The sequence below is a fragment of the Saimiri boliviensis genome, chromosome X, assembly GCF_048565385.1.
Source record: "Saimiri boliviensis isolate mSaiBol1 chromosome X, mSaiBol1.pri, whole genome shotgun sequence".
NCBI classification, from domain to species: domain Eukaryota; kingdom Metazoa; phylum Chordata; class Mammalia; order Primates; family Cebidae; genus Saimiri; species Saimiri boliviensis.
The window spans coordinates 43,669,007-43,805,542 of NC_133470.1; the positions used below are offsets into that span (position 1 = coordinate 43,669,007).

The 136,536-nt window shown below is 49.4% G+C and overlaps 5 protein-coding genes, 2 non-coding genes and 1 pseudogene across 20 annotated transcripts; 5 read left to right on the forward strand and 3 right to left on the reverse strand.

Annotated features, from left to right (window-relative positions):
* Positions 1-6,143: 6,143 nt before the first annotated feature.
* NDUFB11 (NADH:ubiquinone oxidoreductase subunit B11) lies at positions 6,144-8,988 on the reverse strand. The gene is made up of 3 exons (XM_003939509.4): positions 8,461-8,988; positions 6,611-6,741; positions 6,144-6,437 (listed from the first exon to the last, which is right to left on the reverse strand). Exons 1-3 carry the CDS (start codon positions 8,665-8,667, stop codon positions 6,314-6,316), a joined length of 462 nt encoding a protein of 153 aa, XP_003939558.1. The 5' UTR covers positions 8,668-8,988; the 3' UTR covers positions 6,144-6,313.
* Positions 8,989-9,383: 395 nt separating this feature from the next.
* RBM10 (RNA binding motif protein 10) lies at positions 9,384-49,208 on the forward strand. 8 transcript variants are annotated; one of them, XM_003939496.4, is made up of 24 exons: positions 9,384-9,468; positions 11,342-11,483; positions 31,717-31,897; positions 33,398-33,628; positions 35,520-35,589; positions 37,356-37,429; positions 38,822-38,908; positions 41,770-41,830; positions 41,985-42,161; positions 42,528-42,688; positions 42,860-42,957; positions 43,065-43,152; positions 43,853-44,039; positions 44,145-44,284; positions 44,387-44,504; positions 44,588-44,679; positions 44,799-44,963; positions 47,464-47,613; positions 47,711-47,776; positions 47,847-48,035; positions 48,121-48,195; positions 48,467-48,573; positions 48,654-48,783; positions 48,870-49,208. In XM_003939496.4, the coding sequence occupies exons 2-24, from the start codon at positions 11,467-11,469 to the stop codon at positions 48,993-48,995; spliced, it is 2,790 nt and encodes a 929-aa protein (XP_003939545.1). In that variant the 5' UTR covers positions 9,384-9,468; positions 11,342-11,466; the 3' UTR covers positions 48,996-49,208. The 8 variants fall into 8 exon arrangements, with proteins under 8 accessions (XP_003939545.1, XP_010348463.1, XP_003939543.1 ...); XM_010350161.3 differs by having other exon boundaries at positions 42,528-42,685; XM_039475338.2 differs by having other exon boundaries at positions 9,420-9,499.
* Positions 20,205-21,097, reverse strand: LOC104653116 (inositol-tetrakisphosphate 1-kinase pseudogene; annotated as a pseudogene).
* A 3,042-nt stretch (positions 49,209-52,250) lies between the features above and the next one.
* On the forward strand, positions 52,251-52,391 carry LOC120366738 (U4 spliceosomal RNA). Its single transcript, XR_005581301.1, has one exon. It is a non-coding gene; the product is annotated as a U4 spliceosomal RNA (small nuclear RNA).
* Positions 52,392-54,104: 1,713 nt separating this feature from the next.
* UBA1 (ubiquitin like modifier activating enzyme 1) lies at positions 54,105-78,539 on the forward strand. 2 transcript variants are annotated; one of them, XM_003939493.4, is made up of 26 exons: positions 54,105-54,230; positions 62,124-62,240; positions 62,349-62,407; positions 62,508-62,676; positions 62,770-62,904; positions 63,843-63,949; positions 64,226-64,316; positions 64,428-64,560; positions 65,111-65,208; positions 65,318-65,464; positions 65,602-65,778; positions 65,907-66,011; positions 66,100-66,180; positions 66,496-66,651; positions 68,837-69,002; positions 69,136-69,332; positions 72,949-73,013; positions 73,252-73,447; positions 74,164-74,238; positions 74,357-74,546; positions 75,727-75,815; positions 76,078-76,170; positions 76,297-76,488; positions 77,740-77,841; positions 77,948-78,048; positions 78,205-78,539. In XM_003939493.4, exons 2-26 carry the CDS (start codon positions 62,124-62,126, stop codon positions 78,338-78,340), a joined length of 3,177 nt encoding a protein of 1,058 aa, XP_003939542.3. In that variant the 5' UTR covers positions 54,105-54,230; the 3' UTR covers positions 78,341-78,539. The 2 variants fall into 2 exon arrangements, with proteins under 2 accessions (XP_003939542.3, XP_003939541.3); XM_003939492.4 differs by lacking the exon at positions 54,105-54,230 and adding an exon at positions 57,135-57,358.
* Positions 78,540-81,565: 3,026 nt separating this feature from the next.
* CDK16 (cyclin dependent kinase 16) lies at positions 81,566-93,639 on the forward strand. 6 transcript variants are annotated; one of them, XM_039475334.2, is made up of 17 exons: positions 81,566-82,004; positions 85,622-85,703; positions 86,890-87,097; positions 87,741-87,874; positions 87,972-88,097; positions 88,191-88,247; positions 88,345-88,459; positions 89,108-89,202; positions 89,301-89,363; positions 89,615-89,738; positions 89,922-90,042; positions 90,151-90,248; positions 90,333-90,438; positions 90,520-90,562; positions 90,715-90,805; positions 92,217-92,294; positions 92,381-93,639. In XM_039475334.2, the coding sequence occupies exons 1-17, from the start codon at positions 81,952-81,954 to the stop codon at positions 92,416-92,418; spliced, it is 1,632 nt and encodes a 543-aa protein (XP_039331268.1). In that variant the 5' UTR covers positions 81,566-81,951; the 3' UTR covers positions 92,419-93,639. The 6 variants fall into 6 exon arrangements, with proteins under 6 accessions (XP_039331268.1, XP_003939548.1, XP_039331270.1 ...); XM_039475335.2 differs by lacking the exon at positions 81,566-82,004 and adding an exon at positions 82,229-82,445; XM_003939499.4 differs by lacking the exon at positions 85,622-85,703 and having other exon boundaries at positions 81,579-82,004.
* Positions 93,640-97,484: 3,845 nt separating this feature from the next.
* On the forward strand, positions 97,485-112,240 carry USP11 (ubiquitin specific peptidase 11). Its single transcript, XM_003939497.4, has 21 exons — positions 97,485-97,721; positions 103,797-103,906; positions 104,082-104,212; positions 104,523-104,640; positions 105,036-105,181; positions 105,323-105,384; positions 105,505-105,604; positions 106,009-106,182; positions 106,273-106,431; positions 106,827-107,051; positions 107,182-107,265; positions 107,370-107,464; positions 108,126-108,332; positions 109,222-109,274; positions 109,473-109,715; positions 109,809-109,879; positions 110,159-110,271; positions 110,990-111,139; positions 111,221-111,336; positions 111,525-111,613; positions 111,707-112,240. Exons 1-21 carry the CDS (start codon positions 97,546-97,548, stop codon positions 111,842-111,844), a joined length of 2,760 nt encoding a protein of 919 aa, XP_003939546.3. The 5' UTR covers positions 97,485-97,545; the 3' UTR covers positions 111,845-112,240.
* Positions 112,241-124,911: 12,671 nt separating this feature from the next.
* LOC120366741 (U4 spliceosomal RNA) lies at positions 124,912-125,052 on the reverse strand. The gene has a single exon (XR_005581303.1). It is a non-coding gene; the product is annotated as a U4 spliceosomal RNA (small nuclear RNA).
* Between the last annotated feature and the right edge of the window lie 11,484 nt (positions 125,053-136,536).

Genomic DNA, 136,536 nt, shown 5'->3' on the forward strand with positions numbered 1-136,536 from the left:
CCTCAGTAGCTAGGACTACAGGTGTGCTTGCACAAACAAAAACATATACACAAATACTACATTCTTCCTTGCTTCATTTTTCTCCTCAAGACATATCACTATCATATTATATATTTTTACTTTTTTTTTTTTTTTTTTTTTTTTTTTTGAGGCAGGTTCTCATTCTGCCGCCCAGGCTGGAGTGCAGTGGTGCAATCTTGGCCCTCTGCAGCCTAGACCTCTGTGATCTTCCCACCTCAGCCTCCGGAGTAGCTGGGACCACAGGTACATACCACCATGCTTGACTAAATTTTGTATTTTTAGTAGAAATGGGGTCTCGCTGGGTGCAGTGGCTCACGCCTGTAATCCCAGCACTTCGGGAGGCAGAGGCAGGCAGATAACGAGGTCAAGAGATCGAGACCATCCTGGTTAACATGGTGAAACCCCGTCTCTACTAAAAATACAAAATATTAACCAGGCGTGGTGGCACACGCCTGTAGTCCCAGCTACTTGGGAGGCTGAGGCAGGAGAATCGCTTGAACCCGGGAGGCGGAGGTTGCACTGAGCCAAGATTGCACCTCTGCACTCCAGCCTGGGTGACAGAGTGGGACTCTGTCTCAAAACAAACAAACAAACAAAACAAATGGGTGTCTCGCCACATTGCCCAGGCTGGTCTCAAACTCCTGAGCTCAAGGGATCTGCACCTCTCAGCCTCCCAAAATTCTGGGATTATAGGCGTGAGCCACGGCACCTGGCCTATATTTTACTTATTTGTCTAGCTATTATCATTACTCCAAATTGTTAATTGTTCTTTAAATTTATTATCTGTTCCCTACACTGGAAGAAATCTCCAAGAGGGCAGGAACTTTTGCCTGTCTTATTCACTCCTGTAACCCTGTCACATACTAGGCACTTGATCAATATTTGTGAGATGAATGAATAAATGATTGAATGAGCAAATGAATCCTTCTTCACACTTATATATAGGTAATGGTTGTTGATTCCCAGCTGCTTTGCCTGGATCCTGTACCTTCAACTGGCCCTGGATTCACCCCTCTGATTCACATGCAATTGACCTCTAAAGTGTTGGCTCTCCTTACAAATATTAACATTTAAAATTGGAATCAGAGCCGGGCTCGGTGGCTCAAGCCTGTAATCCCAGCACTTTGGGAGGCCGAGGCGGGTGGATCACAAGGTCAAGAGATCGACACCATCCTGGTCAACATGGTGAAACCCCGTCTCTACTAAAAATACAAAAAAATTAGCTGGGCATGGTGGTGCGTGCCTGTAATCCCAGCTACTCAGGAGGCTGAGTCAGGAGAATTGCCTGAACCCAGGAGGCGGAGGTTGCGGTGAGCCGAGATCGCACCATTGCACTCCAGCCTGGGTAACAAGAGCGAAACTCCGTCTCAAAAAAAAAAAAAAAAAAAAAAAAAAAAAAAAATTGGAATCAGGCCGGGCACGGTGGCTCTTGCTTGTAATCCCAGCTTTTTGGGAGGGCAAGGCGGGTGGATCACTTGAAGTCAGGAGTTCGAGACCAGCCTGGCCAACATAGTGAAACCCTGTCTCTACTAAAGATACAAAAAATTGGCTGGGTGTGGTGGTGCGTGCCTATAATCTCAGCTACTGGGGAGGCTGAGGCAGGAGAATTGCTTGAACCTAGGAGGCGGAGGTTGCAGTGAGTGAAGATTGCAGCATTGCACTCCAGCCTGGGTGACAGGGCGAGACTCCATCTCAGAAATAAATAAGTAAATAAATAAATACAAAAAATTAGCCGGGCATGGTGGTGCACGACTGTAGTCCCAGCTACTCTGGCATCTGAGGCACAAGAATTGCTTGAAGCCGGGAGGTGAAGGTTGCAGTGAGCCAAGATCACGTTACTGTACTCCAACCTGGGCAACAGCGAGACTCCATCTAAAAAAATAATAATAATGGTATTAGATCAACTCAGGTGAATTTTTATTGAGCAACTTTGCCCTGGAGTGAATTCTCCTGAGTCAATTTAATTCTTTGATAAATGTCATATAGTGGTGCAGTTAACCCAAAACAATTTTGGCCGTTTTCATTTCTCTGAAGTTATTGTCACTGTGATCATTTTCTGGTTAATTTTTACAATGATGATTCAATCCATACATCGGTTCTCTCATCTGTGTCAGCTTCAAGCAGTAACAGCTTCCCTCAGATAGCTCCTTGGCCTCAGGCTGCTCCTTGACCATCTTGGGCACATTCTTGCTCTGGGGACTTGGTACCAATTGTTCATTCTGCCAGAAATGCTCTTGCATCTGTGTAGCTCATCTCAGGCTTCCTTCATATTTTTTTCCTCAAGTAATCACTTTTGCTGACTACCCTATTTAAATTCAGGTTCTACCCTCCTCCAAACCCTGACACCCCCTTACCTTATTTATTTATTTATTTATATTTTTGAGACAGGGTCTTGCTCAGTCACCCAGGCTGGAGTGCAGTGGCGCGATCTCAGCTCACTGCAACCTTCGCCTCCCAGCCTCCAGCAATCCTCCACCTCAGCTTTCCGAGTAGTTGGGATTACAGGTGTGCACAACCACACCCAGCCAATTTTTGTATTTTTGGTAGAGATAACGTTTTTCCATGTTGCCCAGTTGCCCAGGCTGGCCTCAGACTCCTGGCCTCAAGTGATCTGCCCACCTCAGCCTCCCAAAATGTTGGGATTACAGGCATTAGCCACTGAATCCAGCTCCTGTATTTAACGTTAATGCATACTTATCATTTCCCTACATACATATAATATACAAATTAATTGTGCTGTTTATTTTCTGTCTCTCCCAGCTGGAATATAGGCTCCATGAGGGCAGGAATTTTTAAATCTTTTATTCCCTGCTGTATCCCCATTGCCTATAACAGTGCCTGGGAAGGAGGATTGCTTGAGTCCAGGAGGTCCAGGCTGCAGACAGCCATGGTCACCCCACTGCACTCCAGCCTGAGCAACAGAGCAAGACCCTATCTCAAAACAAAAATAAAAACAAAACAAGAAAAACAGTGTCTGGGGCCCTGTAAGCACTTCAATAAATATTTGTTGAATGAATACCTCCTGTCATTCTGAGTTCTATTTGTGGACACTTTCCATTGAGTCTAATATTTCAGGATCAAAATTTGCAGCTCCACATTTTGTTAACATTGAATCCTTCCCTCCGTCCATTTTCCCTTGATACATTTTCAACTTCACAGTTTGGCTGCTGTGAGTTTATTCTGTGGTGCTTATGTTTATTGGTAATAGTCACTGTGAATCTGGTAAGATGTTCTGTTTTTATTTTCTGAGTAATCCATGAGAAAAACTGTAAGCAATCCCCCATAGACACTCCAAAATTGTCTGGCATGGGCTTTGCTAATCTGGGTTTTCTTTTTTTTTTTTTTTTTCTTTGTTTTTCTTTTGAGACTAAGTCTCGCTCTGTTGCCCAAGCTGGAGTGCAGTGGTGCGATCTTGGCTCACTGCAACCTCTGCCTCCCAGGTTCAAACAATTCTCCTGCCTCAGCCTCCCAAGTACCTGAGATTACAGGTGCACGACACCATGCCCAGGTAATTTCTGCAGTTTTGGAGACGGGGTTTCACTATTTTGGCCAGGCTGCTCTTGAACTTCTGACCTCATGATCCACCCGCCTCGGCCTCCCAAAGTATGTTTCTTGACCTGAGTGCTGGTTACATAGGTGTGCCTAATTTATAAAAAGTAAATGAGCTCTATGGGCTTTTCTGCATGTATATATTAATTCAATGATTTATAAAGAGTCAGCCGGTGGCTAGGCCACGATGAGGGAGGGGAAAGGTAGTATTGTAGTCAGAATGGGGCTAGGGCTTGGATTTTAAGATTAACTCTAAGTGCAGCCCTTTGTCTGACCAGAATGGAGGCTTCTAGAGAGCCCTGGAGCTTGATGAGGCAGAGCAGAGGAGAAGGAGAAGTGTTCATCCTCAGGGACTGTCAGCCAGAAGGCAAGGATGGGTATGGGATGTCACCTACACAGGAGGTATCAATACCAAACGTTTATCAAGCACATACTATGCCAGTCACTGCTCTAAGTGAACAGAACAGCTGGGTGCGGTGGCTCACGCCTATAATCTTAGCACTTTGGGAGGCCGAGGTGGGCAGATCATGAGGTCAGAAGTTTGGGACCAGCCTGGCCAGCATGGTATCTACTAAAAATACAAAAAATTAGCCGGGCATGGTGGCGTACACCTATAATCCTTGCTACTTGGGAGGCTGAGGCAGAATAATTGCTTGAATCTGGGAGGTGGAGGTTGCAGTGAGCTGAGATCTCGTAACTGTACTTAAGCCTGGGTGACAGAGCGAGACTCCATCTCACGCACACAAAAAAAGTGAACAGAACATACCTGAATACCTGCCCTTCTGGAATTTACATCCTGGTGGGAGATGAGTTGAGAGAATATACTCTCTGGGTGCCAGGCTGAGGTTAATATACAGGGGTTATTGCTCCAGTATACCCAGGTACTTGGTGGCTGGGGTAACATGCCCCTTTCACTTCCATAGTTCCACTAACTGCAGCGAGGAGGGGAGAGAGTCCTCCCTTTTACACATTAGTACTCTCTGCTTTGGGGTGTATACACTTCAGTTGGGAGACTGGTCCCACAAAGCAGTGCTGGGGCAAGGGAAGCACTCAGGGTCTCCTTACTTGCAGGAAGGCTCATGCAGATATGGCTCCCACCTCAGCCACATGTAAGTGGATGTGGGCTCTCCTGAGACTCAGTAGCTAGAAGTAGGGCATCGCCTCTGGTGGTGAATTTGGCAAGCCAGATTTTCTTCCTGTAGCCAGTGGCTGGAGGCTCCTACACCCTCCGAAGCCCCAGTTAGGGACAAGCACAGAGATGGTAGCAATGGATCCACGAGGTAGGGATTTGAATGTGGGAGCTGTGGAAGGAGGGTCATGAGGGGGAAGGCAGAAATGCCAGGTGAAGGGAAGCTCACACTTAGCAGAGATGCCTTTGAAAGAAACAAACTCAGCCAAGGCCAGAACAAGTCCTCTACTACATCTGCCAGACTGACAGAGAGCAACCCTGGTGCGAGGAGACAGCCTATTCCCACAGAGGAAGAAAGTAAAGGAGAAAAGACCTCTTGATTTCGAGACACAGAAAGACAAAGTCCGGAAAGGTGGGTGAGTGGAGAAACAGACACACGTGCACACACACATACACACAGATGCGTATTTTGAGTTAGAGAGCATCCAGATTTGGGGCAGAAGGGAATACAGGCATCCAGACTCACCAACACACAGGACAGGGGCAAGCCCCAAAGCCCAGAGAGAAGCAGAGGGGACAGGGAGGGGAGACAAAATGCCCAGCCTTAGCAACAGAAAGCCCTGCACTCACCCTCCACCTTAATCCCTGGTCGTCCTGGCCTCTCTTCAAACACAGTAGGTCCCAGTGAGGTGGTCTGGCTTTAAAGATAGCTGCCAACAATTTCTTCCCATGTGCCACACTCCCATCCAGAGGAGACTTGAGCCATCATTTAAGAGGCTGAGGTTCGGCCGGGCATGGTGGCTCAGGCCTATAATCCCAGCACTTTGGGAGCCTGAGGCAGGTGGATCACCTAAGGTCAGGAGTTCGAGACTAGCCTGGCCAACATGGTAAAACCTTGTCTCTACTAAAAATACAAAAATTAGCTGGGCATGGTGGCAGGCACCTGTAATCCTAGCTACTCAGGAGCTGAGGCAGAACTGCTTCAACCTGGGAGGCGAAGGTTGCAGTGAGCTGAGATTGCGCCACTGCACTCCAGCCTGGGTGACAAGAATGAAACTCCATCTCAAAACAAAAAAAACAAAGAAAACAAAAACTAGGCTATTCTGCTGGAGAGAGGCCACATGGAAGAGGACTGAAGTGCCAGACATGAGTGAAGAAGCCATCTTAGACACCCAGCCTAGTTGAGCCTTCAGATGACTCCAGCCTCAGCCACCATCTAGCTGCAACTACCTGAGGCCACAAGAAGGGCCACCTTACTGAGCCCGGCCAACCCACAGGGCCATGAAAGAGAAGACTGAATTGTGGTTTTAAGCCACTACATTTTAAGGTGTTTGCTACACAGCAATACATAACCAGAACACCCAGGAAAGGCTGCAGCAGCCCTTTTAAAGCTTTCAACACCACCACCCCATGTCCCCTTCATAATACAATCAACACCAGCAAGTCAGACTTTCAGCCTCTTTATTTATTTTTCCTTTTTTTCCTTTTTTTTTTTTTTCTTTCAGGTTCGAGGTCTTTGAATCAGCCTCTTTAATTAGGTACTCTGAGAAGAGGTCAGAATGGCAGGCAGGGGTTGGGGAAGACAGTGCCTCTTGAGCCCCACTCAGCAACTGGTTAGTCATCCTCTGGCAGCTGGATCTTGCTAGGGTCGAAGCAATTGGATTCCAACAGGGGAAGGCCATTGGCCTCTCGGTATTTCACAAGCTTCTCAGCTTCGCGGCGGGACCATTCTTCCATCCTGGTGGTGGCAATAGCAGGGGCAGACTTGAGGGAGCCTCAATGGACACCAATCCCTCATCCCAGCTCCCCATTCCCAATGGTACAGGAACAGGACTCCTGGCAGAGTCCCCTTCAACCTCCACCCCTGCCTCTGCCCCCTACCCATCCCACACTCTTGGACACCCCATGCACCTCTTGTCAGGTAGATAGGCAACAAAGGTGCTGCCAAGGACCAGGGCAATGGAGATACCAAAGAAGAAGACAACTCGCATGTTCCAGAGGTCTATAAGGGGGTCCTTGTGAAAACCATGGGAGTCTGGGTTCTGTGGAAAAAGAGAGGTTAATAAGGGCTTCCTGTTGCCCCACAAAGCCTTATTCTGGCCCTATATAACCTGGGTCTCCATGCGCCCCTCTCTCACTAAATTCCTCTGTTTCCATTCTTAGGACGTGTCAAACTCTTTCTTTCCCACCGCAGGACCGCTGTACTTGCTGCTCTCTCTGCCTGGAAAGCCTTTCTTCCAGCTCTAGTCATGGCTCGATCTGTCTCCTCATTCAAAGTTTTAGATTCATCACCACTTCCTTCAGGAGGCACTCCCTAGTTACCTTGTCTATCAAAGTTGAAGCATAGGAAACTGCTATTTTTATAGGTCACGAAAGGTTGAATATGGGCAATTTCTTATGACTCAACCTAATGAAACAGTCCATTACACCCAAGTCACTCTCTATCCACTTATCCTTCTTAACTTTGTCTTCACATCCTCTCTTCCTTCTGTGTCTCTTTTTAGCCTATGTTAACCAAAGTAGCACACCACACCTTCCCCATTCTCTATCACATTATATTATCTATTATACTACTCTGTATTTTCTAATATTTTATGTGTTTATTTTCTGTCTTCCCCACTGTCATGTAAGCTCTATGAGAGCATGTGCTTTGTCTGATTTCCACGCTGCTGCATCCCCAGTGCCCTGAACTGAGCCTGGCATACAGCAGGCCCTCAATACATATTTGCAGAATGAACACGCATCCTATATATCCAAGCCCCTTAACCAGAGGTTAGTATTGATGAAGTACTTATTATGTGCCAGTGTTTTCATATACACAAACCTCACAGTATCGCAGTGAGGTGAAACATGGTAATAACAAACACGTTCTAGTGCTGAGTACATACTTAAGAAGTGCCAACTGCTGTTCTGACCGTTTTTACTCATTTAATTACATGAGGCAGGTGGGGTGTCTTATTTTTTCGAAGGTGTCTTATTACTGTTCCCATCTTACAGACAAAGAAACTAAGGCACCAACCGGTTATGCTACTTTCCCAAGATCACATGGGTGGGTAACTGTCAGTGCTGCCTGATTTCACAGCACCTGCTATTAATACAGCACAGCAGATCTTGTAGTCCTAAATTCAAATAACAGTTCCACTTCCACCATGTATTCAGTTAAGTGAGCTTGAGCGATCCACTTAAAATCGCTGTGTTTCAGTTTCCTCGTCTGTAGGATGAGTATAATAATAGTGCCTACCTCAAAACGGGGTTGTTTTGAGGATAAGATGAGTTAATCCACGTAGAGTGTTTAGAACACAGACAGGGGCCGGAGCGGTGGCTCACACCTGTAACCCCAGCACCTTGGGAGGCCAAGGCGGGAGGATCGCTTGAGCCCAGGAGTTCGAGACAAGCCTGGACAACATGGCGAGATCTCGTCTCTATTTAAGGAAAAAAAAAAAAAAAAAGGAACGCAGACAGCAACGAGCAACTGCCATATCAGTGTTTAGTATAATCGTTGTTGTACTATATTGCTTCTAATGTGTTTTGACTGCTGTCCACATGAGATGTGGTTTCTGTCTGCAAAATAAAACCAATCCTGTCTCTGGCCCTGGAACGAAGATATCGAGAGACAAAGGAGGAACACAAAGTAGGCAAAATTCCCAAGTCTTCTTTCGCAGGCCACGCAGTCCTCTACTGACTCAGAACGTCCTCTACAGCACCCCAACTGTCGCTCCTGGATTGACCCCTTCGGCGTTCCGTTTTCCCCTCCCTCTCACCGTCTCATAAAAGTTATCGTCCTCGGGTTCTGGGTCCTCTTGCCATTCCACAGTCGGTTCCGGGGGCCGCTTTCTCGCCTCAGTGGGTGGGGCGGCCACAGTCCTGGAGAAGGTGGATTCCCAGCGGACGCGGGCGGCCGGGAGCCCTCGCGTCGCCGCTGCCGCCCAAAGACGGCGAGCGGTCAAACCTAACAGCCCAGCCGCCATGACAGATGGTGCTGCAGGGGCTCAGGGGCGGAGACGGAAATGCGACTGTACGCAGCTGCAGTGGGTGCGAGCGCGACAATTATCGCTCCGCCCCCGCCCGCTTAATAGGTCCCAGATCTGATTTTGTTTTCCAATGAGACGGGGCGTAGAGCAACCCTCTTTGCCTCCAGTTGTCATGGCTTTGTAGTGCCAACCATTCGCTCACTCTTTCGGCCAGGCTGAGAAATTTCTTATTGAAGGGTCTGCTAATTTCCTGGATAGGAAGAAATCGGAGACATTTGGGTTGATACATTTCTCAGCCAATCGCCGAGAGAGTTCCCTCGCCCTTTGGGGAAACAGGTGGAGCTTCCGCTAGTCTTTCATCTTCAAAGGAAGTCAGGCTTCTAAAAAGTCGGCCCTGCCAGATTGGCCAATAGCTACTCCTTTTCTCGACTAGGGGAGCGTTCGCACTGGGTGTGAGGAGGTGGCAAGCGCTTGCCAATCAGAGGAGGCCAGGGCTGGACCCTGGCGGGCAGCGACCAATCGCCGGGGCTGGCCAGAGCGCGCTTCCTTAGTAGGTGGATGGTGGTCGGAGCGCCGACTCCCTTCTCGTCGTCGCCATTTTGAGCTGATGACTGTGGCCGGCTGGCAGTAGGCGGCGGTGAGTTTCCCTGGGAGGGCAGCGCGCCTGGCGCTTCTGCCTGCAGCCTCGGACTTGGTTGTTGCGCGCTCCGGCTCCGGCTGAGCTGGGAGAGTTGGAGGAGGTGGCGGCGGGCCGAGGTGATGTCTGGGAGCCCTCCCTTGACAGCCCGGGCCGAGAAGGTGAGCGTCGACGCTGGTCGTGGGGGCGGAGGTAAGGGGCCCGGGGCGGGGGTGGGGGGGGCGGGCACGTAGAGGAGGCGCGAGGGCGGACTTCGGGCCGGGGGATGCGTGGAACGGAGGGGTGCGTGCAATGTCTTAACCCAGGAGGGGGTGGGTTGGTTTTTTTTTTTTTTTTTTTTTTTTTTTTTTGGTGTGAGCAAAGGCGCGTGCGCGACTGGGACACTGGCTGGGTGCGCGCGGGTTGGGGGAAGGGAGGGACGGATGGGAGTGGGCTGCTGTGGATCACTGTGTCTGCTACGCCGAAGTTTCTTCGTGGGGAAGCGGTTGTCTGCGACTTTGAGTTTGTGCATGGGAGAGGGATGCTGCTCTGTGTTAACTCTGGTGTGTATTGGTCCATGGGGAAATGTTCTGTGGTTCTGGTGTCTTTTCCTGGAGGATTGGAGGGAGGATGTGACTCTGGTCTTTACCCTTGGTGGGGGGTGTGTGTCTGTGACTCTGGTCCTAATCCATGGGGCGGGGCTGGGGGGAACGACTGTCTTGTGACTGGCCCAAACCCTCTTATTGGGTGGAGAGGGGGATTCAGGGAATGTGTGTGTGACTCATTGCCGCTTCTTTTGGGGAGTTCGGGGAGTTCATATCTGTGACACTGATGCTCATCCATGGAAAGGGGACCCAGTGTGTGTAATTGTGGCCCTTACTGTGGGTTCCATATGTGATGTGGGCCCGTAGTTATTTGAGGCTTGTGTCTGTGACTGGCCCTTGGCTGTGGTAGATGTTACTGTGTGACTCTGGCCCCTTTGCCAGAGTCTCTTGAGGGTTTTTGTAGCTGGCTGTCAGCCGCCAGTGCCTCTGGTGTGATTCTAACTCTTGCCCACCTGGGAGCAGGTAACTCGGGTTCCCTGTGGCTTGAGGAGGAAGAGAAAATTGGAGCGTGTGTGTGCGCGCATAGAGCAAAGGCGTGGCAGCAACCTAGAGTTGGGCAGGTGCTATTATTGCCTAGCTTTACCTGATTCCTATTCATAGGGTGGGGCCCGAAGATCTGGGATTCATCCTGACCTCTGGCTGGGTCACACGGTTCTCAGGACTCCCTAAGTTCTACCATAGCCCTGAGGGTTGGATGAAGTGGCTGTTGCTCCATCCCAGTAGAGCACAGTGGTTCAGAACAGCCTCCAAAAGGGCCCCTTTTCCCTGTGGAAAATAGGCTTGAGCCCTGGGGAGAGAATCACCTTGGGACCTTGCTGCACATAAGAGACCGGGCTCAGGGCTGAGCCATTTGCTGTGTGAGGGCCAAGGCTGTGTTGGCCAGGAGCCCAGGGAGGTGGCAGCTGTCTCGTTGCCAAGTTACCCCCTTCACACACCCCCCCAAGAGCCTTTCATGGTCTTTTGCTTCCTTAAAGGGGGCAGCCAGCAGCTTCTTGGGAGGATGAGATGGTACCCTGGGGCCCATGGAAGGAGCCTGGTGCGTGTGTGGGGTCCCCATTGTTGTCGGATCTTGCCTGATGTGCTGAATGTCAGCAAGACGTTCAGCACTGAGAGTCCCCTACCCCCACCCTGGGATGCATCCCCACCCTTGAATTTGTCTACCTGTCTCAGGTGGCAAAGCCCTGATCACACCGTGTGTGGCCTTGCCAGGTCTTTCTTCAAGATGCCCTCTGTCTGCTGAAGGCCTTGCTGTTTTCTAGGGCAGTGGGCTCTAGCCTCGTGTTTGTGAGGAAAGGCAGGAGCAGGCCAAGTATGCGGTACCTTCGCATTATGATGCACAGGAGTGCTGGGATCTGGAAGACGAGGCGGAGAGCCTTGACAACAATGTTTCTCAAGGAGGCCCTCTCTGTCCCAACTGCTTTGACCCCTTTCTTCCCTTCACTCTCCCCAGAGTCCCTGCAGGAAGAATCACCCAGGCTGGCAGATCATGGTAGCAGCAGCGGGGGTGGCTGGGAAGTGAAACGGAGCCAGCGGCTGAGGAGGGGCCCCAGCAGCCCCCGAAGGTCCTATCAGGACATGGAATATGAAAGACGGTGAGTTATCTGTTCCCAGCCTTCCAAACAGCCTAGGCTTGCCTCTATGTGAGAATCAATCCAAGAAGGTGCTAGGATGGGGCTTCTGGGTAGAGGAAACAGCATAGCAGATGGGTTTCCTTTCAGCAGACAGGTATTTGGCACCTGTTGTGAGCCAGGACTTGTGCTAGGCTCTGAGAATGCAGTGATGAATGAGACATGAGACACATCCTTCTCAGTACTCAGGGTGTCACAGGGAGGCCATGCAGTTTACAGGTGGTTAAGAACAGCTTGGTGGGTACCATGGTTGGATGGGAGGGTGGGAAAGGATCAGGAGAAAGGGAGGAATCAAAACTGACACCCAGATTTCCAGCTTGGGCGACCTTGGTATGTTTGTGTGGTACCATTTAGCAAGGTGATGGCAGCCACTGGAGGAGGAGGAGGAGGAGGAGAAGGAGCAGCAGCAGTAGCAGCAGCAGCAGCAGCAGCAGCAGAGGTTGAGGTTGGGGCCATAGCTTGGGGTATGAGGGATGGGTGCGAATGGCGCCATCAGAGTCAGAATTTGCCCAGGACTACTAGGGAACAAGCCAGGTCAGATAGTGGGAGACTCCAGGGACTGTGTGGGCTACTGTTGGCCTGATACTTACTTGGAATGGATACTCTCAGTTATTTCTTCCACCCTGCTATGAACAAGGAATAGCTGGAACACTGGGTAAAATTCAGAAATCCTGAGTAAAATTCAGTGATCCCACACCAGCCAGGTGATTCCGAGGCAAGTGACCCAGCCATGACACTTGAAGATTGCCTAGAAAAGCAGACCTAACTCTCCCAGAAAGCCTCTATTAAGAGTCAAGAGTTAATAGCTTTATAAAAAGAGAGAAAATAATTTTTGAAATGTCTTACAAAGGGTTTCTTCTACCACCACCCCTTTTAAAAACGTAGAATTGTAATATTTTGTTTTCTGAAAAGTCAGCCCAAATTTGAGATAAGGTCATCACCTAGTGTTATTCAGTCTTGACTTTCATTAGAAATGTTTTTTGAATATGCCCTAAGTGCATGTAGGAAAAAAAAAAAAAAACTGTTTTTTGAAGGACATTTGCTTTTGGATGGTATTCACTAGAAGTGCCCTGCGGCCATTTCTGAGTTTGATTATACATACTTTGTTCAAACTTTATTACCAAGTAAAACCATTGACTTCTAAAAGCCCTCAAGTGCAGAGGTTTGAGTTCATCATACTATCCAATTCAAGGTAGGTTTCTGTCATAGGTCAGCACAAGGCTTCTTCTTGCCATGTTTATTTTGTCACTTTTATTCCCAATGCCCACCCCTGTGGGTAGCTGCTCTGTCGTGTTTGATATGTATCCTTCTATGGTACATGCCACAGAAAATATATCATATGGATACATTTTCATAGAAAATGAAAATATGAAGTATTGTTTTGAGTGTGTTTTCAGTTGGCACACATGGCATAGTGCCACAGTCTTCTTTCTGTTTCCTGAGCTTTGTATTTTACTCAGTGTGGAAATTTTTTTTGGTTTTGAGACAGGGTCTCTCTGAGTTGCCCAGGCTGGTCTCAAACTCCTGGGCTCAGGCAGTCCTCCTGCCTTGGCCTCCCAAAATGCTGGGATTACAGGTGTGAGCCACTGCAACTGGCCAGTAGTGCTGTATTTTTAACATCTGTCTGTGTTGCCATGTGTATGTTACTGCTTTGTTTCTAATTGCTGGCAAGAGCATCATGGGGCGTGTCCACTGCATTTTACTTAATTCCCTTAAGAGTAGGTGTCTGTTACTAATTTTGATGTGCTAACATTACCTTTTTTTGCCTTATCTTTTAATCTGTAGTTTTGCCTTTTGCATTTAGATTTTTAATCCGTCTAGACTCCACTTTTGAATATGGCCTAAGGTAGGCTCTGGTTTTATTTTCTTCCATATAGTAGGCAGTTTTTCCAGTACCACCTCTTAAACGGTCCATTCTTTATTGATCTGTGGTACCTTATCTGATTTCAGGTTCCCTCACGTACATGGATCTGTCTTGAGTGATGTAATTTGTTGCATTGGTCTGTTTGCACATTCTTGTGGAAGCACCTTACTGTTACTATTATGGCTTTATAGAATCTCTTAATAGCTTCTTTGCACTTATTTTTCAAAGTTGATTTAATCCTTTGTGGGGCTTTATCCTATAGAAAAAGTTTTATCAAAGTCCCTCAAAAACAAGAAGAATTTTTTTTTTTTTTTTTTTTTTTTTTGAGACGGAGTTTCGCCCTTGTTACCCAGGCTGGAGTGCAATGGCGCGATCTCGGCTCACCGCAACCTCCGCCTCCTGGGCTCAGGCAATTCTCCTGCCTCAGCCTCCTGAGTAGCTGGGATTACAGGCACGTGCCACCATGCCCAGCTAATTTTTTGCACTTTTAGTAGAGACGGGGTTTCACCACGTTGACCAGGATGGTCTCGATCTCTCGACCTCGTGATCCACCCGCCTCGGCCTCCCAAAGTTCTGGGATTACAGGCTTGAGCCACCGCGCCCGGCTAAAAACAAGAAGAATTTTGATTGATACTGTACTGAACTTCTCTGTGAATTTGGGGAAAATTGTCTTTGTAAGTAGTCATCTCATCCAAGACCTGTGTAGAGAATATTTTGAAATTCATGTAAAGAGCATAAAAATCTTTCATTTTCATAAATGGAAATACAGGTCTTATGTATTCTTTGTTAAAGTAATCCCTAGGTACTTCAGTTATTTTCATTATCTTTTTTTTTTCCTCCTCTCTCAAGACGGGGCCTTGCTCTGTCACCCAGGCTTGAGTGCAGTGGCAACCTCCCCAGGCTCAGGTGATCTTCCTACCTCAGCCTCCCAAGTAGCTGGGACTACAGGCACACACCACCATACCCAGCTAATTTTTGTAGAGATGGGGGTCTCGCCATGTTGCCCAGACTGATCTTGAACTCCTGGGCTCCAGTGATCCACCTGCCTTGGCCTCCCAAAGTTCTGGGATTACAGGCCATTATCTTATTTTTAAAAAAATACTTTTCATGCTGGTATTTGCTAGGGTAGAGGAAAGCTGATGATTTCTGTAAGTTGCCCCTGCTGTATGCCCTTGTTATTTCTAATACTTCATTGTTGATTCTGATGTTCTTTCTAAGTAGTTGGTCATATTGTATACAAATCTATCCTGTCACTTTTTATTTCTTTTTCTTCAGTTATAGCATTGTCTAGGACTTTTAGTACCATATTAAATAGTATAAGCGATACTGGGTGCACAAATTAAGATTTACTTTGGCTGGTTGTGGCAGAAAATCCAAAGAATAATGACTTAGACAAGATGGTTTACTTTTCTTTACCATAAAGGCAATCTGCAGATGAGCAATTAATCTAGGACTGATAGACAGCCCCTTCTATGTAGCCATCCTCAGCACATGGTAGTTGAGATAATAGGAAGAAGAGAGAGGAATAAAAGGGAATGTATCTAAAGTTCCTCCATTAAGTATGATGCATCCAGTAAGTTTTTAGAATGTATCCTTCAATAAATCAAGAAAAATCTCTAATCTTTGTTTGCTAAGGTTGACCATAAGTTAAGTATTGAATGTCAAAATCATGTGCTTTTTTTCTCCTATTGTCCATTAATTTCATAAATTGTGGCCTGGCATGGTGGATTGCAGCACTTTGGGAGGTGAAGGTGGGTGGATCGCTTGAGGCCAGGAGTTGAAAACCATCTTGGCCAAAGTGGCGAAACCCCATTTCTACTAAAAATACAAAAATCAGCCAAGTGTGGAGGTGCATGCATGTAAACCCAGCTACTGGAGGCTGAGGCATGAGAATTGCTTGAACCTGGGAAGTGGAGGTTGTAGTGAGCCAGGATTGTGTCACTACACTCCAGCCTGGGCAACAGAGTGAGACTTTGTCTCAAAAAAATAAGTAAATAAAAATTTCATGAATTGCCTTAAATTATATCCTTAGTATTCTTGAGCTGTACCCCACCTGATCATGATATGTATATATGTTTATGACTTCTTACTTTGAAAATATCTCAAATTTACAGAAAGGTTGCAAGAAAAAGTATGATGAATTCCCATATATCCTCTACTCAGAATTACTAATTGTAAATATTTTGCCACATTTGCTCTATCACTATATCTTTACATATGTACACACACACATATTGTTTTTTTCTCAATCATTTGAGTTAGTGGCAGACATGACCTTTTAAGTCTGGCAGCATGTACGTCCTAAGAACAAAGGCGTTCTCGTCCATAAACACAATATACTTACCAATATCAGGAAATTTAACAATTACATAGTACTTTTATCATATATAAAGCCCATATTCAGATGTTGTCACTGTTCTTAACGTCTTTTATAGCTGGTTTTCCCCAATCCAGGATCCAGACCAAGATCACGTATTGCATTGAACTCCTTTATAGTCTCCTTTAATCTGAAACAGTTATTCTTTGTCTTTTGTAACTTTGTATTTTTTTTTTTCCCCTGAACCTACGGATTATATTGAAAACATATTTTAAGATTAGTTGTTTTGTAGAATGTTTCTTAGTTTGGATTTTTTTTAATTCTTACTCATGAGTTCTTGGCAGAAATGTTATTTAAGTGATTTATGTATATTTTTAAAACCTTGTTAGATATTATTAGCTATTGTATCATCTAGGATATCTACACCTGTATTTTTCAGTGAAGTAATCCAATTTTTTTTTTTGAGACGGAGTTTTACTCTTGTTGCTCCAGGCTGAAATGTAGTGGCGCAATCTCAGCTCACTGCAACCTCCACCTCCCAGGTTCAAGTGATCCTCCTGCCTCAGTCTTCCGAGTAGCTATTACAGGCACCTTCCACAATGCCCAGCTAATTTTTTGTGTGTATTTTTAGTAGAGATGGGGTTTCACCATGTTGGCCAGGCTAGTCTCAAACTCCTGACCTCAGGTGATCCACCCACCTCGGCCTCCCAAAGTGCTGGGATTACAGGCACAAGCCATCACACCTGGCCAATAATTTTATTTTCAGTATTTATCTGGCACTGGAATCAAGGTATCCTCATGACATGAAGTGGGCAGCCTTTGCGATTTGTCTCTTTATTGGAGAAATTTGTATAAGAATTATCTATACCTTGAAAAACTTGGTAGAACTCGCCTTTAAAAGCATCTGGAGGCTGGGCGCAGTGGGCCGAGGCCGGTGAATCGCTTGAACCCAGGAGCTCAAGACCATCCTGGGCAACATGGCAAAACTCTGTGTTTCTACTAAAAATACAAAAATTAGCTGGGCATCGTAGCAGGTGCTTATAGTTCTAGCTACTCAGGAAGCTGACGCAGGAGAATCACCTGAGGCTGGGAGATTGAGGCTGTGGTGATTATGGCACTGCACTCCAGCCTCAGTGACAGAGACCCTGTTTGAAAAAAAATAAAATAATTTTTTAAAAAGCATCTGGAGCTGGTTTTTGATTACCGTTTCATCTCTTCTGCCAATTTTAGCATTTTATATTTTCTAGACATATACTCATTTTGTGAAGATTCTTATATATGGGGATTCAGTCCAGCATCTTAGAAATGTTTTATAAAAGGGGTATGTATGCCCTTGGAAGGTGTTTGTACAAAGTGCTCTGGTGGTCAGTTAAAAGTATTCCTCTCTATCCAAATATGTTCCCTTCCTGAGTTCAATACCTGAATTTATTTGGTCTGGATTTTGGATGTTAAGAGAGTTCAGGATAATTTCATCTGAAAATTTATAAATTTATTCATATCTGTAGAGTTCTTTTTTTTTTCATTCTTGTTGCCCAGGCTGGAGTGCAATGGCACATTCTTGGCTCACCACAACCTCTGCCTCCTGGGTTCAAGCGATTCTCCTGCCTCAGCCTCCCAAGTAGCTGGGATTACAGGCATGTGCCACCACGCCGGGCTAATTTTTTGTATTTTTAGTTCAGACGGTTTCACCATGTTGGCCAGGATGGTCTCGATCTCTTGACCTCGTGATCCACCCACCTCGGCCTCCCAAAGTGCTGGGATTACAGGTGTGAGCTACCACACCCCGCCTATCTGTACAGTTCTTGAAATTTTTTCTTTCTTTTTTTGGAGACAGCCTCACTCTGTCACTCAGGCTGGAGTGTAGTGGCAAGATCTTGGGTTACTGCAACCTCTGTCTCCCAGACTCACGATTCTCGTGCCTCAGCCTCCTGAGTAGCTGGGATTATAGGCGCATGCTACCATGCCCGACTCATTTTTTGTATTTTTAGTAGAGAGAGGTTTCATCATGTTGGCCAGGCTGGTCTTGAACTCCCAACCTCAGGTGATCCACTCGCCTTGGCCTCCCAAAGTGCTGGGATCACAGACATGAGCCACCACGCTGGCCCGGTTCTTGAACTTCGATGACTAGAGTTCAAATTGATTATATCAAGAATCTTAAAGATACTCATACCACTGACAGTGATTTCTTGTCCAGGCATTTATTGTAAGGAAACAATTTGGGGCCAGGTGTGGTGGGTCACAACTGTAATGCCAGCACTTTGGGAGGCTGAGGCGGGTGAATCACGAGGTCAGCAGTTTGAGACCAGGCCAACATGGTGAAACCCCGTCTCTACTAAAAATACAAAAAATTAGCTGGGTGTGGTGGCAGGCGTCTATAATCCCAGCTACTCGGCAGGCTAAGGCAGGAGACTCTCTTGAACCCAGGAGGCGGAAGTTGCAGTGAGACGAGGTTGCGCCACTGCACTCCAGCCTGGGGGACAGTGCAAGACTCCCTCATAAAAAAAAAGGGGAGAAACCGGGTTCCAAGCTGAGTTGATGAGGATAGGGACTTCATTTTGTTCACAGCAGTATCCCCAGCACCTAGAACAGTACTTGATGTATAGCAAAATGTTAGGTTAATATTTATTGAATGAATACGTGAACAAATTGTTTAAAAAAATGGAAATCAACCAAAATGTTTGAAAACATGTTTAAGAGATATTTGCCCCATTTGTTACTAATCTTTTTGGTGTTTTCCATGTTTTAGTGTGGTATTTCAAGCACGTAGCAAAGTTGAAAGAATTTTGCAATGAACACCATATATATCTATCCACCATAGATTTTTTTTTTGGGGGGGGGGGAGGGGACGGAGTTTTGCTCTTGTTGCCCAGGCTGGAGTGCAATGGTGCGATATCTCGGCTCACCGCAACCTCTGCCTTCCAAGTTTAAGCAATTCTCCTGCCCGAGTAGCTGGGACTACAGGCATGTGCTGCCATGCCCAGCTAATTTTGTATTTTTAGTAGAGATGGGGTTTCTCATGTTGGTCAGCCTGGTCTTAAACTCCCGACCTCAGGTGATCCACCCGCCTTGGCTTCCCAAAGTGTTGGGATTACAGGTGTGAGCCATATGCCCAGCCCACTAGATTTTACTATTAACGGGAGTCCCTGTCCTGTTGTACCATACTTGCTTTATTACATGTTGATTTCTAAGTTTCTCATATTTTTTACACTCTATAGAGATTTGTAATTTTTACAAAGCTAGATTTATTCTTTTTTTTTTTTTTATGACTGCTGGGATTTGTCTTGCCGAGGAAGACTTTCCTCACTCTAAAGGTGATAAATTTTTTTCTTATGTTTTCTCTTTTTGAGACTGAAGTCTCACTCTTGTCCCCCAGGCTAGAGTGCAGTGGCACAGTCTCAGCTCACTGCAACTTTCACCTGCCGAGTTCAGGTGATTCTGCCTCAGCTTCCCGAGCAGCTGGGATTACAGGCACCTGCTGCCACACTCGGCTAATTTTTGTATTTTTAGTAGAGACAGGGTTTCACCATGTTGGCCAGGCTGGTCTCGAACTCCTGACCTCAGGTGATCTGCCCGCCTTTAGTTCAAACTATTATTATAGATTAAAGGATACACATAACAGGTGTTTTTCTTTTTTCTTTTTTTTTCTTTTGAGGCAGTTTCACTCTTATCCGCCCCAGACTGGAGTGCAGTGGCACAATCTCAGCTCACTGCAACCTCCGCCTCCTGGGTTCAAACAATTCTACCTTAGCCTCCTGAGTAGCTGGGATTACAGGTGCATGCCACCACGCTTGCCTAGTTTTTGTATTATTCGTAGAGATTGGGGTTTCACCATGCTGCTCAGGCTAGTCTTGAACTCCTGACCTCAGGTGATTTGCCCGCCTTGGCCTCCCAGCTTGCTGGGATTATAGGCATGAACCACCACGCCCGGCAGTTTTTTGTTTTGTTTTTTTAAACTCAGTGAAGAGGTCTGCACACCAGGAATCACGTGGGATAGCCGTTTTCCCCAAGGCTGGACCACTTGGTATTCTCTTCCATCTTCCCCCACCCCTCGTTCAGATCATGACATCAGAAAAGCAGGTGAAAATTTTTTTAAAAAATCAGATCGGTCGGGCGCGGTGGCTCAAGCCTGTAATCCCAGCACTTTGGGAGGCCGAGGCGGGTGGATCACAAGGTCGAGAGATCGAGACCAACCTGGTCAACATGGTGAAACCCCATCTCTACTAAAAATACAAAAAATTAGCTGGGCATGGTGGCGCGTGCCTATAATCCCAGCTACTCAGGAGGCTGAGGCAGGAGAATTGCCTGAACCTGGGAGGCGGAGGTTGCGGTGAGCCGAGATCGCGCCATTGCCCTCCAGCCTGGGTAGCAAGAGCGAAACTCCGTCTCAAAAAAAAAAAAAATCAGATCATTGGGGATTCTTAGCAGTAGCATTGCCATTGGGAGCTGTTGGCCTAGTGGGTATGCTGTGTGCCCAGCACTGCCCCTCTGGATCCTGGCTCCGTGGCTACTGGGAGGAGGCCTTAGTGGCTAGGGAGGCCACACAGTGCTGCTGGAAGCTGGGCAACACAGGGGTGGTGCAGCTGAGTCTCTGGTGTGGCATTTTGGCAGCATCACCTGTGTCAGCCTTGGTCTTCCAGGGTGCATCCTGGCCTATCATGCTGCTGCAGCAGCCGGGGCTGGTGCTGCACATCCGCTTGCCTGTCAGGCTGCCCACTGGCTTGGCCAGGAGCTTGCTTTGCCTCAGTGGGGCCATACACCCTGTGGCTGCCATGGCTGTGCTCTGGACTTGCAAGACTTCAGCGATGTGGTTCTGGAAGTCTGTGAAAAACTCGTTCATGTCCTCGTATCCTGGGAAGGCATTCATGTCGATGATGGCATGCTGCCCCATCTGGTTGTTGATGACGATGTCGATGCTGAACAGCCATACACCCAGCGCTTGCTGCAGGGCCTGGGAGAGCTCCTGGATGACTTCATTGCTTGGCTTCGCTCGAACAGACCAGACCCCTCGATCTTGTCCAGCTCTGTCAGGACTGATGATGACTCTGGCTTTGACACATTGTGGCTATTGAAGAAGATGGACTTGTGGTTACATTGTGCCTATGGAGAAGTTCTTGAGCAAGGGCCTCTGGACCATGGTGTAGGACTCACCGACCACGAACACCTTGTACAGAACAGTGTTGTGGTTGATGAAATTCTGGACCACACAGGGTGACTGGATGCTGTTCCGGCCCTCCTGGTTGAACATAATAGTCATCTCGTGAGAGTTGGTGCCATTGCCACTCTGGTTTTGCAAATGAACGGGAAAGCCAGGCCATTCTCCAGTAGCCACATGGTGTCATCCCCGCACAGGCTCGTGACCCGCATGAAGGGCAGTGAACAGATTCTGTCATCTTCCATGTAGACCTCAATCTTCCAGATGAGCTTGCAGGACTTGGAGTTGTCAAGCAGGGTTCTGATGTCAGGGAAGGGGTCCAGGATGATGGTCTCAGGGTGGGCGTTGATGTACTCCTGAAACCTTTGCACGAGCTCCAGGTACTGGGTGTCATTCTGGTCGGCTTCAAGGATGACATTCAGCTTGTGAATTATGACATCCAGGGGTCCCTGCTCCACCACTGGCTGGCTAAGGTTTAGCTGTACAACTTCTATTCCTCACTTCCTACACTGCTCCGCTAAGGCCTGGAAATTGAGCTTCTTGATTTTCTTCTCACTGAGCCAATAGCCAACCAACTCTCTTCCCTTTCTGAAAAGCCTGCATCTTCCTCCTTGGGCACAGACCCTATGTCTAGAGGAAATTGCCCACAGGCTGAGTCCGTTGGCCAGCGTGTGCTGTGAGCATGTGGGCACTTCCTGGTGGCAGGGACATGGAACAGGCTTGAGGTGTGGGGCTAAGTTGTTCAGTTCCACTGCCACAAGCACCACTTCCTCTTTGGCCTGGTATCCTGGCCACCCAGCTGGAGCCCATGGCCCATGTACAGGTGGACAGGTGGTGATGGTTGTTGTTGTTGTTGTTGTTTCAGACACAGTTTCACTCTGTCGCCCAGGCTGAAATGCAGTGGTGTGATCGGCTCACTATAACCCCCACCTCCCAGGTTCAAGCAATTCTCATGCTTCACCCTCCCGAGTAGCTGGGACTACAAATGCACGCCACCATGCCCAGCTAATTTTTGTATTTTTTAGTAGAGATGAGGTTTCACCATGTTGCCCAGGCTGGTCTCAAGCTCCTGACCTCAGTGATCTGTCCCCTTAGCCTCCCAAAGTGCTGGGATTACAGGAGTGAGCCACCACGCCCAGCCCATACAGGTGTTTTACATGGGTAAATTGCATGACACTGAGGCTTCGGGCTTCGTTAATCCCATCACCCAAGCAGTAAGCTTAGATCTCAACAGATGGTTCTTCAGCCCACGCCCCCCTTCCTGCCTCCCTGGTCTAGTGATCCCCAGTGTGTGACGTTCCAATATTTACATTCACGTGCATTCAACATTTAACTCCCATTCAACATTTAAATACATACAGTATTTAGTTTTCTGTTTTTGCAGTAGGTGGCTTAGAATAACAGCGTCCAGCTCCATTGATATTGGCCATGAAGGACATGATTTTGTCTTTTTTATGGCTGCATAATATTCCATGGTACATATGTACCACATTTTTCTTCATTCAATCCACTGTTGATGGGCATTCAGGCTGATTCCATGTCCTTGCTATTGTGAATGGTGCTGCAGTGGCCAGGTGCGGTGGCTCATGCCTGTAATCCCAACACTTTGGGAAGCCAAGACCAGTGGATCACCTGAGGTCAGGAGTTCGAGACCAGCCTGACCAACATAGAGAAACCCTGTCTCTACAAAAAATACAAAATTAGCTGGGCATGGTGGTGCATGCCTGTAATCCCAGCTACTCAGGAGGGTGAGGCAGGAGAATCATTTGAACCTGGGAGGCAGAGGTTGTGGTAAGTCAAGATTGCGCCATTGCACTCCAGCCTGGGCAACAAGAGTGAAACTCCGTCTCAAAAACAAAAAATGTGCTGCAGTGAACATATGGGTGCATGTGTTAGAATGAATTATTTTCCTTTGGGTATATACCCAGTAACAGGATTGCTGGGTCGAATAGCCAAAGCAATCCTAAGCAAAAAGAACTAAGCCAGAGGCATCGCATTGCCCAACTTCAAACAATACTATAAAACTACAATAATCAAAATAGCATGGTCCTGGTGCAAAAACAGACACAAAAACCAGTAGAACAGAGTAGAGAACACAGAAATCTGCACACACAGAACCATCTGATCTTTGACAAAATCGACAAAAGTAAGCAAAGGGGAAAGGACTTCCTGTTCAATAAGTGGTGCTGGGCTAGGTGGCTAGCCATATGCAGAAGAGTGAAATCGGACCCTTAACTCTCACCATATACAAAAATTAAGATGGATTAAAGATTTAAATGTAAGACTTCAGACTATAAAAATCCTAGAAGAAGGCTGGGCACAGTGGCTCATGCCTGTAATCTCAGCACTTTGGGAGAGGCCAAGGCAGGCGGATCACCTGAGGTCGAGAGTTGGAGACCATCGTCACCAACATGGAGAAACCCCATCTCTACTAAAAATACAAAGTTAGCTGGGTGTGATGGTACATGCCTGTAATCCCAGCTACTTGGGAGGCTGAGGCAGGAGAATTGCTTGAACACAGCAGGCGGAGGTTTCTATGAGCCAAGATTGTGCCATGGTACTCCAGCCTGGGCAACAAGAGCAAAACTCTGTCTCAAAAAAAAAAAAAAAAAAAAAATCCTAGAAGAAATGCCCTTCTTGATACAGGGTTTGTCAAAGAATTTATGACTAAGTCCCCACAAACAATTGCAGCAAAACCAAAAATTGACAAGTTGGACCTAATTAAAGAGCTGCTGCACAGCAAAAGAAACTACCAGCAGAGTAAATGGACAGCCTACAAAATGGGAGAGAAAATGTTCACCAACTACACATCTGACAAACGTCTAATATCCAGAACTTACAAGGAAGTTAAATCAACAATCAAAAAGTTAAAAAATCCAATTAAAAAATGGGCAAAGGACATGAACAGATACTTCTCAAAAGATAACATACATGTGGCCAACAAACATGAAAAAATGCTCAACATCACTAATCATCAGAGAAATGCAAAAACCACAGTGAGACATCATCTCAACGCCAGTCAGATGGCAGTTATTAAAAAGTTAAAAAATAAGAACAGATGTCAGCGAGGCTGCAAAGAACAGAATGCTTATATGCATTCAGAATGCAAAGTAGTTCAGCCACACGAGAAAGCAGTTTCAAGATTTTTTTTTTTTTTTTTTTTGAGAGAGATTGCTTTAATATTTTTATGGTTTCTATTTGGGGATTTAAGTTTTCACCCATCCAGAATTTATTTGGCATAAGAAGTATGGTAGATAAAAAAATTTTGTTTTCTTAGGGGGCAACACACTTTTTTCTGTAAAGGGTCAGATGGTAAATAAATATTTTTGGCATTCCAAGACTGCCTCTTTTGCAACTAAACTGAAAACATTCACTGATAACTTATAAAGGAATGAGTATAGTTGTGTTCCAGTAAAACTTTATTTTATTTATTTAACTTATTTTTTGAAACAGGGTCTCGTGTTGCCCTGGCTGGCTGGAATGCAGTGGCATGATCAGAGCTTACTGCATCCTCTATCTCTCTGGCTCAGGGGATCCTCCCACCTCAGCCTCAAACACAGCTAATTTCTTTTCTTTTGGGGGAGACAATGTCGATCTGTAACCCAAGCTGGAGTGCAGTGGCGGGATTTTGGCTCACTGCAACCTCCACCTCCCAGGTCCAAGCATTTCTCGTGCCTCAGCCTCCTGAGTAGCTGGGACTACAGGCATGCGCCACCACGCCCTGTTAATTTTTTGTATCTTTAGTGGAGATGGGGTTTCACCATGTTAGCCAGGCTGGTCTCAAACTCCTGACCTCAAGTGATTCACCTGCCTCGGCCTCCCAAAGTGTTGGGATTACAGGCATGAGCCACTGTGCCCGGCCTTTTCTTTTTTTTTTTTTTTTTAATTTTCTTAAGTAGAGATGAGGTCTGACTGCTGTTACCTAGGCTGGGTCTGGAGCTCAAGGGTTACTCTTGCCATGACCTTCCAAAGTGCTAGGATTACAGATGTGAGCCACTACACTTGGTCTCTACTAAAACTTTATTTAAAGAGACTGGATTTGGTCCACTGGCTGTAGTTTGCTGGTTCTTGGGCCAGATAGTTATTATAACTATTATTGATTGACTAATTCATTTTCCTGTTGTTAGTTTGAAATATAATTTGAAATATCTTTTGGTTTATTCTGAATTTCCATGTGTGTTTTTGTATGCTGTAGATTGTGTTCTGTTTCACTGATCCATCCATTTGTGTTTTAATTCATTTACCTTTATAATGTTTTAATATTTGCTACTGCTACTCTTCCCTTGTTAATTTAAAAAAAAAAAAAAAAAAAAAAAAAACAGAATCTTCCTGACTCTTGTAAACTGTTAATTTTTTTTTTCTTTTTTTGAGAGAGAGGGTCTTGCTTTGTCCTCCAGGCTGGAGTACAGTGGTGCAATCATGGCTCACTTCGTCCTTGACCTGCTGGCCTTAAGTGATTCTTCTGCTTCCGTCTCCCAAGTAGCTGGGACGATAAGCATGCACCACTGCACCTGACTGATTTTTGTGGGTTTTTTTTTTTTTTTTTTTTTGGTAGAGATAGGGTTTTGCCATGTTGCCCAGGCTGGTCTTGAACTCCCAGGCTTAAGCGAGCCACCCACCTCAGCCTCCCAAAGTGCTGGGATTATGGGCATGAGCCACTGCATCTGGCTTATCCTTTGTTTTTTTAAAGCAGTGCTACAATGAGTAACTTTTTTGTACATGTTCAAGTATATGTATATTTTAAATTCCCAGAAGTAGAATTGTGGGTTAAAGGGTATGTAGATTTTTAGTTTCGTCAGCTATTGCCAAATTCTCCTCCATAAGGATTATTCCATTTTTAATTCCTACCAGCAATATGAAAGTGCCTGTTTTCCATACAGCCTTGCTGTTTGTTTTCAAACATTGGACTGTTGTAAATCTGTCAGGTTAAAAATGTCCTATCACAAATCTTCCTTACAGAATAATTCTAAATAATAGTGATTATTGTATAGTATATTGTTTTAGTTATTATAAGTAATTTTTATATAATTCCAAATAATGTACATACTCCCTCTTCCAGGAGGTAGAGCTTAATTACCCTCCTTTTGAGTGTGGGCTGGTCTTAGAGACTTACCTCTGAAAAATAGAGTATGGAGGCCCAGCAGGGTGACTCACACCTGTAATCCCAGTACTTTGGGAGGCCAAGGCAGGCAGATCATGAGGTCAGGAGATCAAGAGCATCCTGGCCAACATGGTGAAACCCTGTCTCTACTAAAAATACAAAAAGTAGCTGGGCATGGTGGCGCGTGCCTGTAGTCTCAGCTACTCGGGAGCCTGAGGCAGGAGAATAGCTTGAACCCAGGAGTTGGAGATTGCAGTGAGCTGAGATCATGCCACTGCACTCCAGCCTGGCGACAGAGTAAGACTCCATCTCAAAAAAAAAAAAAAAAATAGAGTATGGAAAGAGAAATAGAATAATTTTACAGGGGAGAAACCTGGCAGATACCACTTTAACCAGGTGATTATGGTTAACATCACCAGAGAAAAGTCGAGTTGTTATCGTGTACTCTCTTCTGTGATACGATCAGAAGGGCATCTCACTAATTCACTTCTGTTGTATGCTTTGCCAAAAATTTTTTAAAAACCAACATAATCTCAAGTCTAACCATGAGAATATATCAAACAAAACCAGTTAAAGGGCATTCTACAAAATACCTGACCAGTACTCTTCAAAACTGTTCAGGTCATTGAAAACAAACAAGGACAGACTGATAAACCTTCACAGGCCAGAGGAGACTGAGGGAACATGATACTTAAATGTAATGTGATATTTAGGATTAAATATTGGATCAGAAAAAGGATAGTAGCGAGAAAATTGATGGAATCCTAATACAGTTTGTAGTTTATTTAATTCTTTAGTTTTGACAAATGTGCCTAGTTTCGTTAATATTAGGGAAAGCTGGGTGAAGGGTATACAGGGACTCTATTGTCCTTGAACTTTTCTGTAAATCTAAAATTGTTTCAAAATAAGAAGTTTGACTTCATCAAAATTAGAAACTTTATTTTATTTGAGGTTTTGCTATGTTGCCCAGGTTGGTCTCAAACTCTTGGGTTCATGTGATCCACCTGCCTTGGCCTCCCAAACTGCTGGGATTACAGGTGTGAGCCCACCATGCCTGGCCAAGGTTAGAAACTTTTGGAAGTCTCTCAGGGACTGCTGGTAACAACAACAAAAAATTAGAAACTTTTGTGCTTCCAAAGATACTATCAAGGGAGTGAAAAGACAACCCACCATGGGAAAACATATTTGTAAATCATGTATCTGGTAAGGGATTAATATTCAGAATGTATGAACTCTTAGAACAACAAAAGTACCCAATTTGAAAATGGGCAGAGGGTTCATGACCAGCCTGACCAATGTGGTGAAACCCGTCTCTACTAAAAATACAAAACATCAGCCTGGCATGGTGCCAGGAGCCTGTAATCCCAGCTACTTGGGAGGCTAAACCTGGGAGGCAGAGGTTGCAGCGAGCCGAGATCATGCCACTGCACTCCAGCCTGGGCGACAGTGTCAGACTCCATCCACACACAAAAAACGAGCAAAGGACTTGAATAGACATTTCTTCAATAAAGATATGCAAGTGGCCAGTAAGCATGTGAAAAGATGCAAAATAACAAGTGTTGATGAGGATGGGAAATTGGAACCCTGTGCAACAATGGTGGGAAGGTAAAATGGTGGAGCTGCTGTGGAAAACAGTTTGGCAGTTCCAGAAAAGTTAAACGTAGGATTACATTGTAATCCAGCAATTCCACTGCTGGGTATATACCCAAAGAATTGAAAGTAACAATTCGAACAGATATTTATACACCAATATTTGTAGCAGCAGCATTCACGGTATCTAAAATAACCAAGAAGTGGAAACAACCCAAGTGTGCATGAACAGATGAATGGATGAACAAAATGTGTATGCCTACTACCATAGAAGAGTATTATTCCACCATTAAAAGGAATGAAATTCTAACAAACTACATCATGGATGAAACCTTGAAAACATGCCAGGTGAAATAAGCTAGATACACAGGGATAAATATATGATTCCACTTATATGAAGTACCTAGAATAGAAAATTTCACTGAGACAGAAGAAAGTAGAATAGAGGTTGTGGGGTGGGGTGGGGTGAGAAGTTAATTGTTTAATGGGTACAAAGGTTTTATTTGGGATGGTGAAAAATTCCTGGGAAAGGAGATGGTTGTGTAATGTTGTTAGTGTACCTAATGCCACTGAATTAGATAATTAAGAATAGTTAAATGGGCAGGGCACAGTGCCTCACGCCTGTAATCCCAGCACTTTGGGAGGCTGAGGCAGGTAGATTACCTGAAGTCAGGAGTTTGACACCAGCCTGGCCAACATGGTGAAACCCCGTCTCTACTAAAAATGCAAAGATATTAGCTGGGCATGGTGGCTTGTGCCTGTAATCCCAGCTACTCAGGAGGCTGAGGCAGGAGAATTGCCTGAACCCAGGAGGCAGAGGTTGCGGTGAGCCGAGATCGCGCCATTGCACTCCAGCCTGGGTAACGAGCGAAACTCCGTCTCAAAAAAAAAAAAAAAAAGCAAAGATTAGCCAGGCATGGTGGTGCACACCTGTAACCCCAGCTACTCGGGAAGCTGAGGCACAAGAATTGCTTGAACCTGGGAGGGAGAGGTTGCAGCGAGTGGAGATTGCGCCACCGCACTCCAGCCTGGGTGATAGGGCAAGACTCCATCTCAAAAGAAAGGATGGTTAAATGGTAAATGTATAGTTACCACAATAAAAAATGATTTAGAAGAAAATATACGAAACTTAAATTTTTTTAAGATGTGGCTCACATCTGTAATCTCAGCACTTTGGGAGGCTGAGGTGAGAGGATCACTTTAGTCCAAGAGTTCAAGATCAGGCTGGGCAACATAGTGAGATCCTGTATCTGCCAAAAAATTAAAAATTAGCTGGATGTGGTGATGCATTCCTGTAGTCTCAGCTGGTTGGGGCTGAGGTGGGAGGATTGCTTGAGCCTAGGAGGTGGAGGCTAGGTGAGCTCTGATTGCACCACTGCACTCAACCTGGGCAACAGACCGAGACGTTGTCTCAAATAAAGTTTATTTTAAAACAGTCTATCCACTGTTGTTTTAATTCTCATCTTTCTCTTTTTTTTCCCCCTTGAGATGGAGTCTCACTCTGTCACCCAGGCAGTGGTACCCTCATAGTTCACTATAACCTAGAACTCCTAGGCTCAAGGAGTCCTCTCACCTCAGCCTCCTGAGTAGCTGGGACTATAGATGTGCACCACCATGCCCAACTAATATATTGTTGGGGTGGTGATGGTGGTTTTGTAAAGATGGGATCTTGTCCAGGCTGGTCTTGAACTCTTGGCCTCAAGTGATCCTCCCACTTTGGCTCCCCAAAGTGCTGGGATTACAGGATGAGCCATCTCACCTAGCAGTTTTCATCTTTCATTATGAGTGAGAGAGCATCTTTTCAGATACACATAGTTTATATTTTTATCTGTGAATTCTTTTCACTTCCTTTACCCATATTTTTTCCTAATTTATTGTTTGTCTTTTGACTTGGTTAATGATGTTGTTTGTTTTTCTGTTTTTTTCTCCAAGCAAAACTTTTATTTTTATGTGGTTGAATTTAGTAATCTTTTCTTCTGTGGCTTCTGGATTTGGATTATAGTTTCTGCATTTCAAGATTATAAAGAAATAATTCAATTATTCTATATTTTCTTCTTTTATTTTTGTCAGTTTATTTCTTTCTTTCTTTTTTTTTTTTTTTAAAGACAGAGTCTTACTCTGTCACCCAGACTGGAGTGCAGTGGCCTGATCTAGGCTCACTGCAGCCTCTGCCTTCCAGGTTCAAGTGATTCTCCTGCTTCAGCCTCCCAAGTAGTTGGAATTACAGGCGCCTGCCACCACACCTGTCTAATTTTTATATTTTTAGTAGAGATGGGTTTCACCATGGTGGCCAGGCTGGTCTTGAACTCCTGACCTCAAGTGATCTGCCCACCTCTGCCTCCCAGAGTGCTGGGATTACAGATGTGAGCCACCACACCTGGCCTATGGTTTCATTTCTTATATTTAAATATTTGATCTGTTTCAAATATATCTTGGCATATATGTGAAGTATAGTCATAAGATCTTACACATATCTAGGTATTTAATGTTTTTGATAAATTGTACTTTGGACCTATTTTCTTTTTTCTTTTTTTTTTTTCTGAGACAAGAGTCTTGCTCTGTCACTCAGGCTGGAGTGCAGAGGCACGATCTCCGCTCACCGCAACCTCCACCTCCCAGGTTCAAGTGATTCTGCTGCCCCAGCCTCCCAAGAAGCTGGGATTACAGGCGTGCGCTACTGTGCCCAGCTAATTTTTGCATTTTTAGTAGAGACAGGGTTTCATCATGTTGGCCAGGCTAGTCTCGAACTCCAGACCCTGTGATCCACCTCCCGAAGTGCTGGGATTACAGGCGTGAGCCACCGCACCCAGCCCTGGACCTTTCTATTTTCTAAACAGTGGTTATATTAATTTGTACTCCGTATCCTTACTGATTTATTATGTATAAAAATTTTCAGTTGATCATCTTTGGCTTTGCAGATATACTCTCATATCATTTATAAATAATGGTAATTTTACCTTCTCCTTTCCAGCTTTTAACCTCTTCTCCTCCTTCCCTGTTTAATTGTTTTAGCTAGTGTGTTTAGAATAATGTTAAGAATGCTGTTAATAATGGACATTCTAGTGTTGTTCCCGACCAGAATTGGAATCCTGTTAGTATAATAACATTCTTCTATGGCATCTAGTTTTTGTGTTTTGTTTTGTTTTGTTTTTTGTTTTGTTTTTGGCTTGCTAATGTTTTGTATTTTAAATAAACATATTGGTTGCTCTTAAAATGCTTTTGTAGTCATTATTTTGTTCAAAATAACTGTTGAGCACCTACTGAGTGCTAGGAAGTATGGCAGTGAGCCAAGTAGGTAGGGCCCCCTCATTTCCTGGAGCCCACAGTCTAGTAGGTTTTTTTTAATTCATCAAACACAGGTTAGGCCATGTGCATTGGAGCACACCTATAATCCCAGCACTTTGGGAGAAAGAGGTGGGTGGATCACTTAAGCCTGGGAATTTGAGACCTGCTTGGTAATGTGGTGAAACCCTGTTTCTACCAAAAATACAAAGTGTCAGCAAGGTGACAGTGAAGCAGGGACGGGGGCGTGGTGTAAGATGGGGAGGAGGGACCTCAGCCCGGGGAACCCTGCAAGCTGCATGGGACCTTGGTGAGTATTTTGGTGTCTGATCCTGAGACTGAGACTGCCCCTGAAGAGAGTGAGATGGTTGGGTTTGAGTGGCTTTGCCTTAGAGAGCACTCACACTTGGGATTTGGGATGTAGAGAATGAACTGGGGAGGTCCAGGTAGAGGTGAGGAGACTAGCCAGGCCACAATTGAGGTGCCCATGAGGGAAGCCAGTGGCGTGGACTAGAGAGTGGCAGAGGGATGGAGAGAGGCGGATGGTACTTGAGAGATAAGGAGTAGGGGTTTAGGAATCCCTGTCTGGGGGCAGGCCTGAGGGCTTCCAAAGAATAGAGTAGGAGGAGGGAAAAACAGAAAGTTTACAGGGGAGAAACCTGGCAGACACTGCCTTAACCAGATGACCAAGGTTAGTATCACCAAAGCTAAGTCATGGTGGTATCATGTGCTTCCTTCCGTGATGGGATCAAAAGGGCATCTCACTTCTGTTGTATCCTCCTCCCAAAAAAACAAAACCCTATAACCTCATGAGAACACATCACCTGTGCCTCTTGAACCTTTTAGAAAGGACAACCTTCTGATCCTTCCCTATCCTCCTTCCTCCTCTAGAGGTGGTCGTGGTGACAGGACTGGCCGCTATGGAGCCACTGACCGCTCGCAGGATGATGGGGAGAACCGCAGCCGAGACCACGACTACCGGGACATGGACTACCGTTCATATCCCCGCGAGTACGGCAGCCAGGAGGGCAAGCATGACTATGACGACTCATCCGAGGAACAGAGTGCGGAGGTGAGTGCGAGCTGCACCAGGCCTGGTTGGGATGGCCTCCTGAGGACCCTCTGTGTCTGGCTGCAGCACCGTGTGCAGGCGGCTCTCCACTCCCGTGCCTTCAGACTGCTCCGTGGCTTTGCCTCACCTGGAGGACCTGTCCCCACTCCCCTCTCTGAGGACTCCTCTCCCAACCTGGGTCTCCCTGGCTTCCACATGCTTGGCTCTATACTTCTGAGGGCCCCTGGCCACCGCCTCTTTCCCTTTCTCCCTGTTGTTCAGTTCAGGCCCATGGTTCACTGTGAACCCTGTACTGCCCGCTCCCAGCCAACTTGGGCACTTGAAGAGCCTCTTCCATGGGACCCGGCGTCTGGGATTGGGAGGACAACCAGGGCACTGTAGATCACCAAGCTGAGGAGTTCTGGGAGGCCAGCCAAGGGCATTCCCAGTGGTGCCAAAGCCCCTAGACAGAAGGGAAGGACCTCTCTAGAGGAGCCAGGGCCATGTTGGGTAGTTCCCCCTAGCCTGAGGGATGAGGCATGATGCTCACCATCAGGGAGCCCCCACCCGAGGGGAAGCAACAGGCTTGAATTAGGGGAATCCCAGTTGGAGGGGCAGCCATGGCCCTGGTCCATGCGAGCAGGCAGCTCTCCTGTCTAGCAGGCTGGGAATGGTGTTCTTGGAAGCCCAGCCCTGTGTGGCTGGCTGTGAGCGGCCCACAGCTCTCTGGAGAGTCCAGGGCAAAGACCCCTTTGGTGGACTGTCAGGCTTTCCCGGTGGCAGCTGTCAAGCTGTGCCCAGATGTCTCCAGGAGTGGAGTACCAGGTTAGCTAGCTCCTCCCCACTGTGGGCAGGAGGGCTTTGGCCCCAGTCCTGACCTGCTTAGTCCTAGAATGGATGGACTGGGCAACAACCCAGAGCCCAGCAGCCATACCGTTTGGAGCGTGGTGTGTGGTGGAGGACTGGCCAAGGCTGAGGATCAGGGACTGAGAGGAGAGTGTCTGCAGCCCTCACACAGCTCCACCAGCTCCTGCTGGCTGGCTCTGGCCGAGATCTGAAGCTATTCCTGTACCCCCAGCTTGGTTGCAAGGTGGAACCATAGGAGACATGCAGCCTTCAGTGGTACTGGGAGCAATTGAGCACATAACCTGCTGAGCTGGCCAGAGAGGAGGGGGAAATCAAGGGTGGGGTCTGGTGTGCCGACCCCAGGCCGTTTTGTCCCAAGGAGGTTTAAGCTGTGTCTTATCAGCTACCCTTTAGGAGTTTCCCCCGCATACCAATACTGCCACCTGCCTCTCCCCAACGCCTGAAGGCAGCCCCCAAAAGGATCCCATGGAGAATTTCCAGCCCCAGAAGGATTGCAGGCCAGGACCTGCCCACCCTGCCTGCCTGAGCCTTTAGCCGGAGCCCGCGCACCCCTGGCTTTCAGAGCCTGCCCGCCTCACAGAGCCAGCGGCCAGCTCCTAGGCCTGCCCAGACTGACTGCCCGTCTGGTGTCACTCATCTCATTCTGTCGGCCAGGATTCCTACGAGGCCTCCCCGGGCTCCGAGACGCAGCGTAGGCGGCGGCGGCGGCACAGGCACAGCCCCACTGGCCCGCCAGGCTTCCCCCGAGACGGCGACTATCGGGACCAGGACTATCGGACCGAGCAAGGGGAGGAGGATGAGGAGGAGGAGGATGAGGAGGAGGAGGAGAAGGCCAGTAACATCGTCATGCTGAGGATGCTGCCACAGGCAGCCACTGAGGATGACGTACGTGCCCCCCATGGCCCCGGGCAGGAGGCCGGGCTGGGTCTCCTCCAGGGCCCTCAACTTCTCCCCACCCCTCCCTCACCCCCAACCTCAGCACCTTTCATCCCTTCTTCCCCTCCAGCTCCTGTCCCCCAGCACTGATCCCTCCTCTGTGGGCAGGTCCCTTCGGCCCCCTGTCTGGAGGGAGGAGTGTCAGAGAGGCTGGCTTGGCCAAGGGGCAGCAGCCGTGGCTGTCTGGCAGTGGTGGGTATGGGCGGGAGGAGAGCAGTCCTGCACATTCCACTGGTCGTCCAGCCATTCTGCATGCGTGCATAAAGGGCCAGACGATTGCCAGGCCAGTGCTGACTATTGCTGTTAGCAGAGATGACGCTGGGGCCCTGTAACCATTAGGGGAGGGATGGAATTTTCTGAAATTTCCTTCTTCTTTTCCCCCATCCTCTTTTGTCTGCAGCCTGGCCTGGACTCAGAGCCTTGGGTGGCTGCTAACAGCCTCCCTCCCCACCTGCCTCCCTTTTCTCCTGTTTCCTTTTCATACATCTCATGGCGGCCACACTGAAGCCCCATGAGGCCTACAGGAAGAGCCTCCAAGAATAGCCTCCCTGATCCTGGTCCTTCTTAGTCCACTTTGCCACCTCCTACCCCCCAGCCCCGTGAATTCTCTGATCAGCCACCTTCTGAAATCTGCTGGCTGCTCATTATGTAGCAGAGAATATCCCACTAGTGTATATGAGAGTTTGTAAGGTATGGCCCACCTGCCCTGTTCAAGGTCAGACAGTAGCTGGTTGCTGACATTTGTTGAGAATGTGTCTCAGGGTGGGCCATGTGTTAGGTCTGATTTAATTCCCACGGAAGCCCAACAGGGAAGATACTCTGTATTCCATCCTTTGGATGAGGAAACGAAGCCCTGAGTGGGAATGTGACTTGCCCCAGGTCCCAGAGCCAGTGAGTGGCAGAGCAGAGCTGGAGTCTGAACTTGGGCAGCTGGACCCCAGAGCCCACTGTTTGCTGCTTCCTCGGCCTTCCCTGAGTTTGGAGTCCTGATAAGCTCTTCTGTGTGTTTTCCCTTTTCATCGTGTGTGTGTGTGTGTGTAAGGCTAATCTCTTGTCTGTTGTTTAACCTGGTGGGGAAACTGAGGCCCAGAGACCTGAAGACTACTTCCCAAGAATGGTTGGCATAGGCTCCCGGTCCTCTGTGAGAGGCCGCACTGGTCTAGAGACCCTGCCTCTCCTGGTTCGAATCCTGAATTGCCTCTGCAGTCTCCCTGTGGTCTACTCCATCCAGGAAGCTTTCCAATCCCCACGACTACATCTTTTTGCTTTTTATCTCCACCGTAAGTTACTGCTACAGCCATGGTCTAGGGCACGTGGCTGGGATTTGCTCAGACTTCTGTCCTCCCCAGTTTGGTATTTATGTCATGGATCTCTTTTGATGCAAGCTGCAGGTCAGGGGGGCAGGGGCAGGGGCAGGGACATGGGTTATCCCCTTGAAAAGGGCAAGAATTGCATCCGAGGTTTCCTTACTTCATGGCTGCCACCGAGCCCTTTGTCAGATCACCCTGCCCACCATTCTTGAGTGGCTGGCTCACTTGCTCTCTTGTTCTCTGTGCCCCTGAGAGTCGTCCTGCTGCCATGCTTTACCTTGCTCTGTGCCCATTTCTTCATTTGATTCACTTTCTGCAAGTCTTCCTGCAAGTTGGGGCTGAAAGTCAAGACCGTGTACTGGTGTGGGCCTAGGGCTGTTGTCACTCAGAGAAAAGCTTCCAAAGAGGCAGAGGAGACAGTGCGTGTACATTACCAATGACCCCTTGGGATCTGGAGGCCTCCAGCCAGCCTCAGGTACCCCGCGGCCCCATTGTGCTGAGCCTACCCCACTCTGTATCTCCCCGTACAGATCCGTGGCCAGCTGCAGTCCCATGGAGTGCAAGCACGGGAGGTTCGGCTGATGCGGAACAAATCCTCAGGTGAGCTTTTGTTCCCAGTGCCCTCCCCTTCCAGTGGCCAGCCTCAGCCTCCGAATCTCCCTCTTGCCTCTGCCTTCTCCCCCTCCCTCCACCACCTTCCTGCCACAGCTGGGAACGGGCAGCATGGGGGTGCCCTTTCTTCTCTCCCCCTCCCCACACTCTCCTTACAGCGCCAGCCAAAAGCCTCTTCAGTGGGGCTGTCGGGGCGGGGATGCAGCTCTGAGCTGAGCTGAGCTGAGCTGTGCGCTCCCCGGGGTCAGGGCCAGGGCCAGGGCCAGGCTCCCGGCCCCTCCTCTCTGGGACTTTGAGTATCTGAGATGGTAACCCCTTCCCATACACTCCTTTCCCTCCCCTTTCTTCTCCTTCCTCTGCCCCTCACTCTCCCCCACATTTTTTGGTAACAGCCTCTGACCAGAAAGTAGGTCTGATGTGGTCCCACCTTTGTCCCAAGGGGGGAAGCAGGGGATGGCTCTTATCCAAGGGCACATCCCAAGGAACAGCCAGGACTTCCTGGCCTCGCCTGTTCCCTCCCTCCCTCTCGCAGGCTGCTCGGAGCTTGCCTGAGGTTAGCAGGGTGGTGGTGGGGGGAGTTGTCTCTGCAGGACCTCTGCTCAGGCTCCCCAAGGCAGGCACAGTGGGGCCTCACTCTGCCTGGGCTTCTCTCTCCATCTCTCAGTCTCTCTCCTCCCCATACCTCCATTTCCCTCTCTGTCTCTCTGCCCCCAATTATATTATTCATTCCATCCTCTTATGCATCCTAACGGTTATTCTTTTGAACATTAAGCATGCCCCCCAAGCCCTCCTCGTGTATCTACCTCTAAGGACATGCTCTCCTGAGGCCTCAACCCTGAATCCCTTTCCCAAGCCTGGAGTCTCTCTTGGTTGCATGTAGGTCTTGCTCTGCATCACTCCATCTATACCACACACGGACAGCTTCTGGGTCTCTCTCTCCCCAAGGAGCTGTTCCAGGTGCGGCCCTCTCCATGGCCCTGGGCACTTCTCCCAGGCACCCACTGAGTCTTACCTCTAAGGTCCTCCTGGCCAATCCTGGCCTCCATTCTCCTTTTGTCCAGGGGAACCTGGACTGTTGGTGGCTGTAGTCTCCACACTGTGGCCCTGAGGTGGCTGCCTAGCAAGGCCTGCCTCCCCTGCACTGCAGTGAGGCTGAGATGAGGTCGTGTCCCTAAACCACCCCTGGTTCCCGATGGTATGAGAGCCTTCCTAGCCTCGCAGAGCAGCCTGGTCCGGCTTCTCTTTGTTCCTGCGATTCAACACCTGTTACAGGACCCCTCCTGGGCACCCCTGGCCTCGTGCCGGGCCCGTCCTGGACTTATGTACTGTGGCTCTTGTGGAGCCAGCAGCCTGCCCACTGCCCCCTCCCTCCTTCTCTGGAGGCAGATCTCTCCTTGTATTCTTTCCCTTCCAGCTGCTTCTCTCCGTCTCTGTCACCCCAGGCTGGCTGGGCAGGTCTATCTGAGCCCCATCTCTCTCTTTTCCCAGTTGGTGTGTGTGTGTCTCCCCCTACCGACCTCTGGCCTCTGTTTTTTCCCTTCCCCTTCCCTGCCCCACCTGGCCATCTACCTTGCCTTGCCTCCCACACTCCCTAGTCTTTCTCTCTCTGATTGCCTCTTTTTCTTTCTTCCTTTCTCCTCTTCCCCTTTCCCTCTCTTCCCCCATCCTCTCCCCTCGGGTCCCGCCCCCGGGAACGCCGTGTGTCCAAAGCTGTTGACTAACCCACTGCGTCTGTATCTGAATGCTGTCTCCAGGTCAGAGCCGGGGCTTCGCCTTCGTCGAGTTTAGTCACTTGCAGGACGCTACACGATGGATGGAAGCCAATCAGGTTGCTTTGCCGCACTTGAACCCCCTCCCAAACAAATACTACTTTGTAATCGAGCGCTCCCCATCGCCTGATTCTTACGGACACAGTTCCCTGCCCTGTGGCCCTGTGTCCCATCCCCCCTGCCCCCTCTCTCCCCTTCCTGACCCTCACTATCTCCTCTTCCCATCTCTCGCTACCCCACTGGGCTTCCCATCCAGAGCCCACACTCACCACTGGCCCCTTCCTATGGCCAGGCACTAGCGCTGCCCCTTCACCTCTCCCAGCTGAGCATTCAGAGAAAGAGCTGCCAGGGTGGGTTCTTTCACCGTGCTTCCCACTCCCCGGGGGGGCCACCCTACTCTGGGGTTAGTTAGAGCCAGGACTTCATTCCACCCTCAGGACCACTGGAAGTCCTGCCAGTGAGGAGCTTAGCTGTTGGCACAGTCACTGGCAAGACTGATTTTATCAGCCCTCTCCCTGCATGTGAATTTGGCCCTTTGATTTTCATGCAAGGGGACAGCACTGCTTGTTGATCTCAAGTTCCTGTTGTGGATGATAGTTTTATCGACACCCTGGCCTCACTTCGCTGCCCTCCCCTTCCCATCACATCTCCACACCCACAAGAGGTACCACCTCAGGCAGCTCCATCGTCTCAGCAAGGACCCATGCAGTCAGCCCCAGGGGGAGCTTCTCCTCTAGCCTGGCACAGGATCCCAACCCAGCAGCTTTGGGACCTCCGAGACCCAAAGATCTGCCTGGTCACCCACCCCTGCCCAGATCCCTGGTGCAGGGAACTGGAGAGAAATTTCAGGGGAGGAAGGGGCAGAGGTGGTGGAACGGGGAATCCCAGCAGAGGCAGCCCTGGGGCTGTCTCCACGGGATTGGTAGGCTAGTGCCATGGGCCCAGGACCCGCTATCCATGGGAAGACAGCCTCACGGCAAGAACTTCCATCTGTTCGATATGGCTCTTTCTTTTTCCCCTTCTCCAGCACTAGCGCGCCTGCGCTCTCTTTCTCTTTCTCTGCCCTCTCCCTTCCCCTCCCTGTCTCCCCTCACCCCCCAAGTGTAGCCTGTGTAGTCCTGGCCCTGGGTGTGGCCTGGCAGAGTCAGGGCCAAGTGGGGGGTTCTCCCCACTGTCCGGCAAGCATCGGTCAGCCGAACACTGTGCGCCTGGTGGTGTGTGTTCACATGTGTGCGTGCGTGTGCCTGGCAGAGCAGCAAACAGCTGCGCCCAAGAGCTGTGGCGCTTTCCCTCCCTACCTCCCTTCTTCCCTCCATCCGCTCTCCGACCTCCCTCCATTCCCTGTCCCTCATCCATCCAGCTGAAGGGCTCGCTCACTCTCTTCTCCTGTGCTGAAACGGTGCGTGGGGCACTGCTGCCTGCGCCTCACTGTGCTCTGCTTTTTCCCGCAGCACTCCCTCAGCATCCTGGGCCAGAAGGTGTCCATGCACTACAGCGACCCCAAACCCAAGATCAATGAGGACTGGCTGTGCAATAAGGTACAGGGGCGGTGGGCAGTAGTGGTCACGGACAGAGACAGCAACAGCAGTGGCGGCGATCCCTCCCTTCCTCTTCCCCTCTTTCTCTCTCCCTTTATCTCTCTCCCTTTCCCTCCCTCCCTTCCTCCCTCCCTCCATGTCTCTCTCTCTCTCTCTCCCCGCCCCCCTCTCATTATCTATCCCTTGCTCGCTCAGCTTGGCTCAGCTTGAGTTGTCACCATTCCTAGCCAGCCATACATAAATGTGTAGTGAGCGTTCAGTTGGTGCAGGCTCTGTCCTCCTAAAATGCAGTCTTGCCTGGAGTTCCAGTAGACTTTAAGGAAATATATTCGTGGATGATGAATTAGTGACAGCATAGGCTTGAAATGGTGGTGTGGAGAACATGGGCTTCAGAGCCAGACTGGCTGAGTCTATCCCAGATCGGCCTTGATTTTGGCCAAAGTGCTTAGCCTGTCTTTGCCTCACTTTCCCTATCTCTAAAATGTGAATAATAATGACACCTCTCCCAAAAGGTGGTTGGGTAGGCCGGCGTGGTGGCTCATGCCTGTAATTCCAGCACTTTGGGAGGCTAACGCGGGCAGATCACAAGGTCAGGAGTTCGAGACTGGCCTGGCCAATATGGTGAAACCCCATCTCTACTAAAAAAAAAAAAAAAAAAAAAAAATCAGCCGGGTGTGGTGGCAGGTGCTTGTAGTTCCAGCTACTGAGGAGGCTTGAGGCAGGAGAATCCCTTGAACCCAGGAGGCAGAGGTTGCAGTGATCTGAGATCACACCACTGCACTCCAGTCCGGGTGACAGAGCGAGACTCCAACACACACACACACAAGGTGGTTGGGTGGATTCAGTTCAGCTGTGTTAATGAGAGGGTAACACTCAGAACAGCACCTGGCCTGCAGTTAACATGGCCTAAGTGTTAACTGTAATCACGAAAGAAAAGCACAGAATGTTCTGAGAGCCCTTGTCAGGTAGCTGAAGCCTGAAGGCCACTCTGACCAGGCCACGTCAAACCTGAAACCGGGGGCTACGGTTTTATAGTCACCTCTACCTTCCCTGAGGGGAAGCTGAGGCTCAGAGAGGTGGAACCGTGGGTGAGCCTTTAGCTGTGCCCTGTGCCTTGCTCCTGATCCACAGGGACTTGGGTGCTGCAGTAGTTTCAGGTCTGCCCTGGGGCCAGTTTTGTGATTCCACAGTTTGTAGGGCCCCAACCCTCTCCCCAAGAAGTACTCTGCCTAGTCAGGGAGAGTGGCATCTGTTTTAAAAAAAAAAAAAAAAAAAAAAGCCCTGTGAGAGTATTGGTGCTCAACATTTCTGGAGTGAGAAAGACAAAGGTGACAGTGGAACTCCTTCCTGTATTTCCAGATATCCTTGAAACCAGGGAATTCTTTTTTTTTTTTTTTTTTTGAGACAAGATCTCTGTTGCCCAGGCTGGAGTGCAGCGATCTGGGCTCATTGCAACCTCCGTCCCCAGGGCTCAAGCCATTAGCCTCCTAAGTAGAGTAGCTGGGACCACAGGTGCATGCCACCATGCCCACTAATTTTTTTTTTTTTTTTTTAGTAGAGACAGGGTTTCACCATGTTTCCCAGGCTGGTCTTGAAGTCCTGAGCTCAAGCAATCCTCCCACCTTGGCCTCCCAAAGCACTGGGATTACAGCCATGAGCCACCACACCCAGCCCAAAACCAGGGAATTCTCTTGAACTCCTTCCCCTCCCCTGCATCCTGTTGGCCACCAGGTCCTGTCAGTTCCATCACAGAAACGCCATCTTCCCTCCCTCGCCATCCCTCCCCACTGTTCATGCCAGTTGTCACACTCTCACCCACTCGTTGTGGAGCCCATTCGGGTATGCCAGCCTCTTGTCCTCTTTCTCCCACTCCCACACCTGGAACATTCCTCAAAACCACCTCTGACCCCCCACGGCCCTCCTCCTCTGCTTAACCATCCCCACCTCAGCTTAAGCATAAGATCCTCCATTGCCTAACTGGCTTCCTTCCCCGGTCTCTGCTTTTGCTTCTCCCCTTACTCTCCCACACCAGTTTTGGAAAGTCCATTGTTCCGTCTGATAACAATCCCTCCCCAGTAAGGCTAAACAAAATGAAACTTCTGGGCATCCCACGTCAAACCTCCCTGCTTCTGTGCAGGGTCCGTCCCTGCTAAGTAAAAGGCACCCCACCCCCAGCCCATTTACCTCCCCCAGCTCCTGCTGGGTGGTCCGCACAGACCAACCTGCCCCTCTTCATGCTGCATCTGACCTCCTGCTGTTAGGCCATGAGGGCAGAGACCATGTTCTGGCCACGAGCAGCAGGGTCTGGCCCAGGAGTAGTGCTAAGTACCTGAGTCTGGAACAGAGGTGGAGTGTGGTAGAAGCAGGGTCTTCAGATGCTGGAACATTCAAGGAAAATTTGTCAAGTGCAGCAGGATCCAACCTAGTCCTACAGCTAAGAGGAGGGGTGCTGGTCTGGCCAGAGGCTACTGACTTCTAGGGCTGAAACACTGAAGGTTTCTGATTAGAGCAGCAAGTTTCAGGAAGAGGAACCTACTAAAGGAATTGGATAAGGGGGCGGGGAACAATCCTGGGAGTTGGTGACCTTAAGAAGGCAAAGGAAGGAGAGGAGGCACTCATTGTAACAAGTGGGGGAGTTACTCATTCCTGAGCTGAGCGGGTTGGCATGGAGGACAGATAGAGAGTCTGGAAAGGGAAGATGCACAGTACTGAGAACCACATCAGAATGTTCAGAAGGCACTTGTCACCCCTTGCCTGGGGACCTTTCTTCGTGGGGCACTGCGGGGTCCCTGGGAAATCTCTGTTTGGAGGGTGCAACAGAAATCCCTGCTGCCTCTTATGGCCTGGCCTGTGCCTCACAGTGTGGCGTCCAGAACTTCAAACGCCGAGAGAAGTGCTTCAAATGTGGCGTGCCCAAGTCAGGTGAGGGCCACCTACCTCCCCCAACCCCCAGGACGGGGGCGTTGGAGGGGAAGGGAAGAGTGAGGGGCCTGGCTCAGGGCTTGGTATGGGGAGGAGGGTGACCAGTCGTGGAGCCTCCCCGCTATCGCAAGCCTGTCTCCCACTACCCCGACAGAAGCAGAGCAGAAGCTGCCCCTCGGCACGAGGTTGGATCAGCAGACACTGCCGCTGGGTGGCCGGGAGCTGAGTCAGGGCCTGCTTCCCCTGCCGCAGCCCTACCAGGCCCAGGGAGTCCTGGCCTCCCAATCCCTGTCACAGGGCTCAGAGCCAAGCTCAGAGAACGCCAACGACAGTGAGTCAGTTGTTCCCTCCTTCTTCCCCTGTGCCCTAGGGTGTCTGGGCTGGGCTCACCAAGACCAGAGGAACGGCAGTGAGCAGGACCTCGTCCTCATGGAGTCTCCACCTGGTGGGGGGATAAACGTGACGTAGGGAGAGCAGGGGGAGTGGCAACACCCCATCTGACTTTGGGGGTGTGTCAGGAAGGTTCTCAGCAGACGCACGGCCAGGCTGGCACCTGGGCCACCAAGCAGAGAAGAAGCAGTGAGGGGAGTGGCAGGTGCAGAGGCACAGGGGCAGAGGAGAGGTTGCAGTGGGGCATTGAAGGGTGGGGCTGGCGAGAGTGCTGGGGCAGCCTCTAACACTGGGCCGCTTCCCACAGCCATCATTTTGCGCAACCTGAACCCACACAGCACCATGGATTCCATCCTCGGGGCCCTGGCACCCTATGCGGTGCTGTCCTCCTCCAATGTGCGCGTCATCAAGGACAAGCAGACCCAACTGAACCGTGGCTTCGCCTTCATCCAGCTCTCCACCATCGTGGTGAGGGCGGCACAGTTGGGGGCCGGGCAGCCAGGGTCCCGGCCCCCAGGGTGGGGAGGAGGGTCCCTTCCCCCAGCCTCCTACCGCGGCCCCCAGCCTGGAAACTGGGCAATGGAGCCGGGGGCCTCCCCGGGCCTGACCCTTAGGTCCCTGCCTCCCCTCCTCCCACAGGAGGCAGCCCAGCTGCTGCAGATCCTGCAGGCCCTGCACCCACCACTCACCATCGACGGCAAGACCATCAATGTTGAGTTTGCCAAGGGTTCTAAGAGGTTAGGGCCCCACCGTGTCCCTTCCCACCCTTCTCCTCCCGACCCCCCACCTCCCCCCACCGCATGGGGCCTCCCATCTCACTCCCAGTCTCTAACATCCTCCTCAGGGACATGGCCTCCAATGAAGGCAGTCGCATCAGTGCTGCCTCTGTGGCCAGCACTGCCATTGCTGCGGCCCAGTGGGCCATCTCACAGGTACTCAGACCCCTTGTGCTTCCCAGCATCCTGAGACCGCGGCTTTCTCAACCCTCCTGCACCCTCTATGAAGCAGAAAGGCTGGCTTGCTATCTGTGGATGCAAAACCCTCTCCAGTAGCCAGCATGGCCATTCTACCTTGCTCCTGGCTCTCTAGACTCCCTGGGACATTCCCCTTCATCAGCACTGCAGCTTGCTTCCCAGTTGCCTCCCACACGCTCATGTGCGACACCATTGTGCCTGGCATTCTGTTCTGTTTGGTGGGGTTTTTATTGTCCTGAATTGATACAATATATTATATATATCCTTATATGTAATGTGTGTATGTATATATCTGATACACATATATGTTCCTGAATTTAAATGATGCATAAGTGGTTGAGAGAAAATTGGGAGAAGAGAATAAAAAAGTGAGAAGATGGTGTCTTCCTTGGCCTGACACCCAACACATACACACCACACACAGCAGAATCGGCCCTGGGACATTTTGGCATTCGTCTGTTTTTCTGTTTTGTTTGCCCCTGGCCTATTTGTTCTCTTGTGGCCACGCAATCCTCGCTTTTCACTTGTTTTAAGGCTGCATGTTTTCTGTCAGGTAGGAAGACTAGTCCCATGTGTGGGACACATGCTTGTAGCAGGTTCCTCACCCTCCATACCCATACCCTCCTGTTCTAATGAACCCGTACCACCTGCCCTTCAGGCCTCCCAAGGTGGGGAGGGTGCCTGGGCCACCTCTGAGGAGCCGCCGGTCGACTACAGCTACTACCAACAGGACGAGGGTTATGGCAACAGCCAGGGCACAGAGTCTTCCCTCTATGCCCATGGCTACCTTAAGGGCACCAAGGGCCCTGGCATCACTGGAACCAAAGGGGACCCCACTGGAGCAGGTGAGCCCCAGCATCTCTCTCTGCAGCTCTGGTGGGGGCCAGCAGGCATAGAGTCCCAGGCCCCGCCATTCACAGGCATTCTCCCTGCCCTGTCCCTCCTTACAGGTCCCGAGGCCTCCCTAGAGCCTGGGGCTGACTCCCTGTCACTGCAAGCTTTCTCTCGAGCCCAGCCTGGTGCTGCCCCTGGCATCTACCAACAATCAGCCGAGGCAAGCAGCAGCCAGGGCACTGCTGCCAACAGCCAGGTGAGTGAGCCCTGTGGGTATGTATCCTGGGGAGGCAGGCAGGCGGCAGGAGTGGCATGGGCAGACACTGAGCCCCGTTCTCGTGTCTGGCCCCATGACTAGTCGTATACCATCATGTCACCCGCCGTGCTCAAATCTGAGCTCCAGAGCCCCACCCATCCCAGCTCTGCTCTCCCACCGGCCACCAGCCCCACTGCCCAGGAATCCTACAGCCAGTACCGTGAGTAGCCACAGCCTGTGGGTAGGGGTGGGAGTTCTTAATAAAGCAGGGAAGAGTGTGACCCCACTCCCCTGATCCCCTAGCTGTTCCCGATGTCTCCACCTACCAGTACGATGAGACCTCTGGCTACTACTATGACCCCCAGACCGGCCTCTACTATGACCCCAACTCCCAGGTAATAGGGCAGCCCAGGGAGGGATGGGGTCAGGTCAGGTCACGTTGGGGGCAGCTGGCCCTGCAGGTCCACTTCACAAGGTCTTCCCTCACGTCCCCTCTTCCTTCCTCCTCCCTCAGTATTACTATAATGCTCAGAGCCAGCAGTACCTGTACTGGGATGGGGAGAGGCGGACCTATGTTCCCGCCCTGGAGCAGTCGGCCGATGGGCATAAGGAGACAGGGGCACCCTCGAAGGAGGGCAAAGAGAAGAAGGAGAAGCACAAGACCAAGACAGCCCAACAGGTGAACACCAAGGTCCAGCAGTCGCAGGCTGGCTGTGTGGTGTCTTCAGCGACGGCAGTTTGTCAGCTCTGGGCCTCTCTTGCTGAGGGAGATGGTGGGTGGGTGTGGACGTGGGCAGTGACTGCTTAGCATACCGTGCTCCTATTCCAGCTCTGCTCTTTGTTGAATGGACTTGAGCCAGAGCAGTCTCCTCAGTGCGTGGCAGGGTTGCCCAACTCCAGGAGGTGGCTTGTGCCATCTGAGCGAGCCCTGTCATGTTTCTTTCCCATGGTGGGGACCCTAACATGCTACTGGTGGATGTATATATGCGCCAGAGAAATTCTCACAGGCCCATAATGGGGTGGGTAGGAAAAAAGCCCTGCAGTGTTCTGGGGGAGTGGGCAGATGAGGGCACCTCAGTGGCTCTCTGTGGAGAAAGGTGTGACACTCTGAGCATAGCATTTACAAGCAAGCCCTAAGTGTTCCCTCAGCAACCTAGTGAATTCTAAAAATGGTGCTGTGCTGGGGGGAACATGGAAATACAGAATGTGGCACTGTGTCATGCATATAAATTAAAATTAGACACACATAAACATTCCAATGCATTTTTAAATGATAAATGGAAATGCACAACAAATGTGACTGTGTGGGTATGTGTCAGGGGAAGGGGAATGTCTTCATTTGCTGCTCTATAACAATACCACAGACTGTGGGTAATTTATAAGGAAAGATTGATTTGGCTCACAGTTCTGTAGGCAGGGTGAGGGCCTCTTGCTGCGTCACATCATGGCAAAGAGCAAGAGTGCGTGCATGAGACCAAGAGAAAATTAGGCCAGACTCCCCCTTTTTATCAGGAACCCACTCTCAGTGATGGCATTAAATGGAGACTCAAAAGGTGGAGGAGGTGGGAGGGGGTGAAGGATGAGAAATTACTTAACGGGTACAATGTACATTATTCAGCTGATGGATGCTCTGAAAGCCCTGACTTCAACAGTATCCAAGCTGTGCATGTAACAAAAGCCCTTGTTACCCCATAAGTCCAAAGAATTAGAAACAAAACAAAACAGCCGTAATTTCTTCAGGAGGGCAGAGACTTCATCTCTTTTTCTTTTTCTTTTGAGGTGGAATCTCACTCTGTTGCCAGGCTGGAGTGCAGTGGCGTGACTGCAGCTCACTGCAACGCCTGCCTCCTGGGTTCAAGCGATCCTCTTGCCTCAATCTCCCAAGTAGCTGTGGCTACAGGTGTGCACCACTATGCCCAGCTATTTTTTGTATTTTTAGTAGAGACGGGAGTTTCATCATGTTGGCCAGGATGGTCTCGATCTTTTGACCTTGTGATCCACCTGCCTCAGCTCCCAAAGTGCTGGGATTACAGGTGTGAGCTACTGCACCTAGCCAAGCTAATCACCTCTTAAAGGCCTCACCTGTCAACACTGTTGCATTAGGGATTAAATTTCTTTTTTGACATGGAGTTTTGCTGTTGTTGCCCAGGCTGGAGTGCAATGGTGCAATCTCGGTTTACTGTAACCTCTGCCTCCTGGGTTCAAGTGATTCTCCTGCCTCAGCCTCCTGAGTAGCTGGGATTACAGGCATGTGTCACTATGCCCAGCTGATTTTGTATTTTTTTTAAAATTAATTTAATTTTTTTTTTTTTTAAGATGCGGTTTCACCATGATGGCCAGGCTGGTCTTGAACTCTTGACCTCAGGTGATCCATCCACCTTGGCCTCCCAAAGTGCTGGGATTACAGGCGTGAGCCACTGCGCCCGGCTTTTTTTTTTTTTTTTTTACCAGAAATGGGGCTTCACTATGTTAGCCAGGCTGGTCTCAAACTCCTGACCTCCCATGATCCACCCGCCTCGGACTCCCAAAGTGTTGGGATTACAGGCATGAGCCACTGCGTCCCGCTAGGATAAAGGCTCCACCTGTCAACACTGTTGTATTATGGATTAAATTTCGGACACATGAACTTTGAGGGACAAAACTGTAGCAGAGAACACAGCCAGAGAGGGGCTTGACGAGGCACTGGTGACAGAAAATAGGAACTTGCACTACCATGTTCCTCACCTTCTGCTTGTTCTGCCTCAGCTTCCCCTTATCTCCTTCGTAGATGGGCTCGCCACTCTGCCCACACTGCTTCTGCTGCCTCACCATTGCAGACCAGTGAGGGTGGGGGTATGGGGTGTGTTCAGTGATGAGGTCAGGAGTAGCCAGGTGCCGAATGCCTTGCAGGCTGTGGTTTCGAGTTTGGGTTTATTCTTGGTGTGATGGGAGGCCGAGGAAGGGTTTTAAGGACATTGTATTTGGGGGTGGGAGTGGCTTATACTTTGTAAAAGAATGCTCTGCTGGGAGAGGTGGGTAGGAGCCATGGCCCAGAGGCCAGATGAAGCCTTCTGCAGTGGTTCAGACTAGGTATGGTAGCGGCCCAGGTTTGAGACTGCAGGGCAGTGTGTCAGCAGAAGAAGTTAGAAGCCCCAGGGGCATGAGGGTTCTGGGAACCTCACCTCCACCCTCACCGCCAGATTGCCAAGGACATGGAACGGTGGGCACGCAGTCTCAACAAACAAAAAGAAAACTTCAAAAATAGCTTCCAGCCTATCAGCTCCCTGCGAGATGACGAGAGGCGGGAGTCAGCCACTGCAGATGCCGGCTATGCCATCCTTGAGAAGAAGGTATGTTGGAGCCACCCCCCTGCACCCTACCCCACAATCTCATCCTTCCTTTAGGCCCTCTGTGGAGTCCCTGAATTTCTATGTCCCTCCACCCCAGGGAGCACTAGCCGAGAGACAGCATACCAGCATGGATCTCCCGAAATTGGCCAGCGACGACCGCCCAGTGAGTGCCCAGGGCAGACGGGTGGGGGCTCTGATCTGGCCAGGCCTGACTGCCCACTCACCCTCTACAGAGCCCTCCGAGGGGGCTGGTGGCAGCCTACAGTGGGGAGAGTGACAGCGAGGAAGAGCAGGAGCGTGGGGGCCCCGAGCGGGAAGAGAAGCTCACTGACTGGCAGAAGCTGGCCTGTCTGCTTTGCCGACGCCAGTTCCCCAGCAAAGAGGCACTCATCCGGCACCAGCAGCTCTCAGGGCTCCACAAGGTAACTGAGCAGAGGGTTGGCAGGGCACACTGGGGCATGGCCCACTGAGGCTCAGCCTCTTCACTTCTCACTGCCCTCTTTGCAGCAAAACCTTGAGATTCACCGGCGAGCCCACTTGTCAGAAAATGAGCTGGAAGCACTAGAGAAGAATGACATGGAGGTGAGGTGTGACCTGTCCCTGGGTCCCCTCCCCTCTGTCCCTTCCAAGTCCCCATCACCTCAGGCAGCTGGAGTTCAAGTTCTCACGTGCTAACCCCATGAGCCTTCCCCATTCTCCTGCCCTGGCTGCTTGTGCCCATGATGGCCTGACCCTTGGGACCTGAGCCTCGTTAGCCAGATGGCGTGCCCTGTGGGACTCCACCCCCCAAGCCTGTGTTGCCTGAGAAAAGCAACCAGCTCCCCAGCATTCACATGCACGTACAAACCTTCAGCAAATGAAGTACCGGGACCGTGCAGCTGAACGCAGAGAGAAGTATGGCATCCCTGAGCCGCCAGAGCCCAAGAGGAGAAAGTACGGTGGCATATCCACAGCTTCCGTGTGAGTGGCTGGGCCAGGTGAGGGGATCTGGGGTCTGGGGCCTGAGTGCCGACCACTCACGCTGTGCACTGCCCCTGCAGAGACTTCGAGCAGCCTACTCGGGACGGGCTGGGCAGTGACAACATTGGCAGTCGCATGCTCCAGGCCATGGGCTGGAAAGAGGGCAGTGGCCTGGGCCGCAAGAAGCAGGGCATTGTAACGCCCATCGAGGTGAGTCTCAGGCAGTCTCGTCCCACCCCCCGGCGTCCCTCACAGCGTCCCCCGCCAGCCTGACAGAGCCTGCCTCCCTCACACAGGCCCAAACACGGGTGCGGGGCTCTGGCCTGGGTGCCCGGGGCAGCTCCTACGGGGTCACCTCAACCGAGTCCTACAAGGAGACACTGCACAAGACAATGGTGACCCGCTTCAACGAGGCCCAGTGAGCAGCTTCAAGAGCAACTTCTCCACATGTTGGTGTCCATCCTGGGGCAGGGGAGGACGGAGTGTGGGGTGGCTGGGACGGGACCTTGCTCCTGTCTGCCAGCCCGCTCCCCAGCCAGAGAGGGCTTGACCAAATCCAACTGAGGTGGTGACTTTTGTTGAAAAATTGGGCTGGAATCATGTCCTTTTTTGTAATAAAACCTGAAAAGTCTGCACGTTGGCCTCTCCTCTTTCTCGTGCTCTAGCACAGTTTTATAGCCTACACACAGACGCGGGAATCCAAGCAGATGGACAAAGGGCCTCATCAGGCCAAGTTGGATGGCAATGGTGGCATTCACAGTGTCTGGAACATAGTGGCTGCTAGAACATGGGGTTCTGACCTGTATCTCAACTAATAAGATCCTGGTTATGGCCCCTCTCCCTTATCAGGGTCCAGCAGGTCATGCTGTACCAGGAAATTCAGCACTACCAGGCATGAAGTGCCCTTGATCAGAGCTAGGACTACGAACCTCCATCCCCTGTCCTTGCTGCTCCCCAACTGTACTTAGCCTGTAGTCCCAAGGCTAAACTGATTTTGCCATCCCTAGATCTGGGGACAATGCCCTTAGGCATCTCCAAGTAGAAGACAACAAGTTCTCTGGCACCAGTTGGCCCAGAGCCCTCAACATGCTGATGACCTCAGAAGGGTGGAGATAGAGACAGCTTGGCCTGCAAATACAAGGTCAGGTCCCAGGGATGCCCCGTGAGAACCATTCAGGCCTACCCTCTCCATTGTTTTTGTTTTGTTTTGTTTTGTTTTTTTTGAGATGGAGTTTCGCTCTTGTTACCCAGGCTGGAGTGCAATGGCACGATCTCGGCTCACCGCAACCTCCGCCTCCTGGGTTCAGGCAATTCTCCTGCCTCAGCCTCCTGAGTAGCTGGGATTACAGGCACACGCCACCATGCCCAGCTGATTTTTTGTATTTTTAGTAGAGACGGAGTTTCACCATGTTGATCAGGATGGTCTCGATCTCTTGACCTCGTGATCCACCCGCCTCAGCCTCCCAAAGTGCTGGGATTACAGGCATGAGCCGCTGCGCCCGGCCTACCCTCTCCATTGTTACTACAGCACCCCACCCGTCTAGTCACTGTAACCCGTGACTCCCAAGTATGTGCGTGTGCTCTCAGCAGAGGTTCTGGGTACAGTGGACCATGAAGCTGGGGCTGCCCTTTTCCAGGCCTCAGAGGGCCACAGCGTGAAAGGGGATGGTACTAGAAGAGCAGTTGGTACAAAGCCCCTCCCCCATTTATTAATGTACATTGCGACATCATCCTGTACCAGTCATGGGAGGTGGGATGGTGCTGATCTGGGGTGGCAGGTATTGCCCAGTGAAGGAAGGGGATGGGAGAAAAAAGGGGTGAAGGAACAGGAATAAAGGCCTGGGCCTGAGCACAGTGAGTCACACCTGTAATCCCAGCACTTTGGGATGCCGAGGCAGGTGGATTTGAGCTCAAGAGTTCAAGACCCGCCTGGGCAACATAGCCAGACCCTGTCTTTACAAAGTAAAAAAAAAAATACGGCAGGCACAATGATTCACACCTGTAATCCAGCACTCTGGGAGGCCAAGGCAGATGGATCACTTGAGCTCAGGAGTTTGGGACCAGCCTGGGCAACATGGTGAAACTCCACCTCTACAGAAAAATAACAAAAAGTAGCCGGTGTAGTGGCGCACACCTGTAATCCCAGCTACTCCAGAAACTGAAGTGGGAGGATTGCTTGAGCCCAGGAGGTGAAAGTTGAAGCAAGCTAAGATCACACCATTGCACCCCAGCCTGTGTGATATGAAACCCTGTCTTGAAAAAAAGAGGCGCCCTAGTCTCAGGATGGGTATGTCTTTTAGCAGAGACACCTCCACATTCCCTTTCCTCTTCCTGCCCCAGAGCACTGCTCCCAAAATCCCACAAGGAACCCTCATACTTCAACTGGCAGGAGTGCAGAATGCCCCAGCCACTTTGGAAAACTGGCTGCTTTCTATAAAGTTAAAATATGCTTACCCTATGGCCCAGCAATTCTTCTCTTATATAGCCCCAAATACATGAAAACACATCAACGAAAGACTTGCATTTGTATATTTGTAGCAGCTATATTCCAAATAGACAAAAACTGGGAAGAACTCAAATGTCCAACTAGAGGAGAACATGGTGAAACCCCGTCTCTACTAAAAATACAAAAAATTAGCTGGGTGTGGTGGTGGGCGCCTGTAATCCCAGATAATCAGGACGCTGAGGCAGGAGAATTGTTTGAACCCGGGAGGTGGAGGTTGGAGTGAGCTGAGATGGCACCATTGCACTCCAGCCTGGGCAACAAGAGTGAGACTCTGTCTCAAAAAAAAGGCTAGTGTTACCTTGATCCCTGAAACAGATGAGATAAAACCAGAAGAGAAAAAATTTCAAGCCCATTTCACTTATATCTGTAGATGTAAAAATCCTTAATGAAATGTTAGCTAATGATGAAGTTAGAAAATCTGTGGATGATAAAACTAATGGATTAAACTTTGATGAGGGACAAAATATTTACATAGACCCAAAGTACTTCCCCATTAAATACTTATTAATTCCAAAGGGAAAAATAGTAACCTGACAGGAGAGAAAGCTGGCAGACACCATCTTAATGATGGGATCAAAGTGAAAAATCATGTGCCACCTGGTAGGATGAAATAAGGCAGGACCACCACCACCTGGTCTCTACAAAAAAAATCGAAGAATTAGTTGGGCATGGTGGGGTGCATCTGTGGTCCCAGCTACTCAGGAGGCTGAGGCAGAAGGATTGCTTGATCCCAGGAGGTCAAGGCTACAGTGATCTGTGTTTGTGCCACTACACTCCAGCCTGGGCAACAGAGCAAGACCCCTCTCTCAAAAAAACAAACAAAAAAGTAAAGTTCCTAAAATTCCATAAAGGCCAGGCCAGGTGGCTCTTGCCTGTAATCCCAGCACTTTGGAAGGCCAAGGCAAGAGGATAGCTTGAACCCAGGAGTTTGAGACCAGCCTGGACAACATGGCAAGACCCCATCTGTACAAAAATAAACATAAAAAATTAGCTGGGTGTGGAGGCACACGCCTGTGGTCCCAGCTATTCAGGAGGCTAAGGTGGGAGGATCACCTGAGCCTAGGAGGTTGAGGCTGCAGTGAGGCATGTTCACAACACTGCACTCCAGGCTGGGCATCAGAGTAAGACCCTGTATCAAAATAAAATAAAACTCCATTAAAAAGCTGGCCGGAGCTTTGCGCAGTGGCAGTATCGTAGCCAATGAGGTTTATCCAAGGCGCGATTATTGCTAATTGAAAACTTTTCCCAATACCCCACCATGACGACTTGAAATACAGTCAGCATTGGCAATTTTTGGCAGTCTCTACAGAGACTGAATTGGAAAAAAAAAAAAAAAAAAAAAAAAAAAAAAAAAAAAAAAAAAAAAAAAGCTGGCTGGGCACTGTGGCTCACGCCTGTAATCCCAGCACTTTGGGAGGCCAAGGCGGGTGAACTGCCTGAGGTCATGAGTTCGAGACCAGTCTGGCCAATATGGTGAGCCCCATCTCTACTAAAAATACAAAAACAACAAATATTATCTAGGCATGGTGGTGTGCACCTTTAATCCCAGCTACTCAGAAGGCTGAGACAGGGGAATTGCTTGAACCAGGGAGGTGGAGGTTGCAGTAAGCCGAGATTGCAACATTGTACTCCAGCCTCGGTGACAGAGCAATACTCTATCTCAAATAAATAAATAAATAAATAAAAGTCATATCCTGCCGGGCACGGTGGCTCACGCCTGTAATCCCAACACTTTGGGAGGCTGAGGCAGGTGGATCACTTGAGGTCAGGAGTTCGAGACCAGCCTGGCCAACATGGTGAAACCCTGTCTCTACTAAAAATATAAAAATTAGCTGGGCATGGTGCCTGTAATCCTAGCTACTCGGGAGCGTGAGGCAGGAGAATCGCTTGAACCTGGGAGGCAGAGGTTGCAGTAAGCTGAGATCGTGCCTGGGTGACAGAGTAAGACTCCGTCTCAAAGAAAACAAAACAAAACCAAAAAAACCCATACCTTCGGTGAAGCCGAGAAGGAAGGGCCACTCTCATACATCGCTGGAGGCAATGCCAAATAGTATAACTCTCTCTTCCACCCTCCCTCTCCCTCTCCTTTGTCTATTCCTGACTCCACAGGGCTCACTGTGGGAACACAAATGCACCCCACTACACCCAGCTAATTCTTTGATTTCTTGTAGAGACCAGGTGGTGGGGGGAGGGGTGTCTCACTCTGTTGCCCAGGCTGGTTTTGAACTCCTGTGCTCTAGCAATCATCCCACCTCGGCCTGCCAAAGTGATGGGATTTATAGGCGTGAGCCACCGCACGCAGCCAAGACTCCATTTATTAAAAGGCTAAAGAATTTTGCTGGGCGAGGTGGCTCATGGCTGTAATCCCAGCACTTTGGGAGGCCAAGTGGGCAGTATTCGTCTGAGCTCAGAAGTTCATGGCAAAAACCCGTCTCTACTATGATAACATTTGTAAACATAGAAAAGGTAACAGTAAAAATTTGTTACAGGACCATTGACCGAAACGTTATCCAGCACATAATTTATATTACTGTGTATAGTCACAGATATCTATTCTAATACGGATTTGTATGTGAAACTATAATCTTACTTATTGTTGTTTATGGTCTGTGTCTCTTGCTGGAATGTCAGCTCCATGAGGTCAAGGAAGAATTTCCAGCACATGGCCCATGTCAAATGAATATTTTTGGCCACCTGAGTCTCAGTCTTCCCATCTGTAGGATGGGTGTGCCATGTGGAGGCACCCACACGTTCCGCTTTCTTTTCCCACCCCGCAGAGCACGGCTCCCGGAATTCCACAGCCCAGGCTTACAGTTTCCTATATTCTGGGCGCTGGTGCCCACCACGTGCACCCGGCACTGGCCAGACAGAACTACCACCCCCAGCATGCCGCGCGCATTTGGGCCGTACTACAATCTGTAGGGGCATCTGGGTCTGAAACGGGCACCAGCAACGCGGGAGCAGGGACTGACGCCCCTTTAGCAAATCATCTGTGGTACATCCCAGACCCGGGGTTCTCCAAGGCCCCGCGCTTCCGAGCTCCGCGCAAACTCTGGGTTCTCTTGTACCACGGAGGTGGTTTGCTCTTCCGTTGCCCCGTGGCTTCAGCTCATCTTAGGCAGAAAGGCGAGTCTTCCGCCCGGCGCAGGGGGTAAGCTGGAGCACTGTGCCCCCAACTGTCTGGACAGCATTTGGAGGAGGGTGCTTCCCTAATTCCAACTTCGGGGATCCCCTAATGGGCGTATTTGGAGCCTCTGGGCCTGGGGTGATATTTAGGGGGCGTCTGCTTTTGAGGAGACCCTTAGGGGGTGCCGTTTGGGGACTCCGGGGTGGGATTTGGGAGTCTGTTTGGGAGAGCACCCCTCTGAGGCAGGGTTTGCAGGGCTTTGGGGAGATTCTCAGGGTTCGTGTATGGGCACCCTTGTCTGTGGAGCAGGATGTGGGTTATTCTTCAAGGGGAAAAGCAAAGTTTGAGGTTACTAAAGTCAAGGCGGGACCGGAGGAGGGCTTATTTCAGGACGGGGTCCTGGTGACAGTGCGAACAATCGGGACCGACGTGGCATTGTGGAGGTGTCAGGCCTTTGTGAACTCTGGTTCTGTGATGAGGTCGTCCCGGCGCCTGGAGGCTCAGGACTGCCAGGCTGGACACGTCGGGGGCCCACAAGTTTCTAAGGGAGAGGAGCGTCCCAGCTCAGGCTGGGGAAGGGACGCCGGAGCCCCGCTCTTCCAGAGCGGACGCGGCACCACCCTGCCCATGTTGGTCGCGGCTTTATTCATTATTCATAAGGAGGTGGGGCTGTGGTGGGAGGCAGTTTTTTGCCTCTTTCACACCTGGTCCGCTAAAGGTAACGGCTTGCGAATTATTCACGAGGGGGCGGATCAGCGTGCTGAAGGGGCGTTCTGAAGTCTGCCGCGCAAACTAGAGTTCATTGATAATTCGCAAAAGTAAGTAGCGCCTTGAGTTTTTGTGACTTTTCTAGGGGCTCCGTGCTTAATTCACGCGGAGCGTGGCTTTTGCAGCTTCATCTGTATAATCTGAGGTTAGCTTTCCCTTACAGGTACCAGGGTTAAAATCTGGCGTCTATCGAAGGGATGTGGCTTCCTACATTGTTCGTTTCTTATAGCCCGGTAGTCCCAGATAATCAGCCGAGGCTCTGGATTCAAATCCCATCGATCCTTTTCAGTTGTGTGATCTTTGGCAAATAGTTCTGTGAGCCTGAATAATGGGTATGAAGATAATGATAAGATAGCTTATACTCATTTAGCCACTTAGCGCATTTCATCTTCACGACAATCCTAGGGGGTAGGTTATTATTACCCCACTTTATAGATGAGGAGACTGGGACACAGAAAGGCTAAGTAATTTGCCTAAGATCACACAATTAGTGAATGGGTGGGCCTGGATTCAAACTGGGGTGTAGTTCCACAATCTGTAGTTTTAACCAGATGCCATCATGTCTCCCCAGCCCACCCCCTGCCGCCATTTAATAGTACTACTACTAATATAACATTTAGTATGTGCCAGGCACTGGTCTAAACCCTTTGTACATATTTCTTCATTTAAACTCCATCACAAGGTAAGTTGCTGTTGTTACTCCTATTTTATGGATGGGGAAACAGTGGCCCAAGTTGGCGGTTTCTCTAGTGTCTGGGTATGCCCTCACTCATAACAAATTTTATATTAATATAAATATATATTTACATATCTTAACATACTATCTTTATATTAATGTATAATATTTTAAAAATTTAACAGTGCCTTGTGCCAGCACTGTTCTGAGGCTCATCCCATAATTCATATTCTCTCATTTTCTTTTTCTTTTTTCTTTTTTTTTTTTTTTTTGAGACAGTTTCACTCTTGTTGCCCAGGCTGGAGTGCAATGGCATGATCTTGGCTCACTGCAACCTCTGCCTCCCGGGTTCAAGCGATTCTACTGTCTCAGCCTCCGGAGTAGCTGAGATTACAGGTGCCCGCCACCAAGCCCAGCTAATTTTTGTATTTTTAGTAGAGACAGGGTTTCACCATGTTGGCCAGGCTGGTCTCGAACTTTTGACCTCAGGTGATCCACCTGCCTCAGCCTCCCAAAGTGCTGGGATTACAGGCATGATCTGATTTTCGTAATAACACATCTCTGGGAGGTGGATGGGCTCTATTACTATCCTCATTTTTACAGTTGTGGAAACTGAGGCACCTGCCAAAGAGATGTGAGTTAGGGTTTGATTGGACCAAGACAGCCCTGGTTCCTAAGGGGGAGAATGGGGGAAGGCATGTAGAGGGGAGGCGGGGACAGGGAGTACACTCCCCCTGGGTTTCTTGGTGGCACTGCAGCATCATCTTTCATTATTCATGGACAGGAAGGCGTGGTCACTTTGCATTGGCTACATCATCATAATGCCTATTTGCTGGGCAGGGCAGTCTTGAGTGTTTCTTTGCCTTATGCATAATTCATTATTGGGTGGGACGTTTCTTGTCCTCTCTGAGTTTCCAGGTTGAGCTACTGCAGCAGCGTAATTCATTATTCAGAACCTGGGAGAGTGTGTTTTCCCTGCAGTAGCCCCATTTCCGTGCTTACAGTGTATTAGACGCAGCAAAAGGCGGGCATGCCCCTTTTATTCCAACCCACTGGGCCTCATGCATTATTCATTAATAAGTTGTGGCCTTGGTCTCCTTGGCTTCCGGGCCGCTGAAAGAGCATCATTATTCATGAATGGGGGTGTGTGGCTTCCATGTTTTAACATCTGCTTTCTGGCTGCTGGTTGATAGTCTACCAACCATCCAACTTCATGCATAACTTATAATCAGGAAGCGTGGCCTTAATGGTTTTTCTCCGCTTCCATGACAGCCTGGCCGCAACAATTCATTCATTATTCACATACCGTAAGGCTTGGCCTCTGTTTTACCTGTTTTCTTTGTTATTGCCACAATGGCCACCAGGTGGTGCTGTTCCACTTCTAACCGAAGGAATCGCAACCGGGTTGGGAACTTCATGCATGATTCATAAGTAGGCGAGGCCCGCTTGCATCCGGGTTTCTGGGGGTGGGGCCCAAGGTTTTGTTCCGGCCTCACGCTCACCGGCCGCCATCTTGTGTCGGCGGCTCTGCTCGAGGAGGTGGTGGGGACAACCACAACCACAACGGCCGGGGGAGGAGAACGCGGCAGCGGCGATTCTAGGCGGCCCAGGCGGCGGGGAGGAGGAGGAGAAGGAGGAGGGTGGCGGCCGGGCTTGGCTTCGGCTCCTTGAGGAGTTGGCGGCGGCGCGACCCGGGGAACCGGCATTGGTAAAAATTCGGTGTTTCACTGCGCCTCGCCCGGGGCAGGGGTTTCGGGGAGGCACTAGAGGGGCCTGAGCCAGCGCTGAGCCAGACTGCTGTCGGGGCGGGCCGCGGTGACTCCGGCGCCAGGAATCAGCGGAGTAGGGAGGGGGAGCTAATCCTGGGGCGGGGCCGATTTTTCCCGGCCAGCACTACCCCGGCTCCCTCTGATTCCAAAATCTGACCTTGGGTTCGGACCCCCAGGATGTGCTTTTAGAGACTCAGGCCCAACATCACTAGTCTGGGACCCAATCCCGTCCCGAACCTTATGTGTCAGATCAGAACTCTACCTAGTCTCCAATAGAGATTTACGGGGATCAGCATTGCTGACCAAAGCTCCTCACCATTAAAGACCGGCCCCAGAATCTCCTTTGAGACACCTCCTAGCTTCTCAGTATTTGTCCTTCCAAGATGGGCTAGACCTCGAAGGGGTCCATAGGCCCTTTATCTCTGTAAGAGAGCCCTCTTTAGCATTTTCCTTCAGACCCCCGATCCCACACACATGCTAGCTGCGCTTAGAGCTTCCAAGGGGACTAGACCCTGTGAAAGGCCATTCGGGCCTGGCCTTTGTGTCGGGGACCCCTCTTCACACCTCAGATCTCCTAACCCCTCCCTGGTCCTAGTGTCTTCCATTGGAGACTCCTCTGCCCCGTAGTTCTACTCAGAGACTCGTCTTAGCATCTGCCTTGAGAGACTCCTTCAATTCCTAGACTCTATTCTTAGACACTTTATCTACTTTTACAGAATTTCTCCTTTTTCTTACTCCCAGTATTCAGAGACTACTACTGAGAGGCCTCAGCATCTTCCCCATCAGACACTTTTAACCCCGAGTCTTCCAGGGCACCAGATACCAGGGAGGAACTGTTCGGATGCATAATCCTCCATCAAAGAGCCCTTGCGAGCCTTTGCTCTTGCAGACCGGGTTGGCTTCTAGCCCCTTCCATCAGAGACTCGCCTCCCCAACCCCACCCTAGACCCAGTCTCTGCCTTCAAAAGTCAACCCGGGTTCTAGCTGCTTTTTTCACAGATCCCTTATCCTCACATCAGGCCCAAGAATCTGCCCTCAGATCCTTTCAAGGTCCCTAACATCTGCAGTCAGGGGCGTTCAGCTTCTGCTTTCAGCCTTCTTGGACCCCAGGATCGTCAGATGTCCCTTCCCCCCACAGGCCCTCTTTTTCTTTTTCTTTTTCTTTTTCTTTTTTTTTTTTTTTTTTGAGATGGAGTTGTTCACTGTGTCACCCAGGCTGGAGTGCAGTGTGACTTACTGCAACCTCCACCTCCTGGGTTCAAGCAATTCTCCTGTCTCAGCCTCCCAAGTAGCTGGAATTACAGGCATGTGCCACCACGCCCGGCTAATTTTTTGTGTTTTTAGTAAAGACGGGGTTTCACCACGTTGCCCAGACTGGTCTCGAACTACTGTCCTCAGGTAATCTCGCCCTTGGCCTTCCAAAGTGCTAGGATTACAGGCATTAGCCACCGCGCCCAGCTATGGCCCTCATGTTTTCTACCGCAGTAGAAAACCCCCTTCTCAGCATCTACCTTCAGCACCTCCATGGGGTCCTACATAATTGGTCAGAGAAACCCAACCCCATTTGGGGACCTAGCCAGTGTTTGCTTACTAATCTTTTTAAGGCCTGAGCTGTCTGGGCTCAGCTTCCCTTTTCCACCCCCTCAGAGCAGCTGTGATACCTAGCATGTCCAGTCAGATTGACACAGGGCCTTTGTGTTCCATTAGAAACCTTTCTCAGCCCCTCACCATCCACCCTCACAGCCTCCTGGGACTCTATAGTAGGAATGTCAGATACACCTCTTCTCTTGCATGTCCCTATTATTTTTGGTTAAAGATGTCTCTCTGCTACCAGCATCTGTCTCCAGAGACCTCCAGAGCCTCAACATCCTCCTGATGTAGACTACCCCTCCCCCTAGATCCCAGCATCTTCCTGCTGCCTCCTCAGACTCTAGAATCCCCCAGCCATTCCCTTTGCAGCTTCCATGGGGCCCAGCAACTGTCCTCCTACCTCCTTGCAGCCTATGGGGGCCTCCATTGCAATTTTTCAGCCCTTCAGAAGATCCTTTTCCAGAGATCTGGATTTGAGTATTTTTCCTAACACCCTGATCCAGTCCTTTCCCTCCCAGGACTTCTAATATCTCCTTTGTCATTTGTCTCAGAGCCTCCTTGTGCTTAGACAGCCACTTCTGATTCTCCTCTCACATTCCCAAGGACTTCTCAGTTAACCCCTCCCGGAAAGCTTGACATGCCCCAGCCCCCCTTCTTTATGCCCTGGCCTCTCCATCCTGCTAACCTGCCTCCCCTCGCACCTCCAAGACTCCTCCCTCAAACTCTCTGGTTTGGGAATAAAAGCTTGAAAATCTTCAGTTTGGAGACTCAAATGTGTTCAGAAACGAAGCCACAGTTCAGCTTTGTCAAACAGTTCACAGTATATATGTTACAATGGAGGCCTCAGCAAATGTTGAGGGAGGAAGGGTGTAGATTATTTTTCTGCTGGGGGTGGGGGGTCTTTAGCTCCTCTCCAGAGTCTGTCCCAGACTTCTGCTTGCCTTGAGACAGGGCTGTTCCAAACCTTGGCAGTCGAAGTCCAGTTGAACAGTCATCTGAAACTTCTTAGCCCCTCGCTGCCTGAACTAGGGGTCCAGAGGTGAAATGTCCAGATATTAAAGTGCTCTGTAGCCCTGGGTCATCTCCGATTTATGGAGTGAGGAGATGGTGTGTCCCAAGCAAACTGACCAATGACAAGGCAAGGAGATAACTAAGCAATGGAGGCCACTACAGGTGCCCAGGGAGGAACTCACATCCTCAGGTCAGTGAGTTCTGACCACAGACCTTGGCTTCTTTAACCCTGCCAGCAGCCCCTTGAAGACAGTTTCGTTTGCCCCAGCTTTTTGGAGAAATTGAGGCTCAGAGGAAATGAGATCGCTACCCCAGGTCAGAAAGTCAGTAAATGGAAAATACGGTTCACTTTTGTCTCTACTAACTTACCAAGCTTCTTGCTACTCAGGTTGGCTCTTAGCATTCCCAGCAACTCAGCTGGCTATTTCAGGGGCTCCAGCCAGCCTTCTGCCTCCCCTCATCTCCCATTCCTTAGCCCTCTGGACTAGGCCCTGAGCCCAGGGGTGATCAGCATACAGTTCCCCACCAGCTGCATGCCTCTGGACGAGTGAGTGGGGTTCTCTGAGCCTTTGTTTTCTCATTTATGATTTGGGCATAGGGTTATCTGGGTCATGGGGATTGTTAAGATTAGACAAAGCCCTTTCCTCTTTGATTGACATGCAGTATGCTCTTGGTAGATAGTAGGGAGCTCTTGTCATTGTGGTTGGTGCTAGTGACAGGTGCCAAGATGGAATTTCAGGTACATTGGGATACTTAGTGTCATAAAAGTCTCTGTAGGAGGACCTATGTGATCAGAGGACTCAGTGGCTAGAGGAGCACTGGGAGTGAGGGGAAGTGACTCTGGGTCCTGCCATCTCTAGCATCTGGATGCAGTCACCCCCACCACTAGATTTCACTTCCACTGTATTCTGTCTCTGGGACCTAGCAGGTGACCCTGGGCAAGTTGCTTGATCTCGTGAGCTCATGTTTTCTCATTTGTCCGGCAAGGATGCTAAATTCTGCCTTGCTGGGTCAGGGTCATGGTGGGGATGAAACGTGATAACACAAGGAAGCAGCTTGGGCTTCAGAGTCAGCAGATCCTGGTCTGATCCCAGCTTAGCTACGATGTGGGAACTTCGGTCACTGAACGTCCCTGAGTGAATTTTTTCCCTTCACTGTAAGTTGTAGGGGGTATTATTAATAGCAGTCCAAACCCCACAGGAGTACCCTGAGGACAGAGTGACAGAAGGCTTAGAGAAGTGCTTACTATGCATCTGACACAGGGAGGACTCCTAATAAATTTGTTACTCATTGATCATTGTAGTTAACCTGTTTAAGGGGCTCCACATGCAGATGAGGCTTGGGACGTGTGTGTTTTCTCTTTCTGCAACCTCTTGTATTGGTCTGTGTTGGTTTTCCCCTCCCAAAGCTGGGACAGGGTTGGGCTCTATAAAACTTTTCTCCCTGAACCTGTCTGGGGACTGGGTTCTCAGCAAGTTACTGCTCCTGCCATCGTGCCACCCTGATGGATGTCCAAGCCTCGCGCTTCCCTCCTGCACTCTCCCTTCCCTCACCATCCCTGGGATTAAGGGAGAGGAGAATGGCTGCTTATTACTGTCTACCTACTCTGTGCCAGGCCCTTTGCTCTGTGCTATTTATCATCTCAACAGCCCCATGGGGAAGGTAAGTGGTATTATCACCCCTGTTTTATAGGTGAGAAAACTGAGGCCCATGGGGGTTAATTATTACTGTTAATAAGTGGCAGGCAAGATTTGAAGCCAGGTCTGTCCTGAATCCACTTCCTCTGACCGCTGTACAAGTGTATTCTTGTCAATTCCTTTCACTCCAGGATTGGAGTCTCTCCCTCATTATCCTTGGCTGAGAAGAAGTAAATGGCTTAGTGGTCAGCAGTGTGGATTTGCAAATCAGACCACCTGGGTTCAGATCTTAGCTCTGACAGCTGTGTTACCCTGGGCAAGTCCTCACCTTTCTGTGCCTGTCCCCTCTTTTCTGTAAGATGGGGGTAATAATACTTACGTCTTCCTTTCCCCCACAGTTGCTACTAACAGAAAAACGGTACCCACGTGCCCCAGGCTCACCTCTGACCTTCCTTTTCCCTTCCAGATGTCCAGCTCGCCGCTGTCCAAGAAACGTCGCGTGTCTGGGCCTGATCCAAAGCCGGGTTCTAACTGCTCCCCCGCCCAGTCCGTGTTGTCCAAAGTGCCCTCGGTGCCAACCAACGTGAGTGTCCTCTCCCTGGAGACTGGCAGGCAAGGTGGTGGGTGGGAAAGTCTATCCGTACTCCGCTCCTGTGTGTCTCCCTGAACTTGTTCTTCCCTCTGTCCCTAGGGAATGGCCAAGAACGGCAGTGAAGCAGACATAGATGAGGGCCTTTACTCCCGGCAGCTGTGAGTAGGGCCAAGCCTGGGCTGAGGGGTGGAATGGGGCATTGAGAGGATAGGTTTGGGTGGGGCAAGCCCTGACCTGGAATACCCCCTAACCTGGCAGGTACGTGTTGGGCCATGAGGCAATGAAGCGGCTCCAGACATCCAGTGTCCTGGTATCAGGCCTTCGAGGCCTGGGCGTGGAGATCGCTAAGAACATCATCCTTGGTGGGGTCAAGGCTGTCACCCTACATGACCAGGGCACTGCCCAGTGGGCTGATCTTTCCTCCCAGGTACCTCTTCCCCGCCTCTTTCTCCTTCCCGAGGCAGCACCTTTCCAGGCGACACAGCCATTTCACCTCTTCCCCTACTGCATCCCCTTCCAGTTCTACTTGCGAGAGGAGGACATCGGTAAAAACCGGGCCGAGGTATCACAGCCCCGCCTCGCTGAGCTCAACAGCTACGTGCCTGTCACTGCCTACACTGGACCCCTCGTTGAGGACTTCCTTAGTGGCTTCCAGGTATCTTGGGGTACCACTCAGCCTTCTGCCCATTTCTCGTTTATTCAGTAGTGTTCAATACTGATTTAATGGGTCAGCCTGAATGCCAGATTTTGTGCTGGAGGACTAGAGGATGCGGGCAGCAGCCTTTAGCTCCTGGTCCTCCCTGCGTTTTCAAATGGTACAGCATAGTGGTTGTGGGCACAGACTCTGGAGCTAGACTGCCTTACGGCGGGTCTCCAGCTCTGCTAGTGTGACTTCAAGCACGTTGCTTCATCTCCTGTACCTTAGTTTTCCTGTTTGTGGTCCGTGTGTGGTAGCAGCACTGGCCTCATGGACTTGTTGTAAGGGTTAATTAAGCACGTGGAATTGTAGCTGGCACATGATGAGGACTCGATGGGTGTTTGTTAATTAAAAAGTACGGGCCAGAAAGAGGTACTCTGAGAGCTGAGAGTCGGCCCTGAGGGATCCCAGGTTTCCAGGGCACTACAGCTAAATCCTGATGGAGGAGTAGGAGCTCACTGGATGGGGAAGGATGGATATTCAGGCAGAGAGCAAAATCCCAAAGATCATGGCGGGGCAGGCGTTGTCTTGAGAATTGGAAGCAGGTGGGTGTGGTAGGAGTGAGCTCAGACTTTGGCTGGAGACAGAGTTTTACTCCGGTGTCTCACAGGGCATGGCAGGCTCCTGTAGGCAGACAGCAGTGGGTGTTCGTCAGATAATGAGTCAGCTCTTCCATACTCCATCCTCCCAGCTACCTCTTCACCTTTTCTGGTCTAGTCCAGAGATTCATTTTTGACCCCCACAGAGTCTGATAAACAGTAGGTGCTGTGTGTCTGTGAAAAAAAATTGGCAAAGCCTGGGTATGTCTGGAAGGCTGCCTGAGTCCTCCACACCAGCCCTCCACCATTTTCTCCCCTTCACCCCAGTGCGGGGCCTGAGCCTCCATCTCTCCACAGGTGGTGGTCCTCACCAACACCCCCCTGGAGGACCAGCTGCGAGTGGGTGAGTTTTGTCATAGCCGTGGCATCAAGCTGGTGGTGGCAGACACACGGGGCCTATTTGGGTGAGTGCCGGCCTGCACCCCTCCCTGTCGCCTTTTCCCCTAATTCCTACCAGGCTCAGGCCAAGACCCCCAGGCTCTCCCTGCCCTCATCCCTCCACAGCTACCCAGGTTTTGGGTTCTGTGTGTTCATCTCCACCCATGTGGCACAAGTACCGTCTTACATCCCAGCAGTGATAGGCTGAGTTTGCTCAGAAAGTTTTCACTACTATCTTGAGGGACCTGTGGGGCCTGTATGTGTGTGGGAGTCAGTCACCAGCCTATTGCCTCCCTCTACAGGCAGCTCTTCTGTGACTTTGGAGAGGAAATGATCCTCACAGATTCTAATGGGGAGCAGCCGCTCAGTGCTATGGTTTCTATGGTTACCAAGGTAAGGAGACCAGCCCTACAGCTCCTGGCAGACAGGTGGGCTGTGGTATTCCTTCCTGTCTGCTCTTGGTACGCTGGGCCTGTTTCTGAGACTCACTTTTCCTTTAACCAGGACAACCCCGGTGTGGTTACCTGCCTGGATGAGGCCCGACACGGGTTTGAGAGTGGGGACTTTGTCTCCTTTTCAGAAGTACAGGGCATGGTTGAACTCAACGGAAATCAGCCCATGGAGATCAAAGTCCTGGGTGAGCTGGGACCATGAGGGAAGCAGAGGGGAGGTAGGAGATATGTTCCTGGGTTCTGGCCAGGAAGTTGAAGGGATAAAACATGGCCCTGCGTTCGGAGTGAGGGGAGACACATCCTGGTGTTTGAGATGAACTACAGACAGAATCCCGTGGGGTCCAACAAGAGCTGGTGTGCATGGGGGAGAGGCGCTGTGTTCGAACTATTCCTGGGAGTAATGCATGCCTGGTATCTGAGCTGACGGGGGGAAAGGTGTCTGGTGTTTGAACAGGGCAGATCAAAGGATCTACTTGTGTGTGAGCTGATTTGGATGAGGAGCAGAGAAGGTCTTCCTGTGTAGACTTAGGGCCAGGGTCACAGGGTCTCATGGAGTCTGAGCTGGGTCTGGGGCACAGGAGAGATGGTTTCTGAAGTCCAAGTGGAGCCTGGGGTGGGGGGAGATGGCTTCTGATGTCTGAGCTGAGTTGGGGGCGGGGGGGTTCCTTATCTTGCAGGAGTTGTGGATTTTAAGGAGAATGGGTAGACTGACAGCTCTCTTCCTGCCCTCTGTAGGTCCTTACACCTTTAGCATCTGTGACACCTCCAACTTCTCCGATTATATTCGTGGAGGCATCGTCAGTCAGGTCAAAGTACCTAAGAAGATTAGCTTTGTGAGTGTGTCGATGGGAGCATTGGGCTGTGGTGGGTGGTTCTAGGCATTCCTGAGTTCTCCATTCCTGTCTTCTGGTTCTGATGGACCTCCCCCTTCCCCCGCCACAGAAATCCCTGGTGGCCTCACTGGCAGAACCCGACTTTGTGATGACGGATTTCGGCAAGTTTTCTCGCCCTGCCCAGCTGCACATTGGCTTCCAGGCCCTGCACCAGTTCTGTGCTCAGCATGGCCGGCCACCTCGGCCCCGCAATGAGGTGGGTGGGTGGGCAGGCAAGCCAGCCAGTGCGGACGGGCCTGGTACTGAAGGCCCACCATGCCTCTCTGCCTGCCCACACTCCCTCCCCTCACTGTGGCCTGACAGGTCCTCTCTTGGTTCTTTCTGGCCCACCAGGAGGATGCAACAGAACTGGTGGCCCTAGCACAGGCTGTGAATGCTCGAGCCCTGCCAGCAGTACAGCAAGGGAACCTGGACGAAGACCTTATCCGGAAGCTGGCATATGTGGCTGCTGGGGATCTGGCACCCATAAATGCCTTCATTGGGGGCTTGGCTGCCCAGGAAGTCATGAAGGTCAGCTTGGGTGGGGAGAGGCAAGGTTGGGGTAGGCCAGGTGCCTCCCTGACTCCATCAGTTGCTCTCCATCTGTGTCAGGGCCCTGTTAATCACTGACCACCCCTTCTCTCCTTTCCCGTCTCCAGGCCTGCTCTGGGAAGTTTATGCCTATCATGCAGTGGCTGTACTTTGATGCCCTTGAGTGTCTCCCTGAGGACAAAGAGGCCCTCACAGAGGACAAGTGCCTTCCGGTATGTGGGTGGGACTTGTGTGGAGGACATCATTGGGGGCATTTCTGGGGAGGCCTCTCTCTGACTCTCCTCCCTTCGCATTCCTTAGCACCACAGTCGTTATGACGGGCAGGTGGCTGTGTTTGGCTCAGACCTGCAAGAGAAGCTGGGCAAACAGAAGTACTTCCTGGTGAGTGGTCCCCTTGGATGCCTGCTCCCCTCACCTCGGCCTCTGGCCATCTCCCCTCAGGCTTCCTTCGGCATGCCACCCATGGTGCATTGCCTTTGCCGTTCTCCTTACGTTGAGGGAAAGCCCAGTGCATCCCTCTGTTTCCTCCTCTGGTGCCTCTTTCCTCACATGACTGTGTGTCATTTCTTAGACTCCTGGGCCCTTAAGATGTGGTATTAGTCCCTCTCCTCATCTCAGGGGAGTAAGAGGTGATGGGCAGCTTCGCACTAACCTGCATCATCCTGACCAGCCTCTGTCTTTTTGGTTGCCTCTTAGGTGGGTGCAGGGGCCATTGGCTGTGAGCTGCTCAAGAACTTTGCCATGATTGGGCTGGGCTGTGGGGAGGGTGGAGAAATTGTCATTACAGACATGGACACCATTGAGAAGTCAAATCTGAACCGACAGTTTCTTTTCCGGCCCTGGGATGTCACGGTGAGTAGGGTAGGAGTGGGGGCTTTGTCATGTCACTTTCTTCCTTTTTTTATTTTTTCTTTTTGAGACGGAATTTCACTCTTGTTGCCCAGACTAGAGTGCAGTGGCATGATCTCGGCTCACTGCAACCTCCATCCTCCTGGGTTCAAGCGATTCTTCTGCCTCAGCTTTCCTAGTAGCTAGGATTACAGGCATGCACCACCAAGCCTAGCTAATTTTTGTATTTTTAGTAGAGACGGGGTTTTTCCATGTTGGGCAAGCTGGTCTCAAACTCCTCACCTTGTGATCCACCCGCCTTGGCCTCCCGAAGTGCTGAGATTATAGGCGTGAGCCACCGCGCCCATCTCCCTCCATTTTCTTGTTCCCTTTTTGTTTTTGTTTTTGCCTTCACCTCTTCTTCATACTGGTTGAGATGGTATGTCCGGGGTCCTCAGAACCACTCTCAAGCTCAGTTCACCAAGAGAATGGAACAGGATTCAGCATATATTCGTGGTTGTGGCTATGTTTTATTATAGCAAAAGGATACAGAGCAAAATCAGCAAAGGGAAAAAGCTGGTGGGGTGAAGTCTGGGGGAGGTGGGAGCAGGTCTCTAGGAGTCTCCTCCCAGTGGAAGTTATACAAGGCGGCCTTTATTTCCCCAGTAGCAACAGTAACTACAGTAATAGAAACGAAGTATAACAAGACATGAAATATTGCCAACCAGGAAAGCTTTTTACACTTAGCACCGATACTTTTACTTGAGGCTGGTTATGTAGGTGCCCCCTGCCTGGCACATACCAAAATTTCCAGACTCCTAGAAGGAAAAAAGTGTTCAGCATAAACTGTATTGTTTGCATGAACAGTTTAGGCACAGTGAACCACTGACAGCAGGTAGGGAGTGGTGGGAACCTTCCTGAATTCCAAGTTCCCAGACTCCAGCCAAGGGCCGACCTTGGAAGCAGCATTTTCAAGAGTTGCAGTTTCAGTCTCCTAGGCTTACACTTCTGTGCATATATGGAAACTGGGTTGGTTATACAGGGATCTCTGAGAAACCTTCTCTAGGGAACAGTGTCACTTTTGCTTACCCAGGATTTATTCTCCCTTTCATTTATTCACCAAATAGTTACCGAGGTGCTGTTTTAGGTATTGGGTATACCAAGGAATAAAGCAAGATTCTTGGAGGGGAGGAGAATGGACAGCAAACAATAGATAACAATCCGATCGTGAGGTATATAGTTAATGTTGGTGACGAGTGCTCCTCAGAGGAAACAGCAAAAACCAGATCAGGGAAGTCAGGGAGTCAGGGAGGATGGTTTGTAGTATTGATGATGACGGTGGTTAAGGAAGGTCTGAGCTCTGCAAAGACCTCGAGGATATGAGGGACTAGAGCGCCCTCTGCTGCGGAAGAGCCCACGCGAAGATTCTGAGGGGGGAGAGGTCAGGAAACCAACTCATTTTACCCTAAGTGGAGGTGGGATCCAGGGGAGGATTCTGAGCAGAGGAGGGACAAGCCCAACTTGGGCTTTGAAAGGATCCTGCTTGTCTGTGTGCCAGCATCCTGGTGGTGGGTGGGGGGATCTACATCAATCCTGGGTGCTATTACCTGAAAAAATAGTAAATGTTAGGCAAAAGAACAGGTGTCTGGCCCATTGTCTCCAGTCTGTTCCTGTCCACAGCTTCCCTTTCCACTGAGCCCCGCCATATGCAACATAGTCCTGGCCATGTGGCATTGTCACAGACCATCTCTCCTGCTCAACCAGGGAACCTCGTGACTCAAGGCCTGGGTCTTCCCCAGCATTAAGTAAATCAGTCTTAGGTGGACAGCTGTTTATAGATGTTTGGGCCAGGCGCAGTGGCTCGTGCCTGTAATCCCAACTCTTTGTGGGGCTGAGGTCTTTGAGTTCCAAGACTGCCCTGGGCAACATGACAAAACCCTTTCTCTACCAAAAACTAAAATGTTAGCCAGGCATGGTGGCATGCACCTGCGGGCCCAGCTACTCGGGAGGCCGACGTGGGAGGATCGCTGGAGCCTGGGAAGTCGAGGCTGCAGTGAGCCATGATCACACCACTGCACTCCAGCCTGTGTAATGAAGAGAGACCCTGTCTCCAAAAAAAAAAATAAAGATGTTTGTTGGGTGAACGCACAAATAAGTGAGCTCTGTTCCCCTGTCCCCACTCTGGAACTGTACTTTCTTACCCCTTTAGAAATTAAAGTCTGACACGGCCGCTGCAGCTGTGCGCCAGATGAATCCACATATCCGGGTGACAAGCCACCAGAACCGTGTGGGTCCTGACACGGAGCGCATCTATGATGACGATTTTTTCCAGAACCTAGATGGCGTGGCTAATGCCCTGGACAACGTGGATGCCCGTGAGTTTGGAGGCGGGTGAGGAGGTCAAGGGCAAAGCTGTGTGTGTTTGGGTGTGTATGTACCGAGAGGGATGTCTCTCTTCCTGTTCTCTCCTGACGTTCCTTTCCTGGCTCTTCTGTGTCCTCCCCACAGGCATGTACATGGACCGCCGCTGTGTCTACTACCGGAAGCCACTGCTAGAGTCAGGTACACTGGGCACCAAGGGCAACGTGCAGGTGGTGATCCCCTTCCTGACAGAGTCGTACAGCTCCAGCCAGGACCCACCTGAGAAGTCCATCCCCATCTGTACCCTGAAGAACTTCCCTAATGCCATCGAGCACACCCTGCAGGTGATCAGCTGTGGGGGAAGGGAAAGAAGCCAGGCATCTGGCCGGGCCGCTGCCTCTTGGCCCCCAGGCCCTTGCCTTGCCTTGCCTTCAGATGTTGCATGCCTAAGTGTAAAATGTGCCTTTTCTCCAAGCCTCCCTCCTTTACTTCCTACAAGGCAGCCTAGGTTTCTAGAATGACTCATTCCTTTTTCACTTTTATTTTGAAATTTTTTTCAACACACAGACAAATATTAAGAATATTATGATGAATACTCAAATACCAATTCTCACCTGCATTTAACAATGCTTAATGTTTTGCCACATTTCCTTCTTAGATTTATATAGATTTTTCTTTGTGCCTAAATGTGTCACAGACATCACAATCCTTTACTCCCTACTATTTCAGTGCCTCTGCCAAGTGAGGATATGTTCCTATAGAACAGGGTTGGAGCTTCAGCAGCTACTGACATTTGGGGCTGGATATTTCTTTGTCATGGGACGGGGCGGGGGGTGGGGGTTGCCCTGTGCACTATAGGATGTTTCTTAGCATTCCTGACTTCTGCCCACTAGATGCCAATAGCACTCCCCCTCCATCATGACATCTTAAAATGTCTCCAGATATTGCCAGATGTCCCCAGAGGTGCCACATCACTCCCAGTTGAGAACTACTTCTGTCTAACCAAAACATCATCTTCATGCTGAACAAAATTAGCAATAATTTCTTACTATCTCTTCCAGTTATCTATTTGTCTCTAATACTCAGTCCATATTCAGGTTTTCCCCAGCTGTTGCTCAAAATGAGTTTAATAGCTGGTTTGTCAGGATGATTCTGTGTGTATGGTATATGTACCTGCAGAACAGTGCATATAACATCTAGCTCGGGGGTATCCAATCACTTGGCTTCCCTGGGCTACTCTGGAAGAAGAAGAATTGTCTCAGGCCACGCATAAAATATACTAACACTAACGATAGCTGATGAGCTGAAAAAAAAAGAAAAAAAAAAAAAAAAAAAAAAAAAAAAGGTCCGTGCATGAATCTCATAATGTTTTAAGAAAGTTTACAGATTTGTGCTGGGCACCATTCAGAGCCGTCTTGGGCGGCATATGGGCTACAGGTGAGTCAAGTTTGATCTAGCTGAAGTTTCACAAAGTGAATACACAGGTGACTAGCACCTGGGCCAAGAAACAGACCTAGGGATTACTATTGTGCTGTCAGAATAATTCTTAGTACAGTGTTTGAGGCCAAACCATTTAGAATAGTAGGAGTCTGAGGGTCGGAACAAAACAGGGAAGAGGAAAAAAAAACCAGCTCCATCTGTCACTTTCCCTTCTGACCCTGCGGTTCCAGGTGGATATGTTTGTATTTGTGCACCCACCAAAGTCTTACTAGGTCATTTGTAACCTTGAACTTAACCTCTCTGTGCCTCAGATTCCTGCTCTGTAAACTGGGAATGACAGTAGTATCTACTTCACAGGGCTATTGTGAGCCACCGGGCATTTACTGTGTACCTGGCACTGTTTTAAACAAGCTTTAAATATGTATGTATTTGCTCATTTATTCCTAGCAACCCCATGAAGTAGGTATTACTGTTGTAACATCTGTTATGGAGATGACGAACAGAGGTAAAGATGTTACCCTATGTGCCTGAAGTCACAAAACTAGGTAGTATGCGCACAGCTGAAATCTAAACCTGAATTTCCAACATTTGTACACTCCAAACCACCACACTAATTTAGACTGCAAACTGTCTTAGGAATTCTCAGAGGCCAGAAGCTCTGTCTTGTTTGCTATTTTATTTTTGGAGACAGGATCTCACTCTGTCACTCAGGTTGGAGTGCATTGGCACAATTCATAGCTCACTGCAACCTTGAACTCCTGGGAAGTGTGTATATGTTCCCATTATATTGACCAGACAGGTTGCAAACTCCTGGGCTCAAGAGATCCACCTGCCTCAGCCTCAAAAAGTGCTGGGATTACATGTGTGAGCCGCTGTGTCCAGCCTCTGTCTTGTTTTCTGCCGAGTCCTCAGGGCCTGGATAGGGATCATTTGTGATTTGGTCTGAGTTTTTTTTTTTTTCTTTTTTAAAAATTATGGTAAGATACACTTAACTGAAGTTTTTCTTTTTTATGAAGGTATAACATGTCTAGAATAAGCCTATTTTTAGGCTGGGCATGGTGGCTCACACCTCTGATCTCAGCACTCAGGAGACCAAGATGTGAGGACTGGTTGAGCCCAGGAGTTCAAGACCAGCCTGGGCAATATAGCAAGGCCCTGTCTCTACAACAAATTTTTTTTTTTTTTTTTTTTTTGAGATGGAGTTTCGCTCTTGTTACCCAGGCTGGAGTGCAATGGTGCGATCTCGGCTCACCGCAGCCTCTACCTCCTGGGTGCAGGCAATTCTCCTGTCTCAGCCTCCTGAGTAGCTGGGATTACAGGCATGCGCCACCATGCCCAGCTAATTTTTAGTATTTTTAGTAGAGACGGGGTTTCACCATGTTGACCAGGATGGTCTTGATCTCTTGACCTCGTGATCCACCCGCCTCAGCCTCCCAAAGTGCTGGGATTACAGGCTTGAGCCACCGCGCCCGGCTACAACAAATTTAAAAATTAGCCAGGTGTGGTGGCATGTGCCTGTGGTCCCAGCTACTCAGGAGGCTGAGGTGGGAGGATCGTTTAAGCCTGGGAGGTCAAGGCTACTGTGAGCCATGATTGCACTGCTACATTCCAGCTTGGGTGACAGAACGAGACTTTGTCTCAAACAAAACAAAACAGTTTTCCACATGTGCATAGCACTATTGTAACTGCTGCGCAGATAAAGTTCATTGGCTTGGCTTTTTCTTTTTCTTTTTTTCGAGATGGAGTCTTGCTTTGTTGCCCAGGGTGGAGTGCAGTGGGACAGTCTCACTGCAAACTCCACCCCCTGGGTTCAAGCAATTCTCCTGCCTCAGCCTCCTAAGTAGCTGGGATTACAGGCAATGCGCCACCACGGCCGGCTAATTTTTGTATTTTTAGTAGAGACAGGGTTTCACCATGTTGACCAGGCTGGTCTTGAACACCTGACCTCAAGTGATCTGCCCACTTCAGCCTCCCAAAGTGCTGGGATTACAGGCATGAGCCACCAGGCCTGACCTTTTGTTTTCTTTTCTTTTCTTTTCTTTTCTTTTTTTTTTTTTTTTTTTTTTTTTTTTTTGAGACGGAGTTTTGCTCTGTTGCCCAGGCTAGAGTACATTAGTGTGATCTCAGCTCACTGCAACCTCCGCCTTCCAGGTTCAAGCAATTCTCCTGCCTCAGGCTCCTGAGTAGCTGGGATTACAGGTGTCTGCCATCATGCCTGGCTAATTTTTGTATTTTTAGTAGAGACAGGGTTTCACCATGTTGGTCAGGCTGGTTTCGAATTCATGAACTCAGGTGATCCACCCCCTCAGCTTCCTGAAGTGCTAGGATTGCAGGTGTGAGCCACTGTACCCAGCCTGGTTTTTCAGTTCAGGTGGGGGGCTGGGGAAGGCTGGGGAGCTTCCCCACTTCAGATCAGCTGTGTGCCACCTCCTTGCTTTATTCACTGATGATCTTTCTAATGTCTTCAGAAACCCATTTTGTCAACTGTGGCCACATGTAATCCGTTTTTTGTTTCTGCAGTGGGCTCGGGATGAGTTTGAAGGCCTCTTCAAGCAGCCAGCAGAAAATGTCAACCAGTACCTCACGTGAGTAACTCGAGTGCCCTCTTGCCCTGTCCCTCCACCAGTCAGGGCATCCTGCCTGCTTTCCTCATCACAGTAACACTTGGCACCAGGTACACTTTTCACATGAATGAGTGGCTGCTCGGGCCTCTTGCCGTTAGGGGTCGAAACTAGTTTTCCATGGAGAAAATAAGATTGCTCTGGAGCCCATTCCTGAGGCTGACGTGTAATCCTGCCCTCTGTCCTCTTCAATTCATGCTAGAGACCCCAAGTTTGTGGAGCGAACACTGCGGCTGGCAGGCACCCAGCCCTTGGAGGTACTGGAGGCTGTGCAGCGCAGTCTGGTGCTGCAGCGACCACAGACCTGGGCTGACTGCGTGACCTGGGCCTGCCACCACTGGCACACCCAGTACTCAAACAACATCCGGCAGCTGCTGCACAACTTCCCTCCTGACCAGGTAATTCCCATTTCTTGGGTCCATTTGGCAGAATGTGTTTCCCTGAAATGGGAGCCTGCTGTGGGCTCTCAGTGTGGGTCCTCAGTCCAGCTGTGGCAGGTGCCCTGAGGCATGGGGATCTGAGAAAAGTGATTGAGCCTGACCTGCTTCTTTCCCACCCTAGTGCCTTTGAGCAAGAGGCTTGGTCGCTGTTTCCCTCAACCGTGGTGTGGACTGAGTCATACCTAATTCCCCGTCAGGGCTGTAGGGAGTGTGGAGGAGAAATTCTGGAGTTGAGAGCACAGGAATCAATGTGGGTTCAAATCCGAACTCGAACTTAGGCAAATCACATAACTTCTCTCTGTACCTCAGTTTCCTCATCTGTGAAGTAGAAATAATAGTAATCTACCTCATGGGGGGTTTGGGGAGGATTCACTGGTATTTATTAATATGAAGTTAGTACAATGCCCTGTAATCCATGAGAATTTGTTAAATGATGGGCTGTCTAGCACAAAATGCCTACCCAGGGATTGGTAATCGTTCTTTCAGCCTGATCTCTGGTTCAACCTGTGGGACCCTACAGTTGGGGTCATTTGTGGTTGACTCCAGTCCCCATCGAGTACCCAACTCAAGATAGTGAGTTAGGGGCACCTCTGGGGCCTGGGTGAAGCGTCAAGATTGTCAGAGAGGCCTTCACTCTCAGGTCCCATTCTCAAAAAGCTCTTCATCCCTTATAGCTCACCAGCTCGGGAGCCCCATTCTGGTCTGGGCCCAAACGCTGTCCGCACCCGCTCACCTTTGACGTCAACAACGTAAGTCTCCTCTCTGGGATCTCCTGGGGTCAGGTGGAGGGTGAGTAGGTGGGAAGGAGGTGGCGGCTCCCCACTAAAGGACTATGTGCTCACCCTTCCCTGCCCTGCCTTCTCCTAGCCCCTGCATCTGGACTATGTGATGGCTGCTGCCAACCTGTTTGCCCAGACCTATGGGCTGACAGGCTCTCAGGACCGAGCTGCTGTGGCCACACTCCTGCAGTCTGTGCAGGTCCCTGAATTCACCCCCAAATCTGGCGTCAAGATCCACGTTTCTGACCAGGAGCTGCAGAGCGCCAATGCCTCTGTTGGTGAGGGTGTTTGGCCAGTTGGCCAGGAGTCATCCCCACATGTCCCCGGCCTAGTCCAGCGTCCCCACCAGCCCTGTACCCCTGGCTCTGCTCTGCTCTGTGACCCAAGGCCTGAGGTTTACCCATACTTTCGTTTGAGCCTCCCTTTGACATGAAGAGGGTCGGTTGGGGCAGATTATTTCCCTCCCTCCTTCCCACTCTGGCGCTCAGGAGAACTTGCTGTTTTACTCTTGCCCTGTGTATTTCCCTGAGTTTTGTTTTTTCTTCTGTTTCTTCTTGATCTGTTCATCTAGGAGGTTTGATCTCCACCAGCGGTCTCTCTCCCTTGATACCTTCCTGCCTTGTCTTCTTCCAGATCCGCCCTGATCTGTACATCTACCCCCATGTTTCTCTGTATGCGTCTTCACCCTCCATAGTATGGGGCTGCAGTTTACTGACACCCTCCTCCCAACCCCCATCTACATATTTTTCCATTGCCCTTCCCTTCTGTATATAATGCTTCTGTAGCTCTGTAACACCCCCTACATTTACCTTCCTTGTATCTCCCCTGTCTTCCTCTCCATAAATCTCTTCCCATTTCCCCTTCCATGGTCTCTTATCTTCCTTCTGAAATATCTACTTCATGTTCCTCTATGTATGTCTTTCAATCTTTCCTTCCATATCTCTCATCACCTTCATATATTTCCTCCATTTTCCTCCTCCCACCTGTCTTGCCCTCTGTATATACCCCTACTCTCCCCCTTTTATATCTTCTCCATCTCCCCCTCTATCTCTCCTCTGTGTCCATATCTATACATTTCCCCCAATTTCCCCTCCATATATCTTTTTTACTCCCCTTTTCTTCCCTGTGTGTTCTATCTTGCTCTACACCTTTCTTCCAAAGATCTTTACGTCTCCCATCTTGATTTCTCCATCTCCACTTTATCCCAACATCTTCATTTCCGTTCCTTAGTGTCTTTAGAGGTTTCTCTTGGTAGCCTCAGCTCTTAGTCTCTGTTTTTCGGGTCTGTACTCTGTTCTGCTCTACCTCTCCTCCTTGCCCCTTTTCTCTCCCAGGATGTCTCTCCTTTCCAAATCCGTTTTCTACCTGAATACCTTTTGCCGCACCCTGGGCTCCCATTTCCACCTCGGACCTTAGCCTGGGACCGAAAGGGCTGACAGTGTTCCTCTCTTCATGCAGATGACAGCCGTCTAGAGGAGCTCAAAGCCACTCTGCCCAGCCCAGACAAGCTCCCTGGATTCAAGATGTACCCCATCGACTTTGAGAAGGTATGGGATGGGGGCCCAGGACAGGAAAGGAGGATGGGCAAAGCATAGACAGGCTGGAGAAAACAGAAGGAGTATCTGGTGCCAGCCCCAGGCCTTTGTGGGGTTCATATCATGGACCTGCCACGTGGCTTTGAATGAGTAGGTGTTCCCAGCCATTCCTTTGTGATCTGGGAGAGTCCAGCAGGCAGTTGGAGTAGACGATACACATCTTCTTTATCAGCTCCTCTCCCCACTGCCTTCACACCCTCCCCACTCATAACAGGATGATGACAGCAACTTTCATATGGATTTCATCGTGGCTGCATCCAACCTCCGGGCAGAAAACTATGACATTCCTCCTGCAGACCGGCATAAGGTGAGGGGAATCTAGACCTGATGTTCGCCCTTCTCCAGGTTTGAGTTACCCAAATGCAGCCCCTCTGTAGACCCTGAGGCTCTTGTACTTAACTACTGCCCTCTTTTGTCTCTTCCTGTCTCTCAGAGCAAGCTGATTGCAGGGAAGATCATCCCAGCCATTGCCACAACCACAGCAGCCGTGGTTGGCCTTGTGTGTCTGGAGTTATACAAGGTTGTACAGGGGCACCGACAGCTTGACTCCTACAAGAATGGTTTCCTCAACTTGGCCCTGCCTTTCTTTGGTTTCTCTGAACCCCTTGCTGCACCACGTCACCAGGTGGGGGCCTGCATCAGAAGGGGGGTTTGGGTGAGGTGTGTCTGTGTAGATCTGGTTCTAATTTGCATCATACCCTGTTACCAGGGTGAGGGTTTCTATGTGTACCTACCCCTTTTATGCATCCCTTTTTCATTTCTTCATTAATCACATTGTTTGAGTACATGGGAAAAGATGGGATATTTGAATTGTGCCCTGGGAGATTATTAGTAACTACATGATAATGGCATCCAAAATGTATTGGGTACTTCTACATTTAAGTGTTTTGCTTGCTTCATTCATGAATTCACTCAAATATTTATTGAGCACCTGTTATGTGCAGGAACTCTTTTAAGTTACAGTCCTCCAGTAGATTATATAAATAACCTATTAAATTATTTTGGAATCAAAAAAGGATAAAAAGAGGCCAGGTGCGGTAGCTCACACCTGTAATTCCAGCACTTTGGGAGGCCAAGCTGGGTGGATCACCTGAGGTTCAAGGTTCGAGACCAACCTGACCAACATGGAGAAACCCCATTTCTGCTAAAAATACAAAATTAGCTGGGCGTGGTGCTGCATGCCTGCAGTCCCAGCTACTCGGTAGGCTGAGGCAGGATAATCACTTGAACTCTAGCCTGGGCAAAAAGAACGAAACTCTGTCTCAAAAAAAAAAAAAAAAAAACATTAGCCTGGCATGGTGGTGGGCACCTGTAATCCCAGCTTCTGAGGAGGCTGAGGCAGGAGAATCACTTCAACCCAGGAGGTGGAGGTTGCAGTGAGCTGAGATCGCGCCATTGCACTCCAGCCTGGGCAACAAGAGTGAAACTCCATCTCAAAAAAAAAAAAAGGGTAAGACTTGAGAATACCAGGGGGCAAGGGGATGTGTTTGAAATTTTGTGTGGGATGGTCGGAAAAGGCCTTGCTGAAAAGATGACATTTGAGATTGGACTTGGAGGTGAGGGGACAAACTGTGCAGGCTTGGTGGTGAGTGGGGACACATTCCAGGCAGAGGGACCAGTTCTTGAAAGGGGTGTGCCTGGCATGTTGGGGGAATTCAAAGTCTGCAGTGAGTGTGAGATTGAGGAGGGTAGGAGACAAGAAGAAAACAGAATTTTCAGTGCTTAGGGTGAGATGGGAGCCACAAGAGGATTTTGAACAAAAGGGGGTTGTGATCTGACTGAACATGTCTGCGTGGGGGTGAGGGGGATGGAGACAGATGGGAGCTGGACCCTCTGGGATGGTCTCCCATCTTATTCTCCCCTCTTTGTCCTGCAGTACTATAACCAAGAGTGGACACTGTGGGATCGCTTTGAGGTACAAGGGCTGCAGCCTAATGGTGAGGAGATGACCCTCAAACAGTTCCTCGACTACTTTAAGGTAAGGCCCCTCCCTCACTCTCACCGAACCTCAGCGGGCAGGGTGTGCAAGGTGACTTGCTGGCCTGTTCACCCCCATGACACTGCTGTTCCCTTTTCCTCTCCAGACAGAGCACAAATTAGAGATCACCATGCTGTCCCAGGGTGTGTCCATGCTCTATTCCTTCTTCATGCCAGCCGCCAAGCTCAAGGAACGGTTGGATCAGCCGTGAGTTGGCCACTAACCAGGCTGGGGAAGGCCCTGTATGGGTTGGGGAGCCTCAACGCCCAGCTGTCACAGTGCGGTGCACTTCCCCCACTTACCTGCCCGTCCTCTCTTGCTTTCTGCCTTCCTGACCCTATACCCCCAACCCCCTATCCCCAGGATGACAGAGATTGTGAGCCGTGTGTCGAAGCGAAAGCTGGGCCGCCATGTGCGGGCGCTGGTGCTTGAGCTGTGCTGCAACGACGAGAGCGGCGAGGATGTCGAGGTTCCCTACGTCCGATACACCATCCGCTGACCCCCATCTGCTCCTCTAGGCCGGCCCTCGTCCACCCCTCTCCACACCCCTTCCAACCCAGGGTTCTCATTTGGCTTCTGGCAGTGACCCAGCTAGCCAAGCCTGGTATTCGTTCATCATCCCCCTACCTGAACCCCTCTTGCCACTGCCTTCTACCCTGTTTGAAACCTGAATCCTAATAAAGAAGTAATAACCCTCATGTTGCCTCCCCTGCTGGTTCCAGGGAAGGGAGGGACTTTCTCGAGCTATCTGGTTCAGATGGTAACTCAGAGGGCTCAGCCTCACCACACCTGCCAGTTTTCTGGGCAAAGAAAATGTAATTGCCACCTCTTCCTGCCCTCTCTGCCTAGGAAGAAACGGAGACACCAGTGAGGCCATAGTGAGCAGGTACTTGGGTCCATGTGACTATTAATTTGAGCTGGGTTCAAATCTTGCCTGCTCCACGTCCTAACTCTCTGCTCTGTGAAGAGGAAAGTTATGGTGACCAGGCTGCTAGGGCATGGTCAGCATGCCTTATGTCCTTATGGCAGATCCCCTCCCACCTGGCTTGAAGCACTGAGACCCTGGACAGGCCTTTGTATAGGTCATGGTTTCCAGCACCAGGAATGCTATGGTGTTCTTAGTGCAACTTCCTTGCTGCAGGGGTGTCTTAAACAGCTCTGCTGGTCTGAGGAATGCCAGTGCCTGCAGGCAAACTTCGTGATTTTCATGGAAAATGTGGCTGAGAATATCTGTAGAGGAAAAGCCCCTTGCCTGCCTTATACGCTGCCCTCCTCAGCCCCAGGTCCGCCTGTATTCCCCTTGAGGATCTTTGGCCTCCTACCTTGGAGAAGACAGCTGGCTGTGGGGACTCGGGAGTATTCTTCGCTTAGAGCAGGTAGCAGGAGGCTTGACACCAGCCCCACCAGGATTGCAGAACTGCCATGCTCTGTCGTTGGTCTTGGCTGTGTGCTCCAGACAGTTGAAAGCACCAGTCTGACCAGTGCCACATCTTGGCCTTCGTCTATTGTAGTGGCTCCTGGTGGCTGAGGAGTCCATTCATACTTCTGTCCCTCAACTAACCAAACATCAGTTCATCTACCCTACTTCAGAAACAAGATGCCTCACTCTTCTACCCTGTTCCTGAACTGGCTTGATTCCCATCACAGCCTGTGCCCACATCTGCTGCCTCCTGTGCCAGTTCCTGGTCCCAGGCACAGTATATGCCCTTGCCCACCTCCTCCTGACCATTTTATTTTCTTGGCCTTGCCTGCTTGGGTGATCTCATCCTTCCACAGTTTCTTCCCCACTAGGACATTGAGGACAGAGGCACTTTCCCTTTGGTGTCTAGTGGTGATGCTGTCAAGTGGAACGTTTTTCCCACCACAGGCACTTTCCCATTATTGCTCTAGAGTACTCTAGACACTCCACACTGCAGTCCACTGGCCATACCACTACAGACAGCAGTTGAGGCTTTAACACAACTGTTATTGTCTTTCTCCAGTATGCCAGCTCCTTTGCAGACACTCCAGACACTTGTTCACTGCACCTCCCCCATTACAGCTCCATTTGTTCCCCACCACAATTCCTGGATCTCCTTGACATCTTCTTCATACCTGACACCCTTCTCCATCAAAACCAGCTTTTGAGTCACGCATGAATCCTGGTTGCATCTTAGTCATTTCCCCTCCACCTGATTCCATTTAATTCTGCGGTTTGTCTACCACTGTAACACCAGCCAGATGGGAGATCAGGGCTCAGCAGGCAGGGGTTGCATAATTGCACCAAGCCCCCTGCACCCAGCGGCCACAAAGGACAAGGTGGGACAAAGGCTTCTCTTGTCACTGCCTGGAACTATTTGCCATTCAGGTGTTCAACAAACATTTGTTGTGTGCTGTGTACCACTTTCTAGGCACGTGAGACAGCGGTGGATAAAACAGATCCCTGTTCTGGGGTTTATGTTCTGCTAGGCTGAGACCCAGAATAAATACACCATTAACACAGTAAGCAAAATGAACCTTGGAAGTTGATCAGTGTTCTTTAAAAGGTGAGGAATAGAGCCCGCTCTGGGGATCTGGAATGATGGCAGTGCAGGTAGGAATTTTTAAATGGGAAAGGCTTCATGGAGATGACTTTGAAGCAAGCATCAGGAAGAAGTGAATGAGGCACTTGGATGTGGGGTTGGAGCATTCCAGGCAAAGGGAACCGCAGATGCAAAGCCCCTGAGGCTGGATTATGCCTGTTTCTGAGAAGCGGCTAGAAAGAGAGCTAGTATGGCCGCAGTGAGTCAGGGGAAGAAGAGGAAGAGATGAGGTCAGAGAAGTGATGGACTTGTTCTAGGCCAAGGTGAAGAGTTTTGTCTTCCTGTGTTTGTCAAATATTTCCACTCCCAACATGGACCGGTAAATCTTCACTAATACAAACCTTACTGAAAGTCCTAACTGTTGTGACCAAGGCTGCCATAAAAGGAAGCCCGGAAGAGCCAGGGACGCTGCCTTTGAACAGGGGTGTAGTGTAAGGATGTGCCAGAAGGCCTGCTGGAGGTTGCAGCCGTTGGAGCTGAACTTGGGGATAGTGTGGTTTTCCAGGCAGAAGGAAGTGAGGGATTAGGTCGGCCTGGTAGTGCTTGGCACACAACAGGCGCCCAATAAATAAAATGGAAATAAAACCGCGGAGTGTTCCACTTGTGTGGAGTGACATCAAAACAAAACAAAAGAAAAAACCCGCAGAGTGAGGTGAGGCACGGAGGGCGCTGTGGCGGACAAGAGAGGTGGCAGAAAGATCCAACGCAGGGCGCCTATGCAAATACTAGCGTGAGGCAGAAAAGAAGCTCCGCCTCGCGCGAAGTTCCAAGCATGCGCAGTAGTGGCTCCCGCATCTCTAAGGATCCGCCTCTTTCCTCCCTCGTCAGCCTCGGTTCCACCCCGGGAGGCCCGCTATAGGAAATGGAAGGCGGGCTAAAGGCAGGACCAGACCCAATTGAGAGCAATTATGACCAATCATGTCGCGGAATATTCGGCCTATAGTGAAGGAGAAGCTCAGAACAAAAAGGAGACCCCACCTCCTCCGACGGTGAAAACCTATGAAACCCGGGCGGAGGCGTGCGGAGTTGGGTAGAGAAGCAAAATCACGCCTCTTCAGTCAGCCACGCCCTTTATTCTTGCTCGGCCTCGCCACAGGGAGCAACTCCGATTGGCTGGACGACAACCTCAAAGGGCAGGGCTGCACACGTTAACTATGGGAATGAGGTAGCGGTGGAGGGGGCAGTTGGGCGGGGATAGGCTGTCCTAGCTAAGGTGGTAAAGGCCAATAACTGTTCAGGCCGCCTCTCCTCGAAAAGTCATCTTCTCGCGAACCTTTAAAATTCCTTCCTCCCCAAGCACCTCAAGGGACTAGAACTGAACGCTTCGTTTGTCTTTCCTTTCTGCAAAAGTCCCGTTTGGCACCATGGGGATGTACCAAAAGAGACCGAGTAGGGGGAGCGAGTGGTGACTGACGCGCCAGGTTACTGGCCGCTGCTCTCCTTGGCGCTAGCAAACTTCTGCCAAGATCGAAACTGAGTACTAAACAGCCTCCACACTTCTCCCTGGTGCCGTCCCCGGCCCGGCGCCGCATCCCCCTGTGGGCTCGCAATGGCCGCGTCCCCTCCCGCTGCGGACGGTTCCTTTGGTACAGGCAGTCCGAGGTGAGTCCCCTCCTCTCCACTTCACCCTGCCCAGCGCCTGCGTGCGCATGCGCGGAGCGCGGCGCGCGCGGCGGTTGGGCCGTTGGCTGTTCGGCCCTGGGATCCGCCGCGACTCCGCGATCAGCCGGCTCTGAGCCGCGAGCCGCCGTGAGCACTCGGATTCGAGCCGGCGCCAACGAGCCCGGGGGCATAGCCCGCAGCGGCCAAGTTCATGGCCGGCTGAGCGGGACGCCGCCTCCGCCTCAGCCGCCGCCGCCGCCGCCGCCTCCTCCTCCTCAGCCGGCGGCGGCCCGGGCCCAGCAACCATGGCCGAAGACTACTGGGACGGGCGCCTGCGGCGAACAGGAGGAGAAGGAGGTCGCGCGGCCTCATCCCGGGCCGCCGCCCCAGGCGCCGCCGCGCCGGCCCCGCGGCTCTGAGGTTGCTCGCGCGCCCCCGCCGGTGAGCGCGTCCCCGAGGCGTGGGGGCTGCCCCTCCTCCTTCGGAACCCACCCCGGGCGGTGCCCGGGGGTCTGGGCTGGCAGGTGCCCCCACCCCCGGCGAATTTCCCAGAATGCACCGGGGCGGGGGGTCATTTGGGGCCTCCCTGACCTTGGCCCCGCCCTGGGCCCGTCCTGGGAACTGGGGATGGGAAGTGCTGTGGGTGCTAATGGGGAGCAGGGGGAATCAAAGGACCAAAGGGTGTGGAAATGGGTGGCAGTGGGGTGAAAGACTGGGGGGTTGCTAACGGGGGTCGGGGCATGTGGCATTAAGCCTCACGACTGTGTAAGGTTCAAGGCCCGGTGTGCGGTGTGTGCTTGTGGAAGGAGGGCGGGGTGCGGAGCGGGTGAGGGACCCGAAGGTGTATAACGGCGGGTAGGATGTCGAGGAAGTTCCAAGACATGCTCATAGGGATTATGTCCGCAGAGAGGCCCGGTGTGTGTTTATGGGAGACAGGGTGGCACAGGTACCAGAACGTGTGCTAATGGGATCAGGGCCCTGAGACCTGGCACGTGGCGATGAGGGCCGGGATGGTGTTAATACTGCGTGTCTGTCCCTGGGGCCTGCGGTGTGTGAGAGTGCAGTGTGTGCTTGTGGAGGGCAGGTAGTTGAAGGACTCGAGTGTGGCGTGTGCGCCAGTGGGGGTCATGGTTGTAGAGGGTGTATGCCTGTGGCCACAAAGGTCTGGGTAGTTTGGGGCCCAGTATATGCTGATGAGGGCTGAGTGGAGGAGGGATCTGAGGGTATCTAATGGCGGAAGGACAGTGAAAGACCTGAGCCTGGCCTAAGGGAGATGAGAATTGTGTGTCTGTGGGCCTGGAAAGGGGTGGTGGGGAGGGAAGTGTCTTAGCACTGTCAGAGGCTCCGTGCACAAAGGGTCAAGGTGATGTGATCTGTGTGTCCACGAACACAGGGAATGTGAGTCTCGAAGGCACACTAGGAAGGAGCAGAATAATATAAGAAGTTCTGGTGGTTGCTAATGTGGGTTTAGAGCCATAGAGGCACTTCAATGTGTGCCATTGGGAGAATCAGTTTGAGGTCTGGAATATGCTAATAAGCGTCAGAACCTAGCGGAAGATTGTGCCTCTGTGTGTCTGCAGGGGACCTTGTGTCTGCAGGGGACCAGAGTGTTTTGAGGTTCCAGGGAGTGTTACTTGGGGGTAGGGCTGTGGAGGGAATCTAGTGTGTAATAAGGGGGATCAGGGCTTTCATGAAGGGATCCAAGTATGGACCAACAGGGATTATATCTGGAGGGGTCGGAGCAGAGAGATATAGAGGATGGGAATGTGTGATGATCTCGCTGTGCTAAAGTGGATTACAGCTAGGGAGGGCTGAACTGTGTGCTAATGGGAGTCAGGGCTGAATGGAGACCTATGTGCACTAATGAGGGTCAGGCCATGGTAGAACAGTGTGTTTGTGTGTCCCTGGGGAATAGGGCTGAGTAGGGGTTCAGGGTGCGCTCATGTGGAGGCAGGACTGTGTGAGGCCCAGCGTGTGCTAATAGGAATCAGGGCTGAGTGAAGGCTCAGTTTGTGCTGACTGAGGGGACAGGACAGTGGAAGGACTGGAATGTGTGTTAGCAATGGTCATAGCTGTGAAGGGGCCTGAGTGTGGGTAATACTGGTTAGAGAGCTATCTGTAAGGTTTACTTTATGTTAATGGCATTCAGGGCTGCGTGAAGAAGGTCCACTGCGTGAAGAAGGTCCAATGTGGGTCAGCTATAGAGTACCCCAAGTGCATGTTAATAGAGGTCAGAATCATGTAGAGGGGAACAATATGTTAACGAGGCGGGTCAGTGCTACAGAGAAGCTGGCAAGCAGCTAGGCCAGGGAGGAGCCCAAGAATGTGATAGCAAGAGTTACTAAGAGGAGGCTGAGTGTGTGCTGGCAGAGTTCAGGGCGATATGTTATGTGTTAGGGCTTTGAATGCTGATGGGTATATGAGATGATAGCAGGTAAGATGTAGTGAGGCCTCCTTGAGAGTCTAGCATGTACTAATGGGGATCAGGACATAGAGTGTGATGATCGAGTCCTTAGTGGTCAGTGTGGTGAGTATCCTTGAGCATGAGAGTAGGCTGAGGATGGGTATATGTCTGGGGATCAGAAGGGTTAGGCAGGACATGTGCCCTTTTTTGGGGGTTGAGGTTTTATGTCCAGTTTCTTGCTCCCTCTACTTTTTTGAAATCTAAAAAACTCAGACAACTGAAATGATATTTAAGTTTCTTTGCATATAAATGTTCAAGTATCTGTTCACAGGGGCTTGCCTGAGCCCCCCCCATCCCCCTTTCTGGGAGTGTTTGTTATGTGAAATAAGATTTTGTACCCCGTCTTCCTAAAATTTCAAAAAAACTGAACTCCAGAGCATGTACAGCCCTTGGGGTTTCCAGTTAGAGGTCGTGGTCCCATGGCTCCTGCTGGCTCCCTCCCCATCCTCCATTCAGCCCTACTTCCAGTCTCTCCCGGCCCTCCCCTACTCCCTGTCACAACATGCAAAGCAATTGGGTATCTGTGCCATATGGGGACACAGGTTGTCTTTGGGAGTTGGCCATGCTTTACCTTCCTCACCTTAGGTCCAGTATTCAGCATCCCAGGTCAGGATGTTTTGTCATTATCCTGGGTTCTCCATGGTTGGACCTCATCCTCTATCTGAGGTCTTTCTGCTAGGCTGGCCCCTACCCCTCCTGGGAATAGTGAGTTCAGCCAGAGGGGAGTTGGAGTGGGAACTGCTGGGGGAAGCACCTGATTTCAAGGTAGCAGATGACCCATTTCTCTCCTCAGATCCAGCCCGTCTCATCCTCGACCTCCTATCTAGCTCTACTTCCCTTGGGCCCAGGGCCATCTTAGGCCCTGCTGTGAGTCCAGATGGTTCCTGGACCAGGTCTTTCCCCCTCCTTGCTGGCCCAGAGCCCAGGAGGAAGCAGAAGAAGGCTGGCCTAAGCCTTTTGGTGGCCCCATTCCCTTCAGCAATCCATCTAGGTCATCTTCCTATTGATGCCAGCATCCCTGAGCTACCCCGTTGAGGGTTGTTCAATGAGTAGCAGGGACTCAACACCTCAGCAGAGGTTGGTCCTAGGCCCTCAGCCCTCTGATTCACTATTTTCTGCCATAAGCACTTTTTGAGCATCTACTCTGTGTCAGTCACTATTCCAGGTCCTCAGGATATAGCCGTGATCTAAACACAGAAACCTACCCTGGCGGAGCTGATCTTCTAGTTGTGGCGGTGAGGAGATAGACAGTAAAGACTAAAGAAACCACCAATAAGTAGGTGGTATCATTTCTGAGGAGGTAATGAGTGCTGGGGGGGATAACTGGCAAGGTGAGGGAGCTCGGGATGGTTGAGATTTTAAATAGGGTCATTCATGGAGGCCTCCTGAAAAAGGTGACTTTTGAGCAATGGCCTGAAGGGAGAGGGGAGTGAGCCATTTCAAAATTTAGGGGAAGGGTGTTCCAGGTACCAGGAACAACCAGTGTAAAGGCCCTGAGGTGGGACTCTGATGGGTGTGGTTACAGAACAGCAACTAGGAATGTTGGGGGAAGGTGGGGTGTCAGAGGTAATAGGGACAAATGAGGTAAAGACCCGCGGGCCACATTGAGGACTGGGGCATGTATTTGGGGTGATGAGAAATGTAGTACATTCTTGAGTAGAGGAGAAATGTGACCTGGCTTGTAAAAGTCTGGATTAGACCCTAGGGATCCTAACCTACTCAAACCTTTCTGGCAGCCCTGAGAACAGCTGGTGTACACTGAGACATTCTGCCCTCCCCCGCAACAATCCCACTCAGTGGTTGGGTCTGGGCAGGACACCCTGACAATCCCCCCTACCTGGGTAGATCAATGGGATGATGCGGTGGTTGTCATGACGATGATTGCTAGAGGAGTCAGGAGGGGAGGGTCCCTGTGGGCACAGGGAATAGTCTGCCTTGACCTTCAGGGGTGGTGCCAGGGGAACCATGCCGCTCTACGGGCGTACTCGAGGCCATGTCATCCATCCCTCAGTTCTGGGCCAACGCCCTGTTCGACCCATGGCTGGCCCCATCACTGCATCTGTACCCGAGAAGAGCTGCTATGGAGCTTTCTCCTGCAGTGGGGCTATTCCCCTAGAGGCCAACAATCCATCATGTGGGCCCTTGCCCTCAGTCAGCCACCTAAATCCAAGAACTCAGGTGGGCTACTTAGGAGCAGGGTCCCGGGGGGGGCTGGCAGTGTGGGTGGGCAAGTATTGACAAGGATCCCCGACCATGCTGGGTTTCCAGAAATTCCTAGTGGCCCTAGGGGGTCCATAGTGGTTGAGTGAGCACTGACAAGTTCATGTCAGTGCTCCCTGCTAGGTTGTGGGCGTAAGGGGACCCATGGCAATCAAGCAAATGCTAATATGAGACCCATTTTCATCCTTGTCCCTTGCTTAGATCGCCATGGATCGGATGAAGAAGATCAAACGGCAGCTGTCAATGACACTCCGAGGTAGCCGAAGCATAGACAAGACCAATGGTGCCACTGAGCAGATAGGCCTGGATGAGAGTGGCGGTGGTGGTGGCAGTGACCCTGGAGAGGCCCCAACACGTGCTGCTCCTGGGGAACTTCGCTCTGCACGGGGCCCACTCAGCTCTGCACCAGGTGGGTCCACTAGCTACTCCCTCTCCCATATGATCCCAGGCTGCTTCCCAGGTGCTGCCTCTTGACCACATTCCTCATTTTCCTCTCTATTTTCTGTCCCTTCTCTGCCCCCCCCCTCTATTTTCTGTCCCTTCTCTACCCCTCCCCGCCGTGCTCTCTTCTTCCCCTTCCCTCCCATCTTCTCTCAACACCCTCTGTCTATCTGTCCATCTGCACTCCTTTCCTTGCCTTTCTGGCCAGGCCCCGTGGTGGGGGGCAGAGGGTGCCTTGCCTGCCACAGTTGCCCCAATGCTCCCTCTGCCCTTCTGCCCTCTATGGTAGCCTCCTCAGGCCTCTGGTACCTGCCTGCCCTGGGCCTGCCTTCCCAGGGCCCTTGGCTTACCCCCACCACCACCTAGCTACTGGCTCTGAGCTCAATTTGCCCTTAGAAGAGAGGGTTCCACTAGGTGACTTTTGCACTCCCCCCACCAGTTCAACCTGTCCTAGATGTACTTGGGCCCCATCACCCTCTCCATGAGGGACTCCAGGTTTGCTCTGGGGGCCATGTGTACACATGTGATGATGGAATATGTTTCATGGGGAAGGGGGTGTCCTGTGGTTCCTGACCCCACCTGGCCTGCCCTACCCCTCTCCCTGCCACCAGAGATTGTGCACGAGGACTTGAAGATGGGGTCTGATGGGGAGAGTGACCAGGCTTCAGCCACATCCTCAGATGAGGTGCAGTCTCCAGTGAGAGTGCGCATGCGCAACCATCCCCCACGCAAGATCTCCACTGAGGTGTGTAATGCCCTGTCCGGTTGGTGAAGGAGCTGGAAAAGGGGGTTGGACCCGGGGAGGTGGAGCTCATGATCCCGTTTCTCACCTTACGTGCTAGGACATCAACAAGCGCCTGTCGCTACCAGCTGACATCCGGCTACCTGAGGGCTACCTTGAGAAGCTGACCCTCAATAGCCCCATCTTTGACAAGCCACTCAGCCGCCGCCTCCGTCGTGTCAGCCTGGTAAGTGTCTTCTATTCCCGTCCTCTCCGTTTTCTCCTCCTCTCCCAGACCCTTCTCCTGAGCCTGCTTCAACCTGCTTCCTTTGTCCTACAGTCTGAGATTGGCTTTGGGAAACTGGAGACTTACATTAAGCTGGACAAGCTGGGCGAGGTGAGAGGCAGCCTGGAGGCCCCTGATGGGGATAGAGATCAGTGGGAACTCCTAGAATTTCATAGCACCTCTCCTGTCACACTTCCTTATATTCCAGGGTACCTATGCCACCGTCTACAAAGGCAAAAGCAAGCTCACAGACAACCTTGTGGCGCTCAAGGAGATCAGACTGGAACATGAAGAGGGGGCACCGTGCACCGCCATCCGGGAAGGTACACACCCCCATCCCACCTGCCCCAGGCTTCCCTGACCCACCTCATGGTGCACACGCTACATAATGAGAACAAAGACTAGTTCTAGGACCCCCCAAAACACTCTGGCTTTCATGGGAATGCCTGTCACCCGCGTATCCAGGTAATAATCAGGATAACCAGGAATCTGTTCCCATTTGGATAAAAGGTGGATGAATTGCAAACGAGGTTGCTAGCTTTGGTTCTGAGAACACCCCTGAAAGTAGCCACTAATTTATTTACAGCAACAATTTCTAGTCAGAATATCACATGGAATGAATTTGAATTCAATTTCACATGATGCTCCAGGTCTATGTACTGAGGGTTGGAGCCAGGCCCCTTCCAGACACCAAAAGCAGGTTGTGAAAATCTAGTGCCAAATGAGCCTGGAGCTGCAATCCCAGGTTCTTGCTCCATAATCTCCTCTGAGTCTTATTTTCTACATCTGGAAAATGGAGACACAACTTCTTTCTGGCGTGAGGTGGGTTAGAGCTGGTGGCTTCAAGGCATTACCCTGAACTGTCTGGAGAAAGAAAACCTGGGCTTGTCCCTTTCTAGTCCTTGTCCTCACCTCTGTCCTGAGGATAGGACCCTGACTCTTCCCTTGTCCTACTCCCATGCTTCCTGCAGTGTCCCTGCTCAAGGACCTCAAACATGCCAACATTGTTACGCTACATGACATTATCCACACGGAGAAGTCCCTCACCCTTGTCTTTGAGTACCTGGTAAGGTTGAGTGGTAGTGGATCCCAGGGGGAGGTGGGGAGAAAGCCCGGAGCCATAGGAAGTAATCCTCATTTCTGTACCACCTCTTCTTTCATCAGGACAAGGACCTGAAGCAGTACCTGGATGATTGTGGGAACATCATCAACATGCACAACGTGAAAGTGGGTGTGGGGCAGGAAGCAGGGGCACAAGGGGGCCCCCACTCACCCACTCCAACCCACAAATCTCCCAGAAACGGACTTTTCCCTTTGGCTTTTTTTGCTGGGAGCCCCTGGAGGGCACTGGGACCCTGTCCTCTTTTGTGTGACAAGGCTCTGGGCCCAGTGTCTGTGTTTGGGAGGGGAGCAGTGCCTGCTGGGGGTCGGGCTAGTGGATAGTCTTTGACCTCTGCCTGCCATTCCTGGGTCCCCAGCTGTTCCTGTTCCAGCTGCTCCGTGGCCTGGCCTACTGCCACCGGCAGAAGGTGCTACACCGAGACCTCAAGCCCCAGAACCTGCTCATCAATGAGAGAGGAGAGCTCAAACTGGCTGACTTTGGTACCACTGGCCTCCCGCTTCTTCTCATCGGCCCCCCAGCCTCCTACTTTCCCATGACCACTTAATCTCATTTCCCTTCAGCCTCGCCAGATTTTGCCTAGAACACCATCGGTCCCAACTGCACTCTCCCCCAGACTTGGCCCATGACCTTCTCATTCCAGCTGTCCTTTCTGTGCTTCCCAGGTCTGGCCCGGGCCAAGTCAATCCCAACAAAGACGTACTCCAATGAGGTGGTGACACTGTGGTACCGTCCCCCTGACATCCTGCTTGGGTCCACGGACTACTCCACTCAGATTGACATGTGGTAAGGCCAGGTGGAAGTGTGGTGGGGACCATGTGGTAAGGGGGGTGGCTTGGTCACAACAGCCACCCAGCCAGCTGTCTCTCTCTTCACTGTGCCCTCCCTGCTCAGGGGTGTGGGCTGCATCTTCTATGAGATGGCCACAGGCCGGCCCCTCTTCCCAGGCTCCACGGTGGAGGAACAACTGCATTTCATCTTCCGCATCTTAGGTGAGGAGGCATGGGCCCAAGGCACTGTGGAGACACACAGGGAAGACCTGTGAGATGTTTGAGGTAACTCCTCTTCCTTACTAGGAACCCCAACTGAGGAGACGTGGCCAGGCATCCTGTCCAATGAGGAGTTCAAGACCTACAACTACCCCAAGTACCGAGCCGAGGCCCTTTTGAGCCACGCACCCCGGTGAGGCTGGTGGGTGGGTGCATGTTAAGGGCCAGGGTGTCCAAACTCATTTTAAAGCAGGTTTCCTTGTCCTTGTGGCAGACTTGATAGTGACGGGGCTGACCTCCTTACCAAGCTGCTGCAGGTGAGACCACCTTGGGCCAGCGTTGGGGGTAAGGGATTCAAGGTATGGGGAAACAGGGACCCCCCCCCCACAACCAGGGGCAGGGTCTGAGATGGGCAGGAGACCTACTCATTGAAGATATCAATACTATCCCCTACCTCCCCCCAACTCAGTTTGAGGGTCGAAATCGGATCTCCGCAGAAGATGCCATGAAACATCCATTCTTCCTCAGTCTGGGGGAGCGGATCCACAAACTTCCTGACAGTGAGTGGAGCTGGGGAACGGACTGGCCAGTGTGGGGACTGGGAAACAGGACTGCTGGAGCCAGCTGGCGGGTTGCATAGGATCTGGCTGTGCCACCTCTAAGTGGGGGGACATCTTGTTCACATGTGTGATGGGTTGTGTTTGTCATGAAAACATTTTTTAGTTTTCAGTTCCTTTTACCTTTCATGAAAAATTTCAAACATACATAAAAATATATGTAATAGCACTTTACCTTTTTTAAGTAGACATTTCCTTACATGTGCTAAAAAATGCACAAATCATAAGTATGAATTTTCATAAATGAAACGCATTCTTGTAACCAGCACAAAAGTCAAGAAACAGAATGTTAGAAGCTACTTGCCCCCAGCTCCCTTGCATCTCCTTCAGTTATTCCCAGCCCCCTCCCAAAGGGTGACCACTGTTTTGACCTCTAACGGCAAGAATAAGTTTTTTCTGTCTTTGTACTTTATAGAAATAGAATCACATGTGATGTTCTCTTTTTATATCTGGCTTTTAAGAACTTTTTAATATGGATATTTTCAAATATATGTATTTATATATTAGTCAAAAGAATGTAATAAGTCCCTAAGTACTCCCATGAGTCAATAAGTGGTCAATCTGGTTTTATCTATATTCTCTCTGATGATTTTGAATCACATCTAATCCCAGACATCATAGCATTTATCCCTCATTTCAGCATATAACTATAAAATATATATATATATATATATATATATATATATATATTTTTTTTTTTTTTTTTTTTTTTTTGAGACGGAGTTTCGCTCTTGTTGCCCAGGCTGGAGTGTGCAATGGCGCGATCTCGGCTCACCGCAACCTCCGCCTCCTGGGTTCAGGCAATTCTCCTGCCTCAGCCTCCTGAGTAGCTGGGATTACAGGCATGCGCCACCATGCCCAGCTAATTTTTAGTAGAGACGGGGTTTCATCACGTTGACCAGGATGGTCTCGATCTCTTGACCTCGTGATCCACCCGCCTCGGCTTTCCAAAGTGCTGGGATTACAGGTTTGAGCCACCGCGCCCGGCCAAAATATTTTTTTTAAACAGTATTATCAAACCTACAAAAAAATTTGCCTACTTTCCTTATCTCCTTACTGGATTAATATATAAAGCAAATCCCAAGCACCACCCATCACCTAGACTTTACAGGTGGTCATTGCAATACCATAATCCATTTGACAAAATTAATGTTGATTTCTTTGTGTCGTGTAATAGTCCATATTTCATCATCCCTAGTTGTAGCTGGTTTGTGTATGGAATTGTTTGACAGATGAAGGTCAAGCCTCTCAAAGAAGGGGCAGCTTTTTCTAATTCCTCCAGTGGAGTTATGTGGGGCTGGTCCTAGATGACCTCATGGGTCATCCCCTACTTCTATGTCTCCCTCATCTGTAGCTACTTCCATATTTGCACTAAAGGAGATTCAGCTACAAAAGGAGGCCAGCCTTCGGTCTTCATCAATGCCTGACTCAGGTGGGTGTAGCCCCTTGTCTTGCTCCCTGTCCCACCCACCTACCCGGTTGCCCACCAACAGCCATCTGCTCTGCTTTCCCCCGCAGGCAGGCCAGCTTTCCGCGTGGTGGACACCGAGTTCTAAGCCACAGACCGAGGCCCCAGCAGGCAGCGGCTGGAGGGATGCCACACCCCTCACAGGGCAGCCCCCAACTACATCTTCCCTGCTTACTCTCTGCCTACCTGCCTGAGCCATGTTCGCCTGCCCACTTGTCCCCTGCTGCCTGCCCAAACACCCGACCATTGGCCTGTCAACCCACCTATTGGCCTGTCTGCTGGGTGCTAACAAAGCTCTCATCACTCCTTCACTTGGTCTGTCTGTCTCTGTCTTGGTAGTTGCCGGCGGACAGCATGGCTGTGCCAGCCTCCCACACTGAGGCCAGGCCTACCCCTCATCATACCATCCCCCAGGACCACTACCCCACGGCCAGCCAGGGGTCCAGAGCTAGTTCAGGCGGGGGATCTCAACTCAGACAAGATGGTGACAATGCCTTGAGTCTGAGGCGTCCCTGCCTGCTTTCCTGCCTGCCCCACTTGCCTCATATTATGTGGGCCTTTTTTTTGTTTATTTCATTTTTTTAATTATTATTTTAAATGAGGTTTTCATTTTTTTAAATGCAATATCTCTGTATACAGACTGGCTGGGCCCCACCCCCTGCGTGTGGCCCTCCCATAGTATTTTGTGCAATGAAGCCCTGCTCCCAGCCTTTCAGAGACAGGGACATAGCCCCTATTTGGAACCCTGATCATCACCAAACCCTGGGATCAGCTATGGGAAAGCATGCCACGGCCACTCACCTTCCTACCCCTGCCTGCCATCCCCAGCTGCAGGGAGATCTAGGGACTACCAGAGACTCTGGGAAATGGACAAGGTTGGGGGGGCCCCACTCTTTCCCTCCTGCAGTCCCATAGCTGGGGCCTCCTCCCTTCTCAGGGTCTCCGCAGCCCAGCCCTCCTGCTCCCATCCCACGCGGTGCTGTTGGGTAGGGGCCCTGCCAGGAACTGACCAGCTTGGCAAGGAGCCATAGTGTGCATATGTATGTGCACAAGAAGGGTTGGTGGGGGTGTGAGGGGTTATGCCCAAGTGTTGCCCCCTATCCCCTGGGGGAGGGTGAGGCAGGGCAGGGACAGTCTCCAGGGTCAGTCCCTGGATGGGTGGTTACCTCCCCTTCCTCCACCCTAAGCCCTGGGGCCCTGAAATGGGGTGGGAGGCAGGGGTGGGAGCCCTCCTAGTGGGGTTTGGGGGGTTGGGTTCCTGAATGCACCATAATCGCTGTATGAAATATTAAAAAGTCTAAAGTGAAAAGCTTGCTTGTAAATCCCTGTAGGGGTGGAGGGTGGTTGAGCTAGGGTGACTACTGGAACCTTGGAGAATTCATGCCTGATCACCGTTGTCTAGAACACTGGGAGTGGGCCAGGGACACGTCACAATTATGAAAAAGGCATCTAGGGCACTGCACATGTAACAGTGAAACATGGAGTTGAAGCAGGTAGGGCAGGCTGAATAGTGCTGATGGGCTGAAAAGCAGAAAGGGGAGTTGGATTTGCCTAGGAATATGAGGAAGCTGATAAGAGGGTTGGAGGGAGGGGAGTGGAGAGAGAATGTTTGACAGACAATGAAAGGCCTAATAGAACCATGGATGGGAAGACGAGGCAAAGGCCCAGTATGACCACCACAGCATCTGTCTAAGAAACCATGAAGAGGAGGGAATGTAAGAGGACGGTAGAGGGTACATTTTGGATCACTGAGTAGGTAGAGAAATCCTTTAATACATGGATCAAATTAAGCAGTGGGGCCATAGATGGAGCTGGAAATTTCTATTATTAGTGTCCAGGAAGTAATGGAAACCATGAGCATGGGTGAGTTTGCAAGAGGCCAGGGATCAGTGACACAACCTGGAACTTGCCCTCAGGTAGGAGGAGAGTTAAGACTTCTATTTCCTTTGTCCTGTGAGTTCCAGCCCCAGTCCCATCATCTTGGGCAAAGCCAAGGATTGTTTTCCAAGCAGAAGTGGTGGGGTGAGCAGGACCAGGGATACACTGCAAGTAATGGTAAACCTAATTAAGTGGCTGTTTACTAAAGCCCAGTGGTGGGGACTCGGACCTCTAATCACTGTACTGTGTCTTTTTTTTTTTTTTTTTTTTTTTTTTGAGACGGAGTTTCGCTCTTGTTACCCAGGCTGGAGTGCAATGGCGCGATCTCGGCTCACCGCAACCTCCGCCTCCTGGGCTCAGGCAATTCTCCTGTCTCAGCCTCCTAAGTAGTGGGGATTACAGGCACGCGCCACCACGCCCAGCTAGTTTTTTGTATTTTTAGTAGAGACGGGGTTTCACCATGTTGACCAGGATGGTCTCGATCTCTCGACCTCGTGATCCACCCGCCTCGGCTTCCCAAAGTGCTGGGATTACAGGCTTGAGCCACCGCGCCCGGCCCTTTTTTTTTTTTTGAGATGAGTCTCTATCATGCGGGCTGGCATGCAGTGGCACGATCTCGGCTCACTGCAGCCTCTACCTCCTTGGTTCAAGTGATTCTCCTGCCTCAGCCTCCTGAGTAGCTGGGATTACAGGTGTGCACCACCACTCCTGGCTAATTTTTGTATTTTTAGTAAAGACAGGGTTTTGCCATATTGACCAGGCTGGTGTTGAACTCCTGACCTCAAGTGATCCACCCACCTCGGCTTCCCAAAGTGATAGTATTACAGGTGTGAGCCACTGCATGTGTCTTTGTAAGCACTTTGGTGATGTTTCAGCTTGCAGCTTTATGGTGCCATGATGACTGCCATGTCCCCAGAGATGGAAAAGCAAGCAGGGAAAAAACACCTTCCCTGTCTTTTTTTTTTTTTGAGACGGAGTTTCGCCCTTGTTACCCAGGCTGGAGTCCAATGGCGCGATCTCGGCTCACCGCAACCTCCGCCTTCTGGGGTCAGGCAATTCTCCTGCCTCAGCCTCCTGAGTAGCTGGGATTACAGGCACGCGCCACCACACCCAGCTAGTTTTTTGTATTTTTAGTAGAGACGGGGTTTCACCATGTTGACCAGGATGGTCTCGATCTCTCGACCTCGTGATCCACCCGCCTCGGCCTCCCAAAGTGCTGGGATTACAGGCTTGAGCCACCGCGCCCGGCTTCCCTGTCTTTTTTAACGGCTGGAACTTTCACATGCTCCTCAGCAGACTTCCCATGCCACTTTTTGGCTAGAATTAGAGGACATGGCCACTTCTGGCAGCAAGGGAGGATGGGAAAATGAAGGCCTTGCAAAGGGGACAAGATTGCCAGGCTGGATTTAAAAGGACTAGAATTCACCCAACTGCTCTGGCAAATGGTAGGGTCACTGGTGTGGGTAGAGGTTGGCCTCTGGAAGATGAAAAAAACAGTCTAGGGCTGGGGAAGGCGGTCTCTTGGATTTCCCTGGCTGCCCAGATAAATGGGGAGGGGAAGTCTGCAGGGGGGCAATGGGGAGAATCAGAGAATCTGACAGGATTCAGCTTGGCTTAAAGAGCAGCTGTCGGCCGGGTGCCGTGGCTCAAGCCTGTAATCCCAGCACTTTGGGAGGCCGAGGCGGGTGGATCACAAGGTCAAGAGATCGAGACCATCCTGGTCAACATGGTGAAACCCTGTCTCTACTAAAGATACAAAAAATTAGCTGGACATGGTGGCACGTGCCTGTAATCCCAGCTACTCAGGAGGCTGAGGCAGGAGAATTGCTTGAACCCAGGAGGTGGAGGTTGTGGAGAGCCAAGATCGCGCCATTGCACTCCAGCCTGGGTAACAAGGGCGAAACTCCGTCTCAAAAAAAAAAAACAAAAAAAAAAAAAACAAAAAAAAAAAACAGCAGCTGTCTGCCATGTGACTGACCCAACTCAAATGCCACTTTCTTTGGGGACCCTTAAGTGAAAGGGCTGCTCCCTTTCCTCACCCAGAGCTTACACAACTGGGTTGTGACCCCTCATCTATCCCAGGTCTAGGCTAGGGGCTGGAGTCTAATAAAGATGCATCCCTGCCCCACAGAGGTTAACTGAAAATAGGTAAATTATGAGACTGTGGCGGGGGGAAGGGAGATTTGAAATTTAAAGTCATCACCAACAGGGCTGGCAGCCCTGACAGAGAAGAGGTTAGCATAGCCTACTGCAGTGGTTCTCAACCAGAGATTTTTTTCCCCCAAGGACATTTGGTAATGTCTGGAGACACTTGGTTGTCCTGAGGGGTACTACTTGCTATCTAGTGGGTAGAGGCCAGGGATGCTGCTACACATCTTGCAATGCCCACAACAAAGAAATGACAGTAGTGCTGAGGCTGAGAGACCCTGGCCTAGTGCAAGGGTTCTGAAACTTTGGGTCTCGGGATTCCTTTATGTTCTTAAAAGTTGAAGAGATTCAAGAGTTTTTTTCAGGAAGCCTCCGGATAATTCCACTGTACACCCCTGAGAGAATGAGAGTGAAAAAGTATTGTGAAAATAGTTTTCCTTTTGTGAAACCCCAAGAGGATTTTTGGACCGGTAGACAGCCTGGAACCTCACGGTTGGATAATATGTGTACTGGCCTGGTGTTTAAGGTCACAGCTCTGGAACCAGATTTCTCAAGTTTGAACTGCCGCTCCACCATTTGCTAGCAGAGTCCAGTCCCATTGTTGTCGTCTATGGGTGACGAGGACAGTACCTGCTGCCTGAGGCTACTATTTTAGTCCAGTGAAGCACTTAAACTGGGCGGACTGTTAGTTATGATTGCTGTGACTCCAACAAACATAGGGCCTGGGGCTGACTTGCCTTCAACACCTTGGCTAGTGAATAAATCTAGTTCCAGAAAAGGGAAACAATAGCCCGCAGGCCTAGGTGGCTCTCTGGAGATGGTAACCTTTTACATTGGGTTTTGATGGTTACGGGTAGTACAATGAAAGGCATTCTGATCAGACTAACAAAAACGCTCCTCCCAGGGTAAGGGTCCTCGCCCACCTCGGGAACCTCAGCCTTCACTTTTCATGCCACCTGTGCCCTAACTCTACATAGCGTTAGAGCCCCACAAGGCACTTTTGTCTTTCTTGGTTCCCACCTAGCCCTTCGATGTGTCTGAGCGCGGGGCCATTTCCAATATGGCAGTAGTCCCGCGACTGTTTGGGGGGCTCTGCTTCCGTTTCCGGGACTAGAATCCGGAAGTGGCTGTTGAGGGGCGTCTTCCAATCTCGCACAGCTGCGTTGGCTGTAGAAGAGAACGAACGGCGATGGCGACGGTCGCAGCGAATCCAGCTGCTGCGGCGGCGGCTGCGGCGGCGGCAGTGGCAGTGGCTGAAGATAGAGAACCACAGCGTGGGGAACTGCCGGGTCTGGACAACCAGTGGCGCCAGATAGAAAACGGCGAGAATGGACGAGAACGTCCACTGCGGGCCGGCGAAAGCTGGTGAGGCTGGGCTACGGTGGAGCCTCGGCAGAGGGGACGGTGGGGACGTTGACAACCGCTGGGAACTCGGCGGCCCAGGGCCGTGGGATCGCTGCTGCGGGGTGCGGGGGCGGGGTAGTGGCTGGCGGGACAGCGGGATAAAGGGGCGGGGAAATGCCTTTGAATGAATCGCAACGTCTAGAAAAGGGGCGGGGCCTGTGTGGTGCAGTCTGACGCCTGAGAACAAAATGGGGTTTGTTGTGATGAGACCTGTTTCGGCCCTGGAGGGGGCCGGGCCTGCGTAGGGAAACTAGGAATCTGGGAAGAAGGTGGGTTCTGCGCCATAAGGCGGGGGCGCGGCCTGCGCTGCGAAATACAGCTTGTGGGGGCGGGGAGCGGTCTCGGATTGCTCCGGAGCGGCTGGGAACGAGGCGAGCTTTGTGACGTCAGCAAAAGAGCGGCGCAGAGCCCAACGGTCTGAGGGAGGGAGCGGGGACCTGCGTGGGGGAGGAGCCTGGAGCCTGGGAACGAGGTTGCGCTGGTGACGTAGCCGAGGGGCGTGGTCTGAGGCCCAGGGACGACTGTGGAGGGGAGGTGGTACTTATGAGGTAGAAAATGGCGCCTGCGAGTAAGCAAAGTTTGGGAGACGAGAGGTTTTTGATTCTGGCGGAAGCTTTCCCGAGTCGAGAACGTGCAGGTGGTTAGCACGGGAGAGGCCTTCCATTTTTAACTGGTTTTCTGTCTAGGTACTGTTCTGTTTTTAGAATCAGAAAAAAGCTGTTTTTTAAAAAAATCAGTGAGAATTTTTATAAATCAGCTTGTTTTACTGATTTCTTGCTAAACAGTGCTTCTTGGAATTTTCTGCTTCTGGGTCCATTTTGTTTCTCACCGAGTTGCGTCTCGTTTTTTAATTGTGAGATACGTAGGACCTAAAAAGATTGTATAAAACGTTTTCGCATACCAGATTGACGGACACCCTATTAAAATAAACAGCCTATACTCTTCAAAAATGTCAGGGTCGTGAAAGACAAAGGCTGAAGAACTGTTCCAGATTGAAGGAATTAATGCGATTTAACGAGTAGTGATAACTAAATGCAACATGTGATCCTGGATTGGATCTTGGAACAGAAAAAAAATAAATTATTTTAAAAATCAATTTTTTCTCATAAGATTATTTAGGTCTCTTACTGTAAAAGGCAATGGAAAAATCGGTGACATTTTATTAAAGTGGGTAGATTATTAATACTACTAATTTCTTAATTGTGATCATTGTGGTTATGAAAAAGAATATCCTCGTTTATAGGGAATACTGAAAAATTTAGGAGTAAGAATGCATCGTGTAAGCAGCTTATTCTCAAATGCCTGAAAAATTAGCATATGTAAATTTATACGAGGGGAAAGGGGAAATTGGGAGATGTTGGTCAAAGGATACATTTCAGTTAGACAAGAAGAGTAAGTTCAGACCTGTTGTACAACTATAGTTAATAAATGCATTGTATACTTGAAAATTGCTGAGAGATTGTACACATTCTGCCTCCCGAAAGATTGATAAGTATGTGACGTAATGGATATGTTAATTACCTTGACTTAGTCATTCCACAATGTATACATAAGTCAAAACATCGTGCTGTACGCCATAAATATATACAATTTTTGTCCATTTTCAAATAAAAATACCAAAAAAATACATGTGATGAAACAACGATTGAGCAAATGGGTAAGATACTAGATTTGGAGAATCAGGATGAAGGGCATATGGGGATTCTCTGTATTATTTTTGCCGTTTTTCTCAGTCTATTTCAAAGTTTAAAAATTAAAGAATAATAAAAATGTGTGAATTCACCATCCAGGTTAAGATTCAGAACACTGTCTTAAGAAATCCTTCTGTGCCCCTCCCAGATGGAAATTCCCCTCCCTGCTCCATGGGAAACTGTTATCCTGAGTTTTGAGTTAACGGTGCCTTCTTTTTCTTTAATGTTTTACCACAACCGTATGCATCCCTACGTAGTATTTATTGTCTAAGCTTTCACTTTATACATATATGGAATACATGTATGAAATCATACTGGATGCATACTGTGAGCTCTTCTCTTCCTATCGGGTGGTACATGGTATCCACTTGACATCATTGGTGATGTTAACCTTGATCACTTGGTTATGGTAGTGTTGGCCAGGTTTCTCAACTATAAAGGTACCATTTTCCTCTTTGCATACGCAGTAATTGTCTTTAAAATGTGTATCATGTCTAGCCATTCCTCAAAACATTCTAACAGCTTCACATCTCTTGCAGCGTAGATGCTAAAATCCTTACAATGAATTGCAAGGCTTTATGAAGCCTGTCCCCTGCTTGCATTCTGATTTCTTCCCAGATCTCTCCTCTGATTACGCACTCCCTCCCTGTCTCCATCCAGGGTGGCCATATTGGACTCTTGCAAACACATCTAACCTTAGGGCTTTTTCGAGGGAGGTTTACTTACTATAGAGTTCCTTAATAACCACACCAGTGAAATGTGTATCCCTGTTACTGGGGAGATGAGTTGAGATTTTCCAAATTGGGAATACAAACCCAAGCCATGTTTTTCTGCCATTACGTCATACCTTTCCAGCAGGAAAAAGCCTCATTTCATCTTAAGAATAAACAAAATAACCAGAACGTTTTATAACCCATTTGAAGATGTTCAGAAGGGCCTTGAGGCTTTGGTCCTTGCCTCTTCCTACCTTTGTAGCCTTGTGATTGTGTCACTGGTAGATAGAGAAGGACATCCTGTCATTCTTGGCAATACTCTTTAAAATTACCCCAGCAGTACTGGGTTTTCTTCTGAGATAATGAAATGTTTTGGACCTAGGGAGAGGTTGTGGTTGTACAACATTGTGAATGTTCTAAATGCGACTGAATTGTTTGCTTTAAGATGGTTAATGTTATGTGAATTTCACCTCATTAAAAAAAATTACCACACCAGTGTTGGTTCAGTATTGAAGCCAGTTTGTCTCTGCTGTCATGGGTATTATGAAGCATTTTTCCTAAACTTCATGTTAATGCTTCTCTATTTAGGTAAGAGCAAAGCGTCTCAAGGTTCTTCATTGCTGTCCGTTTTCCATTTTACAGGGGTTTGCTCAAGTAGTCAGGATATATGTGTTTATAAAGCATTTTGAAATCATGAATTAACCCCAAATCATATATCTTGTATCAGTATTAATATTTCCACCTTCTGTCTTTTGTCAGCTGGCAGATCTGGGTGAGGGTAGTTAATTAATTTGGTCATCACAATTGATTTAATTTCTGGGAGAAGCTCATATTTTAAGGTAAATTCAAATCTCTGATAATACAGCCTCCTTGGAAATTTCTAGTTTTTCGTTTTGTGGAATGAACCATCTTCAAACACAAATCAGATACAAGAGAAAACTAGAAGACAGAAAATAATTGTTTAGTAACTTTCCCATAAGCACATATTTGATATCATTTCAACAAATTTGAGGAAGCACAAATAAACCTAAGTGACTTTAGCAAGATCAGTTGTATCTGTATATCGTAACAAGAAACTAGAAAATTAAATTTGATGATGCCATTTATGATAGCATCCAAAAAATTGAATACCTAGCTGTAAATATAATAATTTGGGTGTTATTGGTACAGACCATGACACCTTTGTTGTGACTGCCACCTGGCCTGACAGAGATGATGAGACATCCTGATTGCAGAGATGTTTAACAATGATTTTTTTTAAAGTGTCTTTGACTTGAAGCGATGTGGTAGTAATATTCTGTGAAAAATTCTGTAAAACGTCAGTTCTCTATGAAGTCTATAGAAATTCAGTAGCCAGGTCTGGAAGTTTTGCTTACCATTATACAGAGTGATTTTAACGTTAATTTTTGTTCAAAATCTGCTCTTAAAAAGAAGTTGAACAGTGCCTACCTTTGCCTTGGAAGGTACCGTTAACTACAGCTTTACTGAACAAATTACTTCATAGACTGGCTATGAAGGCAAGTAAAGCCACAAAAGGTGGATGGTGGTGTGTGTGGTGCAGGGTTGGGTCTGTGGCGTGAGCCACCGGGACAGAAGGGTTTGTTTCCCTGGTATGAGTGATATGGCAAGGTCTGTGGGGGTCAGTGCAGCAAAAAAAACAAACCAAACCAACAAAAAACCCCCATAAATGTCCATCCAGGTGACTTCTGACTATTCCAAGATTTGTCTGTCCCTCCATCCTCCCACCTCTCTGATCCTTTCATGAACAAGGGAACATTGACATTTTAAGGAATCACATTAATGGGGTTAAATTGAGAGAATCACTTGAACCCGGGAGGCAGAGGTCGCAGTGAGCTGAGATCACGCCACTGCACTCCAGCCTAGGTGACAAAGTGAGACTCTGCCTCAAAAAAATGATAATGATAGGTTAAATTGCTGGAAAACCAACCAATATAATGTTATGTGTATTTCATCACATTTGGTTGTCTTTTAAAAAGCATTTATTTGAGGCTGCTAAATATTTGGGATAGCCTTGTACGTGTCAGAAATGCCATAGCAGAACAGTTGTGTGTGTGTGTTTAGGCAGGAGGAGGTTTGTGTCTGTGAGCCTTTATGTCCAAGCCTTGGGATCAGAACAATGACAGCTAAAATTCGTTTAGCACTTATTATATGTCAAGTATTTTCCAAACCTCAGGATTTCTCACAAAGACAGATTTCAATAGAGTTCTAAATGGTTATCCTTGTAGTACATATAAGTTAACCTTTAAAAAAGAACTAGTTGAACCGTACGCTGAAAAATGGTTGTTGGATGGCAAATTTTATGTTATGTGTTTTTATCACAATTTTAAGAGAACCATAAGCTCAGAAATTTATTATAAAGCCAAAATAAATTCTCAATTAAAAAATGATGAGTAATAGCAATATGCAGTTTTTTTGTTTTTGTTGTTTTTTTTGTTTTTGTTTTTTTTTTGAGACAGAGTTTTTGCTCTTGTTACCCAGACTGGAGTGCAATGGCACGATCTCGGCTCACCGCAACCTCCGCCTCCTGGGTTCAAGCAATTCTCCTGCCTCAGCCTCCTCAGTAGCTGGGATTACAGGCACGTGCCACCATGCCCAGCTAATTTTTTTGGTATTTTTAGTAGAGACGGGGTTTCACCATGTTGACCAGGATAGTCTCGATCTGTCGACCTCGTGATCCACCCGTCTCAGCCTCCCAAAGTGCTGGGATTACAGGCTTGAGCCACCGCGCCCGGCCTTTTTTTTTTTTTTTTTTGAGACAGAGTCTTTCTCTGTTGCACAGGCTGGAGTGCAGTGGTGCAGTCTTGGCTCACTGCAACCTCTGCCTCCAGGGTTCAAGTGATTCTCATGCCTCAGCCTCCTCAGTAGCTGGGATTACAGGCATGTGCCACCATACTTGGCCAATTTTTTGTATTTTTAGTAGACACAGTTTCACCATGTTGGCCAGGCTGTTCTTGAACTCCTGACCTCAGGTGATCCACCTGCCTCAACCTCCCAAAGTGCTGGGATTACAGGCATGAACCACTGTGCCCGGCCTTTGTTGTTGTTGTTGTTGTTTTTTCGATATGCAGTTTTTGAAGGAAAACCTTAAAATTCTTTTCAGCATTTTAAATTCTTTGCTGCTTCTAAGCAGATTTTCACAATTTATCAGATCCAGTTCTTAGCTGAAGAATTATGATTCCATTGATATATCCTTTAGAAACAAACCCATAATGAATGGCTAAAGCCTTAAAAAATTAGCTGCAGATGGCAGATACCTTGAGCCTAACTTAACTGTGTTATCCCACAGACTAATTTAAATGAATTATCTTTTATTCTGAAATAAAGCTCATGTTTCCTAGCACTGTAAGTGTGGGTTTTTTGTTGGTTTGTTTGCCATTGTTGAGCACATTTTCTGTTTTTAATCAGATTTCTTTTTGAATACTAAGAAGTAATCTAACATGCAAATCTGAATTTTGCTGATTAAATATTGCTTCTAATTTATTTTTATATGATGCTGAAACTTTTCATCTCGATTATAATATGTTGATACTTTTAGTCTAAGGAGCATGGGAAATTGTATAGCTAACCCTCAGCTACCCATGTAACACCCTCGTTACCTGTCTGGGCCCCAGGTTCCTTGTGGAGAAGCACTGGTATAAGCAGTGGGAGGCGTACGTGCAGGGAGGGGACCAGGACTCCGGCACCTTCCCTGGCTGCATCAACAATGCCCCACTCTTTGAAGGTACCAGCCCTCTGCCTCCCTTTCACCCTAGCCCTGGAGTTCTTGTCCCTTCTGTCCCTGCAGATGATCATGAGCTTATTGTGTATGCTAGGTCACTGGTGGGTGGGATGGCCAGAGTTATTCGTCAGTTTCCTTTGCTGATTCTTCCTCTGCCACCCCCACCTCCGCCCCACAGATGAGACAAACTGGCGCCTCAAGGAGGGACTGGTGGAAGGTGAGGATTATGTGTTGCTCCCAGCAGCTGCTTGGCATTACCTGGTCAGCTGGTACGGCCTAGAGAATGGCCAACCACCCATTGAACGCAAGGTATAGTGGGTGGGGCGGGTGCATGGTGGGAGGAGGGTAGTGAGAAAGCCTTGTAGGCCCAGCATGGGTCCAGATCCATGTATGCTGGGTAGGTACACATATGTCTGCCCTCTTCCCCCTCATAGCTCATCATACAGGTATATCTGTATGTGTCTGCTGTGTGTGTTCCCGGGTGGTTTCCTTTACAGACCACTGTATATGTGTGTTTGTATGCTATATGTGTAAGCCAGTGTTTGCTTCTCTCATCTCAGAGGTCATAGCGCAGTGTCTGTGCGGTTACGCCTGTGACTGCATCCGTCTACCCTTACAGGTCATTGAGCTGTCCAACATCCGGAAGGTCGAGGTGTACCCCGTAGAACTGCTGCTTGTCCGGCACAATGATTTGCGTACATCTCACGCTGTTCAGTTCAGCAATACCGATTCTGTTGGTGAGTCTGGGGGTCATGGAATGGGTTGGTGTTCCTAGCTACTGGTCCCAACTCAGTGACTCGAGGATGCATACGGTTAAGCTGTAGCTGACTGAGAAGGCACTGGTCAGACTTTGGAGGACCCAGAAGGCATTGGCTAAGTTGGGTGGAGGCACTGAGGGGGTCTAGTAGAGCCCTGAGTATGTGAGCTACATTCCAGTGGCTTACATGGTGTGGCAGAGGGTATTTGCTGGAGGTCTCAAGTATGGAGTGTGGGCCAGTCATTTGGAGATTGATCGAGGACACAAGTATTGGCCAAGCTTGTGAGGTCCATGGGGATGAGTCAGGTATGCCCAGATGGATCAATGATTTTGGGTCCCATGAAGATCTTGAATGTACTCCATCACCCTGTACAGGCCTAGTATTGCGCACAGCTCGAGAGCGGTTTCTGGTGGAGCCCCAGGAAGACACTCGGCTTTGGGCCAAGAACTCAGAAGGCTCTTTGGATCGCTTGTATGACACACACCTCACAGTTTTCGATTCGGCCCTTGAGACTGGGCAGGTAAGGGCGGGAAGGGCTTTTCTGTTCTGGTGGACTGGCAGATAGACTCACCTGGCAGTACTCAGGTGGGGGAAAATGAAGACTAGGTACCCATGAGGTCCTCCAGTAATACCTTTGCTGCTGTCTCTTTCTCCAACCCAGTTGATCATCATGGAGACCCGCAAGAAAGATGGCACTTGGCCCAGCGCACAGCTGCATGTCATGTGAGCCCTTGGGGTTTCTGGTCCAGAGCAGGGGGTTCCGCAGTAGGCAAAATGAGCCCAAGAACACATTGCACCCTCAAGCAGCAGGCCCTCAGCTGACAGTTTCTCATCCAACCCCAGGAACAAGAAAATCTCGGAAGACGAGGACTTCAGGGGCCAGCCAGGCATCTGTGGCCTCACCAATCTGGGCAACACGTGCTTCATGAACTCGGCCCTGCAGGTTGGGCCATTAGAGTTGTGTCTGGCACAGCCACGGGGTTGGGCTTCTAGAGCCGAGGACTGGGGACAGAGCTGGGGTCCCCAGGGGATTACAGGGCAAGGGGTCAGGCTGAAAGTTAAGGCCCCACAAGTCAGAGGTGACACGCCCACATTCATTCCTGATCTATCAGCCTCTTCTCCCGACTTGCCCTCATTTTCCCTCTTCTCTCCCCTGCTCCCACGTTCTTTCTTCTTGTGAAATCCTAATGCCTTCTCTCCCCTACTCTCCTGCTCCTCTCTCTCCTCCCTTCCCCTTCTCTCCCCCATTTTCCTCTGTCTTCCCTCCTGGCTTCTTTTTCTGTATTGTCACTTTGGCCACCATCTGTCTCTCCTCTGCCTCATTCGCTTGGCCCCTGGCCCCTGCAGTGCCTCAGCAACGTGCCACAGCTCACGGAGTACTTCCTCAACAACTGCTACCTGGAGGAGCTCAACTTCCGCAACCCACTGGGCATGAAGGGTGAGATCGCAGAGGCTTATGCAGACCTGGTGAAGCAGGCGTGGTCTGGCCACCACCGCTCCATTGTGCCACATGTGTTTAAGGTGTGACTCAACCCTGGGCACCACCAACCCCCTACTTCTCTTGGTTCTCCTAACTCTGTCTCACTGTGATGACCCTGCCCATGTTTTTAGAACAAGGTCGGCCATTTCGCGTCCCAGTTTCTGGGCTACCAGCAGCATGACTCTCAGGAGCTGCTGTCCTTCCTCCTGGATGGACTGCATGAGGACCTGAATCGGGTGAAGAAGAAGGAGTATGTGGAGCTGTGCGATGCTGCCGGGCGGCCTGATCAGGTAGGCTGCCCCTGGCATTCTCAGTCCCATTAACACCACTAAGACTTCTGCCTCGGGGATCTGCTGGCCTCCCTGGGATAGCTAACATGCCACCATTTTCTGTTAAGTTTCTCTACCCTGACCTCAACTCCAGCCTCACTCCTAACCTTAGCTCCAATACCGTATCAGCCCCCACACTCAACCCAGAGTGAACTCCAGTCCCGTCTCCTGCTCTAAATGACCCCCATTCTTGACAGTGAACATAGTCTCCGTATATCCCTCTGGACTTTAGCAGTGGAGCTCTGCCTCTGGACTTTAGCAGTGGCCTTCCCCTTAACCCCATTTGAATCCACCCCAAGTCATCGTTTCCTCCTACCCTGGGTAAGCCCCACCATCCACCATGACTCTGTCAACAGGAGGTGGCACAGGAGGCCTGGCAGAACCACAAACGGCGGAATGATTCTGTGATCGTGGACACTTTCCATGGCCTCTTCAAGTCCACGCTGGTGTGCCCCGATTGTGGCAACGTATCTGTGACCTTCGACCCCTTCTGCTACCTCAGTGTTCCACTGCCTATCAGCCACAAGAGGGTCTTGGAAGTCTTCTTTATCCCCATGGATCCTCGCCGCAAGCCTGAGCAGGTATGGGGCAGTGGGGGCCTGGGGACATGATGAGGGACACAGAGTTTGATTAGCTGCCATAGCTCAAGGCTTCCTGCATTAACTTACCACAAGCCCTTTTGGTCTTTTGTGCATACCGTTTCTCCTTCAGCACCGGCTCGTGGTCCCGAAGAAAGGCAAGATCTCGGACCTATGTGTGGCTCTTTCCAAGCACACGGGTATCTCGCCAGAGAGGGTGAGACTGCAGGCAGAGGCTAGATGGAATTCTGGGGCAAGGAGGTGGAAGGGCCTGGGGAGACCTTGCTGACTGATGGCTCCCTCTCTGTATGCCATTCCCAGATGATGGTGGCTGATGTCTTCAGTCACCGCTTCTATAAGCTCTACCAGCTGGAGGAGCCTCTGAGCAGCATCTTGGACCGAGATGATATCTTCGTGTGAGTGGGGATGATGGGGAGACGGCGGTTCCTCAGGAACTTGGTCTACTTCCTTTTGTATGGTTCTGCCTTAACCACCTTCTCTCCTCTCTCCTCTACCTTGTTCACTGGGTACCTGCGCTGTGCAGAGCTTCAGCCACTTGCCTTGGCAGGGGGCTTGAGGTTGCCAGTGGGGTGGAGCAACAGAGCCTTATACAGGGTGTCTTTCGGCATTTTTTCCTCATTACAGCAGGGAGGCTACTGTTTCTTATTTCTCTCGTTCAGCACTTAGGAGGCTGCTCCTTGTACCAGTTGCTGAGCTGAGCTCCTTCCTTTAGTGCGGGCCTCACAGGTGAAATCCTGTTTCTGTTAAAAATACAAAAATTAGCCGGGCGTAGTGGCATGCGCCTGTAATCCCAGCTACTTGGGAGGCTGAGACAGGAGAATTGCTTGAACCCGAGAGGCAGGGTTTGCAGTGAGCCGAGATCACGCCGCTGCACTCCAGCCTGGGTGACAGGCGAAACTCCATCTCAAAAAATAAATAAATAAATAAATAAATAAATAAATAAATAAATAAATAAAAATACCTTCAGGCTGTGAGGATGAGTGGGTGGGACAGCCAGGGCAGTCAGGGAGTCTCAGGAGGCCCTGATCAGGTATGCCTGCCATCCACCCCCCACAGCTATGAGGTGTCAGGTCGGATTGAGGCTATTGAGGGCTCGAGAGAGGACATCGTGGTTCCTGTCTACCTGCGGGAGCGCACCCCTGCCCGTGACTACAACAACTCTTACTATGGCCTGATGCTTTTTGGGCACCCCCTCCTGGTGTCGGTGCCCCGGGACCGGTTTACCTGGGAGGGCCTGTATAACGTCCTGATGTACCGGCTCTCGTAAGTGTCCTCTTCCCAGGGGTGGCACGGGTAGTGGGGTCTGAACTCTGACTTGGGTGTTTAGCTGCTTATTTGATACCTTCCCTGCAACAAGCAAAAGACAGTCCAAATTTAACGTGGCCATAGAAGAACTTGTAAGGTTTTTCTTTCTCTAGACCTCTGGCCTTGCTACTGCCTCTCTTGGGTGCTGGTGATACAGAGGTGAACGAGATGCGCAAAACACAGACAGCTTCATCTTGTCTTCAGTTGTCTCTCCTGGGAGAGTCTCAGTTTTTTGTCTTTTTGCTAACAAATTTTCACTGTGCCTAAAATCCAGAATCTTTACCGTGGCACACAAAGCATTGTGTTACCCGGATTCTCCCACGTCATCATGCACTCAAAAGTCACTTCTCAGAGCCCTTCCCTGATGGGAAGTTACAGCCAGGCCAGCATGTATCTGTCTAGCAGCAGCTTATTGGGCTAAAAGTCCAAACTCCACACTTTTTTTTTTTTTTCTGGAGACAGAGTCTTGATGTAGAGTGTGATTAACTTGGGAGATACAGTGTACGATCTTGGCTCACTGCAGCCTCCATCTGCCAGGTTCAAGCAATTCTTCTACCTCTACCTCCCAAATAGCTATGCTTAACAGGCGCCCACCACCACGCCCGGCTAATCACACTCCACACCTCTTGACAGGCACCCAAGTTCCTTCATTTTCAGACCACTGCTGACAGTGTTGGCCTCTTCATACATAAACGCGTCACCCCCTCATCACTCTCACACCTCAGATTCAGAACGGTTTATGTTTGGGTCTACCAGTCACTTCCCATTATCATCTAAGTAAAATCCCGGCCCCTAACTCCACTGTCTTTGTACCCCTGTCTTGGGAGTCTCCTCTGCTCTGTCGCAGACGCTATGTGACCAAACCCAGCTCAGATGATGAAGACGATGGGGATGAGAAAGGTGAGGGAGAGGTGGGAGAGAAGGTCGACAAGGATGAGGGTCTGTACAAGTGCCATGGCCTGAGTGGGAGTGAGGGGCTGACAGACAGTGGGCAGGGGGTCTGGGAGAGGTCTGACCCACACAGGGTTCATTTAGGTGTGATTGCAGCTTAGCACTTGAGGCTCACACCTTCCCATCTCTGACATCCTCCTGTCTTAGAAGATGATGAGGAAGATAAAGATGACGTCCCCGGGCCCTCAACTGGGGGCAGCCTCCGAGAGCCTGAGTCAGAGCAGCCTGGGCCCAGCTCTGGAGTCACCAACAGGTGCCCATTCCTTCTGGACAACTGCCTTGGCACATCTCAGTGGCCCCCAAGGCGACGGCGCAAGCAGCTGTTCACCCTGCAGACGGTGAACTCCAATGGGACCAGCGACCGCACAACCTCCCCTGAAGAAGTCCATGGTATCTCCTTTGGCTGTTAGCCAGGGCTGGGGACACCGGAGGGGAGATCTCCTGGCAGCAGCATCCATGACCACCTCTTCCCTCACTCCCCAGCCCAGCCGTATATTGCTATTGACTGGGAGCCAGAGATGAAGAAGCGTTACTATGACGAGGTGGAGGCTGAGGTAAACAAGATCCCAGGGATGGGGGGCACTTTCAGCTCTTGCCCCTCAACAGTTCGTCTGTCCTCCCCACAATTGCTCCAGCTAGGAACAGAGCCAAGAGCTCCAGCTCAAGCCTGGCCTTGGGGCCTGAACACCTACTGAGAGCTCCAGGTCCTGAGGTTCCTAGCTTCAAAGTTGGTGCTCTGACCCACTTGGCATGTGTCTCCCACCCCTGAGCCCCCACTCCCCTCTACCCGTCCTCACACCTGGCCACCTGGCCATCTGCCCACCCAACCTTAGGGCTACGTGAAGCATGACTGTGTCGGGTACGTGATGAAGAAGGCTCCCGTGCGGCTGCAGGAGTGCATTGAGCTCTTCACCACTGTGGAGACCCTGGAGAAGGAAAACCCCTGGTGAGGGGCCAGAGCCGGGCCTGTGGGGTTGTCATTGGGTGGCACTACTATATTGGGTGGCAGCATGTCCGAGGAGCAGAAATGGAACAGAAATACAAAATAGTACCAAAGGGTTAAACAGGCAATCAATAAATACTTGGTGAATGAATAAGTGACTAAAATATGAAGAGAGGAAACTAGAGGGATAGAGGTGGGTTCTGAAATAAGACTAGCATCTCATGGAGCAGAAACCAAACAAAAACAAAAAATAGCATGAGTGCATATACAAAAGATAATCAGTAAGCACTTGACAAGTGAAAGGATTTTAACAGGAACAGAGCAAAGTAGAATACTAGATGGGCTAATAGAGCAGTGTCTCTGTGAGCGAGACATGGCACATGAGAGTCAGGTGGTACGAAGGGCACACAGTAGGTGCTCAGAAAAAGTCTCTTTCAGCTGGGTACGGTGGCCCACACCTGTAATCCCAGCACTTTGGGAGGCCCATGCGGGTGGATGGCGAAACCCCATCTCTATTAAAAATATAAAAATTAGTCGGGCATGGTGGTGCATGCCTTTAATCCCAGCTACTCCGGAGGCTGAGGCAGGAGAATTGCTTGAACCCAGAGGCAGAGGCTCCAGTGAGCCGGGATTGTGCCACTGCACTCCAGCCTGGGCAACAGAGAGTCTCTGTCTCAAAAAGAAAAAGAAGTTTGTTTACTGACTCAGGCTCTGTCTGTAGGTACTGCCCCTCTTGCAAGCAGCACCAGCTGGCCACCAAGAAGCTGGATCTGTGGATGCTGCCCGAGATCCTCATCATCCACCTGAAACGCTTTTCCTACACCAAGTTCTCCCGAGAGAAGCTGGACACCCTTGTGGAGTTTCCTATCCGGTCAGGGCCAGGGAGAGGATGGCTGGGGGAAGGCAGGGAAAGGAGTGGGTGTGCCAGTATTAACCCTCTCCCCATCCACAGGGACCTGGACTTCTCCGAGTTTGTCATCAAGCCGCAGAATGAGTCGAATCCGGAGTTGTACAAATATGACCTCATTGCGGTTTCCAACCATTATGGGGGCATGCGTGATGGACACTGTATGTGCCAGGCTGTGGGCAGGGCCTGTTGTAGGGGTTCTGGGCTGGGGTTGGTCAGGACTTCCCAGTGGGTGACTAGGGATGTGAGCCGGTGGTGAGGTTATCGTGGTGGGAGGCGTGTCAGAGTGAATCTGGTCACTTCTGAGAGGCGGGAAGGGTGGGTGAGGATAACTGTTCCTCCCTTTCAGACACAACATTTGCCTGCAACAAGGACAGCGGCCAGTGGCACTACTTTGATGACAACAGCGTCTCGCCTGTGAATGAGAATCAGATTGAGGTGTGACTTCCATCCTCTCTCCTCCCCGTCTTCCCTTCTGGCTCCACCTCCCCACCCCCCTAATGCACACTGACTCCTGTCCTCTCCCCACAGTCCAAGGCAGCCTATGTCCTCTTCTACCAACGCCAGGACGTGGCGCGACGCCTGCTGTCCCCAGACGGCTCACCTGGCGCCCCAGCCTCCCCTGCCTGCAGCTCCCCACCCAGCTCTGAGTTTATGGATGTTAATTGAGAGCCCTGGCTGGGTCCTGCCACAGAAAAGAAAGCCCTTTCTGCAATCTCGCTTCTCGTGTCCGTCCCTCTTCTCTATTCGTGTTAGGTGCCCCCGCCAGGCATTGCAGGCTTAGTCGTGGCTACTGTTTTCCTGTGCCGCTGCATTGCTCTCTCCTGGGAAAGAACAGGTCCTGTTTTCTCCGGGTAGTGCGCGCCCCGCCTGTGTTTGCCCTTCCAGCAGTGACCTCCCTCCTAGTCTTTATTTATGGTTGTGCCCTTCCTTCTCCTCAGCCCAGAGTGTTCTGCGTGGGTGGCGATGAGGGTTCACCTGAACACAGAGTGTATTTTCTTATTGAGTCCCTGTACCTTCTGCCGTGTGTGTGTATATATAAAGTGCCAGTCTGCTCCCCGCTCAGCAGTGTGTTTTTTTTTGTTGTTGTTGTTTTTTTTTTTTTCTCCCTGGACCTGACTAAGCACCAGTTTTGTGCCTGTATCCTGTGTGCTTATCAAAGGCCAGATGTGTGATGGGTGCAGCTCTGAGTACTTACTGAGCTCCAGCTGTGGGCCCGGTGCTGCTGTTGTGCTTTGAAAGCACCCTCTGTGTGCCAGGCATGATTCCAAGCATCGATGGCGTGCCCAGTTTTTTCCAAAGCATTTTCCAAATATTGATATGTAATCCTCACAACAGTCTCATACAAGAGTTTTCATAGGTACAGAGGTCACAGAGTTGCTCAGGGCCTGTCAGGAGGTCAGTATCCTCATATGCTACCCTGGAGGGGGTGTTTTGGCTTGTCTGGACCTGGGACTGGTACTTATTCTACAGACACAAGCTGCCCTACAACTAATGTGGAAGTGGAGCACATGGAACGAATGCATCCCTGTGGGCAAATTTGTGGTTTGGGGACATAAAAATACTCCTCTCGGGCTGGGTACCACCTGTTACGTCAACATTTTGGGAAGCCAAGGCAGGAGAATCACTTGGGCCCTGGACGTTGAGGTTGCAGTGAGCTATGATCGTGCCATTAAACTCCAGTCTGGGCCAGAGAGCAAGACCCCATCTCAAAAAAAGGATGCTATTCTCCAGACCACCTCACAGACCCCCAAAAGTGTCTTCTGAGATTTCATCACCCTGAGACCTCCTTTGGAGGTGGTACATGCACTTGGCAGACCAGCCAGCCTACCAGGACAAATGCGTTGTGTGTGTGGTCCCTGTAGTCAGCCCCCTCTCCCAACATGACCCCAGCTCCCGCACCAGGCAGGCTCCCTCCGACCTCACCCTAGACGACACTGAACACCTGCCACAGAAATCTGGACATAAATAAGCCATCCGCTGGGCGTGGTGGCTCACACCTGTAATCCCAGCACTTTGGGAGGCTGAGGCTGGCACATTGCCTGAGGTCAGGGGTTGGAGACCAGCTTGGCTAACATGGTGAAACCCCGTCTCTACTAAAAACACACACACAAAATTAGCTGGGTATGGTGGTGGGTGCTTGTAATCTCAGCTACTTGGGAGGCTGAGGCAAAGAGAATCACGAACCTGGGAGGCGGAGATTGCAGTGAGCTGAGATTACGCCACTGCACTTCAGCCTGGGCGACAGTGCAAGACTCTGTCTCAAAAAACGTATCTTTTAAACAAAGGGGGAGAACAGAATGAAGACTAGCAATCCAGAAGAAGACAAGAATAAAGGAATATAGAAGAGGTGGACAACTATAAAGCACATACGCAACAATTTGCAAATAAGATCTCTGCTCCCTCCAGTTCAAGGAAGGGAACTGGGAGCAAGGCAGCTCCTTTGAGGCTGACCAAGGCTGTCATTGTGCCAGGCAGACAGGGGAGAAGGGCAAGTAAAAATGTCTCAATACTCCTGTTTTGAAGATGGCTCTTTGGTTGGACAGTTGCTGTAAACTTTTGACCATTGTATTAGTCTGTTCTTGCACTGGTATAAAGTACCTGAGACTGGGTAATTTATAAAGAAAAGAGGCTTAATTGGTTCATGGTTCTGCAGGCTGTATAGGAAGTATGGCTGGGAGGCCTCAGGAAACTTACGATCACGATGGACGGTGAATGGGAAGCAGGCATGTCTTACCTGGCCTGGAGCAGGAGGAAAGAGAGTGAAGCCGGGAGGTGCCACACACTTTTAAAAAAACCAGATGTCATCAGAACTCACTATCATGAGAACAGCAAGGGGGAAATCTGCCCCCATGATCCAATCACCTCCTACCAGGCCCCTCCTCCAACACTGGGGATTGCAATTCTGCAAGAGAGTTGAGCGGGGACACAAGTCTAAACCGTATCAACTATTTTCCAGAGCTCTGACAGAGTTAACTCTTAACAGTTCTGCCTGCTTTTTCATGTTTCTGTTAAGGAACCAGAGCCTGGAGCCTAGAGCCTACTAGTCTTCCATTTTGCTGACATCACTCCTCTTGTGTGTTATGGGTTTGTTGTTTTGTTTTTGTTTTTTTTACGCACAACATGGATTTTTTCTTTGTTTCTTTCTTCATATTTGAATATAGGATCTCACTATCTTATGCAGCCTGGTTTCAAACTCCGGGGCTCAAGGGATCTTCCCTGCCTTAGCCTCTTAAGTGGCTGGAATTATAGGCATGAGCCACTCCACTATGCCTAGCCCACTTTTTTTCTTGGCTTATCAACTATAACGCTTGGATTTTGGTTTGGATTTCTTCTTTAATTTTTAGAGACGGGGTTTTGCTCTGTTGCCTAGGCTGGAGTCCAGTGGTGCAATTATGGCTCACTGCAGCCTTGACCTCTTGGGCTCTAGTGATCTTCCCAGTTCAGCCTTCCAAGTAGCTAGGACAACAGGCATGTGCCACCATGCCCGGCTAATGTGTTTTACTTTTTTTGTAGAGACGGGGTCTCGCTATGTTGCCAGAGCTGGTCTCAAACTTCTGGGCTCAAGTGATCCTCCCGCCTGAGTCTCCCAAACTGCTGGGGTTAGAGGCGTGGGCTGCCATGCCCAGCCAACTGTTGGTTTTATTTTACCGATTGCTTTAGGGTTCATAGTATTCACTTTTAACTTATCATAGTCTACCTTCAAGTGATATATGCCACTTTGCATATAGTATAAGATGTTTAGTGTACTTCTATTTCTCCTTGCTGAGCCTTTATGCTGTTGTATCATGCATTTTACTTTTTTTTTTTTTTTTTTTTGAGACTGAGTTTCACTCTTGTTACCCAGGCTGGAGTGCAATGGAGCGATCTGGGCTCACCGCAACCTCCGCCTCCTGGGTTCAGGCAATTCTCCTGCCTCAGCCTCCTGAGTAGCTGGGATTACAGGCACGCGCCACCATGCCCAGCTAATTTTTTGTATTTTTAGTAGAGACGGGGTTTCACTATGTTGACCGGGATGGTCTCGATCTCTTGACCTTGTGATCCACCCGCCTCGGCCTCCCAAAGTGCTGGGATTACAGGCTTGAGCCACCGTGCCTGGCGCATTTTACTTTTACATATGTTATAAACCCCAAAATACATTGTGATTTTTATTGAAACAGTCAATTATCTTTTTTTTTTTTTTTTAGACGGTCTCACTCTGTCACCCAGGCTGGAGTGCAGTGGTGTGATTATGGCTCACTGAGCCTCAATCTCCCTCAGCTCAGGTGATTTCCCTGACCTCAGCCTTCTGAGTAGCTGGGACCACAGATGCATGCCACCATGCCTGGCTAATTTTTTTTTTTCTTTTTTTTTTCTTTTTTTTTTTTTTTTTTTGAGACAGAGTCTCACTTTGTCACCCAGGCTGGAGTGCAGTGAAACGATTTCAGCTCACTGCAACCTCCACCTCCCGGGTTCATGCAATTCTCCTGCCTCAGCCTCTCGAGAAGCTGGGATTACAGGCATGTGCCACCATGCCCGACTAATTTTTGTATTTCTAGTGGAGACGGGGTTTCACCATGTTGGTCAGGCTGGTGTTGAGAACTGCTGACCTCAAGTGATCCACCTACCTCAGCCTCCCAAAATGCGGGGATTACAGGCATGAGCCACCACGCCTGGCCATGCCTGGCTAATTTTTGTTATTTTGGGAGGAGACGAGGTTTTGCCATGTTGCCCAGTCTGGTCTCAAACTCCTGGGCTCAAGTGATGTGACTGCCTCAGCCTCCCAAAGTGCTGGAATTACAGTCTTGAGCCACAGCGCTCAGCCTAAACAGTCAATTATCTTTTTTTTTTTTTTTTGAGGCAAAATTTTGCTCTTGTTGCCCAGGCTGGCATGCAATGGCATGATCTTGGCTAACTGCAGCCTCTGCCTCCCGGGTTCAAGTGATTCTCCTGCCTCTGCCTTCCAAGTAGCTGGGATTACAGGAATGTGCTACCACGCCCAGCTAATTTTTTTTTTTTTTTTTTTTTTTGAGACGGAGTCTTGCTGTGTTGCCCAGGCTGGAGTGCGGTGGTGTGATCTCGGCTCACTGAAACCTCCGCCCCTTGGGTTCAAGCGATTCTCCTGCCTCAACCTCCCGAGTAGCTGGGATTACAGGCCCTGTCGCCTTGCCTGGATAATTTTTGTATTTTTAGTAGAGACAGGGTTTCACCATCTTGGCCAGGCTGGTCTTGAACTCCTGACCTTGTGATCCACCTGCCTTGGCCTCCCAAAGTGCTGGGATTACAGACATGAGCCACCATGCCTAGCCTGCATTTTTAGTAGAGATGAGGTTTCTCCATGTTGGTCAGGCTGGTCTTGATCTCCCAACCTCAGGTGATCTGCCTGCCACAGCCTCCCAAATTACAGGCGTAAGCCACTGCAGCTAGCAATTTTTTTTTTCTTTTTTTTTTTTTTTTTTTTTGAGGAGTCTTGCTTTGTCTCACCCAGGCTGGAGTGCAGTGGTGCAGTCTCAGCTCACTGTAGCCTCCACCTCCTGGGTTCAAGTGATTCTCCTGTCTCAACCTCCTGAGTAACTGGGACTACAGGCGTGTGCCGTCACAACGGGCTAATTTTTGTATTTTTATTAGAGACATGGTTTCACCACGTTTGCCAGGCTGGTCTCGAACTTCTGACCTCAGGTGATCCACCTGCCTTGGCCTCTCAAAGTGCTGGGATTACAGGCGTGAGCCCCCGCACCCAGCCGCTTCCCAGTCTTCTTGTTTGCATTGTTTCAAGTGAGAAATCTGATGTCATCCTTCTCTTTGTTCCTATGCATAGAACATGTCCCATTTTTCTCACTGGCTGCATTTAAGATTTCTTCTTTAGCACTGGTTTTGAGCAATTTGATGATGGTATGCCTTGGTGTAATTTTCTTCATGTTCTTGGGATCCTTTGAGCCTCCTGGGTCTGTAGGTTTCTGGTGTTCATCAAATTTGCAAAAATTCTGGCCTGTATATCTTCAAAAAAATTTTTTTTCAGACAGAGTCTTGCTCTGTTTCTCAGGCTGGAGTGCAGGGGCGCGATCTCGGCTCACTGCAACCTCCACCTCCCGGGTTCAAGCAATTTTCTGCCTCAGACCCCAAGTAGCTGGGATTACAGGTGCCCGCCACCACGCCTGGCTAATTTTGGTCTTTTTAGTAGAGATGGGGTTTCACCACCTTGGCTATGCTGGTCTTGAACTCCTGACCTAGTGATCTACCTGCCTTGGCCTCCCAAAGTGCTGGGATTACACGCATGAGCCACTGCACCCAGCCTATATTTTTTTTTCTAAAGTTCTCCTCTATTTTCCTTCATGGATCCAAAGTACTCATAAATTAGGCTGCTTGAAGTCCTATGGCTTGTTGATGCTCTTTTCATTTTTTGGAGGTTTTTTTTTTCTCTTGTGTGTTTTGTTTTCAATTGTTTTTATTGCTATGCCTTCAAGTTAACTAATATTTCCTTCTGCGATGTCTAATGTGCTATTAATTCCATTCAATGTATTTTTTATATCCTCAATGTCTCCATTTAACTTTTTTAGCATATGGCATACTCTGAACTGTTTTTCCTCAGAACACTTCTGACACCAAATGTGTGGGTTTTTTCCACACCAACAACCAGTTTGCCAACTCTCCAGATGCCAACTGGGTGTCTAACAATTCAATTCAATTCTAACACTAACTACCTGAAATTGGTGTCAGACCACAAAAGTTAAGGGCTTGGTCCCACAAAACCGCCTCCACTTGAGACACCAATTGAAAACTCCAGGCCTCCCATACTTCTGATTGATCGGCTATACATCAGGGGTTCCCACAGCCCCTTCCTCGGGTTGGATAATTTGTTAGAATGGCTCACAGAACTCAGGAAGGCACTTCATTTACTATGACTGGTTTATTTATTTATTATTTATTTATTTTATGATTATTTTTTGAGACAGAGTCTCGCTCTGTCATCCAGGCTGGAGTGCATGGCTCGATCTCAGCTCACTCCAACCTCTGCCTCCCGGGTTCAAGTGATTCCCCTACCTCAGCCTCCCAAGTAGCTGCGACTACAGCCATGTGCCACTATGTCCAGCCAATTTTTGTATTTTTAATAGAGACGGGGTTTCACCGTGTTGGCCAGGATGGTCTCGATCCCTTGACCTCGTGTTCCACCTGCCTGGGCCTCCCAAAGTGCTAGGATTACAGGTGTGAGCCACCACGCCAGGCCTATGACTGGTTTATTATAAAGGATACAACTCAGACAGCTAAATAGAGGAGATGTATAGGACTAGACATGGAAGGGGCACCCTCCCAGCACGCCAATGTGTTTACTAACCCAGAAACCTACCAAACCCTTCATTCAGTGGTTTTTATGGACTTTTCATCATGTAGGCATGATTGATGAAGCCTTTGGCTGGAAATGGATGATTACCTCAATCTCCAGACTCTTTCCCCTCTCCAGTGGCCCAGGGTGGGGCTGGCAAACAGCCCTCATCTGAAGCTATCGAGGGGCCCTCCGAGAGTAGCCTCATTAGCATAAACTCAGGGATGATTAAAAGAGACATGTTATGAATAACAAGATGATCCTCTCACCTCATCATTCAGGAAATTACAAGAGTTTTAAGAGCTCTGTGCTAGGAACCAGGAACAAAGACCAAATGTATACTTATTCTGTTTGTTGTTGTTGTTGTGACGGAGTTTTGCTCTTGTCACCCAGGCTGGAGTGCAATGGCATATCTCAGCTCACTGCAACCTCTGCCTCCCAGGTTCAAGCGATTCTCCTGCCTCAGCCCCCTGAGTAGCTGGGACTACAGGCTTGTGCCACCACACTTGGCTAATTTTGTATTTTTAGTACAGATGGGGTTTCTCCGTGTTGGTCGGCTGATCTCAAACTCCCAACCTCAGATGATCCACCCGCCTCAGCCTCCCAAAGTGCTGGGGTTATAGTCGTGAGCCACGGCGATGGCCTATTCTTATATCACATATCACACATCAAGTTATAATAATAATTGTGTTAATGTCCTTCACTGCTAATTCTAACATTCTTGTCAGTTATGAGTCCGTTTTGGTTGATTGATTATTCTCCTCATTATGGGTCCTTTTTCCCTTCAAAGGCATTCCTGGTCATTGTTGGTTGGCTCTCAGACATTGTGCATTTTACCTCATTGGTTGCTGGATATTTTTGTATTCCTGTAAGTAACCTGGAGCTTTTGTTCTGGGATGCATTTCATTGTCTCTCTCTTTCTTTCTTGGCTGTTGTGAGTAGTGCTGCAATAAGCATGAGAGTGCAGATATCTCTTCAACATGATTTCATATCCTTTGGATATATACCCAGTGGTGGGTTTGTTGGATGATATGGTGGTTCTGTTGTTAACTTTTTGAGGAATCTCCATACACTTTTCCATAATGGCTATACTAACTTACGTTCCCATCAACAGCCTGCAAGAGTTCCCTTTTTGCCATATCCTCACCAGCACTTGTTATCTTTTGCCTTGCTGATAATAGCCATTCTACCAGGTGTAAGGTGATATCTCATTGTGGTTTTGATTTGTCTTTCACTGATGATTAGTGATACTGAGCATTTTTCTTATATACCTGTTAGTCATTCATATTTTCTTTTGAGAAGTGCCTATTCAGTTTCTTTGCCCTTCTTTTTCATTTCTTTTTTGAGAGAGTCTCACTCTGTCACTCAAGCTGGAGTGCAGAGGCACAATCTCGGCTCACTTCAACCTCTCTCTCCTGTGTTCAAATGATCCTCCTGCCTCAGTCTCCCTAGTAGCTGGGACTACAGGGGTGTACCACCATGCCTGGCTAATTTTTGTATTTTTAGTAGAGATGGGGTTTCGCCACGTTGGCCAGGCTGCTCTTGAACTCCTGATCTCAAGTGATCCACCCACTTCGGCCTCCCAAAGTGCTGGGATTATAGGCATGAGCCACTGTGCTCAGCCAACTTTATTCTTTCTGCTCAAGATTTCTTGGCTCTTAGGAGTCTCTCTTTTTTTCTTTTTCCTTAGATCCAGGGTCAGACTGGATATTATGGGTCTTTTGTGATTCTATATAAAATTTTAGGATTGTTTTTTCTATTTCTGTGAAGAATGTCTTTTTTTTTTTTTTTTTTTTTCTTGAGAGAGAGTCTTGCTCTGTCATCCAGGCTGGAGTGCAGTGGCATGATCCTGGCTCACTGCAACCTCTGTCTCCCAGCTTGAAGCAATTCTTGTGCCTCAGCCTCCCGAGTAGCTGGGATTACAGGCGCCTGTCAACACACCCCGATAATTTTTGTGTTTTTAGTAAAGACTGGGTTTCGCCATGTTGACAAAGCTGGTTATAAACTCCTGACCTCAGGTGATCCACCCTCTTTGGCCTCCCAAAGTGCTAGACATGAGCCACCACGCCCGGCCAGTATTTTTGAGACTGAGTCTCACTCTGTTGCCCAGGCTGGGATGCAGTGGCGTGATCACAGCTCCCTGCAGCCTTAATCTTCCCAGGCTCAAGTGATCTTCCTGCTACAGCCTCCCAAGTAGCTGAGAGCACAGATGCACACCACCACACCTGGCTATTTTTTTACTTTTTTTTTTTTTCTGTAGAAACAAGGTCTCCCTATACTGCCCTGGCCAGTCTCGAACTCCTGAGCAGAAGACATCATCCCACCTCGGCCTCCCAAAGTGCTGTAATTACAGGTGTGAGCCATCACGCCTGGCCATCACTGGTATTTTGATAGGGATTGCACTGAACCTCTAGATTGCTTTGGATTGTATGGAGCATTTTATTTTCTTAGAAACAGTTCGATCCTTTCAGGTCTTGTTTTTATGATTGCTAGGTGGTCCCTAAGAAGTGTTTAGTCTAGGGCTAATTATTCCCCAGTGCTGAGGCAAGACCGTCTTGAGTTCTCTATCTGATGACCTGTGAATTATGAGCATTTCTAGTTTGGCTGATGAGCTCAGCCACTGTTACCCACCCTATGTGAGTGCCCAGCTCCGTTCCCCACAATCCTTTTGGATGGTTCTTGCCGCAGCCTCAGGTAGTGTCCTCATACACATACAGTGATGGATACTCTGCTGACGACTCCGGAGGACACTCTGCTGGTCTCTAGGGTTCTCTCTGTCAGCAGCTCTCTCCTCTCTGGTTCTCTGTTTTATGAACTCTAGCTGTGCTGGTCTCCGTGGACGCTCAGCTCTGTCTCCTCAACTTGGGGAGTCTGCTGGGCTCTGCCTGGGTTCACTACCCAGAGCAGTGGCCTGGAAAATAGGTCAAGGCACTGAGCCTGGGAATTCCTGGGGCTTGTTACAGTAGGTAGTCAGGCAGATAAGAGCAAGGCAGGAGAGGCCCCATACCCCCAGGAATGTCGGGGGACCATCAGGTGATGGTCAGGCTGTTGTTACACTGTCTCTCTAAAGTAACAGTTGGGCCAGGTGCAGTGGTTCATGCCTGTAATTCCTCCTCATTGGGAAGCCGAGGCGGGTGGATCCCTTGAGGCCAGGTGTTCAAGACTAGCCTGGTCAACATGGCAAAACCCCAAATCTGCTAAAAAATACAAAAAATTAGCTGAGCGTGGTGGCACGTGCCTGTAATCCCAGCTACTCAGGAGGCTGGGGTGGGAGATTCACTTGAACCTGGGAGGTGAAGGTTTCAGTGAACTGAGATCTCACCACTGCACTCCAGCCTGGGCAACAGAGCAAGAGTCTGTCTCAAAAGTCAATAAAATTAAAAAAAAATAAATAAAATAACAATTGATCTCAGTGGGCACAGGGGAAAGGCAGTCTCCCAATGAAACACCTGAAACTGGTGATCAGCAGCTTCCCAATAAGATCTCAGGAGTTGGGCTCAGGCATGCACAGTAAGATGCAAAATGGTGGAGATTAACTGGTATATGACCTTCCTCTAGAAACACTGGACTGGTAAGGGAAAAATACCTCAAGTGAGCATGTGCATAACTCCAATAAACACACTGCGCATGCTCCCCTCCCACATGCTGGCAGGCCACCACATATGTGGACAGCGCACCCCGGGGAAGAATCAGGGGAGAAGGGACACAACCTCCCAGAAGCATGCCAACATAGAAAACCCCAAGTCAAAGGTCAAATGGTACACTTGATCTCTCCAGTTGCTTGCTTGGCCCCTTCTAACTGTACTTTACTTCCTTTCATTCCTGCTCTAAAACTTGCCTCAGTTTCTCCCTCTGCCTTATGCCTCTCAAACTTTTTCTTCTTCTTTCTTTCTTTCTTTCTTTATTTTGAGACAGAGTCTCACTCTGTCGCCCAGGCTAGAGTGCAGTGGCACGATCTCAGCTCCCTGCAGCCTCTGCCTCCCGGGTTCAAGCCATTCTCCTGCCTCAGCCTCCCAAGCAGCTGGGATTACAGACATGCGCCACCATGCCCAGCTAATTTTTGTATTTTTAGTAGAGATGGGGTTTTGCCATGTTAGCCAGGATGGTCTCCAACTTCTGACCTCAAGCGATCCACCTGACTTGGCCTCCCAAAGTGCTGGGATTACAGGCGTCAGCCACTATGCCTGGCCTAAGTATTTCTTCTGAGGAGGCAAGAACTGAGGTTGCTGCAGACCTAGATGGATTTGCCACTGCTAACAAGCTCACCTCGTTTGTTTCCACTGTCCTCCATTTTCTGATGTTATTTTGAAAACTGTCATTGTGGTCGGGTGCGGTGGCTCATGCCTGTAATCCCAGCTACTCCGGAGATGGAGGCAGGAGAATCGCTTGAACCAGGGAGGTGGAGGTTGTGGTGAGCCAAGATCGCATGCCATTGTACTCCAGCCGGGGCAACAAGAGTGAAACTCTGAGAAAGAAAGAAAGAAGGAAGGAAGGAAGAAGGAAGAGAGGGAGGAAGGGAGGGAGGGAGGGAGGAAGGAAGGAGGAAAGGAAGGAAAAGGAAAGAAAGAAAACTGTCGTCCATGTATTTTGTCTGGTCTATTGTTTCAACTGGGGTAAGTCTTATCCCTGTTGCTCCATCTTGACGAAGCAGAAGTGCTTTCTCACAACTTTTACAAATGTACTTTCCTTTTCTTTTTCTCGTTTCCTGAGTAGAGGCTTACTTAGCTCAGTAATTATTCAGACTTTTTGCCTTGATATGTTTCTAATCCTAGATACTAAAACACAGTAAAAACTCCATATACATGTATTTATTACTTTTAACATTGTTGGATTTTAATAACTATTTATATCCAAAAAAACTAGTCCGCCGGGCGCGGTGGCTCAAGCCTGTAATCCCAGCACTTTGGGAGGCCGAGGCGGGTGGATCACGAGGTCGAGAGATCGAGACCATCCCGGTCAACATGGTGAAACCCCGTCTCTACTAAAAATAAAAAAATTAGCAGAGTATGGTGGTGGGTGCCTGTAATCCCAGCTACTCGGGAAGCTGAGGCAGGAGTATCACTTAAACCTGGGAGGCGGAGGTTGCAGTGAGCCGAGATCATGCCACTACACTCCATCCTGGGCGACAGAGTGAGACTGTGTCGCGCCAAAAAAATAAAAAGCTGCAACAGAAACTTGGAGATGATAGGCCAGTGAACTGCTCAGTATCATCAGACCCCAGCAAGGAGGCTACTTTGATGGGATTTACTGAATTAAATAGATAACAAGGAAATGTATTCAGTTCATGTGTTACTTGTTGACTATATCTGAGCATGCAAGGAGAGAGTGCACTGATTCCACAGGTACTGTGCTCTCCAGGAGTTTTCTGTGTGTGTGTGTGACGGATCTCTTACTCTTTTACCCAGGGACAATCACGATCACAGGCTTGACCTGTCAGGCTCAAGCAATCGTCCTACCTCAGCCTCCTGAGTACCTAGGACTCCATGTGTGCGCCACCACATCTGGCTAATTTTTAATCTTTGTAGAGACAGGATCTCCCTCTGTTGCCCAAGCTGGTCTCAAACTCTGGGCTCAAGCAATCCTCCTGCCTCAGCCTCCCAAAGTGCTGGGATTACAGGTGTGAGTCACTGCACCTTGCTCCAGAGAGCTTTTTGAGGGAAGAAGAGGCATCTTTAATTTCTTTTTTCTTTTCCTTTTTTTTCTTTTTTGAGACAGAGTTTTGCTCTTGTCGCCCAGGTTGGAGTGCAGTGGTGTGGTCTCAGCTCACTGCAACCTCTGCCTCCCGGGTTCAAGTGATTCTCTTGCCTCAGCCTCCCAAGTAGCTGGGATTATAGGAGCACACTGCCACACCCAGATAATTTTTTTGTATTTTAGTAGAGACAGGGTTTCACTGTGTTGCCCAGGCTGGTCTCAATCTCCTGAGCTCAGGCAATCCACCTGCCTTGGCCTCCCAAAGTGCTAGGATTACAGGCGTGAGCTATGGTGCGCAGCCTGGAAACACAATTTTAAAACCACAGCAGTCACTTAACACTTTCACTGAAAGTATAACTTCAAAAAGTGATATTTGCAGTCTTTTTTTTTTTTTTTTTTTTTTTTTTTTTTTTTTTTTTTTTTTTCTGAGACAGAGTCTTGCCCTGTTGCCTAAGCTGGAGTGCAGGGGCTTGATCTCGGCTCACTGCAACCTCTCCCTCCTGGGTTCAAGCGATTCTCTTGCCTCAGCCTCCCAAGTTGCTGGGATTACAGGCCTGTGCCACCATGTCCAGCTAATTTTTGTATTTTTAGTAGAGACAGGGTTTCACCACGTTATTTAGGATGGTCTCTATCCCTTGACCTTGTGATCAACCCACCTCAGCCTCCCAAAGTGCTGGGATTACAAGCGCGAGCCACCGCATTCGTACTGATATTTACACTTTTTTTTTTTTTTTTTTTAATTCAGTCTCTATAGACACTGTCAAAAATTGCCAGTGCCGACTATATTTCAAGTCATCATGTCGGGGTATTGGGAAAAGTTTTCAATTAGCAATAATCGCACCTCGGATAAACCTCATTGGCTACGATACTGCCACTGCGCGAAGCTGATATTTACACTCTTTTTTATTTTTTTTAAGACGGGTTTTCATCATGATGGTCAGGCTGGTCTTGAACTCCCGACCTCAGGTGATCCGCCCGCCTTGGCCTCCAAAGTGCTTGGATTACAGGCGTGAGCCACCACGCCCGGCCTGTATTTACACTCTTAAAGCATTTAGATGAGTGAATTAGAGATAAAGGAAACATTAATATCCCAGAGCTCCGTAATGTCCTGAGAAAAGGGCTTTGTGTGTCACAGACATCATTCTCAAGTGTCACTGAGTCCTTTCTTGATCTTAAGGTCCCATTTCCCCAGAGTCTCTTCCATACCATCTTGCTCTCGAGAAAAGGAGCGTACTTAGGTTCAGGTCAGATCCCTCCTCCTAACCTCCATTCCTGGCCTTGATCTCATTCTCTACAGCTGTGAAAGTCATACGTTGAATGATCCTCTGAACAGAGAGCTCCTGCAGCTCTGAGTTTTCATGGTTCCAAGAACACAAGTGAAATAACCGTGTCACCTAAATTTTATAGGAACATGCCACTCACTCAACTGTGTCTAGCCTGTGTGTGCGCGTGTGGGTTTCAGTATTCCGGGAAGACAAGAATTACAGTGAATGAACTTCCAAGCCATGACAAACAATAAAACTGGGCACAATATGGCTGACCGTCTCTATGGCAACGTCTGTTGACCCTGTGTATGCATGCTTCACTCATGTTGGTGAATCACATTTTAAAATATAAATGATCTTATGTTGACGATCATGATTTTGTGACTATCGGTTATTTGTGACCATGATAACTCCATTATTATTTCTGCTCCGGAAGAGCTGTGGAGGAGGTTGAGGGAGGACACACCAGGAGAGAGATGACTCATTTTAACCTTTTCTGGAACAAACAAGTGATTACTTCAGAAAAAGATGACTTCAGTATCTACTTCCTCCCACGAGCTTTCCATGGTGATGCAGAAATGCCTGTCTGCATTGACCCTGTCCTTTAAGCACTGCCATCAGACTGGGGCTTCTGTTCTTTTGTTTTAGAGACAGGGTCTCACTCTGTCATGCAGGCTGGAGGACAGGGGCACAGTCATAGCTCACTGCAGCCTTCATCTCCCAGGCTTAAAGAATCCTCCCACCTCAACCTCTTGAGTAGCTGCGACTACAAGCATGCACCACCTTGCCTGGCCAATTTTTAAATTTTTTGTAGAGATGTAGTCTCACTACTTTGCCTAGGCTAGTCTTGAACCACTGGGCTCAAACAATCCTCCACCTCCACCTCCCAAAGTTCTAGGGTTACAGAGGTGCGCCACCGTGCCCAGCCAGCTTCTGTTTTTTTCATCTTTTCTTTCTTTTTCTTTTTTCTTTTTTGTGACAGAGTATCTTTTTGTTGCCCAGGCTGGAGTGCAGTAGTGTAATCTCGGCTCACTATGACCTCTGACTCCTAGGTTCAAGCGATTCTCTTGCCTCAGCCTCCCGAGTAGCTGGGACTATGGGCACCTTGCCACCACACCAGGCTAATTTTGTTTTTTGTTTGTTTGGTATTTTTTTTGAGATGGAATCTTGCTCTGTTGCCCAGGCTGGAGTACAGTGGCACAATCTCAGTTCACTGCAACCTCTGCCTCCCAGGTTCAAGAGATTCTTCTGCCTCAGCCTCCCGAGTAGTTGGGACTACAGGAACCTGCCACTATGCCAGGTTAATTTTTGTATTTTTAGTAGAGACAGGGTTTTACCATGTTGGCCAGGCTGGTCTTGAACTCCTGACCTTAGGTGATCTGCCCACCTCGGCTTCCCAGAGTGCTGGGATTACAGGCGTGAGCCACTGCACCCGGCCACTTTTTGTATTTTTAATAGAGACAAGATTTCACCATGTTGGCCAGGCTGGTCTCAAACTCCTAATGACAGATGATGATCCATCTGCTTTGGCCTCCCAAAGTGCTGGGATTGTAGGTGTGAGCCACCACACCTAGCTCAGCTTCTGTATTTAAATGAGTCTGGAGGAAACTTCTTTGGTGAGACACTGGGTTGTCTTATCTTTGTTGGAGACAACTCTTTGAGGGCCTCAATTGCCAACATCTCATCATGGGAATTTAAGAATTTATATGAAGCCTCATCATCAGCCCATTAAACCAGATGGCCACGGAAACTCTAACGTGGCAGATCTGATGCTTCCTGGGGTCACAACTAGGACAGTGAGTTATGAATTCAGACCATGGCTGGGTGCCGTGGCTCACAACTGTAATCCTAATGATTTGGGAGGCCAAGGTGGGAGAATCACTTGAGGCCGGGAGTTCAAGACCAGCCTGGGCAATATAATGAGACCCTGTCTCTATAAAAAATTTAAAAATTACCCAGGCATGGTGGCATGCACCTGTAGTCTGAGCTAGTCAGGAGGCTGAGGTGGGAGGATTATTGCCTGAGTCCAAGAGGTCGAGGCTGCAGTGAGCCAAGGTCATGCCACTGAGCCCCAGCCTGGGTGACAGAGACAGACCCCATCTCTTAAAAAAAAAAAAAAACAGATTCAGGCCACAACATCTACAAGGCACCAGCATTTGAGAAGTCGCTACTCTCCATGGCCTGGCACTGGTTTTCATCCTGTTACTGGAAATGCATCAATGCTCTCTGGAGAAGGAGCCAGCTGTACCCGCACCTGCACGGAGAGCCGTGAAAATGCACACTATAAGAAGGAGCCAGACAGGGCCCAAGTCCCTCTGTGACGCATGGGCCGTGACAAAGGTGTCATGTTGGCCACAGAAAGCACGATTGTTTTGTCCTTGTGCGTTGCAGGGGCTGGAGGTTGAAGGCGTGACCTGCGCTGTTGTCCCAGGAGACGGGGCTTTCTCAGAGGCCCTTTTCTTGTGATGCCCGAACAACAGGCAGAAAATGCTAATTGGTTACTCACCAAAACGATGGTGAAAAAATGATGCGTTCGGCTTCAATGCCCTATCACAGCTTTCATCTCACCAAGAAACCCTAAGCCAAGCTTGTGCAACCCTTGGCCCACAGGGCACATTCGGCCCAGAACAGCTTTGAATGCGGCCCAACACAAGTTCCCATGCTTTCTTAAAACGTTATAAATTCTTCTTCAAAGCCCTCCCGCGTTTCCCAGAGCAGGACAGTCCCTCACACCAGTCTCAAAGGCCAGCAGGGCTTTTCCTCACGGACCGAGAGCTATGGTCGCTGACAGGTTCAAAAGCGATGATAACATAGTCAAGACTCTTCCTTAGGGCTTGAGGGTTGCAGCAAATACCTGCCGTCTGTCTGCCTGCTTTTTCTGTCACTTCTGAAATTCTGGTCTCATGCCCACGGTCAAAGCAACTAACTTCTGTGGCTACTAGAACTTTCTTTCTGCTTTTCTCACTCTGCGTTTGCTGCTGCTGTTGATGAAACTCAGCTTCTTATTTCTAGGCACGCTCAGAGTGAGGATCCATGGGAGGCTTTGCTTCTCAGGTCATATAACCCCATCTTTCCTCTGCTTCTGACCTATTTTTCTGTGTCCTTGGTACTGTGGTCTTATCGAGAGAAGTAACATTTTGTCTTGCATTTGCAAAAATCTCTACCTTTTCCCACAAGGGGATTTCAGCACAGTTGGCTATTTTAACAGATAACGTCGCACATGTACCACACGTTCCGTTCCCGAGTCCTTGAAAGTAATTTTTAGCTTTTTATGGGCTATCTTGTTCTTCCCAGCTACATTTTTTGGAAGTCCAGCAGAATAACTTGCTACTCTTTTAAAGGTCCTAATGATAAAAGAAAACAAAACACCCCTTTTTTTTTATCATCACTCACAAAGCCCTAATGTGTGCAACAAAGATTGTGACATGTCAGGGAACAGTTTGTGAGACAGAAAGAATGGCTTTGTTGATTAGCAAAAGGTTGCAACATGGATACGGGCAACACAACAGGATTGGGACCCGCTTTCTTTATGTGAAACAAAGTTGGAATTATTTTCAATTTTAGTGTTAAATGGGTTTTTTTTTCAAATTATTTGAAAAGTTATTAATCCAGGTGTGGTATGAGTGGTATCATTTTAGTGATGATTAGATTAACGCGATACCAGATTTTCCCACTTTTCCAAATAAAAAAATGTCCTGTGGAATTCTGCTAGACCAAGATAGGCTTTTCCTTTGAGCAATAGTGATAAAGTTGTCTATATACATGAATTGGTGGCATTTAAAAAAAAGTAACAGTGTTAGAATAGAGAGGCATTCTTGCTGTGCTGCCCAGGCTGGTCTTGAACTCCTGGCCTCAAGTGATCTGCCAGCCTTGGCCTCCCAAAGTGCTGGGGTTACAGGCATGAGTCACTGTGCCTGATGGTGGCATTTTTGTCTTCTTCAAGGAAAAAGTTAAAAGATGAGTTGGATAACATTGTGAACAGCATAGTGAGACTCTGTCTCTACAAAAAACAAACAAACAAAAAAAACACAAAAATTAGCCATGCATGGTGGTGAACCCCTGTAGTCCCAGCTACTCAGGAGGCTAAGATGGGAGGATCACCAGAGCCTGGGAGGCCAAGGCTACAGTGAGCTGAGATTGCATTGCTGCAATCTTGGGTGACAGAGTGAGACCTTATCTCAAAAACAAAACAGAACAAAACACTGCTACCACACCTGCCTAATTTTCTTATTTTTTATTTTCATTTGTAGAGACTGGGGGGCTGGTCTCACTATGCTCTCCAGGCTGATCTCAAACTGCTGAACTCAAGTGATTCTTCTGCCTTGGCCTCCCAAAGTGCTGGGGTTACAGGCGTCTTTTTTTTTTTTTTTTTTTTTTTTTTTTGAGACAGAGTCTCAGTCTGTCACCTGGCTGGAGTGCAGTGGTGCAATCTCAGCTTACTGCTACTTCTGCCTCCCAGGTTCAAGTGATTCTCCTGCCTCAGCTTCCCAAGTAGCTGGGATTACAGGTGCCCACCACTATGCCAGGCTAATTATTTGCATTTTTAGTGAAGACAGGGTTTCACCATGTTGGCTAGGCTGGTCTCAAATTCCTGAACTTGTGATTCGCCCACCTCAGCTTCCCAAAGTGCTGAGATTACAGGCAGGAGCCACCACGCCAGGCCTCAGACATCTTAAAATGCTGGGGATCGGCATCTTTAAAATGAACACACTGTTTTAGTTTAAGAGACTAAAGAGGTGCACGTGTATGGAATAAATGAGCCTGGGCTGAGTCTTGTGGTTTAATAAAATTATAAAAGATGTATGGGACAGGCCAGGCACGGTGGATCACGCCTGTAATCCTAGCACTTTGGGAGGCTGAGGTGGGTGGATCACCTGAGGTCAGGAGTTCAAGACCAGCCTGGCTATCATGGTGAAACCCCATCTTAATTTAAAAAAAAAAAAAAGATGTATGGGACAACTGGGGAAAATTAAATATGGACTGGATATTAAGCAATATTAGGGAATTATTGCTAATTGTCTTAGGTGTATAAAGGTAACATGATAATGTAAGAGAATGTACTTACTTTTAGGAGATGCATGCAGAAGAATTTAGAATTGAAGGGGATTGCTATCTGCAACATACTTTCAAATGGTTGGGGGCTGGGTGTGGTGGCTCACGCCTGTGATCTCAGCACTTTGGGAGGCCCAGGCATCGAATCACCTGAGGTCAGGACTCAGAGACCAGCTTGACCAACATGGTGAAGCCCTGTCTCTACTAAAAATACACAAAATTAACCGGGCATGGTGGCGGGCACCTGTAATCCTAGCTACTCAGGAGGTTAAGGGAGGAGAATCGCTTGAACCAGGGAGGCAGAGATTGCAGTGAGCTGAGATCACCCATTGCACTCCAGCCTGGGTGACAAGAGTGAAACTCCATCTCAAAAAATATATAAATAAATAAAATCTTGCAGGAAAAAGTATAAAAAAGACTGTAACTCATATATAGACACATGGCTGAAATAAAATTAAATCACATAAGCATTTCCTTATATTTTTTGTACAGAGGCAGTTTCATGTGGAATTAAGATTCTGGAGCCAGACTCCCAGGGTTCAAAGCAAAGCTGTCACATTGGCTGGCTGTATGCCCTTCAGCACGTTACTTTTCCTTGCTGGGCCTCACATGACCCCAATGCCCAGTCTGGAAAATTTTGCCTGATGACATTTTAATAATCGTTAAATCTAGATGGTATACATATGAATGTTTACTGTGTTAGTCTCCATACAAAACCTTAAGTAGGCCAGGCTCCGTGGCTTGTGCCTGTAATCCCAGCACTTTGGGAGGCCAAGGCAGGTGGGTCACTGAGGACAGGAGATCGAGACCAGCCTGGCCAACAGGGTGAAACCCTGTCTCTACTAAAAATACAAAAACTAACCAGGTGTGGTGGTGGGCATCCGTTGACCCAGCTACTCGAGAGGTTGAGGCACAAGAATTGCTTGAACCCAGGAGGTGGAGGTTGCAGTGAACCGAGATTGCCCCACTGCACTCCAGCCTGGGCGACAGAACAAGACTCTGTCTCAAAAAAAAAAAAAAAAAAAAGAAAGAAAGAAAGAAAGAAAGAAAAACTTAAGTAAAATATTGACACCAGAATGCGGCAGTGCATATAAAAAAACACTGCGTGTGTGTGTGTACATATACCAAAGTTTCTTATTTATTTTTCTGAGACAGAGTCCTGCTCTGTCACCCAAGTTGGAATGCAGTAGCATGATCTCAGCTCACTGCAACCTCTGCCTCCTGGGTTCAAGCAATTCTCCTGCCTCAGCCTCCTGAGTAGCTGGGATTACAGGGGCACTCGACCACACTTGGCTAATTTCAACCTTTCCTTTTTAATTAAAAAAAAAAAATGAGCCGGGCGCGGTGGCTCAAGCCTGTAATCCCAGCACTTTGGGAGGCTGAGGCGGGTGGATCACGAGGTCAAGAGATCGAGACCATCCTGGTCAACATGGTGAAACCCCGTCTCTACTAAAAATACAAAACATTAGCTGGGCATGGTGGCGCGTGCCTGTAATCCCAGCTACTCAGGAGGCTGAGGCAGGAGAATTGCCTGAACCCAGGAGGTGGAGGTTGCGGTGAGCCGAGATCGCGCCATTGCACTCCAGCCTGGGTAACAAGAGCAAAACTCCATCTCAAAAAAAAAACAAAAAAACAAACAAACAAAAAAAAATGCCCAGTATGGTGGCTTACACCTGTAATTCTAGTACTTTGCGAGGCTGAAGTGGGCAAATCACTTGAGGTCAACAGTTCAAGACCGGCCTGGGCCACATGGTAAAACCCTGTCTTTACTAAAAATACAAAACTTAGCCTGGCATGGTGGCCCACGCCTGTAGTCCCAGCTATAGGAAATGATGTAATATGTTGCTACCATCTAATCCTCAAACCCTATTCAAGTTTTACCACTTGTGTCAATATGTCCTTTCTAGTCGGGCACGGTGGCTCGCCCCTGTCTTTCTAGCACTTTAGGAGGCTGAGGTGGGCAGATTGCTTGAGCCCAGGAGTTCCAGACCAGCTTGGGCAACATAGGGAGACTCTGACTCTACAAAAAATACAAAAACTAGCTGAGCGTGTTGGTTTGAGCCTGCAGTCCCAGCTACTCAGGCAGCTGAGGGGGGAGGATCCTCTGAACCCGGGAGGTCAAGGCTGCAGTGAGTCGAGATTGCACCACTGCACTCCAGCCTGAGCAACACAGTAAGACTCTGTCTCAAAAAAAAAGAGAAATTCTTGACTTTCGTGGCCTTGATACTTGTGAAGATTAGAAGCCTGTTATTTTGTAGAATGACCCTCAGTTTGGACGTATCTGACGTTTCCTTGTGCTTAGATTCCGGTTCTGCCTCTTGGATAGGAAGATCACAGAGGCCATGTGGTGTCCTTCTCATTTCAGCCTATGAGGTGGTACATGATTTTCATACTGATGGTATTCACTTTGATTCCTTCATTAAGATGGTATCTGCCATGTTTGGCTACTTTAAAGTTATGATTTTCCTGTTTCAGTAAGGAGTGCGGAGGTACTTTGAGGCCGGGTCACTATCCCATTCCTCATCAAACTTTCCCTTTATCAATAATTTATTTATGGCAGTTTAGACTCACAGTTTTCTATTTTATTCAATAGGTTATAATTCATTCCTTTCATTATTTGTTTTGATTTTTCACTTTTTGTTTTAAAATAATTATAGATTTAGAAGGAAAAAATAACAATAATTATAGATTCACATGCAGTGGTAGAAAAAATTACAAGGGAGGACCCATGCACTCTTCACTCGATTTCCCAAATGGTAACATCCGGCATGACTATAGTACCATGTCGAAACCCGGATATTGACCTCGGTGCAATCCAGAGTGTATTCAGATTTCACCAGTTTTATGTGCACTTACTTGTGTGAGTTTAATTCCATTCAGTTATTTCACGTGTAACCACCACCACAGTCAAGACAGAGAAGGCTTCCATCCCCGCAAAGCTCCCTTTGCTACCCCTTTATAAACAGAACAGACATGTACCTTCCTAGCCACCCTAATCCCTCAAAACACCTAATCTCTATTTTCTTATTTCAGGATTATTGTATTAAAGAAAACACACAGGAGCCAACTTTTTCGGATGGGCTTTTTCACTCAGCATAATCCCGTGGAAATCCATCCAAATCATTGCATGTATCAAGGGCTTCCTGCTTTCTATTGCTGAGCGCTATTCCATAGTATGGACATATCACAGAGATGAACGTTCATCCCTAATGTTGAAAAGGCATTTGGGCTGTTTCTGTGTGTGGCTATTACAAATAAAGCTGCTATGAACGTTCATGTACAGGGTTTTATTTTTTGTGATCCTCTCACCTCAGCCTCTAGTGTAGCTGGGACCACAAACGCAGAACACCATGCTCAGCTAGTTTTCTTTCTTTCTTTCTTTTTCTTTTCTTTCCCTTCCTTCCTTCCTTCCTTTCTTTCTTTTCTTCTTTTTTTTCTCTCTCTCTCTTTCTTTTTTTTTTTTTTTTTGAGATGGAGGCTCGCTTTGTCACCCAGGCTGGAGTGCAGTGGTGCGATCTTGGCTCACTGCAACTTTTGCCTCCTGGGTTCAAGCGATTCTCCTGCGTCAGACTCTCAGATAGCTGGGATTACAGGTCCCTGCCACAACGCTTGGCTAATTTTTGTATTTTTAGTAGAGATGGGGTTTCACCATGTTGGCTAGGCTGGTCTCAAACTTCTGACCTCAGGTGCCTTGGCCTCCCAAAGTGCTGAGATTACAGGTATGAGCTACTGCGCCCAGTCCTTTCTTTTTCCTTTTCTTTTTTTTTTTTTTTTTTTTTTTTTTTTTTTTGAGACGGAGTTTCGCTCTTGTTACCCAGGCTGGAGTGCAATGGCGCGATCTCGGCTCACCGCAACCTCCGCCTCCTGGGTTCAAGCAATTCTCCTGCCTCAGCCTCCTGAGTAGCTGGGATTATAGGCACGCGCCACCGTGCCCAGCTAATTTTTTGTATTTTTAGTAGAGACAGGGTTTCACCATGTTGACCAGGATGGTCTCGATCTCTCGACCTTGTGATCCACCCGCCTCGGCCTCCCAAAGTGCTGGGATTACAGGCTTGAGCCACCGCGCCCGGCCGTTTCCTTTTCTTTTTCTTCTTCTTCTTCTTTTTTTTTTTTTTTTTTTGAGAGGGAGTCTCCCTCTGTTGCCAGACTAGAGTGCAGTGGTGCAATTTTGGCTCACTGTAACCTCCACATCCCTGGTTCAAGCAATTCTCCTGCCTCAGCCTCCCAAGTAGCTGAGATTACAGGCGCCTACCACCACTCTCACCTAATTTGTGTATTTTTTGTAGAGACGGGGTTTCACCATGTTGGCCAGGATGACCTCGATCTCCTGACCTTGTGACCCACCAGCCTCGGCTTCCCAAAGTGCTGGGATTACAGGCATGAGCCACCGCTCCCAGCCTTTTTTTTTTTTTTTTTAAATAGAGACAGGGTCTCGCCATATTTCCCAGGCTGGTCTTGAATTCCTAGGATCAAGGGATCCTCCTGCTTGGGATTATAAGTGTGAACCAGCGCACACAGCCCTTAAAATACATTTTCTTTTTTTTTTTTTTTTTGACGGAGTTTCGCTTTTGTTACCCAGGCTGGAGTGCAAATGGCCCGATATCGGCTCACCGCAACCTCCGCCTCCTGGGTTCAGGCAATTCTCCTGCCTCAGCCTCCTGAGTAGCTGGGATTACAGGCACGCGCCACCATGCCCAGCTAATGTTTTGTATTTTTAGTAGAGACGGGGTTTCACCTTGTTGACCAGGATGGTCTCGATCTCTTGACCTCATGATCCACCCGCCTCGGCCTCCCAAAGTGCTGGGATTACAGGCTTGAGCCACCGCACCTGGCCTATATTTTCATGTGAATACTTTTCATCTGTATATCCTCTTTGGGAAATGTCTGTCCATCTCTTGCGGAGATTTTCTCATTAGATATTTGTTTACTACTGAATTTTGAGAGTTATTTATATATTCAAAAATCCTAGTCTTTCCTAGGGTATGTAGTTTGCAGGGGTCTTTCATTCTCTTAATGGGGTCCTCAGGAGAGCAAACTTTTTTTGTTGATTTTTGTTTGTTTCTTTGTTTTGTAGAGACAGGGTCTCACTATGTTGCTCCGGCTGCTCTCAAAGTCCTGGTCTCAAGCAGTTCTCCTTCCTGGGCCTCCCAACCTGCTCCAGTTGCAGACATGAGCCGCACCACACCTGGCCAAAAGTTTTAAAATTTGATGATGTCCAGTTAATCTTTTTTTTCTGAGAAGGAGTTTCGCTCTTGTTACCCAGGCTGGAGTGCAATGGCGCGATCTCGGCTCACCGCAACCTCCGCCTCCTGGGTTCAGGCAATTCTCCTGCCTCAGCCTCCCGAGTAGCTGGGATTACAGGCACACGCCACCATGCCCAGCTAATTTTTTTTTTTTTTTTTTTTTTTTTTTTGAGACGGAGTTTCGCTCTTGTTACCCAGGCTGGAGTGCAATGGCACGATCCCGGCTCACCGCAACCTCCGCCTCCTGGGTTCAGGCAATTCTCCTGCCTCAGCCTCCTGAGTAGCTGGGATTACAGGCACACGCCACCATGCCCAGCTAATTTTTGTATTTTTAGTAGAGACGGGGTTTCACTATGTTGACCAGAATGGTCTCGATCTCTTGACCTCGTGATCCACCCGCCTCGGCCTCCCAAAGTGCTGGGATTACAGGCTTGAGCCACCGCGCCCGGCCTAATTTTTTTTTTTAAATGGGTCATGCTTTTGTGTCAACTCTAAGAATTCTGCCTAGCTTGTGACCTCAAAGATTTTCTGCTACTTTTTTTTTTTTTTTCTAAAAGTTTGCAGGTTGACATTTTGCATATGACTCTGATTCACTTTGAGTTAGTTTTTGCATAAAGGGTGTCCAGAGGTTTTTTTTGTTGTGAGTTTGTTTTGTTTTTTCTTGGCCCATGGATATCCCATTGCTCTAGCTCCATTTGTTGAAAAGGCTGTATTTCCTCCATTGAACTGTTTTTACACCTTTGGTCAAAAATCCGGTGGGCAAGGCCGGGCATAGTGGCTCACACCTGTAATCCCAGCACTTTGAGGGGC

Bases quoted from the DNA above. Each gene is read 5' to 3' on its own strand.
- NDUFB11 (XM_003939509.4), bottom strand. From the start codon at position 8,667: ATGGCGGCTGGGCTGTTAGGTTTGACCGCTCGCCGTCTTTGGGCGGCA. The intron at 6,742-8,460 runs GTGAGAGGGAGG...CTTTTTCCACAG, and splicing joins ACGATAACTTTTATGAGACG to AACCCAGACTCCCATGGTTT. The intron at 6,438-6,610 runs GTGCATGGGGTG...TGCCACCACCAG, and splicing joins GCCTATCTACCTGACAAGAG to GATGGAAGAATGGTCCCGCC.
- RBM10 (XM_039475338.2), top strand. From the start codon at position 9,430: ATGTCTGGGAGCCCTCCCTTGACAGCCCGGGCCGAGAAGGTGAGCGTC. The intron at 48,036-48,120 runs GTAACTGAGCAG...CCCTCTTTGCAG, and splicing joins AGCTCTCAGGGCTCCACAAG to CAAAACCTTGAGATTCACCG. The intron at 48,574-48,653 runs GTGAGTGGCTGG...CTGCCCCTGCAG, and splicing joins GGCATATCCACAGCTTCCGT to AGACTTCGAGCAGCCTACTC.
- UBA1 (XM_003939493.4), top strand. From the start codon at position 62,124: ATGTCCAGCTCGCCGCTGTCCAAGAAACGTCGCGTGTCTGGGCCTGAT. The intron at 66,012-66,099 runs GTATGTGGGTGG...CGCATTCCTTAG, and splicing joins CAGAGGACAAGTGCCTTCCG to CACCACAGTCGTTATGACGG. The intron at 74,547-75,726 runs GTGAGGGTGTTT...CTCTTCATGCAG, and splicing joins GAGCGCCAATGCCTCTGTTG to ATGACAGCCGTCTAGAGGAG.
- CDK16 (XM_003939501.4), top strand. From the start codon at position 86,434: ATGCCGCTCTACGGGCGTACTCGAGGCCATGTCATCCATCCCTCAGTT. The intron at 87,875-87,971 runs GTGTGTAATGCC...CTTACGTGCTAG, and splicing joins CACGCAAGATCTCCACTGAG to GACATCAACAAGCGCCTGTC. The intron at 90,043-90,150 runs GTAAGGCCAGGT...CTCCCTGCTCAG, and splicing joins TCCACTCAGATTGACATGTG to GGGTGTGGGCTGCATCTTCT.
- USP11 (XM_003939497.4), top strand. From the start codon at position 97,546: ATGGCGACGGTCGCAGCGAATCCAGCTGCTGCGGCGGCGGCTGCGGCG. The intron at 97,722-103,796 runs GTGAGGCTGGGC...TCTGGGCCCCAG, and splicing joins CTGCGGGCCGGCGAAAGCTG to GTTCCTTGTGGAGAAGCACT. The intron at 106,432-106,826 runs GTAGGCTGCCCC...CTCTGTCAACAG, and splicing joins CTGCCGGGCGGCCTGATCAG to GAGGTGGCACAGGAGGCCTG.